The sequence below is a fragment of the Schistocerca piceifrons genome, chromosome 1 (genome assembly GCF_021461385.2).
Source record: "Schistocerca piceifrons isolate TAMUIC-IGC-003096 chromosome 1, iqSchPice1.1, whole genome shotgun sequence".
NCBI lineage: Eukaryota > Metazoa > Arthropoda > Insecta > Orthoptera > Acrididae > Schistocerca > Schistocerca piceifrons.
The window spans coordinates 298,940,482-299,044,375 of record NC_060138.1 but is presented as its reverse complement, the minus strand read 5'-3'; the positions used below and the strand labels follow the sequence as shown (position 1 = coordinate 299,044,375).

At 42.6% G+C, this 103,894-nt stretch overlaps 1 protein-coding gene across 1 annotated transcript; it reads left to right on the top strand.

Moving 5' to 3' along the window:
* The first annotated feature begins 508 nt into the window (after window positions 1-508).
* On the top strand, window positions 509-80,310 carry LOC124780383 (juvenile hormone epoxide hydrolase 1-like). Its single transcript, XM_047253776.1, has 6 exons — window positions 509-664; window positions 26,164-26,338; window positions 32,915-33,459; window positions 45,234-45,436; window positions 61,587-61,821; window positions 79,933-80,310. Exons 2-6 carry the CDS (start codon window positions 26,165-26,167, stop codon window positions 80,162-80,164), a joined length of 1,389 nt encoding a protein of 462 aa, XP_047109732.1. The 5' UTR covers window positions 509-664; window position 26,164; the 3' UTR covers window positions 80,165-80,310.
* Window positions 80,311-103,894: the final 23,584 nt, after the last annotated feature.

Sequence of the window (103,894 nt, the reverse complement as noted above, 5' to 3'; positions counted from 1 at the left end):
TTCGTTCAGAAATCAACTTAGAATGTGTTAAAAAATGTTCAGAAACCAACAGGAATGGGTTTCAAACTCATATGAGTTATCGATTAACCAACCTGCGTTGGATGCTAGGCCATTTGTGAAACAAGATATTTTTTTCAAGAATATGGATTTGGCGTCCATGAAATTGCTGCCAGGGGCAGATAGCCAGATTTGTGCCCCCCCCCCCCCCCCCCCCCACCTCTAGATCCGGGCCTACGTAGACAGATCTAGCTACGAATTCCAAAAAGACGCATGCTCCGTGGTTGCCACAACGTGAATCATTGCAAATGGCCTGCTGCACGTCGGCAGACAACGTGACTGTGTCCACTGTTGACCGTAGATCTGGATGACTGGATTATTTTATGTCGGCCGTAAGGAAACTTTGTGAGCGCAGTTTTGTGTGTCTCTAGTGACACCTTCCAGCGCGGACAGCGCTTCACTTCCGTCGCGTCACGCTACGTCGCAGGTACTGCAGTCGTCAGGAGCAGCGCGCAGCTGTTACGGAGCTGCCAGTGTGCTCAGGTGCTCAGTCGACGCCAAGGCGCCAGCCACTAGTCAGTTGCCGGCTGCCAGCTGTGTCTCTCGGAGTTGCCTAGTCGAGAGGACGGCAACAGGGTTTTCCACAGCACTGTGGCGAGTTTTTACGGTAAGTGGACAACGGTCTGGCAATTAGTCAGAGTACTCCCGGTGCCAAACTGGGAAAAAAACGAACTAATGTGGATGTTATCAAGATAGGCAACAGACCGAGCAAACTTGTTTTTATTCGACAAGAATCAAAAGGATTTCGCATTACATAACTGGTTTCGTCTAGACAGTCGTCGTCAACAAACTAAAACTCCAGAAATGTGTGCTACAAGCCGTGACGTAACGTTCCAGTTGTATTATGAGGCCGGCCGAGGTGGCCGAGCGGTTCTAGGCGCTACAGTCTGGAACCGCGCGACCGCTACGGTCGCAGGTTCGAATCCTGCCTCGGGCATGGATGTGTGTGATGTCCTTAAGTTAGTTAGGTTTAAGTAGTTCTAAGTTCTAGGAGACCGATGACCTCGGTAGTTAAGTCCCATAGTGCTCAGGGCCATTTGATTTGTATTCTCAGCATGGCGAGAATACAACGGGAGCGTCTCCATCACCACTTTTGCAGCGTGTGCTTTTAGTCTGCTGCCGATTCCTGGATGATTGTCGAAGAAAATTAAAAGAAAACAGCCTCTCACAATCTCCGAATTTTTTGCCAAACAAAGCTTGTATGTCAAATTAAGATCCTAAAAGAGGAAGATGAAAAGCCAAGGAAGCACACTAAGGTCCGCCAGTCGTATTCCGGATTGACAAAACCACCTTGCACTGCGCTTCCAATATTCGACATCACAGAAAGGGACGCTATTCGTTGTGCAGCCAGTTTCTTAATTAAATTGATAAAGACGAGGATATTACAGAAATCGGACGTATTCACGAAACCTGTAAGTCCAAAGTAAGAAAAACACTTGTAACAAACATAACAACCACAATAAACGTGTTAATTATAGACTCAGCTACTAATTAAGGGATAGGCGATATTTGAAGTATTTATTTAAATACTAGTGTTACACATTCGTACTCTTTATGCGTATAATACGTTGCACGCAGGGCCTCTTTAAATTTGTGTAGGAGGAGATTCACCAACAGAAAAGCCAGCTTTCAGCATTCACCTCGTTTTGGGAGCAATGGGAAATCTTCAGCTATTAACACAATACTTTTCTTCTTGTTCTTAAAATTTTAGTAATTTTAAACAAACCAGTACCATTCTTGCCTTTTCACTATGATAGGCAGCCTTAGAGTTTCGTCTCGCAACCTATTACGAACAGACTGCTTGCTAGGGTGGGGTGTTATTACCGCGCCTGCAGAAATTGCGCTCCTCAGCAACGTCCCACCAGTTGTTTGCGGCAGCCGTGACTCTGCAACAGCTCCATCCGGGCAGGTTCTAATTCACAGGTGGTACGAAATCGTTCTTCCGGTAACAGTTAACAGGGTCAGAGTGCAGAGCTTTTCCCCTTCGCAAACAGTTCCACAGTAACAACGCAGAATCTTCATTATTTGGATTTGCAGCTCATTGTGTTTACCGTGTTTGCAGTTAAAATTGTAGGATGTGAGGTCCGCCAGTTACGCAAAACACCGTTTTTTCCAAGTACCCAAACATGTTTCAGCACCACTGTGCCATAATCAGTGGGTTTCCGTTTTATTTAATTTGTAATGTGAACATTTTTACTAAATGATTACAAACTTATGTGGATATTTAGTTCAAACAATAATTCGTTTCTTGTTGTTAATACCTTTACACTAGGTGTGCATGACTTTTCAGGACCACTTGTGTATTACTTATTACAGGTAACTTGTCATCTGCAACCAAACGATGTTGATCAGAAATTTTGTTGGGAGTTTTACAAATGTTGACCCAAATATCAGCGGAAAAAATTAATATTTGGGTCAACATTTGTAAAACTCTAATTTCTCTCACTCTCTCTCTCTCTCAAACCTCACCCTATGGGGAGAGAGGGACAGTTTTAGTTTTAACGAATCAAAATTAACGAAGGAAACAAGTATTTTTTATTTATCCGTAACTACACTCCTGGAAATTGAAATAAGAACACCGTGAATTCATTGTCCCAGGAAGGGGAGACTTTATTGACACATTCCTGGGGTCAGATACATCACATGATCACACTGACAGAACCACAGGCACATAGACACAGGCAACAGAGCATGCACAATGTCGTCACTAGTACAGTGTATATCCACCTTTCGCAGCAATGCAGGCTGCTATTCTCCCGTGGAGACGATCGTAGAGATGCTGGATGTAGTCCTGTGGAACGGCTTACCATGCCATTTCCACCTGGCGCCTCAGTTGGACCAGCGTTCGTGCTGGACGTGCAGACCGCGTGAGACGACGCTTCATCCAGTCCCAAACATGCTCAATGGGGGACAGATCCGGAGATCTTGCTGGCCAGGGTAGTTGACTTACGCCTTCTAGAGCACGTTGGGTGGCACGGGATACATGAGGACGTGCATTGTCCTGTTGGAACAGCAAGTTCCCTTGCCGGTCTAGGAATGGTAGAACGATGGGTTCGATGACGGTTTGGATGTACCGTGCACTATTCAGTGTCCCCTCGACGATCACCAGTGGTGTACGGCCAGTGTAGGAGATCGCTCCTCACACCATGATGCAGGGTGTTGGCCCTGTGTGCCTCGGTCGTATGCAGTCCTGATTGTGGCGCTCACCTGCACGGCGCCAAACACGCATACGACCATCATTGGCACCAAGGCAGAAGCGACTCTCATCGCTGAAGACGACACGTCTCCATTCGTCCCTCCATTCACGCCTGTCGCGACACCACTGGGGCCGGCCGAAGTGGCCGCGAGGTTCTGGCGCTGCAGTCTGGAACCGCGAGACCGCTACGGTCGCAGGTTCGAATCCTGCCTCGGGCATGGATGTGTGTGATGTCCTTAGGTTAGTTAGGTTTAACTAGTTCTAAGTTCTAGGGGACTAATGACCTCAGCAGTTGCGTCCCATAGTGCTCAGAGCCATTTTTTGACACCACTGGAGGCGGGCTGCACGATGTTGGGGCGTGAGCGGAAGACGGCCTAACGGTGTGCGGGACCGTAGCCCAGCTTCATGGAGACGGTTGCGAATGGTCCTCGCCGATACCCCAGGAGCAACAGTGTCCTTAATTTGCTGGGAAGTGGCGGTGCGGTCCCCTACGGCACTGCGTAGGATCCTACGGTCTTGGCGTGCATCCGTGCGTCGCTGCGGTCCGGTCCCAGGTCGACGGGCACGTGCACCTTCCGCCGACCACTGGCGACAACATCGATGTACTGTGGAGACCTCACGCCCCACGTGTTGAGCAATTCGGCGGTACGTCCACCCGGCCTCCCGCATGCCCACTATACGCCCTCGCTCAAAGTCCGTCAACTGCACATACGGTTCACGTCCACGCTGTCGCGGCATGCTACCAGTGTTAAAGACTGCGATGGAGCTCCGTATGCCACGGCAAACTGGCTGACACTGACGGCGGCGGTGCACAAATGCTGCGCAGCTAGCGCCATTCGACGGCCAACACCGCGGTTCCTGGTGTGTCCGCTGTGCCGTGCGTGTGATCATTGCTTGTACAGCCCTCTCGCAGTGTCCGGAGCAAGTATGGTGGGTCTGACACACCGGTGTCAATGTGTTCTTTTTTCCATTTCCAGGAGTGTATTTTCCACGCAAAAATGAGAACATGGATTTTCTTGAATTACAGCGCCAACTGCCAAATATTTAAACAAATGTTTAAGACAAAATGTACGTAGCTTTTTAATGTAGAATCCGATTCTGCAATAAAAAATGGGGGTTCCCATTTGAAATTTCAAAATTGCCACCCGTCGCACCCCCGGGGGGCTGGGGTGGCGGACTAATTTTAGCACCAGCAGATGTCCCCCTCGAATATAATCAACTTTGGATTCCACACATTTTTTCGTGTGAAGCTTATTTTTCGAGTTATTCTGGTTTGTCAACTTAAAATTTACACCTTGTATACTACATGAAAGTGAAGTATGGAAATTTCAAATTGAAATGTGTGCGCAGTTTCGTGCAGTTGTAAAAAAAAAAAAAAAAAAGGAACGAAATAAGCGGAAATCTACTTATTTATGACAATAGTTTTCTGTAAGACACGAGACTTCTTAGATCGCACAGCGCGATATTTGTGATCAAACTTTATTTCAAAGCCTGTATGAGAACCTGTTACGAAATGCGCTGTCACGGTTACATATCTATCATTATTTTTTGACGTCCATGTGTCTTTGGCCAAGCAGTAATAATGAATTCTCGTACAGTATTTATTCACTTTTTACCCTCTCGTTTCGTGTTTTGCAGGTTTCAGTGTTGTTCACGTTCTACGTGCAACCTATTAAATAAATAATAGGTTTTGGGAATCAGTTATCTGGTTCAAATTGGCAGCATAATCAGTAATCCCAATTTAAACGAAAATCATGGAATATGAACGACCCAAAAAGAGTCGACCCAAACTTGTTATTAGTAAGGTAGGAATCAAGATCACAGAGAAGGATCTTTTACCATATATCCATGAATAAAAATTGACGATATTCGTAAGGGCAAATTGCAAACAAAAGAACACCAAGTTGAGATTCATATGGAATCTACGGGAAACCACTAAGTCGCGGACGTACCGCTTGAAATAAGAAAACGTAGCTTAAGTAACAACAGGCTATATGTAGGTTACAGAACACTTGTCATCAAAGATTATTTATAAATGACGAAGTCTATTAAAGCATAGTTTACCTGTAACCAAGAGTATGAACACCACCAATTTGGGTCATGCCGCAAAGCAACGCAGTGAAGTGAAATCTATTTGTACCCAACTTTGGGATGACAGCTGTGAACTAACTATTCCAGCAGGATCTTCCTCTTGTGTTTACACTCAGCAAACGTCTGGTGAAAAGTTATTCTCCTCATGGAATGAAGTTTGAGACGTTCAAACTTCTAATGCAAAGATAAATTCTATGCACTGACTATGGCCGCTAATAAATCCCGCAGCATATCTCTGACAAACTCTTGCGTAAACACAAATCCCCTGCAAAACGAACACTTGATTTGGTATGGCTCACAAAACTACTAATTCGGTACAGTGTCACGATTCTGGCCTTGTGACATGGCCAGGTATCGTGAAGGAAGATGTTAACGGGGACTACGTCAAGCATAAAGAGAAGCAGGTGGTCCGTAGCCGTTACGGTGCCATCGATTACGATCATAGGTCCAATGGAAACCCAGGCACAATACTGTCCATAACAACTCTGGCCCATTGCACCTTTGCGAGGACGGCAGCGTATCAGCATCCGGTCATCAACTTGGTTTAATAAGAAACGTGATTTATTAGGTGACACGTTTCCATCGATCCACGATCCAGTCTCGAATTTATCGTGGAGTGAACATGGCAACATAAAGGGGTCGCCTGGTGCGGGGCCCCATGTTCGACGGTGTGCGCTGAACGATGTGCTCCCGAACACTTGTGTCAACAACGGCATTATACTCTGTTGCCAGACCTGCCATGGATCGATGCCTATCCTGCTTAACATAGTTGGCAAGCCTCCGACCTCCAAGTTCTGTGAGGAGGCGTGGAGGTCCAGCACCTGGTCGCCTACTCGTTCTTTCACCATTCTTCAATCACTTTCTGTTGACGCCCGCGACAGTCGTACGCGAACAGCCGACCAGCTTCGCTCGTTTGTGGGCACCGGGCCATAACGATCTGCCGTTTGTCAAAGTCGCTTATGTCAGTAGGTTTCTCCACTTGCGGTCCTTATCACAGACAGAATTATTCCCCACTCGTCCCTGTTCGGCTAACATTCTTTCGTTGCCGCCTCGCGTGCCCCCAACGCCATCAGGCGGCGTTCAGTCTCGCGGTGAACAGTGGTGAAAATGTTTTGGTTCATCAGCGTTTGTGGATCTCAGACTTATGCAGGCATTACAGTCTAGAAATGAAGACGCCATTGTTGGGAAACGTTTAGAAAAACCAGGTTACGAGCTCCTCTGACGTACATCTAAACACAGAAAATATCCGCAAATGTAGTAACACCCTAAATTACAACTCGCATACATGTCTGCCAGACGTCTACCCAGGAAAACTAGCAGATGGAGTCGACCTTAAGCGAATCTGAGGGTTTCGAGAGGATCCCACAGCCCTCCAGACTCGAAGAGGTCGCAGTATTAAAAGGGCATTTGGACACAAGATACGAAATGTACCGGGTGATCAAAAAGTCAGTATAAATTTGAAAACTGAATAAATCACGGAATAATGTAGATGGAGAGGTAAAACAAGGGGTTTTATTAGAACCAAAAAAAAAAGTTCAAAAAATGTCCGAGAGATGGCGCTCATCTGATCAGAATAGCAATAATTAGCATAACAAAGTAAGACAAAGCAAAGATGATGTTCTTTACGGGAAATGCTCAATATGTCCACCATCATTCCTCAACAATAGCTGTTGTCGAGGATTTTGCGAACAGCACTGTAAAGCATGCCCGGAATTATGGTGAGGCATTGGCGTCGGATGTTGTCTTTCAGCATCCCTAGAGATGTCGGTCGATCACGATACACTTGCCCCAAAGCCAATAATCGCACGGACTGAGGTCTGGGGACCTGGGACGCCAAGCATGACGAAAGTGGCGGCTGAGCACACGATCATCACCAAATGATGCGCGCAAGAGATCTTTCACGCGTCTAGCAATATGGAGTGTTTTTTTGTTCTAATAAAACCCCATGTCAATCCAAGCATGTGTGTCAATTTTTACCTCTCTATCTACATTATTCCGTGGTTTATTAAGTTTTCAAATTTGTACTGACTTTTCGATCACCCGGTATATTTCAGGGCAGATGATATCACCTATCCCGCTCCGGAGACGGTGTACAGAATTTAGCTGAAGCCTATGAAACTTCCTGCCAGTAAAACTGAGATGATGGATCTATTTGTTTCGGTACATGAACATTTTGGCACTGAAATTATTTCCAGCAAATTTGAGACTAAGTATGGCAGAACGGCTTTTAGCCCACAAGAATCATGCTGTTTAACGTGAAAATGTCTCGTATATCAAAACAGCTGAAAAGGATACACATACCACTACTCAGCCCTAAGCGCAGCATACTGTTTATGTGTGAAGTCAGGTAGTTGGATGAGGAGATGGGATTCGACGTAGTGTCTTTACAGGAGCCATATACCAAGCAAGGCAACATCCAACTCTATAAGAAACTGCACAAGTCATCACTACAGGGAAACCTCCAGTGTCAAAGATAATAGTTGTGATGACCTCAATCCACAGGAAAAATAATTATCAAAATCTGAACTGTGAAGTCATCCAAAATTCTATTTGGAAAACCACACTCTTTGTTATACTTCTCAATTGGTCACGATCCCACTTTGTTTATGAACTGAAAACTCTAACATTCACGAGAAACTGCTCTGAAATTAACCTGAACCGACAAAATTGTGTATATATTCTCTGAAACTTCAAAGGAATTAGAAAAAGTGACAAAATTTCGTGAATCACACACAATACTGTTAACAATCACATGAACACTGGGGGGTTTCACCATACATCTTCCCACTTTTGAGTATAACCAGTGTCTCTTAATACTACGACTCGTAGCAATACAATATCAAAAAAACTTTTATTACTGGGTAAAGAGTCACTACGTGATTTGACAGCTGACATTTATAATTCCCGCTCACGTCAGGAAAAGCACCAATACGGGAATAGCAGCTTTTACATTATTGGTCAGAACGCAAGCAATTATGGCAGTCGCCGTTATTTTCGCGCGAAGCCATATTTCGCGACAAAATAATCTTATTAGTTACTGTCATATATCTAGTCTCATAACAATACATAAAACTACATAAAATAACTACAATAATTTTGACATGCAAGGAGAATTAGTCCTAATGAGAGGAAGAAGTTTATATTTACTGGTGTTTCACCAATCACTACCAGGCAACTTGTAATTCACTGATTGTAATTTTATTTTCGTTAGCAGAAAGCAAACAAACTAAACAAAGATTTTAATTAAACAGAGTCTGTAATTCTTATACTTTTAATAGAGAAAGAAAGTTTCTAGGTCAGGGGATAGCGTTCAGCGAAGTCCCTTAACTTTTTGTTGCATACGAAGCGTTGCGTTAGGCAGCACGATGTCGGCGGGTTACGATGATGAGAGCAGGATGCAGACAGTTCCGCTGGTTAATCTTCTCCGGCGAAACGCAAATAAAGTTCCGGCACAGCTATATCATTAACCCCGTGGTGATTAACAAACCACAAGACGCCAGTATACGAACGTTGTTGACATGTCGTAGACATCGCTCGTTTTACACTTTATGCACTGTCCGTGACGCTATCGTCCATAATTACACGGTTCGTCACATTCATATAGTCTTAGCCACAAATACACAGTTCATAGAATTGTTCATGTATGTGAAGCACACCGTAAACAATGTCCACTCTGTTCTCGCATTTCAAACTTCGACAACGTCACTGAAAGCCATTTATATTGCACAGTTAATTAGTCTTCACTTTCATGGCTTGATAGAATGTGATATACAACAGTTCCACCACCCAAAACCAATACCAGCAAAGTGTATTCGAATAAAGGCACAATTCGTGTCGGCCACAACAAAGTAATGTTAGCGGCACTTTCACAGTCCGGTTTATTTGCTCTTAAAGTTCGCTGGCGATGGCATTACATACCGCAGTGGGAAAGAGAATTAACAATCTGATAGTTCGGTATCACTGTCCATACAATTACGCATGCTTTTCATGGAACACAGTACTATTTTTCCCGCGCACGCTTCACAGACACGCCATCCACCATCCCCTCTACTACGCAACAGCCTTTCAACTCTCGATATCACTATCGCTGTCCCCTGTCTATAGATGCTATATCGTTATCGTAAATTACATAAACCTTTATAAATGTTATTGACTGCATTTTTCACAATTAATAATATTCCAAAAGAGAACTTTAGAAACTTTACTACAGGTACAAAGCAAGAAACATATTTATCCATTGGCAAACAAAATAATCACAATTACATCTTTACATTTAAAAACCACAGTAGAATGTTACATAATCACAATTAGAAATGCCTATATGAACAAAACAAAAAGAATAAAAATCTAAAGAAAATCACGAAAAAAAATTTTATAGGCGTAATTAGCAATGCCTTCACATAGTCCATAATAAAGCCCTGAGGGCTGTGAGAATAACACGGGTCTGTGCTGGTTCTGATTATGCTCTTGTAGGAGAATTAAGCCTTCCTTTCGTCACATGCCATTTTTGTAGATAAAGTACTTTCAGGTCAACGATGAATCTGTATTAATTTAATAAATCTAAGGCGTATCTGGGAAGCTCTACACGAAATGTATGTCATCGTGATGCTGCATGCCAATGACTAATCAGTTTTACGGAACAGCAGCGCGCCAGATGCTTTTGGCCTTGAACGGTTTCACTCGCAATATTTGCCAGATAAATCACCGACGTATGGTACACGGGCTGGGGTATCGTTAAATATTGACGTTACCACCACGAACAGCCGTATCTCATATAGAAAACGTAATGAGAAACAACTTATTAGGTAGGCCAACATATTTTATTGTGCTTGTTGCAATAGCAGCAGTGCGTGTCCCAGAGGCCATATCAGAAACGTTCGAAAATGAGACAGATCTCAGACATGGGTATTCTCTCTCATGTGTTCTGTTCAGTGTTATCTTAGAGAAGGTAATTAGGCAAAGCAGAGAACAGGAGAGGCCTGGAATAAAGGTGGATGGTAATCTGAACTGTCTCGCATAAGCATACTGCAAATCCACGATAGTGCTTATATTCCCAACCTCTCGAAATTAACTGCAGGCTGGTCACTCCCTTACGACCTACCCTTTAAACTTCAATTGTGAGAAAAGTTAAGTGGATAAAGCGAAATTACGGCCCTCGGCATAGACCCTAAAGTAGGGAATTAGCATAAATCTGAATGTGATTTACGCCACCTGACTGGACTAATGTACTTGCATTTAATATAATATGATCGAAAGTGACTTCCTGATCACTGATTAATTACATCTAGCTTGATATAATGAAGGTACCAAATAGATTAGTTAAATACTCAGATTTATTCACAAACCCATCCGTTAACGACATATAAATTCAACTATGAGAAACGTGACAATCCTGTTTCCAAACTCAGATGTACTTTTAAGTGGACAGCAGTGTTCTTTATTTATCTATGAATTTACTACATGCTCACTTGAGAATTAACTCTCAAATAAAACACAACGATAATTCCACTCTATACAACCCAGCAAATTCCTGACAGAAACAGTGACTGGAAGTAGATGACTACCCCCAAAAGTCACTACTCTGCCGGTGCTGAGAATTATGACCACCGTTAGTATGGCGTTGTTGCACCGTCATCGACGCCGCAGCAGTGCTGGCCCCTCGTGAAGAAGACGGCGTCAGCGCTCTGTTGCAGCAGCGCGTAGATGTTTCAGCCCCAACTGTGGTGCAACGCCAAGACGATCCACCATCTATAGCCACCATCCATGCATTCGACCCGGGCACCTCCGCGACCAAAGCGCAAAATAATGCGGACGCCTCCGTGACCAAACGCCTTCTCTCATGGTGCTCACTTATGCCCTCCTAATTCCTTCTCAGAAAAACAGTGCTAGCTGCCAATTGCAAAATTAAGAAGTACTGCTGCCCAATCGTGAGGATTCCCTCTAAGTAGAAAATCTCACCAAAATAGTGCGTCACCTTCAGACGCCAATCGCTATAAGAACATCTTCCCTACTATCAAAAAACAATGACTTCAGAGTCGCGCTCTTGACGTCACACGTTATTATGCCAATCACACGTTCTCCCACATATGCCGTTAGCCTCGCTCCTCAGGGCTCGAGAAATAAAGCAGAATCCGTACGAGACTAGACTTTGTACTTTGTCTCTTTTAGACCACAACCGGTAGATGGCTGTCTCCAAAGGAGGTCATCAAAACACAGAAATGTACCCCCGTCTCCGCCCTTGGCACCGCACTGCTCACCGACCGGACATTAGCCTGTGCAGTGGTATAAGTGGACAGCAGCTGACCGCCCCACAGAATGGGCGTTCCGTCTTCTGTTGTAAGAATTCGCCACCCAGGTGCCCAGTCCTTGCCCCCAGACGGTCCTGTTAGGCAGCTACGTTCCCTGATCGCCATATCAAACGAACATGCTGTTTATTAGCATGCGCACCAGAAACTTCCACAATCCAATGAGCCCACCAAGATGTTAATAAAGGAAAGAAATGACAATTGCATAGAACATCGTACTCCCAGTCAGTGTGAATCCATCTCATCAATAAAAGGTCTCGTACCGATTTACCCTGTTGTCGGTCTCTGAATTACAAAATCATTCTCTAATTTTGATGAGAAAGGCATGTAAATTATCTGCTGCGTTACAAGATGATATAGTACTGCTAAGTGAATCAAACCATGAATTGAAATGGATGTACAAGAAAATGGACGACTGTTCACGGAAGGGTGGGCTAAAAGTTAATAAGTCAAATCGGAGTTCATGCAGTAATGAAGAACACAAGAGCACGAAGAATTTCTTGAGGTAGATGGCGCGAGGTTTAAGAGAGTTCACCAGTTCAAATACTTGGGATCTTGGATTACTAGTGGGAACAGCATAGAAATGGACATCAAGAAAGGATAGCAGTGGGAATGAAATGCATGTATTCCCTAATGGAGAACTTCAGTTCACAATCAAGATCAGAAAACACTAAGATGAGAATCTATCACACAGTGATACACCCAGCAGTCATGTACGGTTCAGAAACGTGGAGCATGACCAAACGAGAAAAGGGAAAACTATTAACTTTTTAATGAAGAGCAATAAGGAAAATATGGGGACTGATCTTAGATAAAGAAGAATGGAAGAGGAGGAAGAACGAGGAAATCTACCTCTTGATGCTTCTACAAAAGCTGAAGAGTAAAGAATCCAGTGGGCGGCCTGTAGTCCGTGTGCTAGAACAAAGACAGATGAGGAAGGCACTTGAGGGGAAGCCAATCACCAGACGCCGGCTTGAAAACACCTGGAGGAACAGAGCACAAAACAGAAAGGAATGGAAGTAGTTTGTTCAAGGGCACATGATCTGTAGGGTTTGAGATCGCTGGATACGTTTGTATGTGTTGCATTTGATACGAAGTGTAACCTAGGTGGAATATTGAATTAAAACTGCAAAAGACGTGCCGGACGAAACAGCCTGTATCAGATATGTCTGTTTATCTGAGATAATGACTGCTGCGTTGGAGATAAGTACAGGTGTAGCTCCCGTCTTGAACAGTCAGCGCCGGCTTTTCCACATGACAAGCTGTGCGTAGATAGGTAAGCAGCAAGCGTTCCTCACAGCAGCTCGCATTTCAACTGCGAAACTGTTACTTTGTTATTTTTGCGTTGCTAACTAGTTTCTTATAGGGATATGTAAATTTTTAAGACATTTCTTGATACATTTAGTACTCGTATTCACATTTTACGATCTACTGTAATATACTGCACCATAGTTGACTCCATCGCTGTACGGGAATTAATGTTTACAAAAGAAACAACTCAGAAAGAGGCCTCTAATAACACTTGTAAGTCTCTTTGAAGACAAACCTTCATTTTTAATCGTACCATGAAAGTTTTTCTGTACCCATCGTCCTAATACTGGTTCCGCAACCAAGGTACTTCTCGATATACTCGTATGTAACAATTTGCTTTGTCGAAATATATAGAGGTTAGAACAGATATATTTTTGACTATTATTCGGCTTTACCTGAACAGAAACAGATGTATTTTCTGTAGCAATGTCGTTAGATAGTGTTACTCAGTGCTAACAAGGGTCGGAAAATAAATCGGTCTTTCGCTTCTTAATGACGAAAACAAGTTTTAAGTCTAGAACCATTTGCAGAAATCTCAAAAACCATCATTTTTGGATTTGCAATAATCACTTCCCGATGTATCCCGAAGTCTCTAAATGTAGTATGCTGGCGAAATATCACCGCGGAAACACAAGAAAACACACAACAAAATGGTTCAAATGGCTCTAAGCACCATGGGACTTAACATCTGAGGTCATCAGTCCCCTACTTAAACCTAACTAACCTAAGGACATCACACACACCCATGCCCCAGGCAGGATTCGAACCTGCGACTGTAGTAGCAGCGCGATTCCGGACTGAAGCGCCTAGAAGAGCTCGGCCACAGCGGCCGGCAAAACACACAACACAGCAGTAATATCGGAACGCTACCATCACTTGAATGATTGCCGTACAGCGATTCAGTGCTTCTGAGGTATCGCTGCAGTACTCTAAACTTAGTGAGTCTTGATGTACACCCTTGATGAATGGTATGTATAATGATTCCTCACACAGGAAAATCGAATTTCAGGGATGTAGTGCCACTAATACTGTAGCTTGAGCAATGGAATTAGTTTCTAAACAGGAAGAACGTCCCGAAACAGCAGCTTAATCTCTACATCTTTTACCACACCTTTCAACTTTACAAGTGCGTTTTGATATCAGTGTTTGTCATACTAAATTCGAAATCAGTATTAATTGAAAAAAGAAAAAGAACTATTCGCAATAGATATCGTGTGCTTCCTAAAATCTCCTAGATTACTTCTTATGTATCTGATGTTGGTATGGCATTTTTTCATAATAGGTTAGTAAATAGTTCAAGTGGTTCAAATGGCTCTGAGCACTATGGGACTTAACTTCTGAGGTTATCAGTCCCATATAACGTAGAACTACTTAAACCTAACTAACCTAAGGACATCACACACATCCATGCCCGAGGCAGGATTCGAACCTGCGATCGTAGCGGTCACGCGGTTCCAGACTGAAGCGCCTAGAACCGCTCGTCCACTCTGGCCGGCTAGTAAATAGTATAATTTGCTGTAAGAAAACTGTGAATATAATAGTGTGTGTGATTGTCTTAGCTCGAGAAATTACTACAACTGTAGGGAACAAATAACCAAAATGGCTTATGTCCATATTTTAGTTTATTATTTTTAAATTAGGTACAATTGCATTGTAACAAGAACTTAATTGACATTTATTGACATAAGGTTATTTACAATTCCTGTCCCGCTGGGTATTTGAAGTTTTATTTTCTAGTTTCGGCTCAAGACTATACAAACGACAGCAACGTAACGATTTTATGGCCTTGAGAAATGTCATAATATCCTCGGAATAAAGAACTGGTGCGGCTTCCTTTGGAAAAGGATGCCAAGACGTGGTCAGTCCTCTTCGTGTCCCAATGAGCTAACATTAAACTGTATGTGGCGATTGTTAAACGCTAGTTCATATGACGTTTCTGAGGAGCTTTTCTGTAGGAGCAGGGGGACACAGTGTCTCAAAGGAAGACTTAATATTGTGCGAGAGTGATGCATGTGATATCCGTGGAAAATAAGGAAGTTGAATTTGAAGTCAAAGTGAGGTTGAGACAGGTGGTACTGTTTGGCGAAAGAACAGTTACTGCCACGTGAATAAAGTATTACCAAGGCGAAATATATCATGGAGCGGCAATGGGAGTGAAAAGAGAGATTAAGGGAGAACGGTTAGACTGTTACAATTCGCTAGCTGATGGCGTGATCATATATAAGTAAGTTCGCAACGAACTGGGATGTGTGGTATTATCCCCATAAGCGAAGCCTTTAATTCTTGGGCTCTTGCTTTATATTTGATGAATATTGTAATCAGGATAAATGAGGCCGGCTATTTCATGAGAAGTCGACCTGCCCAATGGCTGTTAACTAATCATACCAAAGTGGGATTAGTGGTCAATAGAAATGGCTATAGCGAAATGAGGACCATCTGCAAAAGCATACTACCGTGAACGTCGGGAGCGTTGTCATTATAGCAGCAGCGAGAAGCGGTCACCGAGGACTGCAAGAGCTGTAAGTAGACGGAGATAGAGAAGTGATATTTAGACGAAAATTTCCCCTTTTCCCTTCCCGCCCCCTCCCCTGCCTCTCAATTTTCAGAAACAGTTGATCGTCATAATGACACAGGTTTTGGACCAGGAGCAGATAAATTATCGTCTCAAATTGAGAGATAAGATATGGCCCAACAGGGAAGTGTTGACATTATAGGTAAAAGGAAAGTCAGTGACATTCACGATATTTCTGCCGACATTTATAAAATTTTTAAAAATGTTCATCACACAATGACTATAAAATGGTTAAATTTTCGTTATATTCGGGACAGAAGTCGGTAATCAATATTAGTGTAAGAAGTGAACATCACAGACGCGAAAATGCTTTTGTATTCGTTGTGGCACGGAAGCATGCTTGAAACAAGTGCTGTGGAAGTTCATGACGATTCCTGAATATTGGTTGGTATCGCAGACATGCTCTGTTGATCACAAATCAGGGAACCACACAGGCCAGTCAAGAGTCCATAGCCGGCCGTTGTGGCCGAGCGGTTCTAGGCGCTTCAGTCCGGAATCGCGCTGCTGCTACGGTCGCTAGTTCGAATCCTGTCTTGGGCATGGATGTGTGTGATGTCCTTAGGTTAGTTAGGTTTAATTAGTTCTAAGTCTAAGGGACTGATGACCTCAGATGTTAAGTCCCATAGTGCCCAGAGCCATTTGAAGAGTCCATTCACACCTCAAGGGGACTGTGGATTGAATTGCAGTGTGGGCTCTTGCATTATCCTGTTGAAAAATTCGTACACTGGTCATGAAAGGTGTGACTGCAGGTTCCACCATAGCTGCCACGGACTAGCAAGCATTCAGCCTCCTTTCGACAAGTACCTTATAAGTCCTGTTGTCATTCAATAGCTTACATGACCCGTTTCCAGGAGCTTGAGAGGTATGGCTCTTAAGAATCGGTGGTTCCTGAGACCTTCCACCAGGTCGTCTACTGACACGTTGACGTAGATCTGATAGCCACAAACAGAAACGAGACTTATCACTGGACCCCACTGAACACCACTCAACGTCGCATTTTACTCTGGCTCTACACTAAGCAAGTCTATTGTCTGTGGTATGGTTTCAGCGGGAGTTGATGCATGGTAGCTCGAGATCTCAGCCCAGCTTACAATCAGCTGTTCCAGATTGTTCATAATAACATCCTTTCTGTAGAATTTTGATGAGGACTGACTCCACAGTCTAAATTTGTGAATGAAGTCATTCCACGATTGCAATTCCAACACTTTGTCGTTGTCAATCGTTAGGGGATGTTAGATACCAATTCTTTCTTTCTTTCTTTCTTTCTTTCGCTTTCGCCGTAGTCCCGCAGCGATCGCATGGTTACAACGGATTTGGCAGTGTTAATGTTAGGGATGGCTGGATGCCCTTCCTGCCGCCACCCCATATCCCCCAGGACGGAATCAGTGTACCCCAACAATCTGAGTCTAGTGTAAATCCTGAAATAGTGCGGACGCGTTGCAAATGTCTGCGACGCGTGTAACTGAGGCGGAACATGGGGACCAGCCCGGTATTCACCTAGCGGGATGTGGAAAACCGCCTAAAAACCACATCCAGGCTGGCCGGCTCACCGGCCCTCGTCGGTAATCCGTCGGGCGGATTCGATTCGGGGCCGGCGCGCCTATCCGAGTCCAAGAAGCAACGCGTTAGCGCGCTCGGCTACCCTGGCGGGTCGGATGTTCAATTTACAACGTTAAATTATTACGTACTAGAACATAGTTTCCAGCAATCTGAAACCAAATGCCTATGATGGTAAAAGTATAGCCGCTCTTCCACATACCATATCAACACGAATCACGTGCAAAGCACAAAAGCAGTAGTCACCTTGCGTAAAAATAAAAAGAATAAAATAAAAACGACGTCCATAATTATTCACAGCCATATGCGGAATGACTTCATTCAACGCTTTGTGCAGCCTCTTCTCGTATTTCAACTGTTGTAATCGGCGTATTGGTCAGAGCCAGTTGAGCGACCCGAAGATCGCACCATGGCGTTGTACTTCAGGAAGAACGCGTGTGTACTGTTCTTACCACGCTGTTGTCCTGTCTCGTCACCACTCGTTATGTAGTCATTGCACTACAGCAAGTATGTTTGGGATCTGTCAGTATGGTGCTCCCATGTCCCTCATCCCACTGACTGGACCTTTCACAAAGTCCGAAAGATAACGTTAACCTGCAGGTCTCAGACACGGTGCACGTCCTCGGGGCAAGATGTGTTGCAATCTCCGATGAAAATTTCCAGTAACGGTAGACACACCTAGTAAACGTCATGAACTTACACCATTCTTCATCTTGAGAGACACCCACATGCCTTGCTCATACTGTGGCATCAAGCAGTCAGGCCTGCAAGATGAGTGGTCTGCCAAGCGAGTGGATTCATTCTTATTTATCGAGTAACATGAACTCTCGTACTCACAATTAAGTTACAAGTTATCCTCCTATATGAATAATACGCAACGGAAACGCACTTCTGACTATCAGTAATTTACAGAACTCTGACTGTTCACTGCGCACTGGCAATACCACATTTTCTTTTCTTTTCATTTAACGGCTTTTATCAACACGTGGCCATCGCACTGAATATGAGTGGCGCACACATTATAAATTCTGGATATCATGACAACATACAATTCGAAGGAATAGGCCACCAATCTTTTTCTTTTCACTATCTTATTTATTCCGATAAATTCTATAACCTAAACACACAAATTCTATAACCTACAACAATAACACACGAGAAATTCCGCCCAGTGGGCATGGCTTTACATTGGTGAATCTCTATCTTATGGTCTCGTAATTATTTAACGCTACAGTGCACTTTCTGGATAGGAGGGTGGATCATTTATTATTTCTCACACTTCGACTCTCACAATCGTCATCACGAAACTTTCCTCCAGACCGAGCAGTACAAAAGGAACACGCATAACCCACTACCTCTGAAACTACCTCGCTACTCTCCCATGCAAACCACACCTACTTAAATTACATGACATACACCACACTACAACATGAAATACTACACAGGGAATAGTCACAACATTATCACTTTCAGCTTTCCCACTTCAATTAATATTTATCCCAGTTTCACACGACACTGCCCCATTTCGTAATTCTAGTTTCCTACTATGAACTCTGGAGATATAAACACGTCTTCCTGTGCAATGCAAGCCATGTGGCGTTGCTGGATAGACGGCTGACTCACCTTGCTTCTCTCTCAGAGTATTATAGTTTGAATCAAGCGTCACACGGAAACATATCTCGCAAAGTAATATTAAGAACATATTCATCACACACACGAGTCCTCAACTGATACCATGGACGAGTACTTCTCTTTATCCTTTGTGTCATGCACAGATTGAGGCTCACACAGTACTCACCACGTGGAAGTATTCGTCTCTAATTTCAAGTCCTGCACACGCCATTTCTTAAATATTTCAACTTATATTACACACGCTAGTAATTCAGCTTAACTTAAGCACATGGAAGTATTTCAACTTATTGCTACACGTGGTTTCATTGTGACCGTTGGTCACTTCCAAAGATTACTATGATCCCATTAATATTACCTGCCTGACATTTAATTCTCCCCACAAAAGTTCCTGAAATAGAGAAATTATAACTTCAAACTACTCTTAAATATTCCACATGCATACCATGTCTCCACTCTTTTGTCTTTACGGAGCACACCTAAGACAGGTCTTAACAGCACCAGATGCAGCGGCAGAGTGCTGAAACATAGCCATTCTTCAGGTCATCTCGCACCTCTGTCGAAGTGGGGGAGCACCTTGCTACCGTATTGGCCAGCCACATTTCAGGCGCTCAAAGCTCAGGTAAATTTCATCTCTTTGGTCTCACCAAAGGTGGCCAAAGGATCGTCTCAAAGATGATCATATATTCACATTCACTATCTGCAGTTAGCAGACGACCATACATTCATTCATTTCACAGATCTCACCAAACTGGATGTAGGGATTTATTTTGTGGGAGTGCACATGTGATCAATTAAATAAATAAATTGTCATTCTTTCCCACACTGGTATCCGGCTTCGCTGTATTAATTGAAATTGAGTTATTTTACAAAAAAATGTGTTGTTCTGACAAAAATAATGAAGTATGTTGTACCTATTTTCAATGTCAGGCGGTACTGTACCCTTTCAATCTGTTGGATTTGTTTTTTTTCTGTACTGAAAATGAGTTCGATTAAGGATGAAGTTTTTATTAACACAGCACGGAAATTCTAGACTATCTGTTGGCTAGTGTTCGGTCGAGTTGTCACTTCTGTAACACTTTCCACTTCCGTGAGTGTATGTGAACTGTGAAATCATTTACGTACTTCGGGATACAGAGAATGCAGTTTCGTTGCAAGTATAGTTAGAGGTAGTAAAGGGACAGAACATGTGTCTTACTACTGATGTGACATTTAGCCTTATGCGAGCAGCTGATCATTACAGTCTCACCTGATTCCATGGCTCCTGTTATTACTCGCACATCAAAGATTTTAACAGTAGTAATTTCTACGTCACGTGACAAAGAAACGCTCACACACTCAGCGGTCACAGACACTCGTAGACCCCATAGTGAATGACGAGCAGATCATCGATTTCATCCTTCGTCACTCACAAACAGATACACAGGCGGATACTAGCCTATTCGTGAATGGGACATTGTGCCCTGGGAGTAAATCAAAGAAGGTACTGTGGGACGGCGGGTTTATTAATTGTTATATAAATGTTTTGTAGAAAGGATGCATTTCCTGGGCGATGCACCATATGTGGGGCGGCGGGTGAAAATTAGTTGTTAATTATAAATGTAGAAAAGATGCATTTCCCAGCCGATTAGCAACTTATGTGGGGCGGCGGGTGCAATTATTGTTATTAAATGCTCCTTTTATTTATTTATTTATGCTGTTTGCGTTCTCAACACTGGCTCTCAAACTACAATATTGGCAACCAGAAAGTGATTAGCAAAACGTGAAGCCTGTAATTAGAATTCCTAGTACACCCTTCATCTGAGAAATACATTTATAGCTACAGCTTATAGCTCTGAGGAATTAGGAGATTGTCTGGGATTCATAATCAAAAACGATTCTCTCTAAAATATTCACTATATTCTGAAAGTCACAGACCAAAAAGAATCCACACAATCCAACTACCAGAGCAGTTCAGAGTCTAATGCGCTGATGCAACTATAACTGTTCAAATTAAATGTTTAAGTGAATGCTCGCCGTAATTTGATGATAATGTTCATCTAACGCCACGCTAAATAATGGTAGAATGTCTGTCCCGTGGCGGCACATGAAAATACGTCATACGCAAACTGAAGATAGATAATTAAAGTCATCCCAGAATTAACACTTCACTCGAAAACGATTTCATGGTTACGCATATCCCGAGTAACTTATTACGGCATCCGAGGCTGTTTGTAGCAATGATACCGACGCGACGCGACTCCCGGCACAGGTGGTGCGCTAATCAGCGTCTGGAGAGAACTTGGACCTTTTTCTCTCGCGCAGCGTTCTTACATATAAAGCCGCAGTGCGAACGGCTAAGGGAACGCCTGATCAATTCCGCTCTCCCGACTAGCCGCTGGGCTAGTAATGCGTCACTTTAAGTTATTGAATAAATCATTGCTTCCTTTGCTGATGCCGATGAAGCTCTCAATTTAAATGTGCAATCAGCACACAGGTAAGTAATCATAATAAAAGTCTGACGTGGCTAAGTCAAATATTTTGGGCGAGAGAATTAATTTAATTACACTACACGCAGTAGACGAGCTCTGAACTTGCCCTTTGGAGATACGCTATCGCTATAGTTTTATAGTTATTCAGTTGAAACATCTCACATCTTTATGATTATAGCGGATCTCCCTTCTACTTAAATTTAAACATCCTAGCCTTATTTATTCGCCTACTTAATCTATCTTGCTTCCTTAATTTCTAAGACAAAAACCAGAAAATCATGAATTTCAACTAAAATTTTAATTTGTGAGATCCAGAATACTGTTTCTACTAAATTATTATGAAAAAGGAATCTAAATATAAATTTTTAAGTTTCTAGCTCTTTTCTGTTGCGCCAATGATTTTTACAGAAAAACATCCAAATTTCGAAAATGGTTAAAGTTATTGAACTGATATTCAACACATATTGATTTAGTATTACTCCTGAAATGCTAGAAACGTTTCAGGTTATTTACTCGATTTTTAAGGTATTGCGCAACATTTATAACGTCAGAGCTAGTTACAGCGGACTGCCTGGCACACAATGGAAAGACTGATGTGAATTTTATACGGTGTGAGTAGGCTGCTTCCCTACAGTACCAATCGGCCAGCTCTGTAGTTTCGACCAACGTTTTTCGTGGTTGTAAGGCAAATGCCGCAGCTGTTCAAATGGTTCAAACGGCTCTGAGCACTACTGGACTTAACAGCGGAGGTCATCAGTGCCCTAGAACTTAGAACTACTTAAGCCCAACTAACCTAAAGACATCACACACATCCATGCCCGAGGCAGGATTCGAACCTGCGACCGTAGCGGTCGCGCGGTTCCAGACTGAAGCGCCTAGAACCGCTCGGCCACTCTGGCCGGCGCCGCAGCTGTGAACCTCGTCCCAAGTATTCTCGATTGGGCACTTCTTTGCCACACCCTTAGCTCACTGATGTATGGCCGAAAAGAATCGGGAGACGGATAATGATCCACTCTACCCGATTTGATACGAAATGAAAAATGTGAAAAAGAGAAAAAATGTCTATACTGCAGATAAATGTTGGCGTACAAAACAAGCGTCTCTACCACAAATATCCATACCTATATAACAGAAATCCCAGTCATATATATGTGTGTTTAAATCCACAGTTACAATATCATATCATTAAATCATTCAATGCAGCAACAACATAGACATTTTTCTCTCTCCCTCTCTGTCTCTCTCCCTGCCCCCCCTCTCTCTCTCTTCTCTCTCTCTCTCTCTCTCTCTCTCTCTCTCTCTCTCTCTCTCTCTCTCTCCCCCCCCCCTCCCTCCCTCCCTCTCCCTCTCCTCCATGAAAACTCATAGTTCAGTCGTTCTGCTCATAGAATGTACCTCTCATAGGTTCCTTTTTTTCCGTTTCCAGACTGACTTTAGCTTATAGCTGAATATCTGAATATATTCGAATCTCTGTCTTCCACAACTGTTTGTCGTGTCCTGACGTAAGTGGGATTGGGAGAAAAGGGGTTACTGGTCAGTCTGCGCTCCCGAGCGGTACAGAGCGGAAGGCAGAAGGACAATTGACAGTGAACGCATTTAATTGTTTTCTTCTATCTGAACCAACACTAGTGCAGGCATTTACTAGTAATGCAGTTGGTGAGACTTGGTAGGGAACTCATTGTGGGGATTCTTGGACAAACAGGGTTTTGAAATAGGACTAACTAATACACTGGAGGCTAGTTCTAGGGTTAGAAAAAGCATGAATAACACTGTTACGACATAAGCCAATGCAGAAGTCCCAGGAGTGGATGCTAATCACAGTAGCAACCACTAGCAGCATCTTAAGGCAACAACTTAATTGCAAAACAAAACATATTTAATGTGACACTGTTCACTGAGGCACTCCAAGTGAGAGAGCAGACTTACGCGAAGCTGGACCGAGGCTGGAGTCAACGGACGCAGATTCGGTGCCCAGATCGTCTGACTGAGAACTCCGCCAAAATGCGGAATGTAGGGGTTTTAAAGAGTCGCGTGGGGGCACTGTTTTCCCCACTTAACGCCACCCAGCCAATCCCTCAGGTCTCTTGCAGGCGCCTGCCAATCACGGTTTAGTTAGGTCCCCTCTACTGCTCCTAAGGCGGGGACGTTAATGCAGTTGCACTAATGCAGTCCGTATTTGGTATCAACATTGTTCAGCTGAAGGCTAAACGTAACTGCTCTGCCAAATAAGGCTTGCAACATTATTGTTATACGTCATTTAGCCCCGCACTTAGGGCTCCCCAGAGTAGGGACTGCTAGGTCAACAGTTTTTTGGGCGTTTTCGCTCTTTCTAACCCTTGTGAGCCTACTGACGTTGCTGTTCTCAGGGCTGGTATCAAGGTAGCTTTATACGCTAGTACCTGCCTGTTGGTAAACAAAGTTTTACGGTGGCAACCTATCACAGCGTCTAGACGACATATGAAGTTACATGTTAACTCCTTGAAGAGTAACTAGCGCCCTGGGACCACGTCTGGGGGCGTCTGCATTTTTGCGAGGCTCTCCCCTTACGGTTTACTTCGTGTAACAATATCTCTCCTAGTTTCGTCTGCCCTCAGCATCGTCTCTGCTTCCGCGCCTTGGAACGTCTGTCCTCCTTTCCCACAGCTTCAAGATAACACTACAGTAGCAAGGAATAATCAATATATTACAGGTTTTTGTCCTCTAATGCCATGGAACGTATTCTCCCTTGTCTTAACGCACGTCCTACCAGTCTGCCCTGTCTTCTAGGTAATGTTTTCGAAACATTCCTCTCCTTGCCGATTCTGCGATGAACCCCCTCATTGCTTTCTCAGTTCGTTTAATTTTTAGCATCCTTCTCTAACATGCATGTCAAGTGCTTCGATTCTCTTATTTCTCAAATTTTTCGCAGCAGTACCGATTCACTTTCATACTCTTGATCTTCAAAATTTCTGTAGTTGCACTCGGCCTTAAAGCTACATTCAGCTTCCTTGTAAGAAGGTGTAGACAGCCTAAGAAGATTATTTAGATTATTGTTCGTGGTGGAACATTCACACTTAATGATCCTTGGAGGTACAGTGTTCCATATGAAGCTAAGATAACACGAACGTTCAGAATTGGTCAACTGAGGATTTATATTTTTTTCTGTTGAGCTAGTGAGATCCCAACAACTATAGTCACATCTCACTTAATCTCTTACAGAATGGGCACACGAAATACATGTAGTATCGTATTCGTGCAGTAGTGTTTCAAATCCTTGAACAGCCGTTTTCCATCTCTACATGTGTTGGCTTGAAAGTCGGTACAGTTCAGCACCATTTGGAAGTGGGATGCACAACGCTCTCCCACCCATTCTTATCTTCCTACACTACTGGCCATTAAAATTGCTACACCACGAAGATGACCTGCTACAGACGCCAAATTTAACCGACAGGAAGAAGAAGATATGCAAATGATTAGCTTTTCAGAGCATTCACACAAGGTTGGCGCCGATGGCGACACCTACAACGTGCTGACATGAGGAAAGTTTCCAACCAATTTCTCATACACAAACAGCAGTTGATCGGCGTTGCCTGGTGAAACGATGTTGTGACGCCTCGTGTAAGGACGAGAAATGCGTACCATCACGTTTCCGACTTTGATAAAGGTCTGATTGTACCCCATCGCGATTGCGGTTTATGTATAGCGACATTGGTGCTCGCGTTGGTCGAGATCCAATGACTGTTAGCAGAATATGGAATCGGTGAGTTCAGGAGGATAATACGGAACGCCGTGCTGGATAGCAACGGCCTCATATCACAAGCAGTCGAGATGACAGGCATCTTATCCGCATGGCTGTAACGGATCGTGCAGCCACGTCTCGTTCCCCGAGTCAACAAATGGGGATGTTTGCAAGACAACAACCATCTGCATGAACAGTTCGACGACGTTTGCAGCAGCATGGACTATCAGCTTGGAGACCATGGCTACGGTTACCCTTGACGTTGCATCACAGACGGGAGCGCCCTCGATGGTGTACTCAACGACGAACGTGGGTGCACGAATGGCAAAACGTCATTTTTTCGGATGAATCCAGGTTCTGATCGCATCCGTTTTTGGCGTCATCGCGGTGAACGCACTTTGGAATCGTGTACTCGTCATCGCCATACTGGCATATCACCCGGCGTAACGGTATGGGGTGCCTTTGGTTACACGTCTCGGTCACCTCTTGTTCGCATTGACGGCACATTGAACAGTGGACGTTACATTTCAGATGTGCTACGACCCGTGGCTCTACCCTTCATTCGATTCCTGCGAAACCCTACATTTCAGCAGGATAATGCACGACCGCATGTTGCAGGTCCTGTAGGGGCCTTTCTGGATACAGAAAATGTTCGACTGCTGCCCTGGCCATCACATTCTCCAGATCTCTCACCAATTGAAAACGTCTGGTCAATGGTGGCCGAGCAACTGATGATGAACTGTGGTATCGTGTTTAAGCTGCATGGGCAGCTGTACCTGTACACGCCATCCAAGCTCTGTTTGATTCAATGCCCAGGCGTATCAAGGCCGTTGTTACGGCCAGAGGTGGTTGTTCTGGGTACTGATTTCTCAGGATCTATGCACCCAAATAGCGTGAAAATGTAATCACATGTCAGTTCTAGTAAAATATATTCGTCCAATGAATACCCGTTTATCATCTGCATTTCTTCTTGGTGTAGCAATTTTAATGGCCAACAGTGTTTTTTGGAGCCACTTCCTCTCATTTGAGAATCAGTCAACCTCAAGAATCTGAAAGTACCTCGTTCTAGTTCTCCAACCAAAGAAAAGTCCATATCAGTATAGGTAATTTGACTCTAAGCTGATCCCTCGCCTTAGGATTGGGTGTAATAAGACAATAGTGTACTCGTGCCTGTTTCCTCAGTCATGTCCTTCCAAACAATGTGTGGTTGTAACGAAATGTAAGTTAGCCTTTTGCATCGTTTCTTCTCCCTGCAGGATGGCCGTGCTCAGGTACCTGACGTTGCTGGTGGCGGTGGTGTCGGTGCTGGTGTGGCTGAAGCTGAACCAGACTCCGGCGGTGCCGCGGCTGGACAGCACCTGGTGGGTGACTCGCCGCCCCGAGAAGGCCGACGGCTCCATCCGGCCCTTCACCATCAACATCTCAGACAGTGTAAGCCGATACTGTTCAGTTCACCCCTAAGTCAGCGAGCACCCAAGTGTATTTCCAACAACAAATTTAAAGACACTTTCCTGGGGCACACCTAAAGTTACGTGTACATTTGGTGATGACTCTCCATCCAAAATTACACGCTATGCCCTCCATAGCAAAAAATCTTCAGTGCACTTACAAATTTCGTTTGACACTCCATACGAATGCACTTTCGTTAGTAAACGTTGCTGTGATAATGAGTCAAATGTGAACCGTGAATTTACTTACAAAACTTTTTCTTAAGAATTTACTTTATTTACTAGCGATTCATCAAGAACATTAACACATTTGATCACACTCTGTGAGCGTGGAAGTAGTTGCCAGTGGGTAACTGATGAAAACAAATCAAATTTCTTTCAACAAATGGAAATTTTATTCCTAAAAACGTTTTTTTTTTTTTTTTTTAGAAACAGATTTAAAATTATAATCAGAAAGTTCCCTCTAAATATCAAGTTACAATTTATTCAGAGGCAGGAAGAACAAATTTTTGACAGTATGAGCTTTCGGGCTGAGAACCTTGCCGCTCCCTTTTGACACGGCCGTAGTCAAGACCGCTCACAGCAACCTCTGAAAGACTACACTGGTGCAAATCTGCAACCCACCGTATTACTTTAAACTAAACATTTTAACAACTCACACAAGCACATAAACTATGTACCCCATGGGAGGGATGGAAATGGTACAAAACACAAACATTAAAAGATTAACTTGCCACCGATGGTGCAACTTGATTTAAAAAAAAAAACTCTTACGGTGGAAGGGTGGCATATATATACACTCCTGGAAATTGAAATAAGAACACCGTGAATTCATTGTCCCAGGAAGGGGAAACTTTATTGACACATTCCTGGGGTCAGATACATCACATGATCACACTGACAGAACCACAGGCACATAGACACAGGCAACAGAGCATGCGCAATGTCGGCACTAGTACAGTGTATATCCACCTTTCGCAGCAATGCAGGCTGCTATTCTCCCATGGAGACGATCGTAGAGATGCTGGATGTAGTCCTGTGGAACGGCTTGCCATGCCATTTCCACCTGGCGCCTCAGTTGGACCAGCGTTCGTGCTGGACGTGCAGACCGCGTGAGACGACGCTTCATCCAGTCCCAAACATGCTCAATGGGGGACAGATCCGGAGATCTTGCTGGCCAGGGTAGTTGACATACATCTTCTAGAGCACGTTGGGTGGCACGGGATACATGCGGACGTGCATTGTCCTGTTGGAACAGCAAGTTCCCTTGCCGGTCTAGGAATGGTAGAACGATGGGTTCGATGACGGTTTGGATGTACCGTGCACTATTCAGTGTCCCCTCGACGATCACCAGTGGTGTACGGCCAGTGTAGGAGATCGCTCCCCACACCATGATGCCGGGTGTTGGCCCTGTGTGCCTCGGTCGTATGCAGTCCTGATTGTGGCGCTCACCTGCACGGCGCCAAACACGCATACGACCATCATTGGCACCAAGGCAGAAGCGACCCTCATCGCTGAAGACGACACGTCTCCATTCGTCCCTCCATTCACGTCTGTCGCGACACCACTGGAGGCGGGCTGCACGATGTTGGGGCGTGAGCGGAAGACGGCCTAACGGTGTGCGGGACCGTAGCCCAGCTTCATGGAGACGGTTGCGAATGGTCCTCGCCGATACCCCAGGAGCAACAGTGTCCCTAATTTGCTGGGAAGTGGCGGTGCGGTCCCCTACGGCACTGCGTAGGATCCTACGGTCTTGGCGTGCATCAGTGCGTCGCTGCGGTCCGGTCCCAGGTCGACGGGCACGTGCACCTTCCGCCGACCACTGGCGACAACTGTGGAGACCTCACGCCCCACGTGTTGAGCAATTCGGCGGTACGTCCACCCGGCCTCCCGCATGCCCACTATACGCCCTCGCTCAAAGTCCGTCAACTGCACATACGGTTCACGTCCACGCTGTCGCGGCATGCTACCAGTGTTAAAGACTGCGATGGAGCTCCGTATGCCACGGCAAACTGGCTGACACTGACGGCGGCGGTGCACAAATGCTGCGCAGCTAGCGCCATTCGACGGCCAACACCGCGGTTCCTGGTGTGTCCGCTGTGCCGTGCGTGTGATCATTGCTTGTACAGCCCTCTCGCAGTGTCCGGAGCAAGTATGGTGGGTCTGACACACCGGTGTCAATGTGTTCTTTTTTCCATTTCCAGGAGTGTATATATATATATTAAGTTTCCGTAATTTTTTTAAACAACGACAACTTAGTTACACTAAAGCAGTGTTTCAGCTATTCTCTTACGTAGTCATCAAAAGAACTGAGACACTTGTCATATCGTGCAATCAGCTTCTGTATTCCTGTGTCGTAGAAGTTTGCCACCTGTGAGCCGAAAGAGCAAGTGAGAGTCGTCCGCTTGGTTTCCATGGTCAAGTAAGAAATCCACATCTCATTGACCGTGACGATCCAGTCGAAGAACTCGTCGCCGTCATCATGATGCCGCTGCAGAAATGTCAGTGCTGCCCCAAGGCGTTTCGTTTTGTGCTCGGGTGTCAGGTTTTTGGCACGCAAATGGCAGACAATTTCTTGAACAGCAGGTGGTTAGCGACGATTTCATGCAAGAAAGATCGCGATATCTGCGGAAATTAGCTGCTGAGCTCCGTAATCATGAAGCGACGGTTCTGCAGGATACGCTGCCGCGCCAGCTCAACGAGAAGGTCACTGCTGAGGGACGGTCGTCCACTGCGCCGTTTATCAACGATACTTTGACGACCTTCGGAAAAAAAACTTACACCAGCAAAGCACCAACTGTTTGAGCATGGTGTTCTTCCCGTAGACCCAACAGATGAATTTGGATGGCGCTATGTTTTGTGCATTAAAGAACCTTATCACTGGCCGAGCCTCGTAGGCGGCGGAAGAACGAATAAGAGACACCATTCTGGGGCTCTGGTGTCGCAGTACGGGCACCTTTTCGGCCGGCATTTGTGTCACGTCACAGATCTGTGGTGCATGCGCTATCTTCCCAGCTAAATACGTCTACTTTAAAGGAAACAACATCGGGAAACTTACTTTCTGGATGTAACTCGAGTGGACCCAACATTGAACTTTATGGGACTCTCATTGTGATTTCTCCTCAGTAACCAAAATTTTCTGCCCTTCCAACATTGTTTGAATTTATCTGACACATTTATATTTTCTAGGAGACATAATGTGTCTCGACTTTATCTTAGCTAAGAATAGAAGCTGAAGAAGTGAATCAAAATTTATGCTTATTTTGCTGAGAAGTTAATTGAAGTTTGTGTTAGCTCTGTTAGCCAGCATGGTGTAGTGGATAGCACATCTGCCTTATAAGGAAGAGACCTGGTTTCAAGTCCTGGCTTGGGCACAAATTTTAATTCATTACTTCAGCTTTTGTCCTTATTGTTTGAAGTATTCAGCACAACTTTTTGAATTCAGCTTGTTAAGTAGGTGTCAAATCAGTTATGTGTAAAGCCATCAGTGCTGTAAAAGTTGAGTTTTGGAGAGTGTATGTAACAAGGCCTTAACAATCAAATGCCTTAGAAATATCACAAAAATACCAGCTGGTGATATTTTATTATTTAAGGCTCTTAATATTTGATGAGTGAATGTGTAAATAGCATTCTCAGTCGAGCAACCAATCTGAAATCCAAAGCAAATTGTTTATACTTAAATATGAGACTACTCTTGAGTACTGTACATTACTTCTTCGAATATTTTGGAAAAGATGTCAGTAAGGAAATTCGATGTAATTATTTAAGTGTTTCTTGTCAGACATTTAGAAAAGAAGTTTAACAACTGCATATTTTAATGTCTGGAAAAATTCCCTGCGTCATTGATGCATTCCATATATCACTAAGGACTTTACTTATTAAGTTAAAACAGTTTTTTAGAATTCTGTTTGAAAGTCCATCAACACCATATGAGCTTTTGTATCGTAGAATTTTTATAATTGTATTAATTTCAATGAACAATATTAGAGTTACTTCTAGTTCCTTAACTTTCACGATGTCATACTAGAAGAGTGAGAGCTGGGTTATCACATGACAATTTTTTTTAATTCTGTGATGGCTGGCGTGGGGATCATTCTGTTGGAGATACCTATAATATACTGCCTGACAAAATGTGGAAGGGGGGATTGAAACAAAATGTTCAAATGTGTGTGAAATCTTATGGGATTTAACTGCTAAGGTCATCAGTCCCTAAGCTTACACACTACTTAACCTAAATTATCCTAAGGACAAACACACACACCCATGCCCGAGGGAGGACTCGAACTCCGCCGGAACCAGCCGCAGAAATGAAACATCACGGGTTGAGAGGGTATACGATGTTATTTCAGCGACGATTATATCGAGTCAAACTTACAAAGAAGTTGGCAGTACGAGCCCACTCACCAGTATGTCGTTGCACCCTCCGTTGCCTGGATGCATGCACTGATTCGGTTGGGAAGGGTGTCAAGAGCCGTTGTATCACAGCCTGAGGCAAGACGGCTCAAAAAAAAAAAAAAAAAAAAAATGGTTCAAATGGCTCTGAGCACTATGGGACTTAACATCTTAGGTCATCAGTCCCCTAGAGCTAAGAACTACTTAAACCTAACTAACCTAAGGACATCACACACATCAATGCCCGAGGCAGGATTCGAACCTGCGACCGTAGCAGTCCCGCGGTTCCGGACTGCAGCGCCTAGAACCGCACGACCACCGCGGCCGGCCTAAGACGACTCACAACTGGTGTAACTGGCCCTTGATATCCTGGATACTGACACTGGGACGCAGTTGACGTTTGAGCTGGTCCCATGCATGTTCTATTGGGTCAGACCTGGGGATTTTGGTGGTCACAGGAGTACCTTAACATCAAGCAGATAGTTCGTAGAATCATATGCCATGTGTCGACGGGCAACTGTGTTATTGAAAAACGGGACCACGATATTTTCGCCTTACACATAACACAATGAGGATGTAGCATGTACGTGACGTCCTGTTGTACCGTCAAAGTTCCTTCAGTCACTATCAGCCTTGACCTGGAAGCACACCCAGTGGTATCCCATACCAGGAGTAGCTCCACTCTGCCTCTCCAAAACATAGGAAGGAAGGGACCTCTCCTCACGTCGCATCCATACTCACCGACGATGGTCAACCAGGCTAGTGGAGAACCACGACTCATTGCTGAACACAATCTGACGCCAATCATCAGTAGTGTATGCTTCCCAGGCACGGCACCCTTCGAAACCCAGCTATTGTTATTGTGGTTTTAAAGGCGTCTTACGCATGTGTTGTTGAATCCTTAATTTGACCATTGCTTACCTCTGAGCAGTGATGCAGGATGACTGCTGCTTGTCTCTGGCCAATGATGCAGGGTGACATATAATCGCAGGGAGTCCATTACTTGCACAGATGTGAAAAGGTTACGACGTGGTTGGTACACAATGCAGCACTCCTCCCATTGTGGTGGTCAGCCGTGGTCGGCCGGAACCTTGACGACAAGTATGGCTGCCGTCACGTTCCCGTGCAGTCCAACAACAGGCCACTGTCAACTCCAAATTCTCCACAGATCTGGATATTTCACGACTGGACCAGGCGGCCAAATGGAGACCCGCAATGAGGCCCCTTTCAAATTCCATCAGGTACTTATAACGCTAAACGTAAACGTCGTGTGACTAGGGCCTCCCGTCGGGTAGACCGTTCGCGCATCGATGGGGATGAAATGTTGATGATTAGGACAACACAACACCCAGTCCCTGAGCGGAGAAAATCTCCGACCTAGCCGGGAATCGAACCCGGGCCCTTAAATGGTTCTGAGCACTATGGGAGTTAACATCTGAGGTCATCAGTCCCCCTAGAACCAATTAAACCGAACTAACCTAAGGACATCACACACGTCCATGCCCGAGGCGGGATTCGAACCTGCGACCGAAGCAGTCGCGCGGTTCCGGACTGAACCGCCTAGAACCGCTTGGCCACCGCGGCCGCCCCGGGCCTGTAGGACTGACATTCTGTCGCGCTGACCACTCAGCTACCGGGGATGAACGCTTATAACAGTGTCTCACAGAAAACACGACATCTCTGTGTTCTTTGAATGATCACTTAACAGCTGACGCTGTTCATGCGGCAGGCCTGGTAACAAAACTAAATGTGAACAACACTAATGCACTCTACCTATCACAGAGAGCTACAACTCCATCCATTCACATACATGTTGACAGTGTGCACGTTAACGAAGTTGCTCTGACATCCAGCCATCTATTCTGGGTACTTCACTTTTTTTGTCAAGTAGTGTATGTTTAATGATCTGCAACGAACAGATATCAAAGATATTAGACAGTAGTTTTATAGACAATTCTGCAAACCTTCTTGTAGAGAAATGCGAGCTGTGCATTCCTTCAGCTACTGGGTAATGATATTTTGCATCTTACGCTTAAAAGAGGGGCTAACGAGGGAAAATACTGTATAGAATCTGATACGTATTGCATCGGGTATTAGAGCACAGTTCGATTTTAGCCCCTCTTCTGCCTTCGGCTTTGCGCCTGATGAACCATTTAAAATGTTGAAGGTTATCCGAGACTTGCATGAACGCCTCAAATCCACTCCAAAGCTAACGCCACCACTGGAGGGAATTGGCTTCGAGTACGGCTTCAACTCTAAGTACTTGGAGGAAGTGCTGGAGTTCTGGCGCACCAAGTACGACTGGCGCGAGCGCGAGAAGTTCCTGAACAAGTTCCCGCAGTACAAGACGACGGTGGACGGGCTGGTGCTGCACTTCCTGCGCGTCAAGCCGGCAAACGTGCCGAAGGGTGTGGACATCGTGCCGCTGTTGCTGCTACACGGCTGGCCGGGCTCCGTGCGGGAGTTCTACTCCGTCATCCCGCTGCTCACCACGCCGCGAGAGGGGCAGGACTTCGTCTTCGAGGTGGTGGCGCCCTCGCTGCCGGGATATGGCTTCTCGCAGGGCGCCCAGAAGCCTGGCCTGGGCGCCGCGCAGGTGGCGGTCGTCATGAAAGACCTCATGGAGCGCCTGGGCTTCACAAAGTTCTACGTCCAGGGCGGCGACTGGGGTTCCGTCATTGGCACTCACATGGCGACACTCTACCCCGAGAGGTCCGTAACATACTTTTATACCTTTCCAATAATACTCGTATTAAATTTCTGACTACAAAATGAGGTGACAAAAGTCACTGAATAGCGATATGCACATATGTAGCTGGCGTTAGTATCGCGTACACAACGTATGAAACGGGAGTGAATTGCCGGAGCTGTCATTTATGCTCGGATGATTCACGTGAAAAGATTTCCAACGTGATTGTGGCCACAAGACGGGAATTAACAGACTTTGACCGCGGAACGGTAGTTGGAGCTAGACGGAAATCATTAGGGAATTCAGTATTCCGAGATCCACAGAGACAAGAGTGTGCCGAGAATACCTGATTTGAGGCATTATCTCTCACCACAGACAACGCAGTTGCTGACGGCCTTCACTTAAAAGAGCAGCGGCGATTACGTAGAGTTGTCACTGCTAATAGACAAGTAACACTGAGCGAAATAAACGCAGAAATCAACGTGGGACGTGCGACGAACGTATCCGTTAGGTCAGTGCGGCGAAATTTGGCATTAATGGGCTACGGTAGCAGACGACCGACGCGAGTGCCTTTGTTAACAGCACGACATCGCCTGCAGCGCCTCTCCTGGGCTCATTACCAAATCGGCTGGATGCTAGACGACTGGAAAACCGTGGCCTGCTCAGACGAGTCCTGATTTCAGTTGGTAAGAGCTGATGGTAGGGTTCGAGTGTGGCGCAGACCTCACGACGCCATGGACCCTGGTTGTCAACAAGGCACTGTGCGCCGGCCGATGTGGCGGAGCGGCAGTCTGGAACCGCGCGACTGCTACGGTCGCAGGTTCGAATCCTGCCTCGGGCATGGATGTGTCTGATGTCCTTAGGTTAGTTAGGTTTAAGTAGTTCTAAGTTCTAGGGGACTGATGACCTCAGAAGTTAAGTCCCATAGTGCTCAGAGCCATTTGAACCATTTTGAAAGCACTGTGCAATCTGGCTGCGTAATGGTCTGGGCTGTGTTTACATGGAATGGACTGGATCGTCTGGTCCAACTGAATCAACCATTCAGTGGAAATTGTTAAGTTCTACTACTTAAAGACCATTTGCAGTCATTCATGGACTTCATGTTCTCAAACAACGATATCATGTCACCGGACTGCAATAGTTCACGATTTGTTTGAAGAACATTCAAGACAATTCGAGCTAATGCTTTGGCCACCCAGGTGACAGGTCGGGCTTATTTTCACTGTTGGCAACAAGTATCTAGCAACCACAGTTTAGTTAGCTATCAGCCGCCTTTAGTGAATTATCAGTGTAGTTAAAAGTTGATTAGCTCTCTACAGTAAATTGTTGATTTCTTAGGATGGATTGCATGTGTGATTGCTGTGTACGGACGCAGGAGGAGCTGGCCACTGCTCGCGAACAGCTGAACGTGCTGATGGCCGCGGTCAGCCGTCTTCAGGCTACTGCCTCGGAGTGTAGCGGCAGTGGGGAGTTTGGTGCGTCGCATGATACACCCCAGGCGTTACATGCTTCAACCACGGTCCCTGCTGTCGAGACATCTTCGCGGTACCGGGCGCAGTTTGGCCACCCTCTCAAGGGCAGTGGCGGGTTCAGCGGCGTTCGCGTCTCACGGGGCGGAGGGTAAATGTGGAGGCTGGCCGTGTGGCATCGTCCGCTCTGCTTGTGAGTGGACATGTGGCCGCTCCTTCAGCAAAGTCCGAGCAGGCACACGGGGGGAGGGGTTTATTATTTATTGGGAGCTCCAATGTTAGGCGGGTGATGGAGCCCCTTAGGGAAATAGCGGAAAGATCGGGGAAGAAGGCCAGTGTTCACTCTGTCTGCTTGGCGAGGGGTCTCATCCGAGATGTGGAGGAGGCCCTACCGGCGGCGACAGAGAGCACTGCGTGCACCCGACTGCAAATTGTTGCTCATGTCGGCACCAATGACTCCTGCCGTCTGGGTTCAGAGGTCATCCTCAGTTCATACAGGCGGTTGGCGGAGTTGGTGAAAGCGGAGTGCCTCGCTCGCGGGGTTTAATCTGAGCTAACTATTTGTAGTATCGTTCTCAGATCCGATCGCGGTCCTCTGGTTTGGAGCCGAGTGGAAGGCTTAACCCAGAGTCTCAGACGATTCTGCGGAGATCTGGGGTGCAAATTTCTCGACCCCCGCTATCGGATGGAGAAATAAAGGGTTCCCCTGAATATGTCAGGCGTGCACTACACGCAGGAAGCGGCTACAAGGGTAGCGGAGTACGTGTGGAGTGCACAAGTGGATTTTTTAGGTTAGAGAATTCCCTCCCTAGGCCCGACAAGACGCCTCCTGAGACGCGACAAGGTAGTAGTAGGCAAAACGCAACAGGGTATAACAATATTAATGTGGTAATAGTAAACTGCAGGAGCGTCTATAGAAAGGTCCCAGAACTGCTCTCATAAATAAACGGTCACAATGCCCACATAGTACTAGGGACGGAAAGTTGTCTGAAACCAGATGTAAATAGTAATGAAATTCTAAATGCAGATTGGAATGTATACCGCAGAGACAGGCTGGACAGTGAAGGGGGAGGCGTGTTTATAGCGATAAAAAGTGCTATAGTATGGAAAGAAATTGACGGAGATCCGAAGTGTGAAATAATTTGGGTGAAGGTCACGGTTAAAGCAGGCTCAAATATGGTAATTGGATGTCTCTATAGGCAGAGAACCTGAAGGAAAATTTGGAAAATATTTCGAGTAGATTTCCCGACCATGTTATACTTCTGGGTGGTGATTTTAATTTACCAGATATAGACTGGGAGACTCAAACGTTTATAACGGGTGGCAGGGACAAAGAATACAGTGAAATTTTTTTAGGTGCATTATCTGAAAACTACCTTGAACAGTTAAATAGATAACCGACTCGTGGCGATAACATATTAGATCTTCTGGTGACAAACAGGCCCGAACTAGTTAAACCAGTTAACGCAGAACAGGGAATCAGCGATCATAAAGCGGTTACTGCGTCGATGATTTCAGCCGTAAATAGAAATATTAAAAACCGTAGGAAGATTTTTCTGTTTAGCAAAAGTGACAAAGAGCAGATTTCAGAGTGCTTGACGGCTCAGCACAAAAGTTTTATCTCAAGTACAGATAATGTGGAGGATCAGCGGACTAAGTTCAAAACCATCGTACAATATTCATTAGATGAGTATGTGCCAAGCAAGATCGTGAGAGATGAAAAAGAGCCACCGTGGTACAACAACCGAGTTAGAAATCTGCTACGGAAGCAAAGGGAACTTCACAGCAGACATAAACATAGCCAAAGCCTTGCAGACAAACAAAAATTACGCGAAGCGGAATATAGTGTGAGGAGGGCTATGCGAGAGGCGTTCAGTGAATTCGAAAGTAAAGGTCTATGTACTGACTTGGCAGAAAATCCTAAGAAATTTTGGTCTTATGTCAAAGTGGTAGGTGATTCAAAACAAAATGTCCAGACATCCTGTGACCAAAATGGTACTGAAATAGAGGATGACAGAGTAAAGGCCGAAATACTAAATGTCTTTTTCCAAAGTTGTTTCACAGAGGAAGACTGCACTGCAGTTCCTTCTCTAGATTGTTGCACAGATGACAAAATGATAGATAGCGAAATAGATGACAGATGGATAGAAAAACAATTAAAATCGCTCTAAAGAGGAAAGGCCGTCGGACCTGATGGGATACCAGTTCGATTTTACACAGTGTACTCGAAGGAATTTGCCCCCATTCTTGCAATGGTGTACTGTAGATTTCTAAAAGAGCGTAGCGTTCCAAGAGATTGGAAAAGGGCACAGGTCATCGCCGTTTTCAAGAAGAGACGTCGAACAGATGTGCAGAACTATAAACCTATATCTCTAACGTCGATCAGTTGTAGAATTTTGGAACACGTATTATGTTCGAGTATAATGACTTTTCTGGAGACTAGAAATCTACTCTGTAGGAATCAGCATGGGTTTCGAAAAAGACGATCATTTGAAACTCAGCTCGCGCTATTCGTCCACGAGACTCAGAGGGCCATAGACACGGGTTTCCAGGTAGATGCCGTGTTTCTCGACTTTCGCAAGGCGTTCGATACAGTTCCCCACAGTCGTTTAATGAACAAAGTAGAGCATATGGACTATCAGACCAATTGTGTGATTGGATTGAAAGGTTCCTAGATAACAGAACGCAGCGTGTCATTCTCAATGGAGAGAAGTCTTCCGAAGTAAGAGTGATTTCAGGTGTCGTAGGACCGTTGCTATTCACAATATACATAAATGACCTTGTGGGTAGCATCGGAAGTTCACTGAGGCTTTTTGCGGATGATGCTGTAGTATATCGAGAGGTTGTAACAATGGAAAATTGTACCGAAATGCAGGAGGATCTGCAACGAATTGACCCATGGTGCAGGGAATGGCAACTGAATCTCAATGTAGACAAGTGTAACGTGCTGCGAATACATAGAAAGAAAGATCCTTTATCATTTAGCTACAATATAGCAGGTCAGCAACTGGAAGCAGTTAATTTCATAAATTATCTAGGAGTAGGCATTAGGAGTGATTTAAAATGGAATGATCATATAAAGTTGACCGTCGGTAAAGCAGATGCCAGACTGAGATTCATTGGAAGAATCCTAAGGAAATGCAATCCGAAAACAAAGGAAGTAGGTTACAGTACACTTGTTCGCCCTCTGCTTGAATAATGCTCACCGGTGTGGGATCCATACTAGATAGGGTTGATCGAAGAGATAGAGAAGAGCCAACGGAGAGCAGCGCGCTTCGTTACAGGATCATTTAGAAATCGCGAAAGCGTTACGGAGATGATAGATAAACTCCAGTGGAAGACTCTGCAAGAGAGTAGCTCAGTAGCTCGGTACGGGCTTTTGTTGAAGTTTCGAGAACATACCTTCACCGAAGAGTCAAGCAGTATATTGCTCCCTCCCTCGTGTATCTCGCGAAGAGATCATGAGGATAAAATCAGAGAGATTGGAGCCCAGACAGAGGCATACGGCAAATCTTTCTTTCCACGAACAATACAAGACTGGAATAGAAGGGAGAACCGATAGAGGTACTCAAGGTACCCTCCGCCACACACCGTCAGGTGGCTTGGGGAGTATGGATGTAGATGTAGATCGGCCGACATGAATACTATCGAATACATATGGGATACAATCGAGGGGTCAGTTCGTGTATAAAATCTTGCATCGGCAACACTTCTGCAATTATGAACAGCTCTAGAGGCAGCAAGGCTCAGTATTCCTGCATGGGCGACTTCCAGCGACTTGTGGGGTACGCCACGACGAGCTGCTACACTATGCCGAATAAAAGGAGGTCCGACACGATATTAGGAGGAATCCTGTGACTTTTGTCACCTCAGTGTGTAGTGACACTGAGAAAATACAATTTCTGTTATTGCTGCAAAATCACATGTTACATGTTCCAATGAGTAACTCAGTTATTTAGCAAATATTAAAAATTACCTGTTAAACGGTCGTCCACAATTGTAGAGCCACCTCTTGGGCGATATAATCATATATTTAAGAGCTTGATTTACACATAAGAGGAAGATGTACTCCATTAGCAAACAGTGAGGAGCTGTGCTCCAAGGAATTGCTATAGTACGTGCTTCGTATAGTTTAAGAGGTTCTATCAGAACGCTAGAGAACATTCTTTAAATTGTAATTTCATGTCCCCTTTTAATTTTCACAGTAATTCAGCTCCATTTACTTCTTCACGGTAGCAAAATATTTGGGTCGACTGCTTCTTGTCTTGATCGCTGCCACTATTTTATCATTGATCGAGTATGTGATTAGATTAAAATTGTGAATGATGCTTCCTCGTCGGGAGCCTACACAATAATCATGTCATATTACGGTGAACACCTAACTATACAAATGCGTCGTGAAACTTTTCAACAATAAAGTAACTTATAGAATTTTTTTTATTATTTCAACACCTCTTTAGAGACGCATAAGTGGTCACATGCGTGTCAGATAGCATAGAGCAGCGATGAGGGAAGTTGGGGGTGGAAGTACCGTCGAAGACTAGTCGTTAGGCACGGAGTTCGAGCTCACATTGAGAGAGGGTAGAGGAGATGCTTGTGTCCTTTTCAAATCAACACCCCCAACATTTCCCTTAATCGATTTAGGGAGACCATGACAAATCCGACCCCCTTCCACTACCCCCTCCCCCAAAAGTAAGTGATGGGGGGCGGAGGTGGTTATATTCTATAAATTCCGACCGTAAATATAAGCTGTTATTACACAGCAAAATTATTTTTACTACGTTAATGTTGAACTTTCACGCACTAGACTGTTAGATTGATCAGTCATACATACAACTGCATTTTGAACAAGATGACCTTCGGTGTCCTACGTGATAGACTCTTGAGCTTTATTAGATTCGGGCAAGAAGCCTGTTGGCCGGCTGCGGTGGCCGAGAGGTTCTAGGCGCTACAGTCTGGAACCGCGCAAGACCGCTACGGTCGCAGGTTCGAATCCTGCCTCGGGCATGGGTGTGTGTGATGTCCTTAGGTTAGTTAGGTTTAAGTAGTTCTAAGTTCTAGGGGACTGATGACCTCAGAAGTTAAGTCCCATAGTGCTCCGAGCCATTTGAACCATTTGAAGAAGCCTGAAAGATGGAAGAAATGTCCGTCAGTATTGAGGTTATCGGAGATTGCATATTTAAGGTTACGATACCGTATAGAAACGCGACCGAGTGGTCAGCGCTTTTAATCCATAAGAGAACAGGAAATACAGATCTCGCAGTGAAGCGCCTTTTCATTGCTCTGCATGGTGGCAGCCTGCTTGCTATGCCCGTTGCAAAGTCTGCCTGTGACTGACACTGTTGATATCTTGTTTTGTCTTTAATTGCACGTACAAAGATCATCCAAAAAGAAAACAACGGTCGACCTTGTAATACGATACTATGCCCCCACCCTGCCGCGCGCTTCTCCGCCAGTTTATTCCATTTCCCAAGAGACCGGCCCAGTCTAACCAAAGAGGCGACCCAGGCAAAAGCCACTTTCTTATCTGCTTTTCTAACGTGGGATAAATCTCTGTCAATTATGAGTTTCACAAAAGGCGTCTTTTCACCGATATTAATTTACAAATAATTAAATTGTATGGAGATCACAAAAGGAATGAAGTATAAATTACGAAATTGTACTTAAGGTTCGTTCATTTTCGCAACGAGGAATATTCCGATCCAGCTTACTTCTGTAACTGCAGAATTGAAGAAAAAAGTTGACTAGAAAGTTCTTGAGGATAGCCATCTTCTCTTGAATAATTTGCACACTTCTTATGCGCTATGAGAACGGCGTTGACATATTCTTCCATCTAAATGTGAAAGGTGACGAGACAAGAGTTAAGAAAAAATTAGAAACGAAGCGCCAGAGTATGGAATTCTCAATATACGAAAAATAAGCAATTGGCAAATAAAAACTAAGAAAGACATAATGAAATACTATCACACTGTGAACACACTAAAAGTGATGCGATGATTTTTGGTTACGGAACGGCATCCAGTTGCTCGACTTTGAGCGAACATGGCAGACAAGCAGCATAAACACGGTCATGGAGGTATATTCTGTCTCTGCAACTAACTGAAAGGAAGTTTGTTTTTTTCCATACGCGTTTCGCTTACTTTATTTATGAAGCATCTTCAGTGGCCTATAATACATGTTTGTTTTTATATAGATTGTTGTTGTGGTCTTCAGTCCTGAGACTGGTTTGATGCAGCTCTCCATGCTACTCTATCCTGTGCAAGCTTTTTCATCTCCCAGTACCTACTGCAACCTACATCCTTCTGAATCTGCTTAGTGTATTCATCTCTTGGTCTCCCTCTACGATTTTTACCCTCCACGCTGCCCTCCAATACTAAATTGGTGATCCCTTGATGCCTCAGAACCTGTCCTACCAACCGATCCCTTCTTCTGGTCAAGTTGTGCCACAAACTTCTCTTCTCCCCAATCCTATTCAATACTTCCTCATTAGTTATGTGATCTACCCATCTAATCTTCAGCATTCTTCTGTAGCACCACATTTCGAAAGCTTCTATTCTCTTCTTGTCCAAACTATTTATCGTCCATGTTTCACTTCCATACATGGCTACACTCCATACGAATACTTTCAGAAATGACTTCCTGACACTTAAATCAATACTGGATGTTAACAAATTTCTCTTCTTCAGAAACGCTTTCCTTGCCATTGCCAGCCTACATTTTATATCCTCTCTACTTCGACTATCATCAGTTATTTTGCTCCCCAAATAGCAAAACTCCTTTACTACTTTAAGTGCCTCATTTCCTAATCTAATTCCCTCAGCATCACCCGACTTAATTAGACTACATTCCATTATCCTTGTTTTGCTTTTGTTGATGTTAATCTTATATCCTCCTTTCAAGACACTGTCCATTCCATTCAACTGCTCTTCCAAGTCCTTTGCTGTCTCTGACAGAATTACAATGTCATCGGCGAACCTCAAAGTTTTTATTTCTTCTCCATGAATTTTAATACCTACTCCGAATTTTTCTTTTGTTTCCTTTACTGCTTGCTCAATATACAGATTGAACAACATCGGGGACAGGCTACAACCCTGTCTTACTTCCTTCCCAACCACTGCTTCCCTTTCATGTCCCTCGACTCTTATAACTGCCATCTGGTTTATGTACAAATTGGAAATAGCCTTTCGCTCCCTGTATTTTACCCCTGCCACATTTAGAATTTGAAAGAGAGTATTCCAGTCAACATTGTCAAAAGCTTTCTCTAAGTCTACAAATGCTAGAAACGTAGGTTTGCCTTTCCTTAATCTTTCTTCTAAGATAAGTCGTAAGGTCAGTATTGCCTCACGTGTTCCAGTGTTTCTACGGAATCCAAACTGATCTTCCCCGAGGTTGGCTTCTACTAGTTTTTCCATTCGTCTGTAAAGAATTCGTGTTAGTATTTTGCAGCTGTGACTTATTAAGCTGATAGTTCGGTAATTTTCACATCTGTCAACACCTGCTTTCTTTGGGATTGGAATTATTATATTCTTCTTGAAGTCTGAGGGTATTTCGCCTGTTTCATACATCTTGCTCACCAGATGGTAGAGTTTTGTCAGGACTGGCTCTCCCACGGCCGTCAGTAGTTCCAATGGAATATTGTCTACTCCGGGGGCCTTGTTTCGACTCAGGTCTTTCAGTGCTCTGTCAAACTCTTCACGCAGTATCATATCTCCCATTTCATCTTCATCTACATCCTCTTCCATTTCCATAATATTGTCCTCAAGTACATCGCCCTTGTATAGACCCTCTATATACTCCTTCCACCTTTCTGCTTTCCCTTCTTTGCTTAGAACTGGGTTTCCATCTGAGCTCTTGATATTCATACAAGTCGTTCTCTTATCTCCAAAGGTCTCTTTAATTTTCCTGTAGGCGGTATCTATCTTACCCCTAGTGAGATAGGCCTCTACATCCTTATATTTGTCCTCTAGCCATCCCTGCTTAGCCATTTTGCACTTCCTGTCGATATCATTTTTGAGACGTTTGTATTCCTTTTTGCCTGTTTCACTTACTGCATTTTTATATTTTCTCCTTTCATCAATTAAATTCAATATTTCTTCTGTTACCCAAGGATTTCTACTAGCCCTCGTCTTTTTACCTACTTGATCCTCTGCTGCCTTCACTACTTCATCCCTCAAAGCTACCCATTCTTCTTCTACTGTATTTATTTCCCCAATTCCTGTCAATTGCTCCCTTATGCTCACCCTGAATTTCTGTACAACCTCTGGTTCTTTTAGTTTATCCAGGTCCCATCTCCTTAAATTACCACCTTTTTGCAGTTTCTTCAGTTTTAATCTACAGGTCATAACCAATAGATTGTGGTCAGAGTCCACGTCTGCCCCTGGAAATGTCTTACAATTTAAAACCTGGTTCCTCAATCTCTGTCTTACCATTATATAATCTATCTGATACCTTTTAGTATCTCCAGGGTTCTTCCATGTATACAACCTTCTTTCATGATTCTTAAACCAAGTGTTAGTTATGATTATGTTGTGCTCTGTGCAAAATTCTACTAGGCGGCTTCCTCTTTCATTTCTGTCCCCCAACCCATATTCACCTACTATGTTTCCTTCTCTCCCTTTTCCTACACTCGAATTCCAGTCACCCATGACTATTAAATTTTCATCTCCCTTCACAATCTGAATAATTTCTTTTATTTCATCATACATTTCTTCAATTTCTTCGTCATCTGCAGAGCTAGTTGGCATATAAACTTGTACTACTGAAGTAGGTGTGGGCTTCGTATCTATCTTGGCCACAATAATGCGTTCACTATGCTGTTTGTAGTAGCTTACCCGCATTCCTATTTTCCTATTCATTATTAAACCTGCTCCTGCATTACCCCTATTTGATTTTGTGTTTATAACCCTGTAGTCACCTGACCAGAAGTCTTGTTCCTCCTGCCACCGAACTTCACTAATTCCCACTATATCTAACTTCAACCTATCCATTTCCCTTTTTAAATTTTCTAACCTGCCTGCCCGATTAAGGGATCTGACATTCCACGCTCCGATCCGCAGAACGCCAGTTTTCTTTCTCCTGATAACGACATCCTCTTGAGTAGTCCCCGCCCGGAGATCCGAATGGGGGACTATTTTACCTCCGGAATATTTTACCCAAGAGGACGCCATCACCATGTAATCATACAGTAAAGCTGCATGCCCTCGGGAAAAATTACGGCTGTAGTTTCCCCTTGCTTTCAGCCGTTCGCAGTACCAGCACAGCAAGGCCGTTTTGGTTATTGTTACAAGGCCAGATCAGTCAATCATCCAGACTGTTGCCATTGCAACTACTGAAAAGGCTGCTGCCCCTCTTCAGGAACCATACGTTTGTCTGGCGTCTCAACAGATACCCCTCCGTTGTGGTTGCACCTACGGTACGGCTATCTGTATCGCTGAGGCACGCAAGCCTCCCCACCAACGGCAAGGTCCATGGTTCATGGGGGGGGGGGGGGGGGGTTATATAGATAATGAATGCATTATTTATTAGCTACAAGTGTGTTAACATGTTAGCTTTTCTTATGTCATTCTTTTGTTTTTAAGGTTAGAAACAAATTTTGCAGCATATCTTTCGTGAGGTTAAATTATCGTTTCGTGTTACTTACGATTTGCGAACGATAGTTTAACGTCACGAAACTTGTACTGCAAAACTTGCTTCTAACCTGGAAAACAGGAGAGTGACATGAGAGAATGAAACGTATTAACGTACTTGTAACTAACGCACAATGCACTTATTATACATATAAAAACAAACATGTATGATAGACCACTGAAGATGCTTTACAAATAAAAGAAGCGAAATACACATGGGAAGAAACAAATTGCCTTTCATTTAGTTGCAAAAACGGAACATACCTCCATGCGGTTTGAAGCAACTAAGGAACGACGGAAATCCAAAAGTGAGGACAAAAATCTAAAATGCCTGGGTGACATCGAATTGCAATTGGGTGAGAAGAAAGAAACTGGCTCTAACTGGCTAAAGTACCTGTGCTACATAAAATAAAGAGGATACGCGGAAAAGAAAATGAATACCGTAATTTGTAAGGTGACTTTAGTTTTAGTTGTCTTATAAACCCTAGGCGACTATTATTCAATTTTCGTTATACACCCGGTTTTAAAAGACTATTTTTCTGGATGGCATACGTTTTTAGGTGATATTACACATTATTTTCGATGAATACGAGCAGATGTTCACCTTTAAAATGAAGTTTGTTCCAAAAAATATGACAGTCTGTATTTGTGAAATGTTCACACAGCGTTATATTCTAATAAATTACGTGATCTACATTTCAGAGTACTAGGCTACCACTCCAACATGTGTTTCTCGCAAACAGCGACGAGTACTCTGAAGAGGATATTCGGCAGCTTCTGGCCTACGCTCATCGTCGAAGAACAGTACGTCGATAAAGTTTATCCTCTCAGCGAGAAAATGTTCGCCCACTTGTTGGAGGAGACGGGCTACATGCACATTCAGTCATCCAAACCAGACACCATCGGTAAGTTTTATTTTTTAGACGTATAGGCGATCAGTAGAATAAGATTTTTTTATTTTGTTTATAAATTTAAGCTACCGGCCACTACAATTTCAACACAATGGCGACACGCAGCATGTAAAAGTGCCAAAATGGCATGAAGTATATTACACGCTAGAATAAGCAAATGCACTAAGTACATCCTCTATACAAGCAACGATTACGCAACTAGACTACTGGCCATTAAAATTGCTACACCACGAAGATGACGTGCTACAGACGCGAAATTTAACCAACAAGAAGAAGATGCTGTGATGTGCAAATGATTAGCTTTCCAGAGCATTCACACAAGGTTGGCGCCGGTGACGACACCTACAACATGCTGACATGAGGAAAGTTTCCAACCGATTTCTCATACACAACGACAGTTGACTGGCGTTGCCTGGTGAAACGTTGTTGTGATGCCTCGTGTAAGGAGGAGAAATGCGTACCATCACGTTTCCGACTTTGATAAAGCTCGGATTGTAGCCTATCGCGATTACGGTTTATCGTATCGCGACATTTCTGCTCGCGTTGCTCGAGATCCAATGACTGTTAGCAGAATATGGAATCGGTGGGTTCAGGAGGGTAATACGGAACGCCGTGCTGGATCCCAACGGCCTCGTATCACTAGCAGTCGAGATGACAGGCATCTTATCCGCATGGCTGTAACGAATAGTGCAGCCACGTCTCGATCGCTGAGTCAACAGATGGGGACGTTTGCAAGACAACAACCATCTGCACGAACAGTTCGACGACGTTTGCAGCAGCATGGACTAGCAGCTCGGAGACAATGGCTACGGTTACCCTTGTCGCTGCGTCACGGACAGGAGCGCCTGCGATGGTGTACTCAAAGACGAACCTGGGTGCACGAATGGCAAAATGTCATTTTTTCGGATGAATCCAGGTTCTGTTTACAGTATCATGATGGTCGCATCCGTGTTGGCGACATCGCAGTGTACGCACCTTGGAAGCGTGTATTCGTCATCGCCATGCTGGCGTATCACACGGCGTGATGGTATGGGGTGCCATTGGTTACACGTCTCGGTCACCTCTTGTTCGCATTGACGGCACTTTGAACAGTGGACGTTACATTTCAGATGTGCTGCGACCCGTGGCTCTACCCTTCATTCGATTCCTGCGAAACCCTACATTTCCGCAGGATAATGATCGACCGCATGTTGCAGGTCGTGTACTGGCCTTTCTGGATACAGAAAATGTTCGACTGCTGCCCTGGCAGCACATTCTCCAGATCTCTGAATAATTGAAAACGTCTGGTCAATGGTTGCCGAGCAACTGGTTCGTCACAATACGCCAGTCACTACTCTAGATGAACTGTGGTATGGAGTTGAACCTGCCTGGGTAGCTGTACCTGTACAAGCCATCCAAGCTCTGTTTGACTCAATGCCCAAGCGTATCAAGGCCGTTATTACAGCCAGAGGTGGTTGTTCTGGGTACTGATTTCTCAGGATCTATGCACCCAAATTGCGTGAAAATGTAATCACATGTCAGTTCTAGTATAATTTATTTGTCCAATGAATACACGTTTATCATCTGCATTTCTTCTTGGTGTAGCAATTTTAATGGCCAGTAGTGTAGTTTCTTAGTCGCAAATCGCATTTGAATGTTGGATGTTTGGCAGAAGACTATGCAGTGTATCGTGTAAAAGGGGAAACATCTACTAGTATGTATTGGAATTGGACAAATGCAGGATCGTAGCCTATCGAGACTGCTGTTTTCCATTCCTTTCTACTGCTGCATGTGTTGTTCTGGATCCCACGGATGTGATAGGAACACTGAACCGGCCGGCTCAGCAGTGCCTTACTAGACGCCTTCCAGGTGACCAGCGCCCGAGAGGACAGTCATACTGTTCGCTCGCCGAGCACGATCGCACAGTGACGTCGCGTGCTTCAGTCAGGAAACGGGTTCGTTTACAGCAAGGCAAACATCCACATGGACAGCGAGCGCGACTACGCCTGGAGCAGCACTGACTCTCTGCACAGCGGCCATTGTTGCTGCTTCCCTTGACGAGACAGCCGAGAGAGGAACGCAGACGGTGGTGTGCCCAACAATGCCCCACCACTGACCACACCAAGCGATTGATGAACTGTGGCACACACCTGAATGACGCCCCCGTATCTTTCGTTCAAGCACAGCTCGTTTAAGTGTACAGTTCATTGTACTATGTTTCACCCGCTGCACATCCCAAATTAAATAATTATTCTTCCAACTATGTTGTATAAGCACAATGAGCAAAATTTATTAATTTGATATTCTTCCTGGCGTCTATTGTTTTGCTTTGTCCTTTCTTGTAGCTAGTGCCCGTAATTGTTAGTGAATTGCGTCAGTTGAACGAAAATTTTGACGATGAGACAATGTCAGTCGCAGGTACAGCTTTCCGAGTACACTTAAGGCAATGTTACAGTTCACAGTACATAAAAATAGCTGTTAGATAACGTCTGCGGCCGTAAGAACATTTTCACAGACGACGCAGTTATGTGCAGAAGGGCAACCTTCATAGAAGCTTGTTACCAGGTACGAAGAAACGTACAGACGATTGGGCCCTTTGCAAAATCTAGCTACTTACACTAAACATAAATAAAAGTAATGAAGCAAATAGAGCAAGAATCTTGATATCATTCGACTACGTAATCGGCCATCAATCACTGGATTAAATCACAGCCGTCAAATATCGTGGAGTACCCGTTTGGATTTAAGTTGTAAAGAGCCCATGAAACCAGCATTGTGGAAGGCAGGCGCCTGACTGAAGGTTATCGCAAGGGTTGTAAAAAGGGTAATTAATCCCAGAAGGAACTTTCTCCGTGTTGTTTCTGAGACTAGAGATGTTTACTGAACACAAGTATTTACCGATTAGACGTTTACTGACCACAAGTATTTACCGATTTGGAAAAAAGGAAGAATAATTCGACGAAACGAGGTTAGCACGCGAGTTATATTTAAAAGAGGCATCAACATCTGTGTGATCGCAGTCGAAATTCGTCAGGAGCACAATCATTATAACGCATAGAATGTCGGGAACAGTGATGAAGCGCAAAATTAATTTCAGGCTATGAAACCGAAGGATTGAACCAAGAGTAAGGTTTAATACTTTAATGTTTCGTCGACGAGATCATAAGAGATGGAGCACAAGTTCGGATGAACTAGGAAGCCAACATGGCTTGTGCCGAAGTGATTTAAGGGAATTACAGGAAACCTAATTGTGGATGGTCGGATGCTGATTTGGGCCATCGTCCTCCTGAATGCCATCAAGTGTGCTAACCATTGCACCTCCTCGCGTTATGGAACCGAAGAAATGCCAGGAAAGACCTGACACTCAATGTACGTAGTACATGCCACTATTGCCATGAACTGGGAAAATGGAGAACGCGGTGGGAAAACGTCAGCCTTGAACTTGCAGACAAGTCTGAATGTAAACACTACTGTGGTACGCCGACGTATGTACTAGAGATGGGGGATCCGCTCCTGAACTAATTCATAGAGTTGAATCTTTCAAAGGAGTGAACAATCAGTGATTCAGAAAAAAAGAACGGTAGCTCCAAACGTTTCCTACAGCAGAGAGAGAGAGAGAGAGAGAGAGAGAGAGAGAGAGAGTCGGAGCAGACCAGTGGGGCCTCTGCTGGTCAGAGCACACTGCACGCCACACAACCGAGCCAGCGCCGGCCTCTACCCTGCTTCTGCCTTGGCTGCCTGCATTGTGCAGTGCCCCATTGGATTTTGTGTTTCACACACGCCGTGCCGTCTCTGTGCTTCCTCTGCCGCGTGCAGTGTCTGGCGCACCTGTAACTCCGTCAGCCATCGTTTCAGTCGCACGTCCTGCCCTCTGGGCAGTTGATGCGAGCAACAGGACAGAGAGCCTCCTAGCGGAGAACATAAGAACTACTTGCAACAACCTGCTCGCAAGAGAACGGACGATTTGTCTCCGAGCGGGTGAGTGGTGGCCGTTCACCGCTCCCCCCACCCTCGGAACTCGCCCGCTCAACGCTCACCACACCGTTCTCGACTCTAGCCAGAGCGTTGAGCAAAGCAACTCTGGTGTCACTCTGGTCTCTGCCGTCTTAGCTCGCGCAGTAAAACAGCTCGCGGCTCGACCTGCTTGACTCAGCGCCTCTGCATCGGAATTCGTCTCTACTTGATATTGTTCTTCGTAGTAATACCGTTATGTATATTACATAATTATGTTATGTATACATCATTTGTTTTTATTTTATTTTTATTTGTTTAAACTGATCAGATTAGGTTCCTGATGGCTCCTCTTACTATAGGGTTTTTTATTATGGTCACTCGAATTTACACTTTAATTACGAGCGAACCGATAAACGTATAGCAAAAGTGATACCCCAATTTTTCCTTGTTTTATTCTGCGGAAGGCTATATGCAGCACTTTGGTCTTACACTCAAATTTATGTATTTTTTTCTTATTGTAATACGGATTTTGCGATTTTAGGCGTCTTTGGAGGGAAATGTTCACTTTAAAAATATATGGCTTGCGATGTATTTGTACGAGGTTAATGAAATTTTAATACATTATAGCCAAATATATTGTTAATGTAAATCTCAAGTTACAACATTTTCCGATCACCCAAAAAAACCACGATAGTGCAAAATAAATCAATAATCAAAAACTTTGTCATATCGTGGAAATTTCAATAAACAATACAAAATTCTTACTCATTATCTGTGTTACTTCAAAATAGGATCAAATAAGATCAAAATACAGGTATAGTACTGGAATAAACCAAGTTTAAAGGGCAATGTGCCTTCCATTTATTTTCTGTTGTGAATGAGTGGTGAGTCATGAAAAAGAGCTAATTCATTTCACGGAGTGAACAGTTCTGATCCGATCTCTGAAAAGAACAGTTTTGCCCATCTCTAGTATGTACACTGAAGTACAGGAACAGCTGCACAACGCCAGACGGCAAAGGTAACCTGTACGGTAACCAAAAGTAATGAGCATCTGCGGCGTCTCTTACACGAGTAGGGGTGTTCACGTGGATTAACTCGGTGATCACATGTGCAGCGCATCCCGTCATTTGGAGTTTATTTCAGCAGTTTCTTCCTTAATTTGTGTCCTTAATTGAAACAAGGCACCTGGAGCAGATGGAATTCTCACAGAATTGTTAAGATCCTTTGAAGAGCCAGCAATCGTAAACTTATTTTTCCTAGTACCCAGGATGTGTGACAGGTGAAATACTCTCAGATCACTAAGAATGTATTGTAATAATCCGTATAACAAAGATGGCTTGAGCTGACAGTGGTGAATGTTATCGTATTTCAAGGCTGACATTGCTGCAAAATGCCAGTCTGAATAACCTACAAAAGAATGAGAGGACTTATAAAGCCGACTTGAGCGAAGATCATTTCGTGTTCAGGAGAAATGTAAGAAAACGACAGTCAATAATACTTTTTATCTTAGACGCTACGTTGAAGAAAGACAAACGTCCGTTTATAATATTTTAGATTTAGAAAAACTTTGGTTATTGTTAATTAGAATACAAACTCTGAAAATCTGAAAGGTTATCTATAACTTGTACAGAAAATAAACTGCAGTTACATGAGGCGAAGAACATGAACGGGATCAGTAGTTCGGAAAGCAGGGAAACATGGATGTAATCTAGAGGGTGACGATTATTGCACTATACGAAATAAAATCGTCATAACTTCTGAACGGTTTGCGTTAGGACGTTCAAATTGCACAGTTGGCCGCGGGGCATGATGGGAATTAGTATGCACGTGCATGGTTTGGTTTAGCGACGAAGCCCCCTTTCATTTGGATGGGTTCGTCAACTGAGAATCCGCATTTCGCGATCGAGAAGTCTCTTCATCCTCAACGGATGACTGTGTGGTGTGCAATGTCCAGTCAAGGAATAATCGGTGCGATATTCCTTGATGGCACGGTGAGTACCGAACGGTACGTGAAGGTTTTGGAAGATGATTCAATCCTCATTATCCAAAGTGACCCTGATTTCGACGAGATGTGGTTCATGCAAGGCGGAGTTCGACCCCACCGAAGCAGGAGAGTGTTTGCTTCCTGGAGGAGCACTTTGGGGACCGCATTCTGGCTCTGTGGTATCCAGAGGCCACTGGCATGGGCCTTGATTGGCCGCCATATTCTCCGGATCTGAACACATGCGACTCCTTTTTGTGGGGCTATATTAAAGGTGAGGTGTACAGCAATATTCCCAAAACCATTGCTGAGCTGAAAACAGCCATTCAGGAGGTCATCGACAGCATCGATATCCCGACACTTCATGCAGAATTTCGCTATTCGTCTGCGCCACATCATTGCCAATGATGAGAGGCATATCGAATATGTTATAACCTAAATCTGAATATCTGTAATGACGTTTACTTGTTGAATAAAGTGTGTGCAGGCCGTAGTTTGTAACTAATCTACGTTTTTTCCCATATAGTTCAATAATTGTCACCCTGTATCTCCCCGCGTTAATCAACCTGTACGGGCAATAGCAGGAAAGTACATTAACAAGATATTTGGAAAATGAACTGAAGCTCATATTGAAGAAACAAAAAATTTAAGGCTTCCATGCGATGACAATGCAATTCTTTCAAAGACGACAATGGACTCGCGAACACTGAATGTAATGCACAGTGACTTGAAAAGTAGTTATAAGATTGACACCAATAAAATTTAAAGGAAGGCAATAACAAATAGTCAAATATGGCAGGTGAATCTGGAGGAATTAGAGCAGACAATCAGAGGCAAAAACATAATAAAGGACTTTTGCTATTCGAGCAGCAACGTTACTAAGGACGGCAAAATTAAAGAGTATTTAAAAAGCAAGCTGCCAATAGCAAGGAAAGCATTTCTGAGAAAAAGAATATGTTAATATGAAGTTAGGCGTTAGGATGTCTTTGCTGAAAATATTTGAGTGGAGTGCAGGCTAACAATTAAAGAGCATGTAAAACGCAAGTTGCCAATAGCAAGATAAGCATTTCTGAGAAAAAAGAATGTGTTAATATGAAGTTATGCGTAAGGATGTCTTTGCTGAAAATATTTGACTGGACTGCAGGCTAACATGGAAGTGAATCGTTGACTAACAAGCTTACTGACAATGTTAGATTAGAATAATTTATAAGATATTGTTATAGAACATTATGTAGGTGGATCGGGTTAGTAATGACACAGCACAAATAAAAGAACGGATAGGCTAATAGGACGTGGCCGGAGGCGTAAAAAAAAATTTAATTCGGCGATGGGCGGAAGTGTGAGGATAAAAACTTCAGAATGAGACCAAAGCTACAATACAGTTATCAGTTTCAGAGGGATGTGAGTTGCAGTTGCTGCGCAAAGATGAAAACGCTTGCAAAGGACGGACTACAGTAAAAAGCTGCATCAGACCAGTCTCCAGACTGAGGAAAACAACAACAGCTTTCGGTGGGGTAACTCTCACATCAAGAAGGGCATTGGCAGTAGTTTTCTTTCATCAGACTCTATCTGCACACGACCTGTTGCCTCCTAAGTAATAACTCGTGGAACAGGGCAGTACACATACATAAACACATTTTATTGCTGTTAACATCCAACTTGGAGACAAGCGATTTCGTTCTTAGACAATAGCACGAACAGAAATTTGTCAAACGTAGTAAAATTTCTATTTTTGGAATAACTGACGTGATGAGTTTGAAAATATCTAATAGTGCAAGAATTAAGTTTGACAGGCAATAGAAACATCTCACTGTATCTCAATTGTAAGTCTCTTTAGAACCCTTTCATCTGAATGTACAAATCTCCAGTCAGTAATAACAGTCTGAAATATATTCCGTTACTTCAGCCGATTCACTATGGTCACTATTTTATTGAGTAACAGCCACACTTTCTGCTTTCTTCTGTCTATGTCCGTACTGATTGCCTTCCAATTTAGCATTGCTGCGGGATTTTCGCTGCTGTGTCAACCTGCGTGCCGCAACGATTTCTGACGCTACCCTGTACGTTTCTGCTGCGAGCACGCACGGCTGTGGAGTGTTTCGATGAGCAAGCAGGTCAAGACTGTTAGACTATGTAAACAATTTTTTAAGAAATCTTAGAGCAAAATGTACAGATTATATAACACTGATTTTGACACCTTGCCACCACAGGGAAGAAAATGATACGGAATTACTTGTAATAACTGATACTGATCTTTAGCAAGGTATTTACTGTACAGAGACCTGTAGCTGAAGTAGTCTGTTGCAATTATTCGAGAGTCTAAGTCACGGCGAACAGTTGCTAATTTTGCACTCCACTGCAGTTTGTGACAGAACAATATACTGTATCTTTAAAAACATCGCACAGCAATACCTTAGAAATTTTACTTCATGTCGAACAAAATTACAGTGAAGCACAGCACAACATTTAATGATGTCTCCCACAAATTCAAGAGAGTACTGTATTGTATGTTCACCGGGGACCTAGAAACGACGGAGAGGCTCCGTCCCTGCTGCAGTGCAGCCGCAGTGGTCTACAACCTCAGTCCACTTCACCCCTCCGCCGCCCCACACCGGGCCACTGTTTCAGGGTTATTGTGCGGTTCGGCCCCTGGTGGACCCCCCTCCCACTCCCCTCCCAGGGAACGTCTCACACAAGACGAGTGTAACCCCTATGTTTGCGTAATGGTGGTGTACGCATACGTGGAGAACTTGTTTGCGCAGCAATCGCCGACATAGTGTAGCTGAGGCGGAATAAGGGGAACTAGCACGCATTCGCCGAGGCAGATGGAAAACCGCCTAAAAACCATCCACAGACCGGCTGGCTCACTGGACCTCGACACAAGTCTGCCGGGCGGATTCGTGCCGGGGACCAGGCGCTCCTTCCCCCTCCGGAAAGCCGTGCGTTAGACCGCTCGGCTAACTGGGCGGACTAATTCAGGAGAGTAGTTGAAAGGTCGATGTAAATGCGCCACTTATTGGCTAATATTCCATACGCGCACTGCCTGACAAAAAAAGTGGAGCACCCGGAACGCAGGGTCGGACGTCAACGTAACTGCGTTACATTACCATCGGCGAGTGTATAAAGGATTGCAGTTGCAATTCTCTGTGACAAATAGAGCGGCCACCGCAGTAAGTTAATATTCTTATGAGGTCTGGTACGGCATATAAGGGGCGTGAACAGCGCCAAATGTTGAGTGTTCACTGTGAACGACACAGATGCTGCATACTCGTGCGAGACAACGTTGCCAGCATCTGACACAGTTTGAAAGAAGCCTCAATCGTGCCATGAGTGCGCTGCCGTTAACACCACAACAGAAATGGTTGCGTCTGAAGTGGCACCACGACTGAGAGGCAGTTGGTGAATGGCGTCGCAATGTGTTCAATGGAGAATCGCAGTCTATCAGTACCGTGGATGAGTATGGCACGGAACTGGGGAGAGGCCCCTTTCTTCCAGTGCTTTGGAGAGGCACACTGGTGATAATTCTGGCATCATGTGGTGTGCAACATCGGATATGACTTCAGGTCACGAATGATAGTGATTGAGGGAACTCGACGGCTCAATGGTACGGCAAAGACATTCTGCGTCCTCGCGTACTACTTCCCATGCGACAGGGGTGTAGCGACACTTTTAAACAGGACAGTGTTCATTCACACGTGGCCCGTGTCTCTGTGAGCTGTGTGCATGATTTCAGGTACTTCCTTGGCCAGCTAGATCCCCAGATCTGTCCCTGATAGAACATGTGTAAGAACATCTCGGACTTCAACTCTGCCCCTATGCCAATATCCATGATATCAAGGACTAGTTACAACAGTTGTGGGTCAGCTTGCATCAGGAAGGTATACAACGGCTTTATGATATTCTTCCCAACCGAATCTATGCATGAATCCCGGCCAGAGGAGTTGAAACCTCTTACTGATAACTGGGCTTATATAGCCAAGTGCTTCGTAAATTTGGCTCTATTGTCTAATCTCTGAAACATCACCTACGCTCTCAACTCGTGAAGTTTCATTTTGTAACCTCCTCCCCTTCTGGGTACTTTACTTTTTTCGTCGGCTTGCTGCATCAGCAAGATAATAAGGGCTCTATTGTCCAAAGATAAAGCTCTTACTGCAAAAGATCGCATCTCGTTCTTAGGTGAACCGAAAGCTACGTCCGCAACAAATACAAATGGCCTATCCGTTGTTCCAGGATACATCAGTTGTTATTGGAAAATTGGAAATTTGTGGTAAGTTCAATGGGGCCAAACAGCTGAGGTCATCGGTCCCTAGGCTTACACACTACTTAATCTAACTTAAACTTACTTACGCTCAGGACAACACACAGACCCATGCCCAAAGGAGGACTCGAACCTCCGGCGGGGGGAGCCGCGCGAACCGTGGCAAGGCGCTCTAGGCCGCACGGCTACCCCCAGATGTTACGTATAGAATTATTTCCCCAAAGTTCTCGTTCATAGAGAGATATAATTTGTTTTTCTTCTTAATAACAACGCTTGTAGCATCCACAACTACTTCCTCCATTGGAAACATTTCGTAGCTGGTACGTCTGCAATAACATGTCGACTCGCGACAGTTCAGCGACCATGAGCGGAGGATTTGTGCTCCGTACGCCGAAGAATAACTGCAACAAGCGGCACACCGCATCCAAAGCGTGTCCTTCCATCTGAAAGGATGCGCTGCACCGACCATCACACAGTCATTTCTACACTCCTGGAAATTGAAATAAGAACACCGTGAATTCATTGTCCCAGGAAGGGGAAACTTTATTGACACATTCCTGGGGTCAGATACATCACATGATCACACTGACAGAACCACAGGCACATAGGCACAGGCAACAGAGCATGCACAATGTCGGCACTAGTACAGTGTATATCCACCTTTCGCAGCAATGCAGGCTGCTATTCTCCCATGGAGACGATCGTAGAGATGCTGGATGTAGTCCTGTGGAACGGCTTGCCATGCCATTTCCACCTGGCGCCTCAGTTGGGCCAGCGTTCGTGCTGGACGTGCAGACCGCGTGAGACGACGCTTCATCCAGTCCCAAACATGCTCAATGGGGGACAGATCCGGAGATCTTGCTGGCCAGGGTAGTTGACTTACACCTTCTAGAGCACGTTGGGTGGCACGGGATACATGCGGACGTGCATTGTCCTGTTGGAACAGCACGTTCCCTTGCTGGTCTAGGAATGGTAGAACGATGGGTTCGATGACGGTTTGGATGTACCGTGCACTATTCAGTGTCCCCTCGACGATCACCAGTGGTGTACGGCCAGTGTAGGAGATCGCTCCCCACACCATGATGCCGGGTGTTGGCCCTGTGTGCCTCGGTCGTATGCAGTCCTGATTGTGGCGCTCACCTGCACGGCGCCAAACTCGCATACGACCATCATTGGCACCAAGGCAGAAGCGACTCTCAACGCTGAAGACGACACGTCTCCATTCGTCCCTCCATTCACGCCTGTCGCGACACCACTGGGGGCGGGCTGCACGACGTTGGGGCGTGAGCGGAAGACGGCCTGACGGTGTGCAGGACCGTAGCCCAGCGTCATGGAGACGGTTGCGAATGGTCCTCGCCGATACCCCAGGAGCAACAGTGTCCCTAATTTGCTGGGAAGTGGCGGTGCGGTCCCCTACGGCACTGCGTAGGATCCTACGGTCTTGGCGTGCATCCGTGCGTCGCTGCGGTCCGGTCCCAGGTCGATGGGCACGTGCATCTTCCGCCGACCACTGGCGACAACATCGATGTGCTGTGGAGACCTCACGCCCCACGTGTTGAGCAATTCGGCGGTACGTCCACCCGGCCTCCCGCATGCCCACTATACGCCCTCGCTCAAAGTCCGTCAACTGCACATACGGTTCACGTCCACGCTGTCGCGGCATGCTACCAGTGTTAAAGACTGCGATGGAGTTCCGTTTGCCACGGCAAACTGGCTGACACTGACGGCGGCGGTGCACAAATGCTGCGCAGCTAGCGCCATTCGACGGCCAACACCGCGGTTCCTGGTGTGTCCGCTATGCCGTGCGTGTGATCATTGCTTGTACAGCCCTCTCGCAGTGTCCGGAGCAAGTATAGTGGGTCTGACACAACGGTGTCAATGTGTTCTTTTTTCCATTTCCAGGAGTGTATTACAGGATAATACAGCAGTTATTTCTGGCTACAATAATCTGTGTATTTGTTTCTCTTCCCAACAGACTCCATTGTTCAAATCAGTACTCTCATACACTGTGGACAAAACAACTTGGCTCATACCTGTGCAGACGGCGTGATGGGGAAGGGGAAAGTGGCAGTGGTTGGGGCTCCGTTGCGAACGACCAGTGAGCAATAAAGAGGTTGCATTTTGACAGCTGAAATCTGTGCACAAACTTACACGGTCCGGTCACGTTAATGCGACCATCGCCCTCGTTCAATATCAGTGTGTAATAATCATTCATTGACATTAGGTGGCAGCACTAGCAGTGGAGGGTATATGAAGTATGTTGGGGGGGGGGGGGGAGGGGGGCGGCGTGGAAAACACTTCAGTCATCATCGTCTAGTAGTGCCGAAACGGAACGAAATATCTGACGTCCAAAAGGGTATGATCATTGGCTTTCAGGGATTGGAGGGAAGCATTTCCGAAACGAGTAACAGTGTATGTACATGGTTTGAAAAGCATCAGATGCGTTTACCGTTCTCCCTGTCCACCAAACATTTTAGATTTAAACCCAATCGAGAATCTGTGGGACCACTTCGACTGCGATACTCGCACATGATCCATAGCCGAGAAACCTAGTGCAGTGCCCACGGCACTGGAGTCGGCATAGCTCCACATCCCTGTCGATACTTTCGGGAATCTCACTGACACTCTTCCTGCACGTGCGCACTGTAAAGGATGATTATTCAGGCTTTTGGCAGGTGGTCTCATTAATGTGACTGGACCGTGTATACTTCGAGTAACTTTTAAGATACAACTAGCGAGTCTGCAAGTGCTCGTATTAATGTGTTTGCCTGTATGACCAATAAGATGATGACTATGAAGGTTGAAAGACAGTAATAGTTTCTCTCCAATGTAAGGAAAAAAGGAAATAGTCACTTAAATAGAAAATAACAAAGGGTCATTCAAAGTAAGACAAGAAACGACCATATGCTGTACAAAGGAAATTTCATATACATTTACATCTACGTGATTACTCTGCTATTCACAATAAAGTGCCTAAGAGAGGGTTCAATGAACCTCCTTCAAGCTCTCTACCGTTCCACTCTCGAACGGCACGCGAGAAAAACACAAAAAAGGGGTACAAAATTTTAGCGCAGTGAGAATGTCGCTTCTTATGATATACACTACTGGCCATTAAAATTGCTACACCACGAAGATGACGTGCTACAGACGCGAAAGTTAACCGACAGGAAGAAGATGCTGTGATATGCAAATGATTAGCTTTTCAGAGCATTCATTCACACAAGGTTCGCGCCGGTGGCGTCACCTACAACGCGCTGACACGAGGAAAGTTTCCAACCGATTTTTCATACACAAACAGCAGTTGACCGGCTTTGCCTGGTGAAACGTTGTTGTGATGCCTCGTGTAAGGAGCAGAAATGCGTACCATCACGTTTCCGACTTTGATAAAGGTCGGATTGTAGCCTGTCACGATTGCGGTTGGTCGTATCGCGACATTGCTGCTCGCGTTGGTCGAGATCCAATGACTGTTAGCAGAATATGGAATCAGTGTGTTCAGGAGTGTAAAAAGGAACGCCGTGCTGGATCCCAACGGCCTCGTATCACTAGCAGTCGAGATGATAGGCATCTTATCCGCATGGCTGTAACGGATCGTGCAGCCACGTCTTGATCCCTGAGTCAACAGATGGGGACGTTTGCAAGACAACAACCATCTGCACTAACAGTTCGACGACGTTGTAGCAGCATGGACTGTCAGCTCGGAGACCATGACTGCGGTTACCCTTGACGCTGCATCACCAACAGGAGCGCCTGCGATGGTGTACTCAACGACGAACCTGGGTGCACGAGTGGCAAAACTTCATTTTTCGGATGAATCCAGGTTTTGTTTACAGCATCATGATGGACGCATCCGTGTTTGGCGACATCGCTGTGAACTCACATTGGAAGCGTGTATTCGTCATCGCCATACTGGCGTATCACCCGGCATGATGGTATGGGGTGCCATTGGTTACACGTCTCGGTCACCTCTTGTTCGCATTGACGGCACTTTGAACAGTGGACGTTACATTTCAGATGTGTTACGAACCGTGGCTCTACCCTTCATTCGATCCCTGTGAAACCCTACACATCAGAAGGATAACGCACGACCGCATGTTGCATCTCCTGTACTGGCCTTTCTGGACACAGAAAATGTTCGACTGCTGCCCTGGCCAGCACAATCTCCAGATCTCTTACCAATTGAAAACGTCTGGTCAATGGTGGCCGAGCAACTGGCCGTCACGATACGTCAGTCACTACTCTTGATGAACTGTGGTATCGTGTTGAAGCTGCAGCTGAACCTATACACGCCATCCAAGCTCTGTTTGACTCAATGCCCAGGCGTGTCATGGCCATATTACGGCCAGAGGTGGTTGTTCTGGGTACTGATTTCTCAGGATCTATGCACCCAAATTGCGTGAGAATGTAATAATATGTCAGTTCTAGTATAGTATATTTGTCCAATGAATACCCGTTTATCATCTACATTTCTTCTTGGTGTAGCAATTTTAATGGCCAGTAGTGTAGAACATGTGTCACGTGAAAATTATATGTCGGTCTCCGACTATGGAGAACTTTCCTGGCATCTATGGTGTGCATAGAGTAAATATCTCTGGAGTGAGCATTGCGTTCTGCCCATGTTGTCAACATTAAACCAGGACTGTCACGTGTTTTCGGGACTTCGCTGTGCCTGTGTGCTTTCCGCAGCGTTTGAAGTTTATAATATCAAGAGTTTTTGTTGTGTTTCACCGTTTGTTGATAGTGTAATAGCGATGGTGAATTACTGTTGTTGCTACGGTTGCAAAGAAAAATATGTGAAAGGAGGGATAGTAACTTTTCATGGGTACATACCATATAGCTCTAATTATAGTTATCATATTAGTAAGAGACACTGTATATGTTTCAAAATTTCGAGACGCATTATAATTAAAGCTTGATTCTGTAGACCTATTTTTCTATATAATAAATATTACGGCTCGTACAAAAGCTTACAAACAATCACGTCCTCTGGTAAATTAGCTAGTGGAACAGGAAAGGGAATGGTTAGTTGTTTCAGCAAATACTATCCTCCATGCATTTATGAGTGACTTGTCGATTGTGTATATAGTTTACTCGGTCTACTATTTGTTTAATAAAGTGGAATAAAGTACGTAAAATGCGTTAAATAAAAACTTCAAAGTGTCACCAATAAGAAAAATTGTGCTTTAGATTGCAAAAACGAGAAAATAAATAGACAGAAATAGCAAAAAAAGGACGAATTAGAAGGAATATAATCGCTAATGTGTGGAAAATTCGGTGTTTTTCGGTCACTTGCAAAAGTACTAGCGTACTGTCAAGTCGTTTTGCAAGACTTTCACTGCAAAAATGTACGTCAGGCTCTGTAATACTATAAAGTGCCGTATCATACCGAAAACTACCAAAAATCGAGTGCATCTGAGCTGTGACACATATTGCAAAGAAGCAGAATGACATATCACTTGCCCTTAAAAGTTACGTAGCTGGTTTATTCCCGTAATCAAATGGATACTGTTAAAATGTCTGTGCAACATATATAAATAATCCACGACACGTACGAAGAGAATCCGTCTGTATTAGGGATGTAATGACATTCTAAATATACAGGGCGCTATACGGACGAACACACATCGTCCCGAGATCACGTGACCAGGCCGGCAATGTATGTTGACAACACGAAATCTGTTCCGCGCATGTGAATGCTCACTCCAGAGATATTTACTCTATGATGGTGTGCGAAGATCACAGTGCCATACTTTGTAGCAAAGAGATAGCAACGAGCATGCTTGGAGCTTGCAGGCGACTGTCAGTCGAGGCAGCCGCACCCTTGGAACTACGGGTTGGGTTCGCGCAGCACTCACAAAGAAAATGGTTTACTGCGCTGGTGCCACGTTATTTTGCGCGAGAGATACTCACACGACATTTTCTCGTGGCTCCCTGTGTGCTTGAATGCGAGGTGTCTGTAAGCATCCTTGTTTCAGGCATCGCTCTGCAGACCTCGCCCGCAGCGTTGGCTGCCTACATCCTGGAAAAATTCTCCACGTGGACGAATCCCAGCTGGAAGTCTCTCCCTGACGGTGGTCTGACGCGCAAGTACACCCTCACTGACCTGCTGGACAACATCATGATCTACTGGGTCACTGGCTCCATCACCACCTCAGTCCGACTGTACAGCGAGTCCTTCAATAAGGCACAATACGCGTTGAACCTTGAGTCGTAAGTAACACTCAACTGTAGTTGATAATATCTTCTCGAGATTCCTGTCGCGTCATGTGCGTCAACTTCAACTAGCTTACGACGTAGTACTCCTTAGCCATCGTTACGTGGTTGATGGCGTCGTCCTCACACAGCAGCACTATCGTCTGTGGTACCCAGTTCAGTCTCATACGAATCTATGTTTTCAGTAAGGTTACTGTATAGTGCAAAGATAAACTAACTGTTTTCTACTACCTTTCTTTTTTGTGGAAGGAAGCTCAATTCTTACCATTTTTTACTGCTGTTGGAAAGTATGTTGGCACCGGGTGCTCATAATTACAGTGCAACTACTCGTGGAGGTACAGCGTGGGCTGTAACTATCATATGGCAGAGAAACTTGGTAAACAAGCCAATGCGTTAATTCGGAACAGAGTTACACTGGAAAAATAATAGTTCCAATTATGGCCACCTGGTACAAATCTGGCGCTGTGCAGCATCTCGTCGACGTCTCCGGTAATCATATTGAGCAAGTTGTGTAAGAGACGTATTCACAGTGCCAGGTTTGCACCTTTTTGCCAAAGCTGGAACTAATTTTTGCCACCGTAAATAGGTTCGCGTTAATGCATTAAAATATATACCAAGTTTTGCTGCTATAAGATAATTAAATCTCATACTGGACCTGTTTGACTAGCTTCGGTTTAATTATAGCCACCTGGCATGTTAAATTTCACTCAGCAACGGTATATAAACTGTAATGTCACTTCCTAACAGGGTAAAGCTCTGCGCCAGTCTTGACTTTCGCGGGCAACAGTCGTATCGACTGAGACATGTCGATAACAAAATCAAAGGCACCTTAGCAGTTTTTTTCCCTGTTTTCCGAACATCCAGAGGCTCTCACCCGTATCTTGAAGGACTAACACATCATTATCTTCCCATTCAGGGATCAGGCGTAATGCCTGTTCTATCTTCGTGGGTCAGCCTTATTCCTGCCCTCTCTTCTCGGGTCCTGTAACACAGTCTGTCACCTTTCTCCCCCTGCGTAGGTTTTGTTATTTTAAATTTGTTAATGACAGTAAACTGTTGTCTAAGGAAAAAAAATGTTCAAATGTGTGTGAAATCTTATGGGACTTAACTGCTAAGGTCATCAGTCCCTAAGCTTACACACTATTTAACCTTAATTACCCTACGGACAAACAGACACACCCATGCCCGAGGGAGGACTCGAACCTCCGCCGTGATCAGCCGCACAGTCCATGACTGCAGCGCCTTAGACAGCTCGGCTAATCCAGCGCGGCTGTCGAAGGAAAGATACATTAAATTGCCAATAAGAAAAGAAAACGTGTAATCATAACATTGGAAAGAAGGAATTAGCTTTGTTAGTTTTTCGTTACGGCATAAAATTGGTTTTACTGATTTGAGTTTACTTTCATTCTCGAGCAAGAACTGGCTTCGTATCAAGCAGTCGTTGGAAAGCAGCGTGCCTGGTGACAAGAAACGGTATTATCGTTGCAAAAAGTTAGTTTTGCATAATAGTAATAATAATTATTATAATCGGACTTAGCATTACTATTTAACACAGAGTACAAATCACAGGAATGCTCAAAGAAGGAGAGAGGAATATAAATTTTATTAGTTTAACAAAAAAAAAAAAAAAGGAAAGAAAATGTCTTTCACAGATAATTGATATACAAAGATGAAGAAGACTTTCTGAGACATAAGCTTATCTCTAATATTGAAATGTCAAATTCAGGCACGGTGGCTGCTTGAAATGAAATGCGTTGTTATAGAGTACTAAGATTTCCTTTCCATATGACCCTTCAATTTATACTTATTTTCATCTTTTATATTGTTTATTGGTTCACCTTTCAACTCTCATTTAATTTTTCACGTCGTTTCACAGCTATTAGGAACCTAATTTCAGATGCTTCGAATTTTACGTTTTGTTTGGTAAATGTCCAAGTTACACTGCCATAGTTTTATAAAATTTAGTTTATTTCGTCGCCTTATGTTTTAAAGTTCTGTTTACAGTACAATAGGGTCTACATATTTTCGAGTTTTACTCGTTTTATGTGCATCTTGATCGTCTAGATAACTTATTTAATTTCCAAGATAGGAAAACATTTTACTTGTGCTACTATCATTCATAAATGACAGTTTTTATGTTATATGTTCGACTCGTGGAAATGCAATTACTTTTGTCTTATCAACAGAGATATGGCATAGTAACTTTAGTTTGTGGACAGCAGTTGCAGTTTATCTTCATCATAATATGTAATTAACTGTGATTCTTCAATTTCTCCAGGCGTATTTTATGACGAAATAAATCTAGGGTGAACAGCCTGGCATATGTGTGCATAGGACACAATATTTCGGCAATCGATCACGTTGCCATCATCAGGTGCGCTGATGTACTGACCGGCGGTGGGCCGGCGCCATGTATATAGGACAATCCCCCTCCCGCTCCTCCCTCAGGCGCTTCCTGTGAGTCGGTGCGGTCCGCGCCCCGCGCGCGGTCCACGTACAGCTTCCGTTCTCCCGCCGTCTGGGCGCTGCGTCCTAAATCTTCTTGTTCAGGAGGGTCTGCCGGCACCGCTCTCGTTATTCTTCGCTCCTCCCCCGAAGTAGGTACTCTCTGGGAAATATCAGTTTTCTTCTTAATCCGGGTGATCGCGGTTTCCCACGCCTTGCTAAGGATGTAACCGCTGTCACGATTTAGTTGTGGCTCCCTTACTCTGATCTCTATGGCTTCTCTGATGACACAGTCCCAGTATTTGGAAGTCTGTGTCAGGACTTTGGTTTGGTCATAATCCATGCTGTGGAGTTCCGACAGGCAATGCTCAGCGATTGCCGACTTACTGGGCTGTTGCAGTCTAGTGTGCCGTTGATGTTCTCGGCATCGGTCCTCAATGGTACGAATGGTCCGCCCTGTGTATACACTACCGCATTGGCAAGGTGTCTGACAAACCCCTGATTTATGTAGACCAAGGCTGTCCTTGACACTAGCAAGAAGGCTCTTGGTTTTTCTTGGAGGATAGAAGATGGTTTTCACTTGGTGTTTACGTAAAATGCATCCAATTTTTCCGGATAAGGCCCCACAAAACGGAATAATAGCCAAGGCCGCCTCCTCCTGAGGTTCATCCTCAGTTTCCGCCGGTGCTGCAGGCGTGGGATGTAGAGCCTTCCGAATTTGCCCTTCGTTGTAAACGTTCCTCCAAAACACGGTCTTCAGATGGTCCAATTCTTGTTGGAGACTGTCCCTGTCGGAGAGGGTGTCATCTCTGTGTACAAGAGTTTTGAGCACGGCATACTTTTGCCATACTCTTGTTCCTATAGACGCTGTGGCCCAAAGTGCCGTCAGCTCGTCTTCTAATCAAAACATCTAGGAAAGAGAGCATCCCATCCGTTTCGATCTCCATGATCATCAGCGACGAACAAGCGTTTATTTGTGTTTCGTATGATATTTTTAAACCATAGTGACCAACGAATTTCCACTCTCTCAAGAGACTGTCGCTATATAGAGGGCGAATCACCTAAAACTTGAACCGCAAATATTGCGGAAATGGAAAGTGCTATTGGTATGCGGTTTTCACAGAATGGATTGGTAGTCAGGGGCTCGTATTGTTACCCGATAAACAGATTGTAATGCACTTCTAAAGTCTGTTTTTTGTGTAAACATACACGTTTTTGAATTGGACAATGCCTATTGACATTAGCAGACAGAAAGTAGGGTAAATTAGAATGTCAGTGGCGTTAGTTGCGGAATTCTATTGCGAGTCGTTTACAAGATATCGTATTTTGAAAAATTTCCACACGGACACTGGTTTGTGCCATTCGCGGCAAGATATCCCAATAGATGTCAACCATCTCGGCAATTATTTATCAGCGTCTTCAGCCAGTGTCGTGAAAGTGGTAGCGTAACACCTAGACAACGTAACAGAAGGAAAGAGTTGACGACAAAAGAGGGGAAAACAAATGTTCTTGGTGCTGTTGTAGTTGATCCGCTCGGTAGCTCCAGCGCAATCGCACGAGGAAGTGACATGAGTCAGGCAAGAGTCCCACGCATTCTCCATCGACATAGGTTCCATTCCCATCACATCTCTCCCCATAAAGAACTGCATGGAAACGGTTATGAGAATCGTGTTACCTTCTGTACATGGGCATTAAGACAGGGTATCTTGTTTAGTGGTGAAGCCACATTTACCAATCATGGCAAGGTAAACCGCCGAAACATGCACTACTGGTCTGCTGACAATCCCCGCTGGCTTCGTCAGGTGGAACGTCAGCGTCCATGCCGTGTAAACGTGTGGTGTGGGATAGTGAACCATCAGCTCATAGGCACGTGTTTCATATACGGAACACCGAACGCGCGCAAGTGCCGCAGCCTCCTAACAGGCCGTCTTCCAAAGTGGTACCAATATGATGGATGTCCATAGCGCACGAAGTACTACACCATGTCTTCACGAACTGTTCCCAAATCGTTGGATCGGACGCAGAGTACCTGTACCTTGGCCGGCCTGTTCCCCGAATGTGATGTCTGTAGACCTTTTGCTATGGGGAAAGCTGAAAGAGCTGTCTACAAGGACATACGAACATTCGATGATATGCTGCTGCTGCTGCAGCCTACTGGGTCACTTTCGCTGAAATGCTAGCACGTGTGCAGAAGTCGTTCGATAGCAGACTGGAAGCGTGTATTGCCGTTGCCGGTGGTCATTTTGAACACAGCTTGTGATGGTCAGTTGTCTCGTTACTCGTCAGAATCCACATACCTAGTGTACGCATTTGCGTTGTTCTTTAGTGTGTGCTACCACATGTATTGTATTATACAAGTGTCGGTATGAGAATTTTTCAAAATACGATATCTCGTAAACGACTCGCACTAGAATCTTGCAACAAACACCAACGACATTCTAGTTTACCCTACCTTTACTATGTTATTGTCAACAGGCGTTGCTCCATTTAAAAATGCGAATGTTTTCTCAGAAAATATTCTAGAGTATTATTACAATCTGTTGATTGGCTACCAGTACCAGACCCTGACTACCAATTCATTCCGTGAAAACCGCGCATCAACAGCACTTTCCATTTCCGCAATCTCTGCTGTGCATGTTTTAGGTGGCTTACCCTGTATATTAAAAATAGCGTGGGACATATCATACTTATCTAACACCCAAATTTACTTCTACTTCAATTTTGTGAGATACTTTGAGCCATTTTTAATGTGTCCTTTAGTAATTTTATGTCTTTCCGTACGAGAATGATATGCCTGGGGTATTCTCGTTCTTGCATTATCCTGCAGATATTCTAACATCTCTGTGCCAAGTAATACAGCGGTGGATAGCTTATGGGTTGCTTCCGAAATGAATCTGTCTCTCTCCAGCGAAGTACATGCTGTAGTGAAAGTTCTTATGTTAAAACTGTGTCTAGAACTGGAACTTGATTTACAGCAATGCATTATCGGCAAATTAGTTTTATTGTAGCATTCACTCCACTACAGGATGAGAAATACATTACGGTAACGATCAGAAGGCAGTGGTAAATCCGCTCTCCGCTGTATCCTATCTACTTACCAGGTGTAGAAGTGTTAAAAAAAAAAAAAATTCTTCCTTTGAAGCGAACTAGTCAGCGAACCATTTTCGTACATTTTCATACGAATTAAAGCGTTGTTCAGCGAGAGCGTGGCCCAGTGATGCAAATAGATGATAATCGGACGCAGCCAAGTCTGGAAAATAAGCCGCATGCCCTAGCATTTTCCAACTGAACGCCTCGGTCGTTGCTCTGACCCGTTTTGGTGTGTGTGATGCGGCGTTATCATGGAACAATATGATTTTGTGTTGCCTTTTTCTATATGCCGGTCGTCTTTCACGTAATGCTCGATTTAAATCCATCATTTGCTGTTGCTAGCAATCAATGTTAACAGTTTCACCAGGTTTAGCATCTCATAATAGATGACACCCTTACGATCCCACCAAACACAGAGCATTGTCTTCTTTCCAAAGCGATTTGGTTTTGCAATGGATGTCGATGGTTTGCCTGGATTCACCCACGATTTACGACGCTTAGGATTCTCAAAATATATCCATTTTTTTTTTTCACGTATCACTATTCGTTGGAGAAACGACTTTCTTTTGTATCTGGCGAGCAGCATTTCAAAAGTGATCTTTCGATTTGCTTGCTGTCTTTCATTCAGTTCATGAGAAACCCGTTTTCCCACTTTCTGCGCCTTTCCTATATCTTTCAACCGAAAAGAAACGGCTTTCTGCATGACATTTAATTATTCCGCGAGTGCCTGTTGAGTTTGAGTATCATTTTCATCCAATAAAGCTTGCAGTTCGTTGTCTTCGAACTTTTTCAGTGGTTTCCCGTGCTCGTCGTTTCTCACGTCGAAATCACCACTTATGAATTTTTTTAACCGCTCGAAACACTATGTTTTCCCAAGAGCATGCTCGCCGAGAGTTTCGACAAGCAGTCGATGCGATTCTGCAGCAGTTTTCTTCAAATGATAATAGAAAACCCTACGGATTACTGTGTGTTGACATCCGTCGTCAGCCTTTATAGAAAGCAGATGGCGCTGCAGACGCGGTGTCATGGGCGCAACACTAGAGAGCCTGTATAGGGAGAGAGTCGCCAACCGGACGATACGGCGGCCATTTTTCTGCCAAACTGCCGGCGGGACTTTTGACTTTTGAATGGCCAATAGTGGAGTACACACTCACCGAATCAAAAGCACAAGACAATATGGCGAAATCATTTGTTAAATGCCTTTTTTTATAGCTATAATATACTCATAGTAGCCTACTACGTACAGCACAGGAAAATTTGATACAGTTACGTAACGTCCCCTTTGAACAATTATACATAACTGTGCTTAAACTGACACACAATATTTTGTTAGCGCAACGCAATCTGACTTTTAAAATTCCCTACAAAAGAATGGCCCTGACTAACATTAAACTACACCTTTCACAAATCACTTACCTCACAAAAATCTTCGCTGCTCAAGCTACTGCAATACAGCGAGCGCCACTACTGCCAGCTAAATAAAAGATTCAAACTATGGAAGGCACTAACTACTGATAGGGATAGTTAGCAAATCAAAGATATTAATAGAGAACAAACAATGTATTTACCTTGATATCATCATATATAAATATAGCAGTTCATGACAAATTTCAAAACTCCGCCATCTCTCTCCCCACATCCACCACTGCCGGCGGCTCACCTCCAACTGCGCAACGCTACGCGCTGTTCACAGCCAGCTGCCTAACACTACAATGGCGAGTATTACAACAACGCAAAGCAGCCACAGACTGCACACAGCACAGCCAGTGATTTTCATACAGAGGTGGCGTTACCAATAAAAAAACCTAAACAGCCTACTTACATAGCCCCCATGCTCCCCACAAAAATTTTTACAAATTGGATTGGGCAGTGGCCAATACAGATTTGAAAAAAATTTTTCATAATTACAATAACAAAGAAATCAAATGCACACACTTATTGATACAATGTTGGTCAAAAGCTAAAAATTTCTCACAGTCCATAAAGACAGTCCACATTGTTCATCACAGTAAAAATGCAGAGTTTTTCTCAAAGTCTGAGCAGTTAAAGAAAATGCACATAGAAGTAGTGGATTTCCATGCAGTCTTGAAGAAGTAGTGTTGTCCTTCCAACGGAAAGACAGTGCTGACTCTTGACATGCAGACAGGTAATGGGCCACAACATAGCAAACCCACAGCAGAGTCATTCGACGTTTTGAAGAATATTGGTAGGTAGGTCATCACAGAACAGACCCACTGTAGTCCTGGTAGAGATTACAGTATTGGTGGGCCACCAGAGGTGCAGACCCACTGCAGGCCTTGTAGAAATAATGGTACTGGTGAGTCAGCAAAGGTGTAGACCCACTGTAGTCCTTGTAGAAATGGCCAGCAGCCATCTGTTGCGACTGTGCAGGTGCACAATCACCATCGAAGAGTCTTGCAGAGAATATAGCAAGTCCATAAACCACCACTTGTGCACTCACAAAGTGTTTGGAATTGTCCTTAGAACCAGCAATGCTGTTATCCAGTCCCTTGCTGAATTATTAACACATGTGCAAACACTATCAGTCCCTACTTCTCACATATTGTCCATGTACTATGACCAACAGAAACGTGTGCAGTGAAAAGAAAAGAAAATTATGAATGCAGTTCCTGTGAAGGTAAATGTCATTTTGTGCTCCCTCATTTTTTTAAAAAAATTATTATTTACTCGATCTGTAGACAGAAAATATTTATATTAGTACATCTATAAAATTTTATTTTAACCAATGCTGCAGTGCAGCTAGAAACTAGATATCAAATGAAATAAGCAACTATGTACAAAGCAAAGCATAAGAACATTGTTCAATAGTCATGTGGCATTTCATAAGTAGTAAAAAAATCTCTCATCTAGAAAGACAGTAGTCATAGTCAGGTGTGTAGACAAACTATTTCTTGTCATTTCATTAGGCATTTCAGTAAATATCAGAAAGTACGATATGTTTCCAAGTAATCAGCGTGTCGGATTTGCGATGCTTTCTCTAAAGGAATGACAATGGCCAGGATAATGGCCTTCCTTTTTTTTTCCTGTGCTCTGAAAGGCACGCGCTAATGGCTTTTTCTCCAGGCGTCTGACACAGCTGGGTGCCCACGACGCATTACGTGCAGGTGGTCACTTAATTTTCTTACGGAAATATTTACGACAACAGTTTCCGCTACAGTGGCAGTCTCATATAAAAATATTTCACAGGTCAAGAATTAGCGTTGCAAATCTGTAGAAAGAAAATCCTATAAATATAAGTGTCCAAATAAAATATTCGTCAGCATTGTGATACAGTCACGCATTTACGCACATTTCATAACTCTTAAAGTACGATTCTTGGTTTCCAACATACTTCTTATTCCTCATATACGGTAGCATCATCTTATTGATCATAAACATATCTCAACAGCATAGTACACATCGTCGTCGTAATAATAACATCATAACACCTCAGTCAAATCCCAAAAACGTCGTAGCTTTCTGTAATAATTTCAAAACCTAAAAAAAATTCTCTGCTCATTTCAATAGTGTCATCTACCTCAAACGTAATTTAAAAATCATGATCTCATACCAAATACATCATTCAAAGCTCTCATAGTATCACAATGATTCCGAAAAAATATGAACAGTTTACAAAGTACAGACAAAATACAGTGTCATACGTGTGAAGTTACCCAACTGTGTATTGCGTAAACATGTGTCACTGATGTAGTAAAAAAATGTTAATCCCTCAGTTAAATAATCAGATAGCTGTGTAATTTGTGTGTTAGAGAAATATGGTACTGATGTGTAGAGTTGTATAAGCAAATACCATATTGGCTAGGGTTCCTTGTGCTTGCCAAACACATGGTACACAAAGTAGGCGTGTACCCCCCTGAGGATTAATGTAATTATACCCTCAGGTGTTACAGATTACAGCAATGGAATGAAATGTATTACGGAAAACCTCTGTATTATTGTACTTCAAATATCTTTAAAAATAAATGTTTTAAGTACAAAATTAATCATTCAAATACGTGTACTGTAGCGCTAAATGTGCGTCTTGTTGCAACATAATCTGTGTGGAAGTGTCGTAGTTATCGTCCTCCGAAAGCTAAGTTATGCAGAAGTCAATGTACTTACCTCATAATACACAAAAGTGAAATGCTTTGCGTATAAATGTCTTAGTTATTACGCTTATTGCCGTGATGAGGAAAGTACTGTGCTATAACGTATTGTTGTGCTACGGAAAAGGCAGTCTCATTGTAGCTATACCACAAAAGTTACTACTAAAACCTGTTTTACTTTCCAGAATAAAACAGAAAACTGTGCAGATATAAAACAGAAACACTGCAAAAGCAACATTGTAAATTGTCACTCATTAGTAGCGTCGTGATATAGTCGTGTAGCTGTCAAATAAACTGACCACTGTGCTATCTGGTATCTCACTGAAAGTACTTTAAATCCAGAATATATTTTCAAGTAAACCAAAATGTTGCATTAAAATCTCATTAGCAGTACTGGTAAATGTTCTAAGTATGTAAGCCTTATAGTCGTTCCATAATCGTGCAACTAACAAGCAAGAATGTACACACACAATAACACTGTGACGTCTGTTCACTATAACAATGCATTCGTCATTTCTGTTTCAATAAGTTCTCTTGGTTCTTGACTGGATATTTAACTTCAAACATTGTTGCATGTTAACAGATTCTAAGTCTGACAAAGCATACTAGCAATGTAAAGTGAAAAGTTATATGGCAAAGACAAAGTTAAAAAGCAGATTATCTTTCAATAAACGGTTTTACATGTGAAATGTGGTGTAAACCTTTACTCTTCCTAGTTCGCAGAGTTTCAACTTCAACGCAATTATCATGTGGTATACGTCGGATTCTATAAGGTCCATTGTAAACCAGAAAGAATTTGTGACTCAAGTGTTTCTTCTTATGTGACAATGAATGAGCTTTAATGAGAACTTTCTGGCCAATATACAATTTCTTTGCATTTGCTTTACCGTGTAGTTTTCTCCTTTTGTCTGCTGCAGATTTTATATTTTTAAGAGCCAAATCAATTATGTCTTTGTGTCGAAGTTTACGTGTATTCGGGAAAGGTACAAGCTCTCTGATTCTGTTCGGTGATTCTTCATTCTTCAGTACAAGAGTAGGTGGTAAAGCAGTGGAATCATGAGGCATTTCATTCAGCACATTTTGAAATAATTGTAGATATCTGTCCCAATGCTGATGCTTTCTGTGACAATAAAGTCTGCAAAGCTTATTGATTTCTTTCATAATCCGTTCAGACGGGTTGCAATGTGGTGAGTACAATGAAATAAAAACAGGTTTGATTTTATGATTCCGAAGCGTGCGTGACCAAACAGCAGATCTAAATTGCGGTCCGTTATCTGAAATGACTTTAGCAACGTGGCCAACTTCACGTAAGAAATTTTTAACAAAGGCGTTGGATACAGATCGTCCAGTGGCTTTACGTAACGGAGTGAAAGAAACAAATTTTGAAGTAAGTTCAACAGCGACTAGAACGTACGAAAATCTATTGGATGTTCTGACAAGCGGTCCCAAGAGATCAACAGCAGCAAATTCTTTTAATTTAGAAGGAATAATAGGAAACAACGGAGCACGATGTGAGACAGTAGATGGTTTCGCCTTTTGACAAAGTTTACAAATAGACAAGACTCTTCGAATTCTTTTTTCCATATTGTTAAAATAACAAGTCGTTCGAAGAATATGATAACATTTTCGTGGACCAAAATGTGCATAGCTGAAATGAATGTACCAAATGAGCTTATTAACAAAATCGTCAGGAATGCAAAGTACCCATAGCTTGTCATCAACAGTGCAGCGTTTGAACAGTATGTTGTTTCTAACCAGATAATAATGCCGAATCTGTGTGTGTGTCTTTTCATGCCATTTGCTCTTGATGTCTTTCCAAATCGGATCTTTATCTTGTTCATGAGCAATGTCCTTTAAAGATGTGGTGATGAAGTTTTCAAAGGCGACTTTCTGAATGTAAAGAATACTGAAATTTTTCTCGAGGTTGCCTTCTGTGGTACTTTTCTCAAGCCCAGCCGGTGCGCGTGACAGTGCGTCCGCAACAATGTTCTCCTTGCCGGGAATGTAGACTATTGTGAAGCGGAATTCTTGCAGAAACAATGCCCAACGTTTTAACCTATCATGATTTAATTTTGAAGACATAAGAAATTGCAATGCACGATGATCACTGTATACTTTTACGTGCTTACCAGAAAGAAAGAAACGGAATTTGTTAAATGCCCAAACGATAGCTAAAGCTTCTAATTCAGTAACGGAATAATTTTTTTCAGATTTTGTTAGCGCACGGCTAGCAAAAGCAATGGTTTTCTGAACGGTAGTGTCATTTTCTATGGCTTCTTGAAATAAATGGGCACCAAGACCGACTTTAGAAGAATCCGTGCTAAGGCAGAAATCTTGTGACAGATCTGGATGAGCTAGTATTGGCGCGTTAAGTAGCGATTCTTTCAAAGAATTGAATTCCAACTGTGCTTGTTCGTCCCAGTTCCAAATAGTATTTTTTCCAGTGAGAGAACAAAGTTTTGGTGTAACAAGAATTTGCATATTCAGAAAACGACGGTAAAAATTTACGAGACCTAGAAAACTGCGGACTTGTCTTTTTGTAGATGGAACTGGAATGGCTCTGATTGCTTCTAACTTTTCAGGATCCGGCTGAATGCCTTCAGAAGAAATAATATGTCCCAAAAACTTCACTTTTGTCCTACCGGATTCAGACTTTTCCAAGTTAACTGTAATTCCAGATTCTGCAAAAATGCGTAACAAACTGTTGAGGATGCGATTATGTTGTTCCCATGAAGCTTCTGCTATTAGAATATCGTCCACATATAAGGTGATGTGACGTTTTAAGAACTCAGGCAATATGGAATTTAGCCCGCGAATGAATGCTGCTGAAGAAATGTTCAAACCAAAGGGAAGTTTCCGAAACTGATAACAAACGCCGAAACAAAGGAAAGCTGTGTATTTTCTACATTCTGGATGAAGTTCGATCTGATAAAAGCTGGATCTGAGATCAATGGAAGACAACACTTTTACACCATTAAAATTTTGAAGAAGTTCTTCCAACGTTTGCGGCCTGTCTGTTTCAGGAATAATGATCGTATTGATTTGTCTCGAATCTAAGACAAGCCTGATCGATCCATTTTTCTTCTCAACAACATGTAATGGATTGTTGTATGAGCTTACTGCAGGCTCAATAATGCCCTCGTCAAGCATAGATTGTATTTCTGTTCTAACACGGTCCCTATAATGTGCTGGAATTACATATGGTCTAACACAAAATTTAGTATGCTCACGAACACGAAATTGGTATTGAAATCCCTTGATTGTTCCTGTTTTATGAGTAAAAACTGTGGAATGTTCTTGTAAAATCTCAAAAAGGTCCTGCCTATCAGTGTCATTACAATTCTCAATTGTTTGAATTTTATTCTGAATTAACTCATTAATTTCAAATATGCCGTCGATATCATCCCTGTCAGTTCTTGCAGAGTGATTGTTAGTGTCTAGTTCCGTAGAAAATTCCGAACCGTTGTCCAACAGAAGGTAAAGCCGATTGATTTCTTCGTCATGGTTTGAGAGCCAATCTTCAAATTTCAAAGCTATTGACTTACCTTCCTTCTCTAAACTTATTTCAGCATCGTGAAAGTTTAAGATTGCTTTGAATTCATTCAAAAAGTCTACTCCCAATATAAGTTCCGTCGACAATAATGGAACAATAAGAAAGTTCGTAGAGAAGCTGTGGCTTTGACAAAAGAATTCTAAGTTGGTTTGTTGGCGTACATCTACACTTTTTCCAAAGATTGCACCTTGTAATTTAATCTTACGTAACGGAAGTGTGGGCAATCGTTCGATTTGTTGCATTTGCTAAAGGCTGTTTCACTAATTACTGAGATGGGACTGCCAGAGTCAAGTACTGCCGTAAATTTTACATCATTTACTGTAATGTGAATCACAGGATATGCAATGTTGTTATGTTTTATGTCGTGTTCCTGGAGTAAGATGTCCCTAATGTATTCCATTTTTACGTAATTACTAGCTACGGCAGCTGCGTCGTCAGTTTCATAAGTATGTTTTGTGGCTGCCAGCGGTGTGAGTCATTGCCTATTGTCTCTTTGTTGGCGCGCGTCGTTATTGGGGTTTGGAGACCTAACTTCTACAAATTCACCGTGACGAGAGGGCCCTGCTCTGTTTGAATCCCGCCAGTTCTGATGCAATTCAGGTCTGTCGTTACGATCACATCGTCTGTCGTCATGTCGGTAGTTCCTGTAGTTTCTTTCTTGTCGGTTAAGTGGTGGAGAATTTCTCCCTGAATCGTAACTGCGCGCTGGACCGTTGCGTCTCAAGTTATTCTGTCTCCCGTAATAATAATTGTTTTGGTTCCCATATTGTCTGTTTCTCTGATTGTCTCTGTGATAGTCACTACCGCGGAGAGGTGATCTTTCCCTGTAATTATTACTACTCTGCCAACGGTTGTCATACGGGTGGTGTCTGTTTTGGTCACGATTTGTGTTGTGAGAATAGCCTTGTTGCGTCCAGTTATTATCGAGGAATTGTGACGGATGTGACCTGTAATTGTTGTGTTCCTGTTTCCGCATTCCGCGATTGTCAGTGTCAATTTCTAATTCTTGTAAGAGTCCGTGAAATGCTTCAATGTCGTCTTTGCAACGTCCTGCCAAAATAATATGTCGTAAATGTTCAGGCAGTTTGATTAAGCAAATGCGGATGAGTTCTGAGGGGCTGTATGGGTTTGAAAGATACTGATTCTTATGCAACATGTCTTCAAAATATTTCATAAGACTGGAAAATTCAGATTGTTCGAAACGTTTCATCATTATGATGCTATGTTTTACCCGGTCTTGTGTGGCTTGAGACCAATATGCTGAGAGGAAGGCATGGTAAAACTCTCCTTCACTGTGGCAATCGTGAATTACCGATCGCATTCTTACAGCTGGTTCATTCTCCAAGTAGCCACACATAAATTCTAATCTGTGTTCTAACGACCAGTTGGGAGGAAAACAATGCGAGAATTGATGGAGCCATGCTTGTGGATGAATGTCGTTGCCAGAATTCTTAAATGTTTTGAATTTACGTGTAGTAATGAATAGCTTATAGTCAAAATCATCATGTCGGCGAGTCGCATATCGGTCATTGTTAGGTCGTGTCGGCCGTTCCATCTCAAAATTCGGTGCACATTGCCAATTTCTTTCATAACTTCCGAAATGCCCTGTGTTATTATATTGTGGCTGTTCCGTATTTCTGTGTCCCTCTTCCCGTATTGGGGCGCGAGTATCCTCTGAAATACGTAATTCTTGTATTACCTGTGTCAGCTGATCTTGTACTTCCCGGATTTCTCTTTTGTACTGTGTATTGATTTGATTTTGATTCTGTTTGAATTTTCTAATTTGTTCATACTCTTCTGTGTCAGTGAAGGCTACAGGTCTTGTGTCATTCAGATCATCATCTACCTTTGTAGATAAGTTAGTGACCTGATCCGAAAGTTCGGCTACTTTCTCCGATAGTGAACACATTTCCTCAGTGTGTTTTTCTGAACCAAGTTTCAGAGTGTCCATTTGTGTTGAAATCGAATCTACTGTGTCCTTTAAGTTTTCCTGAGTTTTTGCAAGTTGCGTAACCGAATCGGTAGATGCAACTGAGTCAATTTTAGCCCACAAGGTCTCATGATTTTCATGAACAGTGGTTTGCAGTTCTTTTATGGCTGCTTCGTGATTCTGTAATGCATTTTCATGCCGCGAAAAAAATAGGTTGAAAATGCTCACAAATTTGTGTTTTTACGTCATTACAGACTTTTTGACATTTCGATTCAATGTTATGTAACTCAGTAGTTAAGTCTTCACGTGTTTGTTCAAGAGTTTGTTCCAATGAGTCTAACTTTTTAAGATTTTGTTCCACTGTGTCTAACTTTTTGAGATTTTGTTCCACTGTGTCTAACTTTTTGAGATTTTGTTCCACTGTGTCTAACTGTTGCTGTGTTTGTCTCTGGTGTTGTTCCATTGTGTCTAACTTTTCAAGCTTTTGTCCCATTTGTTGCATTAATTGTAATAACAATGCACTGGTGTCTGAAACATGTTCCTCAGTGCTTTTCGGCAGTGAATTTGCACCGGCAACATTCACATTTTGACAAGCGGAAAATGTATCTTGACTCATTTGAAAAAACGGTGAGGACGCAAACCCTGAATGCACAGTATTTGCAAAATTGAGTCCTGTCATTTCGGATTCCTGAGGCGAGCTGTTGCCGAGCGATCGATCGATAATGCTTCCCTGTTCACTACCTGTTTCACTGTCTATACCATTATTTGACGCCCGCTCCATTTCCCTATGCACAGTTACCAAATTACTACTTCGAATGTCTGTTAATTCATTACACAGTGGTGCTGGCAAGCTACGCACGTCGTCACTATTATTTCTCATTTTACTTTGGAGCCTAGTGTTACGTTTTTCACACGCCATTATTGTCACAATATTTCACGCGATAACACAGAAAAACACAATTTGAAGATCAAAAATAAGAGAACACATTAACATAGCACTGAAAATAATATCTAGTTAATTGCAGCTGCGAAATACTTGGTGCAAATCTACATGCATGCCACAACTGTTTTACTGTACAACAATGAAAGGCTACAACTACAAAGGAGATTTTCTCTACAATTACGCGCTAGCAATAAACAATAGCTACACTAATTACACAAACTACAAGAAAAAAAATCAGAAGATTCCAGTGAGGTATCCTAGGCTAAGGGTCGACATATGTAACGTCCCCTGTGAACAATTATACGTAACTGTGCTTAAACTGACACACAATATTTTGTTAGCGCAACGCAATCTGACTTTTAAAATTCCCTACAAAAGAATGGCCCTGACTAACATTAAACTATACCTTTCACAAATCACTTACCTCACAAAAATCTTCGCTGCTCAAGCTACTGCAATACAGCGAGCGCCACTACTGACAGCTAAATAAAAGATTCAAACTATGGAAGGCACTAACTACTGATAGGGATAGTTAGCAAATCAAAGATATTAATAGAGAACAAACAATGTATTTACCTTGATATCATCATATATAAATATAGCAGTTCATGACAAATTTCAAAACTCCGCCATCTCTCTCCCCACATCCACCACTGCTGGCGGCTCACCTCCAACTGCGCAACGCTACGCGCTGTTCACAGCCAGCTGCCTAACACTACAATGGCGAGTATTACAACAATGCAAAGCAGCCACAGACTGCACACAGCACAGCCAGTGATTTTCATACAGAGGTGGCGTTACCAATAAAAAAACCTAAACAGCCTACTTACACAGTGGCTGTAAAAATTATTCGTTACTTGGATTTATCTCCTTTAAAGTTCGTTTACTAGACATATTGCAATGAAAGTAACGTAAATAAAAAATATAGTGTATAGCATTTGTTTTGTATCGGAAGTGCATAGCGCTAAAGATTTAATGTACCTGTATTACGTCAGATGAATGAAAGTCGTAAGCAGTTGTTTACCTGTGACATGAAAAAAGTGTGAGACGTATTAATACCTCTTGTCACGTCTTCAAACTTATGCATGTCACAAGTAAACAACTGCTTACGACATGAATACCTCTCGTAGATAACAAACGAAAAAGATTACAAAAATCAGGTAACGTTAAATGTAGGCTACTGTAATAACGACCAAATATAACAAGAAAACTACCGTATCCCTTCTACCCCACAGTAAGTAGGCCTATTAAAAACTGTCTTCAAGAGTACCTACAATTTTTTACTACGAATAATGTTTCAACAACCATTGCGTGGAAATGCTAACATGTGAAATCCACCTTCGCCTCTATTGGAACAACCAAATGCAGCACAACCTGGCATCGTTTACAAACGTCTGCAGAACGAATTACAGTTGTCAAAACCAATTCTGTACAAGTACTAACGTGTTTACTTCAAACATGTAGGCCTACCGACTTCATCACAAAACGCATCATTATTTCAAGTCGTATTTAAGATCGCAAACGCTAATTACGTACTAAAAACGATATACAACTAATTCGAACATGCGTGCACCACGCATAACAAGTCTTTCAATAATTCAAATACTTTTAATCGTTTCCAAAAGTCCTCTGAACTTCAGTTCAACTCAAAAGCACGGCGAACATAAGAAGCGCGAGAGACGTTTGGCAGAAAAATGGCGCCAAAGCTAATCAACCAATCACGGGCAACTTCACCTATGGCCACTCTCTCTGTATACAGGCTCTCTACCCTACACATACGGCTAGCACCTTCTATAGGGAAATTCCGGTTTCACACTTTTACATCTGGTTGAGTCAGCCAGCGAGACGCGTTCCGTTAGTAATGTTGGCAAGAGTGTTGTTCGCGAAAAACCGTTTCCGGCCCAGTGTGTCATTTTAGTCTTTCAGGAAGTTTCAATGTTAGGTGTATTGAGGATCACATTAGGTGGTTTTCTTGTTGCGCCCTTACATGAAGACAGAATAAAGAGGAGGGATTTGTTTAAAGACAACACTTATTTTTCAGCATTCCAAATGTGACACCGACAGCGTGCGCGCAGTTCGTGAACGAGATAATCTTCACGCCGGAGTCCCTGGTGCGCGACAAGCACGTGAACCTGGTGCGCTACACAGTCCTGCCTCGGGGAGGGCACTTCGCCGCCTTCGAGGAGCCCCAGCTGCTCGCCGACGACGTCTGGGAGTCCATCAGGGCGATACGGCAGCGCAGTAGCAGCGGCAGCGGCAGCGGCAGCGGCTGACGCGTCCGCGCGGGGGCGCCACCTCGCCGCACTCGCTGCTCGTTCCATCAGTTTTCCAGTCTGCGTTCATTAATCTCAGTGGATGCAATTTTGTAAATAATTGATATCAATAAAGAGGCGAATGTGGTTCGTCAAATTCTCCAACATTTATTGTTATCATTTTAAAGATATGATTTGAACATTTTAACTCGTAGACTGAAGAATGTGACGATATTAGCGGGTTTATTCCCCTCCCTCCATCGGCTCCCCCTTTTTGTCTTCCTCTTCTCCCCCCTTTTCCCCCCTCATCGGGCCGGGATCCTTCCCCCCCACCTTCGGACCCCCCCTCCCATCTACCGCCGTGTCACCTGTATAGTGCTGTTTTAAGTGAGTTTTCAGTGTTGTGCGTCCCCTGTCAGTGTTGCGAACAGCCGCCATACTGCCGATAGTTGTGTTTTTATCTCGCCCGAACAGAAACCAGACTGACGCCTTGTTTTTTTTTTTTTAAATTGTGCCTGTTCTAACAGTATCACCACTTGCAAAGTAGGTTACAAATCAGATTAATAATGTTGCTCACGCACCGTATGTTCGCTTTATCGGGCAGCAACAAAGTTATTGACTGTGGATGGTATCGTCAGAATGGAAATAAACAAGTCACTGTAAAAAAGTCATTAATTTTGGCACTTATCTTGAATGGATTCCCACGTAGATTTCGTCTAAGTCGTTATGGCTCATCTTGTTGATTCTAGGGTGATCCCACTTTGATTGCTAGAAGGTCCGGATCTGTATTTTAGCAATATTTGAAGACCTAACAAATGCATTTTTCAGGAAATTCTTAATGATCAAACAATCCCAGATCAGATGAATGGTATGATAGAAATAATTTTTGACTTGGTGTTCACGATCCATATTTTTATTAAACTTCTTGTAAATTCACATATACTTCTTCTTAATTGTCACATCATCAAGAAAATAGCTTTGTATTAATCTTCATATATTTAACTTCCACTTTAACCAAACACAAGACTTGACTGTTTTTTACAAAGCGAAATAACAACTTAACTTCTGCAAAGTGAAACAAAGACTCCTCTGTGCGCATTCGCGTCAAAACGGTTACAAGTAAATCAAACATTATGACAGTCTCACAGAAATGAATACACACAAGAACTGTATCACTGTAATATATCGATACATCGGAGTACCTATACATTAATAAGACCAAATGTGAATATTGTCACAAAAATATGTCTGTTACTTTGCAGAAAAGTAGTACGATATTACCGGTATCGAGAACTTGGGTTGGACTGCCTGTAACGCCGGAAATGCATATCCTCGTATTTCCATCTATTGTACTATAATTTTTTTTCCTTATTTTGTTACCTGAATATATGACGTTTCTGTGTCTTTGTATATTGTAATTGTTTTACTATTTGTACATATATGCATTTATGTCGATGTATAATTGGTTTGTTGTGTAAGGATTATTTGTATTTTTACGCTGGGTCTGGCCTAGGGAAACTATGCTATCGAACCATTACATCGATAGGTCGTGTGGAGAACCAATGTGTTTAGGATCTTTGGTAGTGTTAACTCTGCCGCGTGGAGCGCGGGCAGAGCAGGGAGAGTCTGGCTGGGGTGGTGCAGTGGAGCAGGTGTGTTTTGTGAAGCTCCCGCGATTTGCCGCGCTTTCGGGGTTTGGCAGCATGTAATTGCGCTCGACTTGCGATGATAGTTTCTGACATGGTGTCGCGGATGGGAAGCATTAGCTGGCGCACATCAAGAGCCCGTTTCGTCTGGTGACCGTGTCGAGAAGAAGGCGCGCCAACATCCAGCTTCTGCAACAGCGACGGCCGACAATGAGTGACTGTCGCCACCTCCTCGATCGACGGCTTCAAACCTTCAATCAGCCAACAAGAAAGACTGGAAGCACGTAAAGTTTTAGAACTGTATGGCAGTCCTCAGCTTTTCAAACTTTTAAAATTGTTGCATCACAAAATTACAGCAACTTAGCATGAACCTTTGTTGTTCATTGTCCCAATTGCATTGCCAAGCAGGGTCCCTTCCTTTTCCGAAATGAGCCTGAGTGTCGTTGAAATTCATTCGATTTCACTGCTTTAATTTCAAAGTTCAGTTAAGGTATTCACAGCTGGCTACAATATTTAGATTGCACAAGCACAAATTAAGAGTGCGAGTTTTTTTACCGTATTTTAGTTACCTGTGACTGCAGCTCAGCTTGGTACGTACTAAATTTTACTATTGTTAATTGTTCAGAATCATTTAATTCAAGTTCAAAGTTAAATCTCTTATTTCTAAATTGCGTAGATTCAAGTAGCTTTTGAAATGATTGTTGAGGTAGTCCAAGACTAACCTATTTTACTGAATTTCGATATGTTTCAGAAAGAAAGCTCACTATTAACTTCAGTCACTAAATTAACTTTCGATTTTCCGGTTTTATTAATTCTTTTGCTAAATTAAGTCAGAGTGTAGCGAAATTTATTACCTCTGACAAACTTTCAGTTTTCACACTACACGTGTCAACCTTCAGTTGCCACGCTTCTAGTGCTAATTATATGTGTAATAACCTTTCTTTTTTCAGTTACCATAGTAGTTGTCCTTAGGACTGGTGACCGTAATTTCCCCCAAATCTCAAATATCTAATTACCGCTAGTTAATTGTTAACGTAACGGCCGCACATTTACTTTCTTTATTAACTTTACCCCTTTTCAAAATTAATTTCCACCAGTTTCATTTGCGTTTTTCCTTTCATTTAGATGTAACCCTTTCCTCCCTCTTTACCGACAAATTAACTTCGGTGACGATTGCTTTTCCCAAATTTCCATTAGGTACACGCGGTTTAATTTTTCACTGTCATTAAGGTCGATAAGTGAGGGGGAGGTTACACGTGGCGACCTGGTGACAGGACAATCTTCAGATTTGAGGTTGTTCTGGACATGAATTTTGCATTGTGCAAATCTCGTAACAAAGTACTGGTTACGAAATGGTCGACACGTTAGCGAGAATATTAGTGTGTGGAATCCTAATTAGATTTGAGATTTGGCATTTATATTGAAAATTATTAAAATGAGTGAAGGCAGCAATTGCCAAAATTTGGTAGACTTGGATACGGAACAATCGGTCGAACAGTGGGAAACGCGCATCGCGGTACCCATTGTTCAGGGGCAGGCGGCTAGTATGAAAGACGCGACCGCCGAAACGCAACAAAGAGCAGAAATGGAATTCCAAACTTCAGAAAATGTTTCGGAATCGAAAGTGAAAATCAAATCTGAATCCCTTGATGACGAATACGGGGGGACAATTAAAGAGGAAGCCGCTACGGAAGTAAAACCGGTAGTTTCCGGGAATTTAACTGATTTATTGAATGTTTTGATTAACGAAATCAAGAGTCAATCGGCAGAAATTAAAGCTCTGTCTGCCAAGCAAGAAGCCCAGGCTGCCAAGCAAGAAGCTCAGTCTGAAAAAATTGAACGAAAGCTAGACAATCAGAACAAAGCTATTAATGTTGTTAACAACAATGTTGGAGTTGTTAACACAAAAGTTGATAAAATCAAAGAAGATATTGTTGTGATTAATACCGAAATCGGTAATCTTAAACAGGAAATGATAGGCGTTCAGGCGGAAATTGCAAGCATAAATACTCGTTTTTATTCCGAAATTAGCAGAATCGAGAAAAGTTTAGGTGAAGCAGTTGCTCCGATCATCGAGAAAAAGGTGACGGAACAAATTCAATTAATGAAAAAAGAGGATCAAAAGAAAGTGGAAACTTTAAAGGCTTTAGTATCCGAAGTAGATACCAAAGTGACGAAGCAGGCTAATACCTGCGAAGAGAAAAAAAGGGAAGTAGAAACGCTTGCGACAACCACTTGCCAAGTAATTACGAGAAAAGAAACTTGACGAAAAACAGAGCTATGTGCCAATCTGTGCACATAGTTCGGAATTGTTGACGAAAGAGGAGCGGCTCGACCCCTTGAAAAAAGGCTGTACACACACGACGGATTTCATTAAAAATTGTGAAAGAGTTTTACCCAGATCATGGACTAATGAGAGAAAAATTAATGCGGTTATTGATGTGTTGGCTGGTGATGCCAAGCGTTGGGGCTTAAACCTCAACATTACGAACCTGACTTTTGACGAGTTTAAAAATTTGTTTCTGGCTGAATACTGGTCAGAGCAAAAACAGCAAAGTGTCTGGCGCGAATTTGTCGTATCGAGGCCTTTCGATGCGAATTCGCGCGGCTCGATGAAGGAGTTTTGTGAGGGCTGGATCCGCAAGTTGGAATATTTGCGTGATCGCCGCACGGAATCCGAAATAGTCTGGGAACTCTACAAGAAGCTTCCAGATGATACAAAACGCTACATAGGAAGCAATTACAGGACAATCAATGATTTCCTGGAAAGAGTTGAGGACGAGGACAATTGGCGCAATAATCGCGATAGTGGTAGAGGCCGTGGTAACAACAACGGGTACTACAGCAACCACAACAACGATAACCATGGGAATAATGCATACCGCAACCATGGCAGCAATAACAATAATGGTTCGGACCGTAATAACAATCGGTACAATGCAAATAATAACAGGGATGACGGAAACCAGTATCATACTAGCGTGATACGGGCTTCGCAGAATAGTAATAACGCCAGAGGGTGTGATCAGCCGCCTCAGCAGCATCCGGGGAGCGTATCTGCTGGGACGAGACAGGGAAACCATTAGCCGCGCCGGTGAGGGGCCGACCGGGCGTGGAGAAATTTTGGAGGCCCAATAACAAGAGAAAACCCAGGTGTCGTCGTTATGAAAATTCCGTATGGAATTATCAACGGCGGGAGAGTGTGCCAGTGTTAAGAGAAAGGAGTGCGCCCACAAGTAGTAGATCAGCTGTATACACGGCAGTAGAAAGTACATTCACTGTCAGTGAGAACAATTTAAGTAGTGTTCCGGAAATCGATTATAAAGTGGCAGCTGTAATACCCACAGCGGAACTGGAGATCGAGTTTAAGAATGATTCGCAAGTGTTGAGAGAAGATCAGATGTCGGATAAAACGTCCGTCATCGAGGGGGGGGGGGGGGGGGGGGAGGATAGAAATGCAATAAAGGAAAAAAAGCGGGTTCATGTGCACTGGGACTAGGCTATTCAGGGGCCAGAGACTTTCCTGCACGCCGTAACGCACCTTTTATTACTGGCAGAACAAAATATGGAAAAAATATTTAGATGTTACGAAAAACGTATGCAATGCATTTGAGGACGGTTTGCTTCGGGAGAGGTATGTCACAAGTGCGATGCTTCGATGCTGTTATCAGCATAACATACATCAAGTAAAAATGAACCGTCATAAATAAACGCGTAGCGTCTTCTTTACCATATAAATGCAATTGCATTTGCCTTCTGCTTTGTATGTATCAGGCACTGAGGTTATTGTACATCTTCGTTGTTTGAAAGCATTCTTTGATCTCGAAAATACCATATTGACTTCCACGTACAAATTTGATAACAATGATTAGATCTAACTTCAATAAAAAGGACTTCAGGTTCAACTTCGTGCGAAACTAATGTTTAAACAGCACGGCGCGATACAGTACTTAGTCGTTCAGCTCTCAAACAATGAGTGCACAGTTCTGATACGTATATGTGAAACAAGAAAAACACACACAAAAAATTAACATGATCAACAACAGGATTCTAAAAATTACTTGCAGAGACCTTTTAAATAAAACTGAGCTTATTATTCAATAAATCGTACAATGTACAGACAGCCCTGGAAACATTCCTCCCATCAAGTCGTCTACAGCAGCAGAAGTGACTTGCCAAATGACGTAGTCCTCTTTTACACAATATTTTGTTTCAAAAAAATGAAAGTGTCACAGAGACTGTCCTTTCATCATTTCACTTGCAATGTTTACGCACTACATTTAATACAGGTTCTTTGGCTTTTAATATATTCCATGTTTTATAAGATGTTTTTCTGTACATAGTAACTAGTTTTTTACAAAAAAAGTGAACAATTAACACACCTTTTACAAGATACGCTTCAGGCCCCTTCCCCCCCCCCCCCCCTCTCCCCGTCACCCCTCTCGTTTGTTTTCAACTTTAGACTTTCAACTTTTATAGTTTTCGAACATTTTTGTTGTCCAACAAAATTAATATTCCATATTGCAACAAATGTATTCATTAATGGAATTGCTTAAGAAAACGTATCGTGTACTCTGCAATTACATTCGCCAAAACTCATCGCTTGAAAGGACTCTTTCTTTTTTCGTTCAATAGTTTATTTCCTATACCGCTAAGGTTTTTCACCCCGCCTCCTGTTGAACAGATTACTTTTTAAACAAAATAATAACTAACATGCGCAGTGACAACTGACAGTTAGAGTCTGCTTGCGCACGAAACAACACAAAACGCGACTGTAAGCAGTTGCGAACAGTGACATTTCTTTGAGTGATGAATTTTCCTGAGTTATTTTAAGTGGCCTGCGACGGCTTCATCTGCGTCAGACTCACCTTAGAGTAGCACTTGTACCCAATTCTTTCAATTAGTTGCTGCATGCATTCGACTCTCTTCCCATATAGTCTGTACCCTCTACACCTCCCTCTTTTACCGTGGAGGTTATTCTCTGATCTATCGTACTGTGCCTTCCTCTTGCCAGTATTTTCCACACATTTCTTTCCTAGCCGGTTCTGCAGAGAAGCACCGCATTTCATATCATCCCATGTAGTTTTCAACATCCTTCAACAGTCTGTCCCAAAAACGTTGCGACAAACTTCGGGGGATTGTAAAGGGTGTCTTGAGGAACAAATCAAGGATAGGAGCCATAGAGAGTTGAAGTTAAAGGCCACCCCTCCGGCAGCAGACGTGACCTTGAACGTTGACATACCGTAGGCGGAACGTCTCTTACTGTTGTCTGTTGTTCAGTGACCGCGAGTGATTGCCACGATCGCCAGTGGAGAAGATGGAGCTAGCTGCTGCGTAGACACCGCTTATCTCCTATGATTGCAATGCTCTGTAGTTTTGGTGGATGACGGTTCCGGACGCGTGGTTCCATCTGCAGTTTATTTTCCTCGTGTATACCGAAAAACATTGGAGATTTTAGAGGGTTTCATGAGAGGAATAAACTACGGGTGGAAACCCGTGTCCGAAACCGTCACATTTGCTGCCGGCGCCTTTAACTTCAACGCTATGTTTCGTCGTCGGATGACGTTTCCGGATACAGGTTTCTATCATTGGCTTGTTCCTCAAGACACTCTCTACAGCCCTTCAAAGATTGTCGCAACATTTCTGGGACATCCTGTATAGTACCACATCTCAGACGATTCGAATCTTTTCTTTTCCACTTTCCCCTCACTTCATGATTCACTTCCATACAATGCTGTGCTCCAGACGTACAATCTCAGAAAATTATTCCTCAAATAAAGGGCAATATTAAATAACAGAAATTTTTTTTGGTCAGGAATCCCCCCTTCGCCTATCTAATCTGCTTTTTATGTACTCCTTGGTTCCTCCGTTATACATTATTTTGCTTCCGAGGTAGCAGGATTCCTTCACTTACACTGTTTGGTGCTCCCCAATTTTGCTGTTAAGTTTCTCAGTAATCTCACTTCTGCTACTTCTCATTAATTTCGTGTTTATTCTGTTTACTCTCAATCCATATTCCACGCTCAGCTGACTGTTCATTCGATTCAGTATGTCCTGTAGTTCTCCCTCGCTTTCACTGAGGATAGCAATATCCTCAACGAATCTTATCATTGATATTTTTACATCAAGAGTTGTCATCCAGCCTTGAAGTCTACAGAAATTACAAGCACCAATCGAAGGTTCTTGACGCCCCCTTTCCTCTCGGCTTCCTGGGTTCTGGCATAGCTAACCTCTGCGTCAATCCGACACTGGAACTTTCGGAATGACGCGTTGAGGAGAAGACAGCCAACGACTTGTGAGCGGAGAGAAACAGTAATATACACCCCAATAAAAGCATTAAAAGCAAATTTATTACAAGATAACGCTCATTTGAAATGAGTCAGCGAGCGAGATTCCGCGGTGGTCTACTATTCGGGAGGACTGCGATCCAAACCTCCGTCCAGCATCTACATCTAGGTTTTCCGTGATTCCCCTAAATACTGTAAGGTATATGCCGAGATCAGCGCACAGCTGATTTACTTCTCCGTCCTTCCCCACTCTGAGTTTGTGTTCCATCTCTAATCACCTCGTCGTTGACGGGTCGTTGAAGTCTAACCTTCGTTCCTCTTTTTCGAAACGAATGACAGACTCATAGGACGTACAGCGGAACGCAGTTGGTGTGACTGAAAGTTCTGATAGTAATTTTGATGTGATGTGATACTATTAGAAGTGGCCAAAAGGTGAAAAGGAAGGAAGGAAGATTAGGGTTCAATGCCCTGTTGACGACGAGGTCATTAGAGATCGGTGTTCTAAACGACGCCATTGTTGACGTCCAGGCGGTACACAGTCGCTATCGGCCCAGAGGGGTAACGGAGCGTTCCGATCCATCGATATTACTCGATTCTGCTTCTGCAACTCACCGCGTGATGGAAGGTGTGTCTCACACATGTTAGCCTCTGTCTCTACTATTCCATTTGCGTATGGTTCGAAGAAAAAGTGGAACGAAACCGGCTCTGGCGATATTTAAGCTATGGAATTTTGAGCGAGAACGAGCCTAAATATATAACACAGAACCGTAAGGAGACAACATTTACTCACTTACAAGTTGGAAAAACATGTTCCGATGGCAAAGTTAGTGCAAAAATCAATTTGCAGCTCGTAATTATAACCCCCAAAAATATAAATTATGAAAATGCCATGAATACCTTTGCAAAAATAAGCCAAATGAATAGGAGTATTGGTCAAAGTTAATTGGAGAAATAAGTAATCACGATCACGATATCGGGAACCCTTTGAAATAACGAGTTCCCGGACGTAAAAGTTATTTACTGAACTCGCACCTCCCATATTTTAAATTCTCGTCTTATTTAGTCCTTGCGCCAATGAGAAATAGCTACTTCATCCTGATTGGTCGGAGCCAGATATCTAATGGCGGACACGATACTTTGTGCACATTTTACCAAATACAACATTTAAATACGAAAATTCACTGACATTACTCAGAACACGTACGCTGAAGTAAATCCTCAAAAGCATACGTGAAAGCAAAAGAATCAATGTTGACAAATAGCAGACATAAGAAAATAACGAAGTTAGTATTGAAAACATAGATATCTGTCATTAATAATTATGAAATTACGTCTATTGAAAGAAAAAATATTTGATAAAGTTAATTAAAATGAAGTGACATTAGAAATTATTCAAAGTTTCTGAGTCTTTAAAGCTTTTTTTGGTGCATGATCGATGACGTCTGTGATGTCAGTCACTACTTTAACAGGTCCTTCAATGTTACAATGAAGTAGTTACGTACCCTTGACGTGCACGGGTGTACATACACTATGTGATCAAAAGTATCCGGCCAAGTCCAAAAACATACGTTTTTCGTATTAGGTGCGTTGTGCTGCCACCTACTACCAGGTACTCCAAATCAGCGACATCAGTAGTCATTAGACATCGTCAGAGACCAGAATGGGGCGCTCCGCAGAACTCAATGACTTCGAACGTGGTCAGGTGATTGGGTGTCACTTGTGTCATACATCGGTATGTGAGATTTCCGCACTCCTAAAAATCCCTTGATCCACTGTTTCCGATGTGATAGTGAAGTGGAAACGTACAGGCCGACCTCGTCTGTTGACTGACAGAGACCGCTGACAGTTGAAGAGGGTCGAATGTGTAATAGGCAGACATCTATACAGACCATCACACAGCAATTCCAAACTGCAGCAGGATCCACTGCAAGTACTATGATAGTGAGGCAGGAGGTGAGAAAACTTGGATTTCATAGTCGAGTGGCTGCTCATAAGCAACACATCACGCCGGTAAATGCCACATGATGCCTCACTTGGTGTAAGGAGCGTAAATATTGGACGATTGAACAATGGAAAAACGTTGTGTGGAGCGACGAATCACGGTATACAATGTGGCGATCCGATGGCAAGGTGTGGGTACGGCGAATGCCCGGTGAATGTCATCTGCCAACGAGTGTAGTGCCAACAGTAAAATTCGGAGGCGGTGGTGTTATGGTATGGTCGTGTTTTACATGGTGGGGGCTTGCACTCCTTGTTGTTTTGCGTGGCACTATCACAGCACAGGCCTACATTGATGTTTTCAACAGATTCTTGTTTCCCACTGTTGAAGAGCAATTCGGGGATAGCGATTGCATCTCTCAACACGATCGAGCACATGTTCATAATGCACGGTCTGTGGCGGTGTGGTTACACGACAACAACATCCCTGTCATGGACTGGCCTGCACAGCGTCCTTACCTGAATCCTACAGAACACCTTTGGTGTGTTTTGGAACTCCGAGTTGGTGCCAGACCTCACCGACGAACATCTATACCTCCCCTCAGTGCAGCACTCCGTGATGAATGGGCTGCCATTCCCCAAGAAACGACCTGATTGAACGTTTGCCTGCGAAAGTGGAAGCCGTCATCAAGGCTAATGGTGGGACAACACCATACTGAATTCTAGAATTAACGATGGAGGGCGCCACGAACTTGCAAGTCATTTTCAGCCAGGTGTCCGGATAATTTTGATGACATAGTGTAATCTATTTGGCGGTTATAATATTTCTTCATCGACTGCCACTGGATATACGCAGGTTGGTAACAGCTAGTATAGTAGTACAGTTATGTTTAAACATAAACGACGATAACATTTTTGCTACATAATACAGTTGTTAATGTCAGGATCACAATTTTTAAAATGTGCAAAAATCTGGTCAACTTGCGTAGTATGATACTGGAGTTCGCCCGTCTTTACCACGCGTATTACACCCATGAACTCACAGTCAGGTGGATAATATTCACTTACGGAAAACTTTTTAACTGTTTATATAGCCACTTTTACAATCTTAACGCACGCAAACTTACCAAAGATTGCAAAGGAAAAGTATTAAAGCACATCAGTTTTTGAAGCTCACATTTCCACCCACCACCAAGCAATTGGATTGTCCATGAAGTAGGCTCGCATTATTTGAATCAATCTGATACTTTCTTCACACAATATTCATGGTAATATTAAGTCGTGGTAGTGTTCGAAATGTAAGCGTTTGGTTGTCAAACGTCAAGCACAATATTGCCCACATCTCCTCTGTTTCCACCTCTCCCTCCATCACTCTATCCACAACATCCTCCTACGTATCTCCTCCTCTCCGGTCTCACTGTTTCTTCATCTTCTCCCTCTTTATCTGCTCCTCATCCTCTCTCTGACCAGCTCATTCCCCCTCTCTCTTCCATCCCCTCATCATCTCCCTCCCTCAATTCATCCCCTCCTCACTCACATCTCTCTCTGTCTATCTCCTCCACCCCGTCTCCATGGTGTTCACCTTCTCCTCCTCCCCTGTCTCTGTCCCTACCTACCTTCCCCCTTCTCCCTATACCTTCCTCCTGCCTTCCCTCTCCCTATCTATCCTCTATCCAGGCTGATACTATTCCATACAACACACAACACAACACACTTGTCATGCATGGAAGCCCACACACCCAGGGCTGAAAAACTGTTTTTTGCTCCTGACATACAGGCTGCTTTGCAATGCAAGTTGATAAGTCAGGCTGATACTACCCCAACACAGCATGCTTGTCACACAGGGTAGCCTACTTGTTGGGTGCTGGAAAACTATCTATTGCCCTCACATGTAGGCTGCCCTGCAAAGCAGATTTTTTTACACAACATGCCTGTTGTGCAAGGGAGCCTGTACACCAGAGGCTGGAAATAAGACATTATCGCCCGTAACTGGAGTTAGGAGGTTATAAACCCCACAATACTACACTAACGAGACCGGCTATTTCTGTGCCAGACTTGGTTGAAACTGATCCAGGGGTTTGGTAGAAGATCCTGGACATACACACACACGTACACTCTTCTTTACGCATGCATAGGGATGTTCCCATATTTGCAGTGATGAAAAAGTGGTCAATACAATGGGGGCTGCAGAACTGTTGCATAATGGATCTCGTACTGTAACCTCCCCACAAAAATTTTAAAAGGACAATATTATTTAGGAATGCTAATGGACATTGCGCTAAGTGTAACCTCTCCACTGAAATTTTGAAAGAAATGAAATATAAAATGAATAGGAGCCAAACGTAACCTCCCTAGCAAATAAATTTAATGACAATAAAAGTGAGAATCGCAATCTGACCCAAGTATAACTTCCTCACAAAAAAAATGAAAGTCAATTCAGTGCTAATGAAATCTCAGTGATAATGATAATTCAATTAAACCGAAATATCGGTCTTTGGCCCTGTGCAAAAAATCAGAATTAGATTCTTACCTCAGTATAACTGGATGTCAAATTTCTGCTCTTATTCTTCGCCACGGCTTGGAGGAAATGCATTGCAAATAATATATTTTTTTCTTTTTTTTGAAATTTGACTGAAACTTTTCTTTAAGGGAAGTGGAAAGAAATCGTTAGTTCAATTAAATAAATTTTGTTTTGTAAAAACTGCTTTGAAATCAAAATTATTATTGGGGCACTTGTTGAAAATTAATTACAATAAACAAACTTTACATTATCTGATGATTATCTTAATTAACAATATACCTCATTTAGCCTCTTGACCAGAATGCCGACAGACTACATCACACAACCGCACTGGGCTGCTACTATTGACCGACTGCTCTGCATGACGACTACTAGCGTACTCCACGACGACTACTACTGTACTACTACTGACAGAGTGCACTGGCCCACTGCTACTCGCGTACTGCTCTACATGACGACTACTAGCGTACCGCACGACGACAACTAGCGAACTGCTCGCAACACTCGTGTGGTCAAGCGCAGACTAACCACGATAAATGGCTCTCTGGTCAGAGACTCTGCAATGCTTCGCCATCGCTGCTACGTTACATACGTGTTTCATAACCCTCCACTGGGGGGGGCAAAAATTTGGCAGCGATGGTGAGTCATTTGGACTTGCCAAGCGTGGCAAAATTTTTCGTTAATTAGTCAACTTGTACAATTTACAGAATGTTTAGATACATGAATTAAATGTGGTGCACATGCACAGAGTACAAAACATTTCAGACAAAGACAAGATATGAGTACAAAACATAGTAGCAAATCAGAAAAATGTATATACAAATTATTTGACAGATAACAGAGTGCACAGGCACTGAAAAAATTCTTAACAAATGACATAAGTGCATACGCACTGAAGTATTGAACATACAGAATTAGTACAAATCATATTGAAAAATGAGAAAAGTGCACAGGCACTGAAGTTCAGTAGAAAACATATTAACACCTAACATACGTGCACATGCACTGTAGTTCAGAACATATCATCAAAATAAAAAATGTATATACAATATAAAAGACAAGAGTGCACATATACTGTACTTCAGAACAAATCGAAAAAAATGTCTTTAGCATTTTCGCAATAAATAAACATAATGGCAAAAAAAATCATGTCCAAAGTGCACACGCACTGGAGTTCAGCGAATCGAAAAAAATGTATAGCCATGAACATAAATGATGTTAGCAAAAATGATTTTCACTATGTGACAAGAATTAGGATAGGAAAGGGAAGGATTGCATCATGGTTGTAGCACTTTAGATTGCACACAGCTGTTCTGAAAGTCCATATCTTTCCACAGAAGTACAACACCAAGTGACACAACTTGAAGTTCTTTTCCCATCAGAATTTATCAGTGTAGCCAAGACACTGAACTGTCGTAATAATATTCCATGTTTTCATTTTGGCAGTACATTAGGTACACCAAAGAGTGGGACCATAATAACGTCTTCACCGCTCACGGTGGTGGACAGCATGTCGTGTCAACACCACGCTCTTACAAGGCACACCAACGTAGAATTAGTGCAAAAACCAAATATAGTGCTCCATGATCATGAGGATGGACAGGACAAATGGACATTGCAGTAATTCAGGGTAGTTAGCTCATGAGGTGAAGGACATTAAGTCACATAATATTGACAATTACAGTCTTCATTAGTAGTTTGCGGCATTCATAACCCAGTTATTGAACATTTCTGTAACAAGTATGTAGTATTATAGAAAAATGTTCATTAATTGTTTTACATAGAATCAGTAACCTTCTTTTCCTAGTTACAAAGCATTATTAAATAATCGCATTCTTTTCCAGTTACAAAGTATAGCATAGTTAGTTAATCATTTGTCATTCCAATAGTATTAATCACTAGCCTTCTCCTAATTACAAAGCATTATGAAACAATCGCATTCTTTTCCAGTTACAAAGTATGGCATAGTTAATTAATTATTTGTCATTCCAATATAGTATTAATCATTAGCCTTTTCCTAATTACAAAGCATTATGAAACAATTGCATTCTTTTCCAGTTACAAAGTATGGCATAGTTAATTAATTATTTGTCATTCCAATATAGTATTAATCATTAGCCTTTTCCTAATTACAAAGCATTATGAAACACTCGCATTCTTTTCCAGTTACAAAGTATGGCATAGTTAATTAATTATTTGTCATTCCAATAGTATTAATCATTAGCCTTTTCCTAATTACAAAGCATTATTAAACAGTCACATTCTTTTCCAGTTACAGAGTATCAACATTGAAAACAAGAGCTAATTAATGGCATAATTAATAACAATTCATTGAGTGACATTAATTATTGGCACTCAGTGGCCAGCAAGTATTGAATAGAATAAAACATAGTTCATCATTCAGTATTATTCAGATCATTACGAAGTCATTATTAAAAATCAGTTAATTACAGTCATAGCATTAATAATCATGGGCATTATAAGTAGTCTCGTTACAATAAATCATTGTTCCTCATTCAGTATTATTCAGATCATTACGAAGTCATTATTAAAAATCAGCTAATTACAATCAAAGCATTAATAATCATGGGCATTATAAGTAGTCTCATTACAATAAACAGTGGCAGTTATTAGCCAGTTACAAAGCATTATTTTATATATATATATATTTTTTTTTGTATCATTAAGAAGTCATTACTGAAGTGACATACTATTCAGAGTTGATCAGTATTATTCAGAATTATCATAAACTAGTGACATTATGTGGGACTCGTAATACATTTTTTTGTTAGCAATGCATTGCGTTGGGATCGATAATTAATTGCTGAGGCATAACAATATTTGCTTTTGACCTATTGCTGCAAATGAGGATAGGTAACGTCATTCGTCATGAGTCAGCTGTAGCAAGGTTATGTAACAAGGCAGTATATGTGATCACATTTATAAACGATACACAAATGGGTAAAAAATAAAAATGCAAGTACTAGAACAGATATAATAAGTAACAGGTTTAGTAAGTATCATGAAAAGCTTCTCCTGAAAAAAATACAAAATGGATTATTGACCTGAAAGAAGAAACGCACACTATGCTGAAAAGTAGTGAACTTCGATTTAACAGGTAGTGAAATGTGTATAAAAATGTGTTCCATAGCTGTCCTTTCCAAAACTTTCCGTCATCCTACTATGCAATATAACACCTGCTGTCAGAACAAACTGCATAGTCTAAATATAACTTCAACATTATTCTCATCTGTAAAGAAAAAGCTTCATTATTCATTATCCATATTATCATAACTTCATTATTATCATCACCTGTAAAGAAAAACTTCATTATTCATAATAGCATATTCTTCATCATTATTCATCAGCATTCATTATCATCTGCAAAAAATCACTTCATTACTCATTACACAACTATTCCTTATCTCTAGCATATTTCATCACTAAAACTAAGATGTGTAGTTCTGTCTGACAGCCTGCATCAATCACCTTGTATTCTGAAAGAAAAAATTAGTTAAGACTGCTATTCTACGATGAGTATAGTATATTCTTGTTAATGCTTGTTAATCCTGATCCATTTACTCTTCCTCATAAAGTTATTGCATCTTCTATCGTTTATTCCGTAGGTGAAATTCCCATTTCTGTTGAATTTATTTCTTACACGCATCATTTCTTTCTGAAATTGATGAACAAAGATTAATGTCTTGCATTTAAATCATATACCCACTAAATGATGACTGGTTTATGGTGACACAATTAACCATACAGCATAACATGACAGAAAACGTAATATGTCAAAGACAATGACAGTGTTCAAAGCCAAAATGTACAGAGAATATCACAATGCAGCAGCAAAATGTAAAACAGTCACGATGTTGAGATGTCATAAGGCAAAAAAAAAAAAAAAAAAAAAAAAAATGTCAAAGTCGACTGGTGTGTGTTATATCTTAACTATTTCACAGTGCATATAAACAAAACTGGAATACAATCATACATAAAAAGACAAATGTGACGTTCGTTGTGTTCAGCTTGTATGTAGTGTAGTTAATAGAGGCGAGAATTAAAGCCTTTAATGAAAAAAAATGTAATGAAATTAACATGTCATTAGCTAACATTGCATAACTAGTCATAAAATACGTAAGTGTGAAAAAATATGCACGGTCTGATGTGTAACGACAAGAAAAGCGACCTGCTAACCTTACCTTGCCGGGCACTTGCCAAGAAAAAATACTATAATCATCAGTAATTAGTCAGGTGAATATAATTGCATTAGTAAATGGCATCATAGTGTGTTGAATCATAAAGTGTCTTCACTCAATAAACGGTTTAATGTTTGAGATATGGTGATTGCCTTTCGATTTTCTAGTTCTCAAAGTTTCGACGTGTACAACATTGGGGTGAGGAATGCTGCGAATCCGATATGGACCTGCGTATAGAAGTTCAAATTTACTGCACTTACCTTTTAATTTGCTGGATAAATAGTGTGTACGTACTAATATCTTCTGTCCAATGTGAAAGTCTCGGCGTCTACAAACCTGTTTTTGCTGTCTTCTCCGGCGCTCTGCGGCACGTTTGATGTTGTTCAGCGCAATGTCAATTATTTCGTGGTGTCTTAGTCGACGACATTTAGGGAAGTTTACTAATTCTTTAATTTTGTTTGGTGGTTCAACGTTTTTCAGTATAACAGACGGAGATAGCATAGTGGATTCATTTGGAATGGAATTAATTACGTCTTGGAATGAGAGTATGTGTGTATCCCAATCAATATGTCTTTTGTGGCAGTATGTTCGGCACAGTTTACCAATTTCTTTCATTAACCGTTCACAAGGGTTCGAAGAAGCATGGTACTTGGATATATAGATCGGAGAAATGTTTCTGGCTCGTAACATGCGTGTCCATACGCCACATCGAAATTGAGATCCATTGTCAGAAATTACTTTCATCACATGCCCTACATGAAATAGAAAATGTTTTACAAATGCTTTCGAAACAGTTTTAGCAGTAGCTTTGCGTAATGGAGTGAAAGTAACAAATTTTGAAGTGAGCTCAACAGCGACAAAGATGTAGCAAAAACCTCTGTTAGTTCTGGGAATTGGACCAAAAATATCTACTGCGGCCATATGTCTTAATTTAACAGGTATAATGGGATATAATGGAGGAATATGTGAAGTGGTGTCTGATTTAGCTTTCTGGCAAATTTTACAAGACGCTAAAACTCGTCGTATACGTTTCTCCATGTTGGTAAAATAACAGTTCTGTCTCAGTATAAGAAAACATTTTCGTGCTCCGTAATGTGCGTAACTTAAATGAGTGTACCAGATTAATTTGTTAACCAGTTCGTCAGGAATGCATAATAACCAATTGTTGATGTCAGGATGAGAGCGGCGAAACAGAATGTCATTGCGCACAGTGTAATGGTTTCTAATCGTAACATTATTCTTATCTTGCCAAAAGTGTTTAATTTCTTTCCACACATTGTCTTTATTTTGCTCTTGTGCTATGTCCTGTAATGACGATGAAATAAAGTTTTCAAATGCAACTTGCTGAATGTACATGACACTGAAATTTGTTTTGCAGAAGTTGGTTGCTACGTCTTGCTGATCGTTGCCGAGAAAACGCGATAGTGCGTCTGCTATAACATTTTGTGTGCCGGGAATATGAACTATTGTAAAATTAAATTCCTGTAAATAAAGTTTCCATCTACTTAATCTGTCGTGAGTAAATTTAGCTGAAAGCAAAAATTGTATAGCTCTATGGTCTGTGTAAACGGTGGTATGTCTGCCATAAAGAAAGTGCCGAAATCTCGTAAAAACCCATACAACACATAATGTTTCAAGTTCTGTAACGGAGTAATTTCGTTCAGCGGGTGACAAAATGCGACTTGCAAATGCGATGTTTTTAATTACTGTAGAACCATCTTCTTCAATTTCCTGGAAAATGTGTACGCCTAAAGCGGTGTTGGAACTGCCGGTGGCAATGGAAAAATTTCTGGTAAGATCTGGATGCGATAACAGTGGAGCATTCAACAAAGCATGTTTCAAATAACATTCTCGTGAACAAAATTCTGCGTGTCAAAAGTAATGTTTGCGTTACTGTAATATGCAATCTGTGCTGTATCTGGTTAAAATCTATCGTACGTGTTATTATTTACGGGAGAATGTTGTGGCATATCCACTATATGAACTGTTCTGTTATTTCTTACTGACGTGTTACGCTATGGATGACACCTATTGTCTGTTTCATTCATGATTATTCGTTGTTGCTGATGTTGTTGCTGCTCATAAGATCGACTGTTATTAAATGTACGCTGAAAATTGTGCTCATAATTTTTTTTTGCGTCTGTCCTGATAATAATTTCTATACGGCGCATTGCGATGCGAGTTGAAATAGTGTGTTGTCTGTACGTAGTTATTTCTTTGCTGCCATGCGTTACTATTTGTTGGAGCTGGGACTATACGTGCACGCGGCGAAACATTAAAGCCTGGTTGTCCTTGTAGACTGCATTGTTGGTTAGGTATGCTAAGCGGCTGACTTTCATGCTATTGTGGTGAAAAACATCTATTGTTACAAAAATGTGGTTCCGATTGCTCAAAATTTTTACACATACTGATGATTACGATTTTATCTGTTATTAAAATTCTCGTGATTCTGGAGTGCCTAATGTAAATTGTCACATTCGGTAAAAATTTGTCTTATCGGGTTTTCATTACATATTCTTAATCCTAGATAGAGCAATAGTTAAAGAGCAGTTTTGATAGATATAAAGGATAGTAGAAGAGAAGGCAGCAGTGCAGCAAACTAAAGATGAAACAGCACTACTGCAGCTCGGGGCCCAATGCTCGCTACGGCACATATTCATTAAAGCGTAATGAATCCCCTGAGGTCAATTACGCACTGCAAATCAATTTTAGCTTTTGCGTTGCAGGAAATGGCGGTAAAATTCCAAAGGCATATTGTTTTATCCGTGCTAATTCAAGTTTCCTCATTACACGCAACGCTGATGAAAATGCAATAGCAAATTGTCGCATCAGGTTCAAAGCTAGCTTCTGCATTACAGGCAATAGCGGTGAAAGTACAAAAACAAATTGTCGTATATAGCTCAAAGCGTGTACCTGTGTTCTGTCATTATTAAATTCTTTACATTTTCTTACAAATACAAATTGCTTATTATCAACGCTCTCGTCACTGAATTTGAGAACACGTTCGGGTTTGTGTGTGAATCTGTTTGTCTGTGTCGTTTCGTACTTCAAGTTGCGTAGCTTTTCATATTTTAAGTCGCGTGGCTTTTCGGATTTTACGTCTCGTAGTCTCTGTAAATTGCTCACATTATACGCGCTGCGTAAGTCTGACAAATGTTCATAAAGTGGCGTCTGTTGTATGTTATTATTAACTGAAATGTTTTTCATCTCTGTTACTTCTTGTTGTAAACTCGACAATTTTCTACGCAACGTGTTATTAGATGAATCGATCTCATTAATTGTCTGCTGTAAATTTTGAAATTCAGGTGTTTCGTTAAATGAAATCGGTGCAGTATCGTCTGATTTACTATCATTATTACTTTCAATAGCATCAATACGACTGGCTAATTCATCATATTTTTCAGTCAGTATTTTTGCCTGATCATCGGTTTTAGAATCAGTAGCATTAATCTGTTTTTGCAATTTACATGTAGTTTCATTCAGTTTTTTAACATCAGCTTTGATGACATCGCAATCCTGTGTTAGTTCTAATTGTTCGAATATGTCGGTCACTGTTTGAATATTTACTGTGTGTGTATCTGTTTTTAATTTAAGATTGGAAATTTCGTCACGTAATTCTGTGTTCGACTGTTTGATGGAATTAATTTCGTCGGACACTGTAGCAATATTGTTGTCTACGTATGTCTTCGCTTTCGCGAACATTTTACGTTTATCTTCCTGTCTCTGTGCTGTGATTGTTTCCATGACTTGTCGTTTTACTTTGTTTTGATCCTGAATAAATTTGCGTATCACTGTTTTGTATGTGAAGATTAAAGCGTTCGTCAATCTGAGTATTCTGTTGTTCGAATTTCGCGTCTATCTTTGGGTCCATTGTGCGCGAAAGTTCTACCGTCATTGCTTTAAACTCGTCCCGTAATTGTGTAGCTTTTTCAGAGCATTGTTTAGCGACTCCGCTAATTTCGTCTCTGAGTGTTTCTGTTGCGGCTGTTTGCATTTCCCTTAATTCTTGCGCAACAGACTTAATTTCTTCGCTATTTTTTTTGTGAACAAGCCTCAATTTCCACGCGCAACTGTTCCTTAGTGTCATGGCACTGCGCAGCAACGGCTCTAATTTGTTCACTAAGCTGTTTGGAATTGTCGTCTAATTTTTTATTTAAGTGTCTGTAATTGTCATCTAATTTTTCATTTAACTGTTTGTTCTGCTCACTATGTTGTTTGAAATTTTCGTCATTATTGTCAAGTTTTTCATTTAAGCGTTTGTTATCTTCCCTAAGTTGTCTAAAATCTTCACTCTGTTTTTCATTCTGTTGTTTGAAATTTTCATCAATTTTATTAAATTTTTTGTCCTGTTCACTAAATTGTTGTTGTAGCAATCTTGCCATAATTTGTTCAAAGCCAAAGTTAGCGTTTATACTCTCTGTGCTGTTTAGTGGTGGATCTGGAACTTTCTCGCTTACTGTAACCATTTGGTTATTCTGAGATTTAGAAAAAGGTTTGTCAGTCGGATGTACATTGTCAGACATTATTTCGGAATTAAATAAATCCGTCGTACTTTGTGTATCCTGTTCATTTTCATTAGACAAATTTGTCTGTACGTTACTTGAATTTTCCAAATCGGGTGTGTTAAGGTGGGCAGCGCTCATTACAATAGAGCGTTCTGCGTCATCAATTGTCGTCAAATTAACAGACGAGACAATTGAGTTCGTTTGTTCATTATCAGGGTAAAAGTCATCACTAGTGGTTGGAATGCATTGATTGTCAGTGAACGCAGGATTGTCATCATTACACTGCGTGTCACAATTACTATCGGTCACGCTGTTTAAGTCGGTAATTTCATGCAAAATACCTCGCGATACACTATTCACAGTCTTTCGCGGCATTTTTACAATAGTCACAATTTTTCACAAAATAAATAAGCACAATGCAAAAGCAACACACAAATACAACAGAGCAAACGAACTGTCGTTGATCTGTGCAAAGAAAGTCACAAGATTAGTAAAAGCGTAGCGCCAAATCCTAATTATACTTCAGCAAATAAGAGCAGATATCTGACTGTTTTTCAAAAGACTCTCAACGAAATACGATCCTGGACTGGGTGTCGCCAAGTGTAACCTCCCCACAAAAATTTTAAAAGGACAATATTATTTAGGAATGCTAATGGACATTGCGCTAAGTGTAACCTCTCCACTGAAATTTTGAAAGAAATGAAATATAAAATGAATAGGAGCCAAACGTAACCTCCCTAGCAAATAAATTTAATGACAATAAAAGTGAGAATCGCAATCTGACCCAAGTATAACTTCCTCACAAAAAAAATGAAAGTCAATTCAGTGCTAATGAAATCTCAGTGATAATGATAATTCAATTAAACCGAAATATCGGTCTTTGGCCCTGTGCAAAAAATCAGAATTAGATTCTTACCTCAGTATAACTGGATGTCAAATTTCTGCTCTTATTCTTCGCCACGGCTTGGAGGAAATGCATTGCAAATAATATATTTTTTTCTTTTTTTTGAAATTTGACTGAAACTTTTCTTTAAGGGAAGTGGAAAGAAATCGTTAGTTCAATTAAATAAATTTTGTTTTGTAAAAACTGCTTTGAAATCAAAATTATTATTGGGGCACTTGTTGAAAATTAATTACAATAAACAAACTTTACATTATCTGATGATTACCTTAATTAACAATATACCTCATTTAGCCTCTTGACCAGAATGCCGACAGACTACATCACACAACCGCACTGGGCTGCTACTATTGACCGACTGCTCTGCATGACGACTACTAGCGTACTCCACGACGACTACTACTGTACTACTACTGACAGAGTGCACTGGCCCACTGCTACTCGCGTACTGCTCTACATGACGACTACTAGCGTACCGCACGACGACAACTAGCGAACTGCTCGCAACACTCGCGCGGTCAAGCGCAGACTAACCACGATAAATGGCTCTCTGGTCAGAGACTCTGCAATGCCTCGCCATCGCTGCTACGTTACATACGTGTTTCAGTACTACTGATCCTCAAAATATATGGAACATTGATGTTTGTCAGCAACGCATTTGAAAATCCTGAGCATCTCTGTTGGGCTACACCAAGTTCTAATGACAGTATCAGAACGTCTCAGAACTTTCTTGAGTACTTCTTTTGAGATTACTTGAGAGGGACAAAGTTATACACTAAAATACGCTAGAGTTTTGTATAAGGTTCCTTGACAGATGTACTGCACTTTTACAGAATTGTTACAGGAACAGTAAATCTTCCATTCGCCCATTGTGTTTCTGACAGCATGTAATCGTTTCATTCCATACCGATTCATAGTTTTATTCCCAAGTATTAAAAGATATTACAGGCTTCAAAAATTTACCCTCAGATGTTACAAGAGACTCATCATGTACATAGCTGGATGGCATAGCGTTCAATCTTTCTTTAGTAAACTCAGCATAAAATACATAACGTCAACAGCACTCACACAAGGTAGGGCATTAACTGCAGTTTGCTTTGTTCGAGTAACCATCACATGATTTTAAAAGCACCCAGAAAAAGCGGTTAAAGCGAATAGCTGGAAAGTCGTCCCGCCACGACAAAGCACACATACATTTCTTGAGTAGGTCTATATGTAGGTCATTTTCACATTCGACATGCAGCCCAAATCCGTACCCATTTCATTTTTTCTCCTTTTCTCCTGAGAATCGCTACAGATCTAACAAAATGTGTATAATTAAATAATTTTCTTTATGATTATAACCATAAAACATTCATTGTAGAAGACGCAGTTTTTCATACCTACATGATAAACATAATTTACATATTTTTATTTATTGTTAAATTTCTCCTGACAAGGTTAGAGACTTTAGGTCCTATGTTATGTCGTACCAGAAACTACACATACAAACAAAAATAAATAAATAACTTACAAAAAAATCTGAATTTCTGTGTGTAATTCTGGTTCATTTATGTACATCTGAAGTAGGGTAGAATATGCTTAGCAAGCACTTCGAAAATTTGTGAAGTTTGGGTTCGTCAAGACTGTTTTGAACGAGCTATTTGACAATTACTAGGAATACTCTAGTAAATTACTACTGATTTTTTTTAGGAATATATTTCAAGGTGTAATTATAAATGTTATAAACGTTCAAATTTTAATAATGTCTTTTA

Excerpts from the sequence above, each read along its gene's own strand:
- LOC124780383 (XM_047253776.1), top strand. The coding sequence starts at position 26,165 with ATGGCCGTGCTCAGGTACCTGACGTTGCTGGTGGCGGTGGTGTCGGTG. Across the intron at positions 33,460-45,233 it reads GCGACACTCTACCCCGAGAG|AGTACTAGGCTACCACTCCA; the intron begins GTCCGTAACATA and ends TCTACATTTCAG. Across the intron at positions 61,822-79,932 it reads TACGCGTTGAACCTTGAGTC|CATTCCAAATGTGACACCGA; the intron begins GTAAGTAACACT and ends CTTATTTTTCAG.